The 144,179-nt window shown below is 38.7% G+C and overlaps 1 protein-coding gene across 4 annotated transcripts; it reads left to right on the top strand.

The window, feature by feature from the left end:
• Positions 1-39,188: 39,188 nt before the first annotated feature.
• On the top strand, positions 39,189-111,274 carry SMAD1 (SMAD family member 1). 4 transcript variants are annotated; one of them, XM_073232611.1, is made up of 9 exons: positions 39,246-39,383; positions 40,369-40,470; positions 52,442-52,521; positions 73,151-73,733; positions 95,369-95,626; positions 98,041-98,157; positions 101,107-101,328; positions 106,544-106,800; positions 109,893-111,274. In XM_073232611.1, exons 4-9 carry the CDS (start codon positions 73,334-73,336, stop codon positions 110,034-110,036), a joined length of 1,398 nt encoding a protein of 465 aa, XP_073088712.1. In that variant the 5' UTR covers positions 39,246-39,383; positions 40,369-40,470; positions 52,442-52,521; positions 73,151-73,333; the 3' UTR covers positions 110,037-111,274. The 4 variants fall into 4 exon arrangements, with proteins under 4 accessions (XP_036880516.1, XP_073088712.1, XP_073088713.1 ...); XM_073232612.1 differs by lacking the exon at positions 52,442-52,521; XM_037024622.2 differs by lacking the exon at positions 40,369-40,470 and having other exon boundaries at positions 39,263-39,383.
• The last annotated feature ends 32,905 nt before the right edge of the window (positions 111,275-144,179 follow it).

The following is a 144,179-nucleotide window of genomic DNA, read 5'->3' as shown; positions in this document are numbered from 1 at the left end:
CCTCCTCCTTCTTATGGCAAGTCCAGGAGACGGTGGGCTGGATGCAGCCACAACCGCAGCATCGTCCGGATCCCTGTGGAGGCTTTTTGATGATCATCCCCCGGCACGAGTCCTCCAGAGAGTGCTGATGCCGGAAGCTCCTCCTCATATCGTATCTTAGTTCATTTTCTGGGTATCCAAGCTAGGCCTTGATCTTCTGCGTAGAAACAAACAGACCCTTTGCCCACACTTTGACATGCCCTCTATACCACTGTGCAGAACTCATTGGAGGTCAGCACACAGTAACTGCTTTTTTTTTTTTTTTTTTAATTAAGAGAAAGGAATATTATCAGAAAAGAGTACCTCCATAGCTGATCATCTGACACCCTTTAAGTGATCAACATTAAGGATATTTAAAGCATGCGTTGATCTTTGATTTACCAATAGTTTTATCCTGTTAAGGAGTAATCCCCCTTTTCTTTCTTTCTTTCTTTTTTTTTTTAAATTTTTAATCTACACTTACCTGAAGAATACTATGTTTACTATGCTCTCCCCTATATCAGGTCCCCCCTAACAACCACATTACGGTTACTGTCCATCAGCTTAGCAAAATGTTGTAGAGTTACTACTTGTCCTCTCTGTGTTGTGCAGCCCACCCTCCCCTTTCTCCCTCCCCCCCATGCATGCTAATCTTAATACCCCCCTTCTTCTTCCCCCCCCTTATCCCTCCCTGCCCACCCATCCTCCCCAGTTCCTTTCCCTTTGGTACCTGTTAGTCCATTTTTGGGTTCTGTAATTCTGCTGCTGTTTTGTTCCTTCAGTTTTTCCTTTGTTCCTATACTCCTCAGATGAGTGAAATCATTTGGTATTTCTCTTTCTCCGCTTGGCTTATTTCACTGAGCATAATACTCTCCAGCTCCATCCATGTTGCTGCAAATGGTTGGATTTTTCCACTTCTTATGGCTGAGTAGTATTCCATTGTGTATATGTACCACATCTTCTTTATCCATTCATCTACAGATGGACATTTAGGTTGCTTCCAATTCTTGGCTATTGTAAATAGTGCTGCGATAAACATAGGAGTGCATCTGTCTTTCTCAAACTTGATTGCTGCGTTCTTAGGGTAAATTCCTAGGAGTGGAATTCCTGGGTCAAATGGTAGGTCTTTTTTGAGCATTTTGATGCACCTCCATACTGCTTTCCACAATGGTTGAACTAATTTACATTCCCACCAGCAGTGTAGGAGGGTTCCCCTTTCTCCACAGCCTCGCCAACATTTGTTGTTGTTTGTCTTTTGGATGGCAGCTATCCTTACTGGTGTGAGGTGATACCTCATTGTAGTTTTAATTTGCATTTCTCTGATAATTAGCGATGTGGAGCATCTTTTCATGTGTCTCTTGGCCATCTGTATTTCTTTTTTGGAGAACTGTCTGTTCAGTTCCTCTGCCCATTTTTTAATTGGGTTATTTGTTTTTTGTTTGTTGAGGCGTGTGAGCTCTTTATATATTCTGGACGTCAAGCCTTTATCAGATCTGTCATTTTCAAATATATTCTCCCATACTGTAGGGTTTCTTTTTGTTCTATTGATGGTGTCTTTCGCTGTACAGAAGCTTTTCAGCTTAATGTAGTCCCACTTGCTCATTTTTGCTGTTGTTTTCCTTGCCCGGGGAGATATGTTCAAGAAGAGATCACTCATGTTTATGTCTAAGAGGTTTTTGCCTATGTTTTTTTCCAAGAGTTTAATGGTTTCGTGACTTACATTCAGGTCTTTGATCCATTTTGAGTTTACCTTTGTATATGGGGTTAGACAATGGTCCAGTTTCATTCTCCTACATGTAGCTGTCCAGTTTTGCCAGCACCATCTGTTGAAGAGACTGTCATTTTGCCATTGTATGTCCATGGCTCCTTTATCAAATATTAATTGACCATATATGTTTGGGTTAATTTCTGGGGTCTCTAATCTGTTCCACTGGTCTGTGGCTCTGTTCTTGTGCCAGTACCAAATTGTCTTGATTACTATGGCTTTGTAGTAGAGCTTGAAGTTGGGGAGTGAGATCCCCCCTACTTTATTCTTCTTTTTCAGGATTGCTTTGGCTATTCGGGGTCTTTGGTGTTTCCATATGAATTTTTGAATTATTTGTTCCAATTCATTGAAGAATGTTGCTGGTAATTTGAGAGGGATTGCATCAAATTTGTATATTGCTTTCGGCAGGATGGCCATTTTGACGATATTAATTCTTCCTAGCCATGAGCATGGGATGAGTTTCCATTTATTAGTGTCCCCTTTAATTTCTCTTAAGAGTGACTTGTAGTTTTCAGAGTATAAGTCTTTCACTTCCTTGGTTAGGTTTATTCCTAGGTATTTTATTCTTTTTGATGCAATGGTGAATGGAATTGTTTTCCTGATTTCTCTTTCTATTGATTCGTTGTTAGTGTATAGGAAAGCTACAGATTTCTGTGTGTTGATTTTGTATCCTGCAACTTTGCTGTATTCCGATATCAGTTCTAGTAGTTTTGGAGTGGAGTCTTTAGGGTTTTTTATGTACAGTATCATATCATCTGCAAATAGTGACAGTTTAACTTCTTCTTTACCAATCTGGATTCCTTGTATTTCTTTGTTTTGTCTGATTGCCGTGGCTAGGACCTCCAGTACTATGTTAAATAACAGTGGGGAGAGTGGGCATCCCTGTCTGGTTCCCGATCTCAGTGGAAATGCTTTCAGCTTCTCGCTGTTCAGTATAATGCTGGCTGTGGGTTTATCATATATGGCCTTTATTATGTTGAGGTACTTGCCCTCTATTCCCATTTTGCTGAGAGTTTTCATCATGAATGGATGTTGAATTTTGTCAAATGCTTTTTCAGCATCTATGGAGATGATCATGTGGTTTTTGTCTTTCTTTTTGTTGATGTGGTGGATGATGTTGATGGATTTTCGAATGTTGTACCATCCTTGCATCCCTGGGATGAACCCCACTTGGTCATGGTGTATGATCCTTTTGATATACTGTTGAATTCTGTTTGCTAATATTTTATTGAGTATTTTTGCATCTACGTTCATCAGGGATATTGGTCTGTAATTTTCTTTTTTGGTGGGGTCTTTGCCTGGTTTTGGTATTAGGGTGATGTTGGCTTCATAGAATGAGTTTGGGAGTATTCCCTCTTCTTCTATTTTGTGGAACACTTTAAGGAGAATGGGTATTATGTCTTCTCTGTGTGTCTGATAAAATTCCGAGGTAAATCCGTCCGGCCCCGGGGTTTTGTTCTTGGGTAGTTTTTTGATTACTGTTTCAATTTCTTTGCTTGTAATTGGTTTGTTTAACTTTCGTGTTTCTTCCTTGGTCAGTCTTGGGAGGTTGTATTTTTCTAGGAAGTTGTCCATTTCTTCTAGGTTTTCCAGCTTGTTGGCATATAGGTTTTCATAGTAGTCTTTAATAATTCTTTGTATTTCTGTGGAGTCTGTCGTGATTTTTCCATTCTCATTTCTGATTATGTTGATTTGTGTTGACTCTCTTTTTCTCTTAATAAGTTGGGCTAGAGGCTTATCTATTTTGTTTATTTTCTCAAAGAACCAGCTCTTGGTTTTGTTGATTTTTGCTATTGTTTTATTCTTCTCAATTTTGTTTATTTCTTCTCTGATCTTTATTATGTCCCTCCTTCTGCTGACTTTAGGCCTCATTTGTTCTTCTTTTTCCAGTTTTAATAATTGTGATGTTAGACTATTCATTTGGGATTGTTCTTCCTTCTTCAAGTGTGCCTGGATTGCTATATACTTTCCTCTTAAGACTGCTTTCGCTGCATCCCACAGAAGTTGGGGCTTAGTGTTGTTGTTGTCATTTGTTTCTATATATTCCTTGATCTCTATTTTGATTTGTTCATTGATCCATTGATTATTTAGTAGCATGTTGTTAAGCCTCCATGTGTTTGTGAGCCTTTTTGTTTTCTTTGTAGAATTTATTTCTACTTTCATACCTTTGTGGTCTGAAAAATTGGTTGGTAGAATTTCAATATTGTGGAATTTACTGAGGCTCTTTTTGTGAGCTAGTATGTGGTCTATTCTGGAGAATGTTCCATGTGCACTTGAGAAGAATGTATATCCTGTTGCTTTTGGATGTAAAGTTCTATAGATGTCTATTAGGTCCATCTGTTCTAGTGTGTTGTTCAGTGCCTGTGTGTCTTTACTTATTTTCTGCCCGGTGGATCTATCCTTTGGGGTGAGTGGTGTGTTGAAGTCTCCTACAATGAATGCATTGCAGTCTATTTCCCTCTTTAGTTCTGTTAGTATTTGCTTCACATATGCTGGTGCTCCTGTATTGGGTGCATATATATTTAGAATGGTTATATCCTCTTGTTGGACTAAGCCCTTTATCATTATGTAGTGGCCTTCTTTATCTCTTGTTACTTTCTTTGTTTTGAAGTCTATTTTGTCTGATATTAGTACTGCAACCCCTGCTTTCTTCTCACTGTTGTTTGCCTGAAATATGTTTTTCCATCCCTTGACTTTTAGTCTATGCTTATCTTTGGGTTTAAGGTGAGTTTCTTGTAAGCAGCATATAGATGGGTCTTGCTTTTTTATCCATTCTATTACTCTAAGTCTTTTGATTGGTGCATTAAGTCCATTTACATTTAGGGTGACTATTGAAAGATATGTACTTATTGCCATTGCAGGCTTTAGATTCGTGGTTACCAAAGGTTCAAGGTTAGCTTCTTTAGTATCTTACTGCCTAACTTAGCTCGCTTATTGAGCTGTTATATACACTTTCTGGAGATTCTTTTCTTCTCTCCCTTCTTATTCCTCCTCCTCCATTCTTCATATGTTGTGTGTTTTGTTCTGTGCTCTTTTTAGGGGTGCTCCCATCTAGAGCAGTCCCTGTAGGATGCCCTGTAGAGGTGGTTTGTGGGAAGCAAATTCCCTCAGCTTTTGCTTGTCTGGGAATTGTTTGATCCCACCATCATATTTAAATGATAGTCGTGCTGGATACAGTATCCTTGGTTCAAGGCCCTTCTGTTTCATTGCATTAAGTATATCATGCCATTCTCTTCTGGCCTGTAGGGTTTCTGTTGAGAAGTCTGATGTTAGCCTGATTGGTTTTCCTTTATAGGTGACCTTTTTCTCTCTAGCTGCCTTTAAAACTCTTTCCTTGTCCTTGATCCTTGCCATTTTAATTATTATGTGTCTTGGTGTTGTCCTCCTTGGATCCTTTCTGTTGGGGGTTCTGTATAATTCCATGGTCTGTTCGATTATTTCCTCCCCCAGTTTGGGGAAGTTTTCAGCAATTATTTCTTCAAAGACACTTTCTATCCCTTTTCCTCTTTCTTCCTCTTCTGGTATCCCTATAATACGAATGTTTTTCCTTTTGTATTGGTCACATATTTCTCTTAGTGTTGTTTCATTCCTGGAGATCCTTTTATCTCTCTCTATGTCAGCTTCTATACGTTCCTGTTCTCTGGCTTCTATTCCTTCAATGGCCTCTTGCATCTTATCCATTCTGCTTATAAATCCTTCCAGGGATTGTTTCACTTCTGTGATCTCTTTCCTGACATCTGTGATCTCCTTCCGGACTTCATCCCACTGCTCTTGCATTTTTCTCTGCATCTCATCCCACTGCTCTTGCATTTTTCTCTGCATCTCATCCCATTGCTCTTGCATTTTTTTCTGCATCTCTGTCAGCATGTTCATGATTTTTATTTTGAATTCTTTTTCAGGAGGACTAGTTAGGTCTGTCTCCTTCTCAGGTGTTGTCTCTGTGATCTTTGTCTGCCTGTAGTTTTGCCTTTTCATGGTGATAGAGATAGTCTGCAGAGCTGGTACAAGTGACCGCTGGAAGAGCTTCCCTTCTTGTTGGTTTGTAGCCTTTTCCTGGGAGAATAGCGACCTCTAGTGGCTTGTGCTGGGCAGCTGTGCGCAGACAGGGCTTCTGCTTCCTGCCCAGTTGCTTTGGGGTTTATCTCCACTGTTGCTGTGGGCTTGGCCTGGCTGGGGCTGTTCCTCCAAAATGGTGGAGCCCCGTTGGAGGGGGAGCAGCCAGGAGACTATTTATCTCCGTAAGGGGCCTCTGTGCTCCCTGCTGCCCAGGGGGTTAGAGTGCCCAGAGATCCCCAGATTCCCTGCTTCTGGTCTAAGTGACCTGTCCTGCCCCTTTAAGATTTCCAAAAAGCACTCTCCAAACCAAAACAACAACAGCAACAATGAGAGAGGGAACAGAAAGGAAAAAAAAAAAGAAAAAACACGCGATTTTTTTTTTTTTTTTTTTTTTCCTCAGGTGCCGGTCCCAGGCACCCGCGCACTGGTCCTGCTGCCCTGTCTCCCTAGCACCAGGGTCCCTGTCCTTTCAAGGCTTCCAAAAAGCACCCACCCACCGGTCCCGCAGGGAAGGAACGCTCAATATTCTTGGTCCTCAGGCACTGGTCCCACGCACCCACTCACCAGTCCCGCCGCCCTGCCTCTCTAGCACCGGGGTCCCTGTCCCTTCAAGGCTTCCAAAAAGCACTCGGCAAAAAGAGAGAAAAAAAAGGGGAAAAACGCGCGATTTCTTCCGTCCTCAGGTGCTGGTCTCAGGCACCCACCCACCGGTCCCACAGGGAAAAATGCGGGATATTCTTTGTCCTCAGGTGCCGGTCCCAGGCACCCGCTCACCAGTCCCGCCGCCCTGCCTCCCTAGCACTGGGGTCCCTGTCCCTTTTAGGCTTCCAAAAAGCACTCGCAGAAAAGAGAAAAAAAAAAGGGGAAAAACGCGCGATTTCCTCTGTCCTCAAGTGCCGGTCTCAGGCACCCGCCCACCGGTCCCGCAGGGAAAAACGGGGGATATTCTTTGTCCTCAGGCGCCGGTCCCAGCCACCCGCTCACCAGTCCCGCCACCGTGCCTCCCTAGCACTGGGGTCCCCGTCCCTTCAAGGCTTCCAAAAAGCACTCGCCAAAAAGAGAAAAAAAAAAAAAAAGGGGAAAAACGCGCGACCTCCTCCGTCCTCAGGCACCGGTCTCAGGCACCCGCCCCCAGGTCTCGCAGGGAGAAACGCGGGATATTCTTTGTCCTCCGGCGCCGTTCCCAGGCACCTCCTCACCGGTCCCGCCACCCTGCCTCCCCAGCAATGGGGGCCCGTCCCTCTAAGGCTTCCAAAAAGCGCTCGCCAAAAAAAAAAAAAAAAAAACTGCTCCGGTTTCTCTCCACCCGCCGGGAGCCGGGGGGAGGGGCGCTCGGGTCCCGCCGGGCTGGGGCTTGTATCTTACCCCCTTCACAAGGCGCTGGGTTCTTGCAGGTGTGGATGTGGTCTGGATGTTGTCCTGTGTCCTGTGGTCTCTATTTTAGGAAGATTTTTCTTTGTTATATTTTCATAGCTCTATGTGTTTTTGGGAGGAGATTTCCACTGCTCTACTCACGCCGCCATCTTGGCTCCCCATGAGCAATTTTTTTTAATGTACTTATTGCCCTCTACATTTCCTTTTGGTTAAGTGTACCTGTTTCAAATCTGTTCAAATCTTTTGCCCACTTTTTAATTTAGTTGTTTGTTTTCTTATTATTGAGTCCTGATAGTTCTTTATATAGTCTGGATCCAAGTCCTTTATCAGAAGTGGTATGCTGATTAATAACCTTACAAAATGTCCATGTTTTAATCCCTAGTACTGTTAACATGTTACCTTGAATATGATACCTTGAGTATGTTAGGCAAAAGACAGTTTGCAGATCTGATTGAGATTAAGGACCTCAAGATGGGGAAATTGCTTGAATTACCTGGGGGTCACTGTATGTAATCACAAAAGTCCATTTAAGAGGGAGTCAAAGGTCAGTATCAGGGAAGGCAGAGATGTGATGACAGAAGCAGAGACTGGTGTCATGTGGTCAGGAGACAGATGCTTGTAGCCTCTAAAAGCTAGAAACAGCATGGAACGAATTTTCCCTTGCAGCCTCCAAAGGGAACCATCCCTGTTGAGATTTATTTCATCCACCAAACACTAATTTTGGACTTCTGATCTCCAGAAATATAAAAGAATAAGTTTGTGTTGTTTTAAACCACTAAGTTTGTAGTAATTTGTTACAGCAGCAATAAGAAGCTAATACATCAAATATCTGCTTTGCAAATATTTTTCCCAATCTTTAACTTTTTTTCATTCTCAATAGTGTCTTTCAGAACTAAAAGAGTGCTTATTTTTTCCAATTTTATTGAGAAATCATTGACATACATCACTGTATAAGTTTAAGGTGTAAACATGATGGTTTGATTTGCTTATTTTGTGAAATGATCACCACAATAGGTATAGTTAATCTCCATCATCTCATATAGATACAATTAAAAAAAGAAAAAAATTCTCCTTGTGATGAGAACTCTTAGGATCTACTTTCTTAACAACTTTCCTATGTATCATACCGCAATATTAACTACAGTCATCATATTGCATATCACATCCCTAATATTTATTTATCTTATAAACGGAAGTTTTTTATTTTATTTTTTTATTTTTTTTATTTTGGTATCATTAATCTACAATTACAGAAAGAACATTATGTTTACTAGGTTCCCCCCTTCACCAAGTCCCCCCCCACATACCCCTTCACAGTCACTGTCCATCTGCATAGTAAGATGCTGTAAAATCACTACTTGTCACAGTTGGACAATATCCATCATATCATAGACAAATTTTCACAAATGCCTAGGGTGCCTAACTGGGTTTCTTGGCTTCACTGGAGATGGCTGGTAATTATAGATTTGCTTAGTTTATGTCACCATATTCCTATTATGTTAATATGTGTGCGCAAGTTAGTTAGTAGTTTAAAACCTATACATGCTTAAGGTACTCTCTACAAGAAGATACGTCAAAGAAATAATCAATTCTCCCATGTTTTCTTCCATATGCTACCTCTCTAGCTTTTCTTCTTCCTTCCTAATTACAACCCTTAAATAGAATTCGTGCCTCATATCGAATTTACCGAGCATCATAATTCCTCCAGGTGGTAAAGATACCTTGAGACAAGTGCTGGGCATAGAAGCCACAGGGCATAAATCTGCAAAGAAGTAAAAAAGCTAACCTTTTCAAACAATATGGCTTCTCTCTCACTTACCAACTTTACATCTCCCTGTATGGCCCCGGAAGATGACTGGTTAGCCAGAGATGGGTAAGATTCCTCAAGGGAGGAACAACTAAGACAGGCACAGTCCAAATTAATCATGAACAAAGTAAAGTGAAAAGACATTAAAGGGACATCATATTCAGCTTTTGTCTGATTGACTTGTGGATCCTCTATCTCCCTATGTCTATGCTTTATTTTTAGTCTTCGTTACACAGCCAGGCTTTCTCCATATATTAAGGAAGGTATTTCCAAGCAGCTACATTTTCACATCCTTCCAGCTATGGAACTGTAGAGATAAGACCCCTTCTCCTCCAGCTCCAAATGGAAAAACCTAGGGAAGGGCTCTAATCAGCTCAGATTGGATCATATGCCCACCCATGTGCCCAGGGAGAGCAGGATACTGCTATTTTTTAACAAAGCACTTTTTCCATTAAACTATGTCATTTATAAAAGCTGTGGAATTTTTAGACAAGTAGAAAAGAGAGAACATAAGTATTTTGCCATCCATAGAAAGCCAACATTAACCTTTTGGAACATTTCCTTCCTTTTTATGGATAATTTCTCTTGGAAAATACCAGAGGGGGCAGCGGGGACAGCATACTATTTAGCACATTATTTCAGTTTCTATTTGTGAATTCTTGGTTTCTTTCATTTTTTATGAGGCAGGTTAGATGTAGTTGGAAACCAAGTAGACCCTATAATTTGCCTATAAATGCAGTAAGTCTATGTTTTAGTTAAGCACTAGGAAACAAGGGAAGAGGAGAAAGATTCTACTTTACCTGTATTGAGAAATACTGCCTCTTTAAGAAACCCAGAAATGATTTCATTTCCATTGCCAGGCTTGACTTACCTGTGTTAGAAACACCTGTATACCTTCAGGCTAGTCTCTTTTGAACACTTGTATAAATTAAAATTTGCCTTTAGGTTTCCAAAGTTCTGTGTCAAAAGTTACATTAAAGGGGAGAGTCTCAGTAAATCAGCTCTAGTTGTTCTCAAATGCCATAGGCCTTATGACACATTTTAAAATCAAAGTCCCTATTTTGTTTGTTTGAACCATTCACCAAAATTTATTACATATCTCCTTTAGGCATAACACTGTACATGCTGCCGTGAGGATCATAGGTGAAGTGAATCTATGATTTCCGTCCTTCCAAAGCCAAACAGCCATCTAGTTGGGGAGGCAGATAAAATGGGTTTATCAGTTTTATCATAAGTGTGCTCTTGGAGACAGACACCAGGATTTTTTTTTTTTTTTAGAGAGAGCATCTCTCATATTTATTGATCAAATGGTTAACAACAATAAAATTCTGTATAGGGTACTCAATGCACAATTATTAATCAACCCCAACCCTAATTCTCAACAGTCTCCAATCTTCTGAAGTATAACGAACAAGTTCTTACATGGTGAACAAGTTCTTACATAGTGAATAAGTTTTTACATGGTGAACAGTGCAAGGGCAGTCATATCACAGAAACTCGGTTTTGATCACGCATCATGAACTATAAACAATCAGATCAAATATGATTATTTGTTTGATATTTATCCTTGATTTATATGTGAATCCCACATTTCTCCCTTATTATTATTATTATTTTTTAATAAAATGCTGAAGTGGTAGGTAGATGCAAGATAAAGGTAGAAAACATAGTTTAGTGCTGTAAGAGGGCAAATGTAGATGATCAGGTGTGTGCCTATAGAGTAAGTATTAATCCAAGCTAGACAAGGACAACAAAACATCCACAGATGCAGAAGATTTCTCTCAAAACAGGGGGGTGAGGTTCTGAGCCTCACCTCTGTTGATCCCCAATTTCTCACCTGATGGCCCCCCTGTGACTGTGCCTGTCTTAGGTTGTTCCTCCCTTGAGGAATCTTACCTGTCTCTGGCTAACCAGTCATCTTCCGGAGCCATACAGGGAAATGTAAGGTTGGTAAGTGAGAAAGAAGCAATATTCTTTGAAAAGGTTAGCTTTTTACTTCTTTGCAGATTTATGCCCTGCAGACACCAGGATTTTAAAGCCACAAATCCCAATATGGCGAACATTCAGTTCAACAAACTTGTATTTTATTGCCCATCACCATGTCACCCACTGCAACCTGTCACTGGAGGGTTAAAATATGAATGGCTCTGTGTCCCTCCCTGCAAGGCTGTTGCTGGAACAGAAAGTGCCTTTAGCAGAGGAGATGGAAATCTCATCCAAATCCCTCCGGGTGGGGCTTTACAAAAATGTGTCCCTTTTTGACTAACCAATTAGAAAAAAGATGCGCCTCTGGTCAGACTAATTAGAAAAGTATGTCCCTTGTCCTAGAGCCCTGGGCTGAGCAGGCTGGAATTTGGGTGCTATTTGCACCCCAGTGGTACAATCTGCTTGAGGAACCTGAAGTTTATCCCTATCCTTGGCCCCTTACATTTTCTAATAATAAGCAGTTCTAAACCAGTAAAGAAGGGATTCTCTTATAGATGTGGAATTTGCTGCCTGAAGTTGTTGCTATGTCTTTTTGTTAACCTTTTGGATTTCCTCCAGGCTCCCCAGTCCTGGTGCTGCACTTAGTATTTCAAGAGATGTAGGTATCTCTATTTTTTCCCCATATTGTTAGATATGATGGCAGAAGATCTGAGGCCTTGTCATAAGAAGCCCTGGGCAGTTGGAGCAGTTTTTGCTAATGCATGCATTTCAGTACCATGACTTATGGGCAAAGACGAGGGAGTACAGTACCTTTGAACAAATGCCCAATCCTCCAGTGACCCCTTTGGCAATACATCAGAGGTTCTGCAATATAGCTCCAGGCAACAAACTGAGGTCAGCTAGAATCCGTGGTGGAACCTCCGCTCAGCTTTTAAAAATACCTGCTCTACTGTGCAGGACAAGTGGCGACTTCAAATCGGGCCTGACTGGTACTCAGGTTGGACTGTCCTTAGGAGTGCTTTGGGGAGATCACTATTGTTTGCAAAACTTCCTTTTGAGTCAGGGTTGTCTCAAGGGTGTAACCAGGGTGACTCTAAATAAACGGAAGCTTAATGCTAAGAACCTTCAGCCATCTTACAAGTCTTGTTACACGTTACCTAGGATTTGCTGGAACTACCAATTTCACTAAAATATATATCTTGAAAATAAATATTGTTTTGTAGTATGATCTTCCTTGGTTAGAAAATAATTGGATTTCTAGCTTTCCTTCAGGGCTGGTTTCCAACGGCTATTTAGAAAGCATGAGATTTGACCCGCTTTCATCTGTGCTTATTTACTCTACTCAGCCTTCCCTAAATAAATATAATTTTACCAAATGAGGATAATGTAGGCTCCTGGAAAGAAAATCAGGTTGTTTGTCGTTGCAGTATTTATAGTAGTTGGGGAGCTGCAGGGAACCAGAGGATCCACTGCTGGGCAGTGAATACACACCAAGGAATGCTGGGTAATGGTGAGAAACGATGACTTCAATGGACCCATAGCAACACGGATGGACTTAAAACACATAGCACTTCGTGGAAAAAAGCGAGGAGCAGAGGTAGATATCTCAGTAATGTTGACATAAATTTAAAAATATGTGAACACAAGACAACAATATCCTACAAACTAAGAGATGACACACCACAAATACTAAAATGCCTCTAAGGGCAGGAGGAGAGGAACGGGTATGGGACTTTGCATAGACCAAAGATTAGCTGGACCTTCTGTTCCTAAGGATCAACAACATCCATAAAGTGATGAAATTTTGACTTTTCTCCTCTGGACAGTTTCAGAAGATATGTTGAGGTTCAGGAATCTTTATTTAGCAAGCATTCTGATTCAGTCTTCTGATTAGGGAAGTTTGAGAAACGTTGTTTTCAAGTTTAGAGCAATTATTGGAGCCCTTGGTGGACAGCTCTTAGGAAAAGCAAAAATGCTGTTGGGAATGGGGGCAGAAAAAAAGATCTGATTGTTGCCCTCAATGAGCTGAGACCCACTCACCCAGGAAAAAATATAGAATGAGTAAGGAGAAAGAAGCTCATACTGACTGTAAGGGCAATCTGGAGAAGGGTGACGTTGGAATGTACTAGAACATTTAAGGGAAGCTCATTTGGGTACTGGGAGGTCAAATGTTCTTTGCAGAATGTGCAGTATGAAGAGGTAGAAGGGGGAAATGTTGGCATTCTAGGAAAGAGTGCTGAGCAGTTTCCAAAGTGGGCATTGGCACTGTGGGCAGTGAGGAGTGAGAATTCATCAGGAGGAGTGCATTTTGGATTGACACGAGAAATGCGGTTGAACAGAAAGGCTGAAGAAAGATGCTGAAGGATTCTGAAATCCAGTCAGGTGGTTTAGACCGAGCCCAGAAGGACAACCATAGCTGGAGGTCCAATAGCTGAAAGAAATCCAAGGAAAGAGTTTGAGGAAGTGGACCCAGAGATGCGAGGAAGGCCTAGAGGAGTGAATTCCAAGGAGGTGGGTCAGCTATTTGGAAGGCTGCTGAAGTGTTAAGTAGGAGGAGGGCTGAAAGGTCTACATCGGGTCTAAGGGCACCCAGTTGTGGTGGGGTGGTAACGACAAGCCAGGGTAGAGTAGGTGGAGACTGAAGTGGCTGTGTACTTGGTAGAGCCCTGGGGATGTCTCCCAGTGCAGGGTACCCTCCTGCATGGGACACTTTCTCTGAAGTATCACTGGGCCAGCAAGGAGACAAAATGGACAGAGGGTGGGCCTCTCTGGAGAGAATTTCTCCAATTTCGGCCCTGTGGCAGAGACCACCAGCTATCCTGTTAAAATCCATTCCTTCTTTTTTTCCTGGAGATACAACTAAATGACATTTCTTGGCCTCTTCCCACGAGTTGTGGTCCTGTGGCAAAGCTCTTGTCAGTGTGAATAGGAGTTCCATAGACATTTTGTCTTGTTTACTTAGGAGAAAACCCCTGGCCCTGGCTGTCCACTTTTATGCCATTCACACTGCCTGAAATGGCAATGCTATAAACAGCAAATATGACTACATGAAGCTGTGCATTTTATACATCTCTTTGTAGTCCTCCTGACACATCTGGTGTCTGCAGATCTAGAAGTCACAGATGAAACTTGTCACTACCATAGTAAAATGGCCTGAGGATTCAAGGATTCCAAAGACCAAATGCCCTCCCATATTCATAATAGGTCAATGTATATGCTATAAAAGTAATTTGATTATGCAGTTATGTTACTCACCATTTTATAGTAACAATTCAAAAATGCATTTAACATGCTCTTTTGTCCTTAATTTCTATTTATTTACACTTTTTAGAATTATTGATCCCACCAAAATGCAAAATGATGGAATGTACCCTAGTGAACCCCCCAAAATGGTATTGTTCTCTATAAACATCATAGCAAAACTAAAATCCTTGGTAGTCAAAATCACAAAGAGAAAGAAAACAATCTACAACGGCTTAGAAAATATAGGTAATGAAAATGACAACAAAAGAAATGAAGAAGATCATGAGAATCCATGCTATCCATAAGGTGCTCCTAAAGGGAACAAAAAAACAGAAAGAAGGTAAAAGTACTAGTAAAGAAATACGTAATTTCTTAGTTAACAATGCACACACAAAGGTCAGCAGCAGCTTTCTTTTGATGAGAACCATGATTTTTCATTATGATGATATAGTAATAATAATTTAATTAATTATTAATGAGAGACAGTTTTTTTAAAAAAAGTCAAGATTCTGGTTATATTTATAGACAAGCAAATAGAACAGACAATAGGCAAAAGGGTTGCTTCTCAAACAGGTGTTGAAAAAAAATTCTGAAATGGTAAAACTGTTGTTACGAGATCTTGGCTTGCTCCGAGTCAAAGTGACATACTTTGTTTTGTTTGCAAATGTTTTTCAACTAAATGGAAGTACTTACATAAGGTTTTCTGACTGCATGTTATATAATTGAGAACTTCCTCAAAAGTCATTTGGGTTTCAAAGAGCAAAAGAAAGCAGGCCCACCTGGATTATACATAAATCAAAGAAGCACTGGACAGATAAACAGACCAGGAAGACTACCCAGTTGTATTTTAAAGGAAAATGTTAAATAGAACTGTATGTTAAACCAGAGTATTTCTGTTTTTTTAATTTTAAGCAAAAAGAATTTTATCTTTCCGAGATCACAGTATACCATGGTGTATTTCAAACAATGGAAGTTTCATGTATTACATCAAGCCAATTGCTGAATTTTATCTTTTTTTCCCATGAGACATGGAAATATGTCAAAATGAAAAACTCAGGTGTGACTCATTTATCCAAAAGTTTATGAAGAATTAATTAAAATCACATGAAAATATGTATATAATGAAACAGCATATTCAATAAATTAATCAGACAACAGATATGATTCCATTCTTGTAGATGCCACACCAGATGTAACAAATATTAATCAGATGGCAATTGTATGACACAGTTATAATGGAAAATCTTAAGAGCTATTTTTAACTTTTTTTGCCAGCTTGAAATCATCTTTCTGTTTTTCAGCAAAGTGCTTTCTGGATGATTACAGCCTGCCATTGAACATAGCCATGGTCTGTCTAAGGAAGCACTCCTACTGTGAACATGAGAACAAAGGAATGTAAATAAGACTTTAAAACTTAATAAGTTTGCACATATGCCAGATAAGACTCATTCCTTTCATTTCATCTGTATTTTGTCAAGTTGTATGTCATTGCAGTTTGTCCAGATGGACTGTATGTGTTAAATCTCTAACCACTACTAGTACCTCAGAATGGGGCTGTATTTGGACATAGGGTCTTTAGAAAGGTGATGAGGTGAAAATGAGGCTGTTAGGGTAGGCTTGAATCCAGTTTGACTGGTGTCCTTACAAGAGGTTAGAAGATACAAAGAGACCCAAGGAATGCATACCCAGGTGAAAAGAACACGTGAGGACAGTGAGAAGACGGACGCCTGCAAGCCGAGGAGGGAGGCCTCAAGAGAAACCAAGCCTGCCAACTTTATCTTGGACTTCCGGAACTGTGAGAAAATTTCTGTTGTTTAAGGTACCCAGTCTGGTATCGTGTTACGGCAGCCCTAGCAAACTAATACATATGCTAACTTGGATTTTTTTTTAAAGAAACTGAATGTATCCAGATGATCTGCCCCCTAAGGCTGTTCAGTTATTGCACTTCAAGGAAAAACCTGTATTTTCAAAGATTTGGAAAAGTGAGCCAAATCAAAATCCAGTTTCATTTTTGCAAATATTTGATACAGCCAGTAATGCCATTTTAACTGCAATTTGTATAAATGTTTGGAACAATAAAAATGCCTGGTTTGGACACATGTGAAGGTTATTTTCTTTTTGTCTTCTTTAAATTTATATATTCAACCACAGAAGGAAAACTCAATTAAAATTATAACAATGGGAAAGTGATAAAAATGATTGATTAAATCAACGGGAATTATTCTGACATAAAGCAATTTGTAACAAAAAGTTTTCAAGTTGTACCAAAAATCATAATTTTTTAAAGAAAAATAGATCCCTTTCAAACAGAAATAATAGGTTCTTTGATTATTTAGTAGTACAATTAATGAAGAGAATGATGCATAAAAATACATTGGGAAAAATATAAATTCCTAGCTGATATGACAAAATTCCAATATCATCCAAGATAACAAAAAATTCATAACACTCTAATAAACAAGTTCATCAGTTTTCCGTGACAAATTTATCGAGTGTTATCAATTCAAAGCCTATTTGAAATTAGTCCTGCCCTAGAAACTTGAAATGTCCAGAAATCTTATAGCCTATGCATAAAAGAAACTAGATCAAGGCTTTTCCAAATTAGAAAACAATCCCAAAAATTTATGAGACAGTATCAATAACAAAAAGATAGATAAAAACCACATACACTTATAAATTAAAAATAGACTATGAACTCATGGTTTAGAAAATCAAAATTAAATTTAAAAACACATAGAAATTAATGAAACTTGACCATATCAAAACTTGTAGAATGAAGTGAAATTGGCACTTTGAGGGAGTGTTATAGAAAAGAATAGAGATTGAAAATAAATGTGTTAAATGTCCAATTAATAAGTTAGAGGGAAAAAAAACACTTTAAGCCTTCAGGAAAGAAATAATAAATATAAGAGCAGGAATTAACAAATTAGAAAACAATTTTAAAAAAGAAGATCAACAAAACCAAAGTTAATTCTTTGAAAATTTTTAGTAAAAGGCCAATTTCTTATAAGATTGATCAAGGGAGAGAGAGAGGAAGAGACCAAGTGATCCACACTAGGATTGAAAAGTGAGTCATTACCTCTTGTACCCACAGACATTAAGAGTCTAGGGACAAGCTTATGTCAATATAAATTTGAAAATAAAGGCAAAGTGCACAAATTTGTTTAAAAATATATCCCAAAACTGACTCAAGAGAAATATATTATATAGAAATCTATTATAGATATGTAATAGGCAAATTTACCAAACTTTATGAAATGAATAATTCTAGTCTGATACAAACTTACACAGAAATGTAAAAAGAGGGAAAACTCAGGAATGCATTCTCTGACACATTTTAACTGATACTAAAACTAGAAAAGGATAGTACACAAAAAGAAAATTATAGCTCAATCTAATTTAGGAACATGATGCAAAAATTTTAAATAAAATATTAGCAAGCTGAATCTAGCATGTACAGAAAAACAAAATACACCATGACTAAGCTGTGTGTTTATCCAAAGAATGCAAGAGTAGTTTAATGTTCAAAAATCTATATGTCAATCACCACATAAAATATTAAAGGAGAAAACCATGTGATCATTTCAACAGTTGTAGAATAAAAATTGTTTAAATGTGTGACTCATTTCTTTTAATTGAAGTATAATTGATAAATAGTCTTATATTGGTTTCAATTATACAGCACAGTGATTCTACAGTTACCCACATTAATAAATCCTCACCCCAACTGGTACAGTTACTATCAGTCAACTGGAAGGTGTTGCAGAATCATTGACGATATTCTCCATGCTGTACTGCCATCCGCATGACCAACTTATATTACGATTGAGAATTTTTGTGCCCCTTTATTCTCCTCACCTTCCCCACCCACCCACTGCAACCCATTCCCCATGGTAACCACCAGACACTTCTTGCAGTCTATGAGTCTAATGCTATTTTGTTTTGTTTTTAGATTCCATAAATAAGTGAAACCATACGGTATTTTTCTTTCTCCACCTGGCTTATTTCACTAAGCATAATACTCTCTAGGTCCATCCACACTGTCGCAAATGGTAGGATTTCCTTCTTTTTTATGGCTGAATAGTATTTCATTGTGTATATGCACCACATCTCCTTTATCTATTCATCTTTTGATGGACACTCAGGTTGCTTTCATATCTTAGCCATTGTAAATAATGCATGATAAACATAGGGGTGCATATATCTTTTCAAACCAGGGATTTTGTTTTCTTCAGGTAAATTCCTAGCAGTGAAATTACTGGTTGAATGGTATTTCTATTTTTAGGTTTTTAAGGAAACTCCATACTGCTGTGCATAGTGGCTGCACCGATTTACATTCCCAGCAACAATGTAGGAGGGTTCCCTTTTCTCCACATCCTCACCAACACTTCTTGTTTCTTAATACATCACTCATTTTTTATTTTAAAAAATCCCTATCAAGTTAGACAGAAGAGAACTTTCTCACTTGATAAAGAATAACTGCCAAAACTTAGATGAACTATCATTTTAGATGGGGAACATTGAAAATACTCCCTATAAAATGAGGAACAATGTAAAAAAGATCCACTGCTATTCAACAATGTGTGGGATACCCTAAGCTGTGCACTAAGTCAAGAGAAAGAGATGAGAGGCAAGGGAAAGAAAGGAAGGAACACAACCAGTTATTTTTCACCGGTGATATACATTGACAGAAAACCCAAAAGGCTCTAAGAGACAAATTGTTGGAATTTGTCAAGGTGTTTGGCCAAAAAGTCAATACATAAAAGTCGGTTGCATTTAAATAAACAGCCACCAAGAGCAAATAGACTCTAAATGTCCATTTACAAGGGCAGCAAGTGCAAAAAGTTGCTTAAGAACGAATCTCACACACAAAAAAAGTGCAAAATTCTATGGCTAAATCGTGAAATTCTTTGAAAGACATTAAAAGAGAAATAAGAAAGCTCACCTATTAGTGAACTGAAAGATTCAGTACTCTAAATATGTCAGACTCCCTAAGTTGATCTATGGTTTCCATGCAGCACAATTAAAATTCTTATATTGCTGTTGGTGAACCGTGATGAACCGATTCCAAAATGCCTTTGCGGGGATGAACTTGCCCTGCAGATATTAAAACATTATGAAACCCTAATAGTTACGACAGTATTGTCTTAGTGCAAGAATAGACAGATCGACCAGTGGGACAGAATAGAGAGCTCAGAAACAGGATGTTTCATATACGGCAGAGGCTGCACTGCAGTTCTGGGGGGAAAAGATGAGACGGTCAATAAGCATATTAGGATAGCTGGTTATCTGTTTAAAAAAAAGTTAGATCCCTACTGTATTTGTCTGCTAGCGTTGCCATAACAAAATACCACAGACTGGGTGGCTTAGACCGCAGAAATTAATTTTCCTTACAGTTCTGGAGGCTCGATGTCCGAGATCAAGGTGCTGGCAGAGCTGGTTTCTGATGAGACCTCCCTCCTTGGCTTGCAGATGGTGCCTTCTCCCTGTGTCCTTACATGGCCTCTCCTCTGTGTGTGCACACTCTCCTGGTGTCTCTTCCTCTTCTTGTGAGGATATCAGTCCTATTAGATTAGGGCCCTGCCCTATGACTTCATTTACTCTTATTTACCTCCTTCAAGGCCCTCTCTCCACATGCAGTCATATTGTGGGGATAAGGCTTCAATATATGTGTTTGGAAGGGACCTAAGTCAGTCCAAATACCTATTCTATGCCATTAAAAGGCAAAAAATCTATTTTAGATTGATCAAGGACTTGAATGCAAAAGACACAACTTTAAAACTCACTGAAAGTGAACATAACATAGGAAGCAACCATTTTCAGGCGTTGGACATCAGCAGCACAGGAGAGCAATCCCTAAGAGAATGGAAATGAATAAAGTGAGCCTTGGAATTGCCCCAATTTAGTGCTTAAAGAAAGTTTCCAGGCTGCAGTGCAGGAAGGAGAAACCCAAACAGACTCTGGTGGCTCCCAGAGTAAAGGAAACAGAGCTGAGGATTCAGGGAGCCAGAATTTGCAGGACAGAGTTCACAGAGGACTGATGCAAAGAGATGAAGGACCCACATAAAGACACCTCTAGGAATCTGTGGAGATTTCCCTTTGAATCTTCAGCTGCTTCCTGTAGTTTGTGCATGTGCTGAGAGCCAGCAGGAAAAAAAACAACAGAAAGGAGCAGTTGTAATAATCTCCAGAGATTACACAAAGTTAAAGCAGCCAGCATGGAAAAACCTCATACTACACAGGGCAACCGAGTACTCAGGAAGGTATTGCTTCAGGAATAGGGCCAATTCACCCTAGTCTAAAGGCTGCTCTGGTCCCATCTAAAAAATATTAAAAGCAAGCTTTGAAAGATCAAACTGTTTCCAAGTAGCTTAACTGCACCCCAGAACAAAGTTCAAGAATACTAATAAAGACAGCCAGTGTGCACAGTATGAAATTCACAATATCTGGCATTCAGTCAAAATTTCCAGGCATGCAAAGGAGAAGAAAAATATGCCAAAGAAGAAAGAAAACATGGTCTATAATGAGGACAAAAATCACTCAATCAAAACAGACCCAGTGAAATGAATTATACAATTAGTGGATAAAGATGTTAAAGTGGCTATTGTAAATATACTCCATATGCTCTAGAAGGTAGAGGAAAACATGTGCATGATAAGAAGAGATATAAAAGAAAGAAAAAAAGAACCCAAATAAAATTGCTAGAGATGAAAAAATATAATATCTGAGATGAAATACACATTGGAGGGGATGAACAGAGACTAGACTCTCTGTTTTAAGAAAGGATTAGAAAATTTGAAGACATTTAAAGATACAGCAATTGAAACTATCTAAAATGAAACAGAGAGAGAAAAAAAGGCAAAAACCTCCCCCCAAAAACCCCCAAACCATCAGGGTGTGTGATAATGTGTAACTGAATCCCTATAGGAGAGGAGAGAGGAGAGAAAGGAGAACATAAAAGGGAACTGAAAAAACAATGGCTGAAATTGTTCCAGATTTCACAAAATATATTGGCAATTTATTCCAAACTTAATGAATATTATGTACAATTCAAGAAACACACTAACTGTCCATTGATAGACAAATGGATAAAGAAAAGATGGTACATAAATACAATGGAATATTATTCAACCATAAAAAAGGAAATCTTGCCATTTGCAACAACATGGATGGACTGTGAGGGCATTATACTAAATGAAATAAGTCAGAGAAAGACAAATACCACATGAGCTCACTATTATGTGAAATCTAAACAAAAACAAAAAACTGAGCTCATTAATACAGAGAATAAATTGGTGGTTGCCAGAGGCAGAGGGGGTAGCTGGGGGTCAAAAAGCACAAATCTCCAATCACAAAATAAATACGTCCTGGGGGTGTAATTTACAGGATGGTGGTTATAGTTAACAATACTGTATTGTATATTTTACAGTTGCTAAGAGAGTAAATCTTAAAAGTTCACATCACAAGAAAAAAATTTTGTAACTGCGGTGACAGATGTTAATTAGGCTTGTGGTGGTGATTGCCTCCAATATACACAAAAATCAACTCATTATGTTGTACATCTGAAATTAATGTAATGGTGTGTGTTGGTTATATCTCAATTTTTAAGAAAAAGAAATTCAGCAAAGGTTCTAGGGGACTCTTGAAGCCCTTCAAGATAGTCATTAGAAACTGCAAACACAGAGAACCTGATTTTTTTTAATGCATTCATAAAAAGGCAGCAGTTTATAGTTAACTGAGAGAGGAGAGTGCAAGCTACAAAACCGATTGGAGCTGAGAACCAAGAAGTGAACCAAATTAAATGACTTGTCCAATATGACACCAAATGTTAGCTGCAGAATTATCACTAGCATCTAATTTCCTTGATTCCCAGTCTAGAGTGTTTTCCAGTAAAGCAGGAAAAAAAACCTTATCCTTTTTTTTTTTCATAAATCCCTGTACCTTGGCAAACCATGGCGATTTCCCACTAAACACACTATTTGATCAAAACACCTATTTCAGAGAACAGCCATGAACATGTGGCTGTGTTTAGGGGATAAAGAATGCTCCGGTTTAACTGGAGTAGGAGGTTTGCTTGAGGAGCCGAGGGGAAGAAGAGAGGAGTAATGGTTCTTGTGCAATCCGGGGACCTGGGTCCCTTTCCAAGAGTCTGTGAGGTCAAACCTATTTCCCCATTCATACTCTGATGTTACTGACTTTTCATTCTTCTAAGGCTACCGTGGAATTTTCCAGAGGCTACATGACCTGTGATGTCACAACACATGGACTGCAGGAGCAGATAGGAGATTACAGCTGTCTTCTACTAAGTCAGACATTTGAGAGATTTACAAAAATTTGAAACAATGCCGCTCTCCTCACTAAATTTTTTGTTTGTTCTTGTAAAAAAATACCTATCTTTTCATAAAACATGGTATTTACATTAACATGTGATGGGTTTTTTAATTGTTATTTTTAGATGACAGTGCTTTGGAGTCCTCAATAATTTTTAAGGGTGAAAAGGGATCCTAACACAAAAGGGTTTGAGAATTGCTGTTATTTCTAGAACTATGTCGAAGAATGTGTCTTTGATGCATAGGCAGGGGCTTGTCACTGAAGAGTTTTAGCAGGGCTGCTCAGGGTTAGAGTCAGGTTTTTGGGAAGACTTACCTGGCAACTTGTGAGTAGATACACCATCAAGGGGGGAATGAAGATAAAACAATCGGAAGCCTATAAAAGTGCAGCTGAGAAGCAATGAGGTGGTAGGACTACATGGGAAAAGCAGGCAAAAAGAGCAGTAGACTTCATGGGAGAAGCAACTGGTGCGACTCAGGGGTCCCCAGGGAGGAAAGCGGCCAATATGTTCCCTAGTTGACTAAGAGAGGGGTGGTACCATTTACAGAAATAAGGAAGTCAGGAAGAGGACAATTTTTAGCTGGTATGAGTTTAAATGCTGATGTTAACCTTGAAGTAAAATTATGAATCTGACCAGCAGATAATTGCAAACATGGAAGTGGAGTTAGGGGGAGGTTCGTTCTAGGTGGACATGTGGACTTCAGGGCTGTTCTAAACTGTGGCAGGTGAAGACATTCCCTGGAGAGATACCAGGGAGACAGAGATAAGGGAAAAAAAAGCCCCAAGGGGCAGCAGTAGGGGAGGGGAGGCACAAGCTCAGAAGGCAAGAGGAAGAACTAGGATTTTGTAATGTCTCAAAAATCAGGAAGGTAGTGCTTCTAAAAGGAAAGAGAGTAGATGGTACCTAGAAGCCCATAAGGTGGGGGGTCTAAGAGAATTTCTGTGATTAAGAAATGTCTCAGGACCCTTCCAATATCATTTTGTTGGGATGGTGGATGTGCATCAGACCAGAAGGGACTGAGGAATGTGTGTGGATTGAGAAAGTCTGAAAAAGAAATCTGGAAGCAAGAGAAAAGAATGAAACAAGGTGGTAGTCTGGCCAGGGAATGGATAAACTCTCTGAGGATAAAGATATTCAGAGAAAGAACAGACATTCCAGATAAACTCACTGCCTGGCGTCAGAAAAAGGAAGCCTGAGAAAGAGGAAGTGTTGGTCAGTGTCTAGAAAATGAGGGTGGCTAGATTGTGAGAAAAAGAATGGGTAACAGGGTCAGGGAGAGCTGACTAGGAGCACCTGGATGGGGGAGGTCGGGCCACAGGAATTCTATTCCTGCCAAAGCAAAACCAAAATACAAAGAGCTTATAGGTACAGAAACCTGGAGTTTTTACAGTAGTAAACTTTCAACAGCAGTTTCCTCTGAAAAGTGGGACTCAGGGAGATTTTAGTTTGCATTTATTTTTCTACCTAGTTCAAAGGTTTCCAATTTTTTAATCATGAGCCTGTCTTATCTTTTATAATAAAGTTAACTTAATTACAAGTTAATTAGGACTTTAATTACAACTTCAATCTCTTGAGATTAAAAATATTCATACTTTTCAACAATCTGTGCCAAAGTGACCATTTCAAGCCACCCGTCCCTGAGGAATAGGGAGAATAAGGAGGTGCACTTATTACTGTCTTATTTATGCTTTAGCGTGTCTTCATGCACATAAACCTTTCTATAATTTAAAAAATTGGATACTTACAAAATATCATCACAAAGAGGAAAAGCAAATAATGGGTGTTGTATTCTGTGGTGTTCAAAGCTTAGTACTGGGTCAAGGACACAAAGTCCCTGCCCTTGGAGAGCAGAGAGATAGGACATTATGCAAAATAGCTTGTAAGCCCCAACCCAACGCCATGGGACAAATTATTAGGCTATCAGAACTAGTAAGAAAAAAGTAATTTGAGGCTTCCAAGAACAGTGTCAGTAGGTTACTGGGAACACCAGGTTTTCGAAGTTAAGGAAAGACTGGATGCTGATAAAAACAAAGCATCAAGTGTAGACCAGTCATCTGAAATCACTGCTGGAACAGAAAGCTTTTTATAGTCATGTGGTTAGGAGCATGTGCTCTGGAGCCAAAATGCTTGCGTATGAGTTCTGGCTCCATCACTTGCATGTTGCATTGTCTTGGGCAAATTACTTATCCTTAAATGGGGATAACTATACTATTTGCCACATAGTTTCATCAGAATTAACTACAAGGCTAGCATGTAAAGTATTTAGCAGAGTGCCTCATGTATGGTCAGCACTCAATAAATATTAGTCGTTATCATTATTCAAGGTATGTCTCTATCACATATATAAATGTAGTAACCTTAAGCCTCTAAGGATTCAGTTAATACATACAGCCTCCTTTAATTGTTTATGCTAACAGTAAAATAACATAACATGAATATATAAATTCATTACCAGTAAATAGTTATTGAGAACACAATGCCTGCACATGTACTAGGATAAGAAAATGAATGAGAAATTATCCTTTCCTTACATGCTAATTGGCAAACAAAATATGAAAAGATACAGAGCAACACAGGTCAGCCTGTGCCATGTTCCAAATACATGATTCAGACCAAAGTGGTTCTGGAGTTTGTAAGTTAGGGAAATCGCTGAGGACAGGAACAATTAGGAAAGACATTGCAAAGAAAAGATTTGAATGAGCCTGAAGAATAGGTAAGACTTAAGGCAGAGAGGAAAGGGTATCTTAAGAGGGAAATGTGATGAGCAGAAGCTAGAAACAAAGTGGTGCCTGATCTAAATGCAGCACCAGGTCCTATATTGTATCCTGGAACAAGGGACGTTGGCAGGAAAACTGGTATTTGTTAACAGTAATATGTTGTTTTCTTAATTATGACAAAAGTGCCATGATAACATAAGATATTAACATTAAGGGAAACTGGGAGAGGAGTATAGATCTCCCTTGACTTACAGTGGGGTTGCAGCAATACAAACAACACACGAACATTTTCTCTTTAGTATCTTCCTCAATTATGAAAATGCTCATTCTTGGTAAAACTACCAGATGTTAAGGGGTGAAGCAAAGGTCTAATTAACTGTTGCCCCCGTGAGCATTCAAGCCCTGAATAATGATTATTGGCTTCACTCAACAGCCAGTCTTCAATGCAGACCTTTCCTTATGAGAAGTTAGTGATGCAGGGAGGTGCCACTTCTTTTACTGTATAGTCAAGAACAGTCTCTTTGAGGCATTGCTTCACTTAGAGAATCATTTAAAAGACCCTCCAAGTTATGAAAATTTCAGGCAAATAGGCAACCCTTACCTGTGATAGTTTGTGTGTAGGTGTAAATCTAGGGTGCAAAATGAGCGTGTGTTTGTTCCTTAGCCACATCTTCCTTTCCCCTTGATGGCCAACATCAAGGGTGCCTTGCTGGGACCTGCTGAGATGGTCCCATGGCAGGGAAAGATGCCACAGCAGGCCAGACAAGGCTTCATGGGAAAGACTTATGCCAGAATGACAGGAGGCTGCGCTGGGTTCTCGTCCAGCTGTGGCCCACCTGGCACTGTGCTAAGTATTAGGGGAAATGGCTGAGCATGTGAGTGTGATCTAAGAGATGTGGCCTCAGAGCTCAGCAGGGATACTGCTGGGATGGTGGGAAGAAAAGAGCTGATGCAAAAGAGAGTATCGTAGCAACCATGAACAAATTTCCTGGCATCAGAATGTGCAGGACCCACCTGGAACCTCATATGGCAGAGACCCAAGCCACAGCGTTAGTGGACTGGTCACACTTCCTGGTTTTCTCTTTCTTCCTGAATTTTTGCAGTGAGACGAATCTCTTTTGAACTGAGTAAGTCCCTAGTGTTCCTGCCAAAGGAGGTTGTTTGCAGGAAGCCTTGGGAAACAAGTGAACTTCCTATCACTAAAAGCAGGTGGGTGCTGGAGCAATAGACTGAATAAATAAATGTGAAGTGGTTATGTTTGTACCCCAAGCTAGTAACGTGGATCATTCCAGATGCATTATTGACATGAATTTCAATGAAGTGAGTCATTTCCCTTATGTTCTTTCTTAAAATTTCTCAAATGTATTCCCACAGCACCTGCAGTTAAGTGCAATGTTTCTGGGAATATAAGAAGCAAAGTATGCAGCCTATCTATGAGAAAAATAGACCCAGAGGGTAATGGTGAGAGCTTTGAGAATGCGACTCTGCCTGTGCTGTTCTGGGTCTTGGTACTGCTTCTTACATACTACAGGCTGCCTGCTTGAAACCGTTTCACAGGACATTTGCAGGATCCGTGAGGATGACTGTTCCATGAAATCAGGAATTCTGCATTGCTTGTGGACTCTGTAAATATCTATTGAACAAACAGATTAATCTGGAAGCTAACAGATTAATGCAAGAATCCAGACATTACATTGTAGATTGAAGACTGATGAGGATTAATTTCTATCCGTTGAAAACACTGCTAGAAAGAGAGAATTTTCCTGGGAGAATATTGGAGCAAGGAAGGAACGCATTCATACAGATACCCTGGGGAGAAAGCTTGTGTGATGGAGTGCTGCAATCTAGGGGCCTTTAAGCTAAACTGAGCCAAAGAACATTTGCTTGCTGAGTATCCCTACCTAAAGGAAATAGAGAACTTCAAAGAAGGGGAAGTAAATCTTGGTTTTCTGGGCCTGATGCCAGATATTCTAGCACATCAAAGATGACAGACAAAGGAGACAACCCTTTAAGACCTATTCCAGATTGTATATTTCCCTCCCTCTGTGCGTTAGCTGGCATTGAATAATGTGTGTCCAGGAAGTAATAAAGAATATGGGGAAAGAAGTTTTCTGCTGTTCTCTCTATAATTTTAGGAGCCCACTGTCAGGGAGGTCTGCGGTCTAAGTCGCACTGTGATGTCTAGACTGAGAGAGAAGAAACATAAGGTGGTAAGACATACCTTATCTAAGGATTCTTGCGGCTAAGCATGAACTAATAGTCTGAATCCCCCACAGTGAAACTGAAGAGGTCAGGGTAGCCTCTACTTACTTACTGGGAAAGAAGACTATTTTATCTTTAATTTAAAAAAATTGTTTTGCTGGCAGAAAACTATTGTTGCAGGTTTTCTGAGACTTAGTGCCATGTATTTTTACTTAGGCTAATATTAAGAATGATCTATCAAATCCACTGTATTTTGCTACTTGTAGTGTGGGAAAAGTTTTGAAAAGGTAGAATTTTACAAAGGTACAGGGTCTCTCTGCCCAGAAAAGTTTATAGCTCATTCAGACAAAATGGAGAGGTTTTCCATAAAAGTGAGAGTGTCAAAGCATAGGAGTTGGATATTACAGGCTCCAGAAATCTTGAACAGGGAAAACAAACCCATTTAGGAAAGATACTCATGCAGGGCTACGTTCTTCTGCTGTGAAAGTAGAAGTAAAAGTTAGTGGGCAATAACGTCTTACAGTATATATGCATTTTCTTGTTAAGGAAAGGCCCATTTAAATGTGTGAAAAGCAATTTTGCAAAAGAACAAATTGGCAGTGAGATTGTTCTACACTATTAGTCCACTCATGGAGCCTTCTGTCTGAATTGAAATTAACATCTGAGAAATTGATCTATTTACAAATATGTATTGAGCTCCTATTAGGTGGCAGATCCTATGCTAGGTACTGAAACACATTGCTGACTAACTCCCAGGCCCTTGCCCTCAAGCAGTTATAATCTAGTGAGGAGATGTACACACAAAAATAATTCATAAACATAGGCAACACTGAGCTCTTACCAAATGCCAGCCAGCACTATATATATTCTCATACTTTCATAATGTAGGAGCTATTAATCCATTTTATAGGTTAAGAAGTGAATAGTATGAATTTCTTTCCCAAATTCACATCACTAATGAGGCTCCAGAGTTTATATGTGGCATATACAATGATGGGCATGCAGATGATGGGCACAAAAATGATGGACATATGCACAGTATTATAAAATCACAGTAGGGCTTTTGACTGGGGTGGAGATAACAAGGAGGGAAATCTTAGAGGAAGTCAGACCAGAATTAAGCCCTAAAAGATGTTCAGGCATTAAGTTCATGGCTGAGATGAGCTGAGGGAGGCCAGAAGGCATGTGTACCTCTCCCTGGAGTGGGCTTTTTCCAGTATTCAGGGAGATTTACTGAATCTGGGGTAATGATGAAGGTACATCTTACCACCTCTAAGCTGGGAAATGACCTGGCCAGACCTGCATTTTAGATCGATCTCTCTGATGGTTTTTTAAAGCAGTGCATTTCAAACTTTAGCATGTGCATGAGCATCACTTTGAGGGCTTTTAAAACATATTTCTAGGCCCCATTCAGTGAGGTGCCCATTCAGTAGGCTTGGTGTGAGCCCTAAGGGTTTGCATTCCCAGCAAATTCCAGGTGATGCTTCTTTGGCTGCAGAGACAACATTTTGAGGGCCACTGTTGTGGCAGATGTACTTGAAGGCCTCTAGGCTGGACACTTCTTAGAAGGCTATATCAGTAATTCAGGAAAGAGAAAAGGAACATCTACAACTAAAATGTAAGCTCTATTAAGAGCAGGATTTTTTCCATTTTATTTAATGCCGTGTTTCTAGCACCAAGATTAAAGCCTAGCAGATAGTAGGTGCTAAATAAACATTTGCTGAATGAAAAAATTAATAACAGATTCAAGAAACACTCAGGAGAGAAAATTAACACTACCTGATGATATAGGAAGTGAGATTTTAAAAAAAACATCAAGACTGACTTCCAGGTTTTGAGCTTGAATGACTATGCGTGATGCCACTAATGGGGGCAGATGTCCCAGAATGAAGGGCAAATTCAGCGTGAAGATGAAGATCGGTTTTTTTTTAAGGATGCCTTTAAAGGAAGTCTGAGATTGCAAGGAGATGGAAGATCAGTTTTGGATATATTGCATTTAAAGGATGCCTGAGATTCCCTGGAGATCAAATCACTGGATGGTTGGTTGTGAGATGTGGATGGCTGGGAGTGAGACCTGGGCCAGAGATACCAGTTTGGAAACCAATGGCAGGTAGCAAGGTGGTAGGTAGAGCCGTAAGGTTGCTGGCTGAAATCACGCAAGGGGAGGAGGTACCAGTGAGAAGAGCAATGGGCTGAAAATGAAATGCCAGGTCATATGGAACAGGCAGAGAAGGAGAAGCACATGCCAGAAAAAGGAAATGGTCAGGGAGGTAGGAGAAAAACTGGGTAAGTGCACTGTTATGGGAGCCGAGGGTTTTATTTGTGTGTTTTACCCTTAATTATATGAAATTGAACACATAAATAAAAAGAAGCCATCAATAATTGGCAACCATGGCCAATCTCCTTTTCCTTATGTTTCCATTCATTCCCTCCTGCCAACTGAATTGTATTATTTTTTAAGCAATGTAAACATCATGATGGTCCACCAGCAAATATTTCATTAGCTGTTTCTAAAAGATAAGAACTCTTCTGAAAAAATATATCACAACAATATCATCAGTTCAACACAGAAACTTAACAATTCCATAATATCATCAAATTTTCAGTCAATATCCAAATTTTCCCAGTTGTGTCATGTTTTTTCTAACTTTTGGTTGAAGCAGAAGCCAAATAAGGTCTACATAATTGCATTTCACTAGTATGTCTGTTAGATATCTTAATAGTTTTCCTACCTTCTTTTTTTCTTGGCTGTTACCTTATTGAAGAAACTGGGTCTCATAGAAGGTCCACATTCTGGACTTTGCTGAACTGTCCCTATTGTGTCATTTAATGTATTTTTCTCTCTACTATATTTCCTTTATGTAGGTCATTTAAATCTAGAGGTGAGGCTTGATCGATTCAGTTTCCATTTTTTTGGCCAGAATGCCTTCACAGGATGTATTGTGCACTTCTGGTAATCTCTCCCCTGGTGAGATAGCAGCCACTAATGATCATCATATACACCCATTATTTGATTAGAAATTACAATACAGTCCCTTTCTGATTCTGTCATTCCTTTTCACCTACTCCTTTTTTCATTTGTTAACTGGAATATATTATAAAGAGAAACTTTCCCATATTAACTATTTGGTTGCAGTCATATAAGAAAGGTAGAATAAATGCTCCATCTTTTCTTTTTATTTGCCAGAGTTCAATATATAGTAAGTTGGTACTGTAGCATCTAATGTGACAAAATAAGGGATGTTTCTGAAGGATTATCATAAAGTCACAAATTTAAATATTTTAAATGTGTTCCAATCTATTGAAATTATGATCATTATTATTGATGTAAAAATTGAGTTCCATCTGTCTGACTTCTGGGTTTGGCTCTTAGATGTCTCCACCCTCAAGAAGGACGCAGGTGTTATTTACTATTTTCTGACCGCCTCCAAAGAAGATGGTGCTCAAATGTGGTTTATTCAGTTGTGTATCTAAGCTGTGTAGAGTGACTACTACTCATCATTGTTTTTATTTTCAAATAAGATTCTTTGTCAGAACTGCTACACTTGGAAAACATTAGCTAAAGTAAATCAAATAAAGCAAGATTTTTAAAAGAAAAGTCTTTGGGGCAAAAAAAGAATTTACTATCTTTGTTTATGGCATTAAAGTTGATAAAGCAGCACTAGAAATTCCTGTCATAAAAAATACCATTCAAAGAAATAAAAAGTTAAAGGAAAGTTTAATGCAAAATTTCAAAAGCTTCTTTTGGCTGGTCTTGTCTTTTTATCACAAAAAGGAAAAAAGAAAAACTTAAGGTGCATTTTGCAACCCTAATTTACATGTGACTTTGTTTCTGGTGTTCATTTCTAAATACTCTAAATACTGTTTTGGAGGCAAAACCCCTTAGGCAGGTTCACCAGTCCTTGAGATTTACTTCTCAGTTTGGGGCTTAGCTCCTGAAATCATTCTTCTTATTGCTTCCCTTCAAACCAAAGGCAAGCCAGTAATATTGTAATAACTGTGGTGGCAGATGGTAATTACACTTATCTTGGTGAGTGTTTCATAATGTTGTAAATGTCAAATCACTGTGTTGTATACCTGAAACTAATATAATATTATATGTCAACTACATGTCAATAGACATTTTTTTTAAAACAGTGGGAATGGATTCTTTGTCCCTACCAGTGCTGTCCTTTTAAATGTCTATTTGAGTTCAAAGAAAAGTGAAAAAGACCTTCCTAGTCTTTAGGTAGCAGAAAAGACCTACATAGTCTCCTCCTTAAGAGTGAAAACCCATTGATTGCTTTTTTATAACCAGGAAGAGAAAATGTCCCACTTTACTTTTTTTCCCAGGAATTAATTTTGGAAGAAGAAATTATTTTATATTAAAATGCCTCAGTAAAACTTACTACCAAAGAATGACTTGCACATTCTCTGGGCAAACACTAAAACCCAATCTAAATAGATATACCTAACATCTTTATGGAAAAAAGAGGGAGATTATTAACATACCAAGTACTTCAAAAGATTACCGTCCTAAAGCATTCACAAGTCTAACCATTGTCATCAGAAATGATGGCAAATGTAATGAGGCAAAATGAAAAACCTTCTGTGGCAGAGACCCCTAGTTCCCTATCCAGTATTCAATGGTGTGCTGGTAAATGTTTCACAACTGGCTCTTAAAAAAAAAAAAAAAAGGCCTTAATTTGTGGTGTTTGCCAATTTTTGTGATATAAAGATACCCACTGTGGCCAGTTTCAGCCTACCAATATGTTTAAAAACCAGCTTGTAAAAAAACCTGAAAATTTAACCATTGGCTCTCACAAGCCAGTAAAAGCCATTTGGGACACATCACTGAACTCATCCTCCCCTTTTTCATTACTAGCAGAAATTTCATTTTGTTGCACCAATTCTCCAAGATTAAAATAAAAAAATGATATTTCTCAGCCATCCTTCAAACAGAGGAGGCCACATGACAGTATTTACTAGTGATAAATAAATAGGCAGTTGTCATGGTAGTAGTAGTGATGGCCTACCACAGATGGTGTTGGTGATGGTGTGTTCCTGAATGGGGTTTCAGACTTAGGTTACCTCGTTAGTCCTTGTCCTTTTCTTTTTACTGCCTGTGATGCAGATGTGATGACTAGAGCTGCAGCAACTATTTTATAATCAAAGATGAGGGAAAGGACAAGAAAATCACAGAGATCTTGGCCCTGACATCTTCGAGTTGCCTCACCACCCTGGGAATTACTATTTCTGATCTTCTTTATACAAGAGACAAAATAAATTCCTTATTGCCTAAGCCATTGTCATCTGTGTTTTGTGTTAAAAGCAGCCAAAGCTAATCCTTTAACTTGGACAAACTTGCCAATGGATGCAGACTTCATGAAGAGAAATTGCTACTAGAAGTAAAACTGTTCAAGAATTTTTTCTGGAAATCAAATAGTTGTCAAAACTTTTAAAAATTGACCAATCCACCAAATATTTTGTTGGCATGAGTCTACAAAAAGTACTTGACTTTGGAGGCAGAAATTTTAAGCACAGGACTATGAACATTAAGTGAAAAGAATATTGACTACCTTTATTGAACACATAAAATATATTAGATACCATGTTAAGCACTGCAGATGCATCAGCATAGCTGTGTGACCTTGGGCAAGTCACTTAACATCTTGCTGTTTCATTTTCCTCATTTACTAAATGCAGATAACATAACAATAGCATCATAGGATTATTTTGAAGGATACAGAAGTTAGTAACATATGTAACATACTTAAAAACAATACCTGGCAAATAGTAAGCACTAAATAAGTGTTAGTGATTGTTATCATCATTATTGTTATTTCCTGCAAATAAAATATATCCCACAAATAAAAAAAATTATTATCATCAGTAGGTACTGATATTGTCAGAAGATGAAGATAATGGCATCTATCCCATAGGGAGGTTCTGAGACTTAAAAGATGATGCCTCTCAAGTGTTTAACATTGTAGCATTGCAGTAAATGCTCAGTAAACCAGAGCTATTTTGAGTTTGATATATAGCAACACTTGGAAGAGGTTCTTCTAGAGAGATTTGTGCCAAAATATTATGTTAGTGAGGAGAAAAAACTGGTCTTCTGTGGAAGAGAAGGCTAGTCATTACATGTGCTTCTCTATAATATATTTATGCAGCCTGTGATATATGATTAATGGGTCAAAGGATGAGTGATATGTGACATGCAATACCTACAAACCAACTGTATGAGGCACAGCACAAAGAAGGGAACAGAGGAGACCTAGGGCTGAGGCTTCGGTATGGAAGAGAGAGAACTCTGAATTAGGAGATCCACAATTGGACCTGATTCTGCCATTTACTAGTTTTTTGGCTTTGGGCAAATAACTTAATTTTTCTAGACCTCATTTCCCTCATTTGTTAAAATAAGAATTTTGAACTCAAAAAATCCATCCATCTCAGCTTTAAAAGCAATCTTGTTTATTTTAAAATCTAGGAGATGATGTTGGACCTTAAGGAACAGGTTGAATTTTGAAAACTGGAGATGCTAGGATCATACACTAAATAGGAACAAAGGATATAGACTTCCCACGCTGTGGGGGGAATACCATTGGAAATTTGCCAGGGTTTTCATGGGAGTATGAAGAAGACCAGGCAGGAAATGTGGGTGGAGGTCCTAATTTAAAGAACCTTGGGTACCAGGCCTTGGAGTTAGAAGTTCATTGGGAGGCACTGCTAAAATATTGAACTTTGCTGAGCAGGGGATGACATGACAAAACCATTCCCCTTAGGAGATTATTTCAGCCATGAGAATGATATGAGGGTCACCCAAGACATGGTAACATGAGTCAAAGTAATTGTAGGCATGGGAAAGGAAGGACACGAGAGAGTTTGAAGAAGGGTATGAGTATTTATGGAAGGAACGAACCCATGCAAATGCCTCCCATGGAAACATCTCCCTGTAGGACTTACCTGGAATGGAGTAGACACGACAGTTTAGCAGTTTAGTGCAAGGCCATTCTTGGCGCAAACTGGGGTCTGAACATTTGTTCGGTGAATTTGGAAGCAACAGTTTGAACAATAGGTAGTGAACTCGTAAAATTAGGGATCACCTTTCATTAATAATAGGTGAATTAATGGAAGTTAGATGAGCAAAGAGAATGCTGTCAATATATTACATTTTAGGAGTTCAGTAGCACTAGTATTCAGGTTTTTGGAATAACAACATTAAAATTCCGTGTGACAGGAAAATGGGGGAAGGAATAGTCCTCAGAAGCCTGTGTCTGTATGCTGCAAATACTACATACCCCCCCCAACTGGAAATGTGGTCCCACAGAATAATTCTGTTAAGCAAAGATTACTGGATGTCCCACAGACTTCAGAAACTGTGGAAATTCATGCAAAGTTCTCCAAATAGTTACCAGAAATTTTTCACATAGAACTTGGAGTATACAGACTATTAGGAAATGCTTAGAAAAACAGCTACCAACTTTTTGCAAATTTCTAGAATTTATTATTAAATCTGAAATTTGGACTTGAGAATGAGGGTGATCATGAAGAACTATTATCGTGAAGTGTGCTCTACTTTAAGGGAAACACCAACTGACTGTTCACAGTAGTTTGATGAGAGATTTATTCTTTCAGCAAATAGTTGAGTGTCTATTACGATAGTTCTGTGCCAGTTTGGGGCATGTGGTGGGGAACAAACAAGATGCAGTTCCCACCTCATATTACTTAGAAGGCTGGTCAGGTCTTCCCATAGATATTCAACAATATGCCTAAACATATTTATAACTACAAACAGCTGAAAGTTCTTCGGAGGAGAATGGGTAATGAGACGTAAGGGATGTCAACATCAAAAATTCATAATTTGCTCTGTTTTCCCCACCACAGTTATTGCTGGAATATTCCTTTTTAATGTGAAGAATACCACCCCAGTGATCCTTAGAGGGCTCAATTCCAGGGAAACAGATTCACTTAAATCAGTAAGGAGCTGATAAACAAACCCTACATTATATTTATTTTTCTATTGAGTAGAGCCATCTTTTAAAATAAATTTTTGGGGTTCGTTTTTGTATATATAAAATTTGGAATAAATTTTAAGGGTTCTCATTACTGTAAATGGTAAGTAGTCAGTTTTTAAAAATAGCTTAATTGATTTGCTTTCAGTTCCTCAATACCTCCTTCTCTGTGAGGACCTTGTCTTCCTCCCTACCTCAGCTGCCCACTTTCTCTGGTCACGCTGCCAGATCTTGGCATTACCCCAGCACCAGGATTTTAGCGTTCCCTTCTCAGACTGTTCTCCAGTTTTCAGGGGTGGTTCCCAACCCCAGCAATGCTTAGACCCCACTGGGACCTTCAGTGCATTAATCCTGTCACCTTTCCATTGCCCTCTGCTCCTTTACACCCTCACCTCCCTCTTTATCACAGTCCCCTATGGTCCTCCCCCTGCCTACACCCGCTGCTCTCTAACCTTCTTTACCTCCATCACACCCACCTGAAAAACCCCAGTTCTGTGCCCCTAGGCTGATGAGGTTGGAGAAAAATCCCCAGCCATGCTGACTGGTCTTGCTTTGAATTCATGACCATTAACCTCAAATGGGCACTTAATAGCATTGCCTGGCAATCCTACCACATTTCCGTAGTTCATTTGCTTTCAGACTCTCCCAGAAGATAACCGTCTCACCTCTGCTCCTCTGTCTTCCAACTTCCAACGTCTCTTCCACGCTCACCATTCTCAGGAAGTAGGGTTCATGGCTATTTCACCAACATAAGAGAAGCAGTGAGAAGAGAACATCCCTGTGCTCCCACCTTGCCAGCTGCCAGCCCGTGGGTGCCTGGACCCCTGCACCCTGCCTTCCCTCCTGTGGCCAGCTTCTCCCAGCTTTGCACTAGCCTCGGGGCCCCTCCTTGAATGGGTGAAGCAGATTAGTTTCAGGGTCTTTGCTCTTGTTCTTTCTTCTGCTTTGGAGGTTGGAAACCTTACCTCACCCCCGCCCCCACGCCGATCATGTGACATGCCCCCTCTCTTCCTTCAGGACATCTTGGCAGTGAGGTTTAGTCTGCCCCTGTGGAAATAGCCACCACCCCAGGCACAAACCTCTTATCCCGCTCTTCCAACCCATGTACCACCACCCAGCATATTTGTGTATTTATTTATTATTTGTCTTCCTTGATGAGACAGATATTTACCCATTTCGTTTGCCACCTATCCCCTGTGACTACAACCGGGCTTGTTTCATTCATTCATTCATCCATTCATTCATCAGGTTTTTAATGATCTCCTATCAGTGCCAGACACTGCTCTAGGCATTGAGAGGATAGCGATGACAAGAACAAACCCTAAATCCCACTCTTTTGGCTAAGTAAATTGTTAGGTAGTGATAAGTGAAACATTCACAGCCCAGCAGGGGCCATAGAATGTGTGCGTTTGGGAGGGGTGGGTGAAATTTTATCTGGAGTGGCCAGGGTAGGCTTCCTTGAAAGGGGAACCTTACAGTGAAGACCTGAGGCGGGTGGGGAGCCGGCCACGTAGACCCTTGTGGGAAGGGCTTTCCAGAGAGGAAACAGCTAGGGCAGAGGCCGTGAGGTGGGAGTGTGCCCAGGTTATTTCAGGACTTGTGTGGAGGCCAGGGAGACCCGAGGAAGTTAGCAAGGGAGAGTAGGAGACCAGGTCAGAGTGGTAAAGGAGGACAGGAAGGAAAGCTCATGTAGGGTCTTCTGCACATTTGGGGAACTTTCATTTTGAGTGAAATAGGGAGCAAAGGAAGGATTATTTTTGATATGTGATATGGATATATAACCATACTCAAGTTTTCACAACTGCCCTAATAATGTCCTGTAAAAAAAGTATCCAGTTTTTATTACCATTTGTGCAAGGGGCAAAATCAAATTTCAGAACATGTGTAGTTCAATAATTATCATTTGGGGCTCCTAGAACTTCACAAAGAAAGGTCATCTCTTGGTTAAAAAATACAGTTTTGTAATGTCATTTTATAGCTTACCTCCCCAATCCTGGATTTAATCAAGGATCATACACTGCATTTAGTTGTCATGCCTTTTTAAAAGACAGTTTTGTTGAAATAAAATTCACATACCATATAATTTACCCACTTAAAGTGTACGCTTCAGTGGCTTTCAGTATGTCGAGTTGTGCAACCATCACCACAAACTAAGCTTAGAACTTTTCATCATCCCCCCAAAAAACCCGAAGACATTGAGCTATCAAACTCCTCCTACTCCCTTCCCACCCCACCCCCAAATTTCCCATTCCTCCAAACATAGGCAGGCACCATTCTACTTGCTGTCTGTATAGATTTGCCTCTTCTGGATATTTCATATGAACAGAAGCATACAAATATGTGCCTTTTGAGTCTGGCTGCTTTCACTTAGCATTACGTTTTCAAGGTTCATCCATGCAGCACATGTCCGTACTTCATTCTTTTTATGACTCAGTAATGTTCCATTGTATGGATAGCACATTCTATTTATCAAGGGTTTTGAGGAGGGTTTTGAGGAGACGAGTGACCTGATCGGAGTGGCACTTAACAACGCTCACTCTAGCTGTTGTTCCAAGGAAACAGAGAATGGTGAACTGTATCAAATGCTGCTTTTAGGGAAAATAAGATGAGCCCAGAGAATTGGCCAGTGAATGCTCAAATAGTTCAATGAGGAAACTGGCAGAAATACTCTTATAATTTTTAAACCATATTTTACCTGTTTTATGGGATTTGTTGCATTTCCTTTGAATACTTAAACATGGGATGCAGAAATAAGTTAATAAATTAGAATTTAAAATGGAATGTGGACATGGAGCTGTACGTGAATAAATGGAGAGTACCGTTAATTTACCTCCGTCTTTGATTTTTTATTTACATCAGTGGTAATGATTCTTTTGGTTGTGAAGTGCATTCCTCAGAATAATTATTTGTCTCTAAACATAGCTCAACATTATAACTATTCATGAGTTCATGCCAGCTTTCAAAAAGATATTTTCAATGTCTCTGCAGATCAGGTAGATGCGAGCTAGTTTGTTTTCATTTTGGGGGGGCTGGCATCATCTAATGATTGTAAAAAAATTAGTTTCATTGATGCCACAATGAAATTTCAATATGATTATTTCGAACAACAAGGTAACCTACTGGAATCATTAGATCTCGAACCGGCACAAAACACTTGCACTAGTTCAGGGTTTGGTATAAGCACATACAATCGTTACTAGGCTATCGATTCTGAGTATATGCAACTTCTGGGGCATGCAAATACTAGGATAGGAAGTGAAGGGCAATGAAAACTAGCCATAAAAAGGCGAGCTTCGAGAGACAATTGTCAAAAATGCACTCCACGTTTATAGTACGGTTCGGTGTGTGCGGTGGACGTGTTGCTCAACATTTCGCAAAATGAACACTGCATGCACACTGAACTTCACTCGCAGATAATGCACTGAGTCCGCTGAGCCCTGACTGAAGGAAGAGGAAGGGAGAAAAGTCAGGACCCGCCGCGTTGTTTTTCTCCTTAGAATAAATGGGGCGTGGGGCTGGCGGCGGCGGGTGGGGAGGAGGCTGGGCTCGCTCCCCCGCGCCGACCCGGGGCCCGGCTGCGGCGCGCTCGCGTTGGCCGGGCCGGGAATTTGGAGAGGATCCCTGGTTGCGCGGCGGCGGCGGCGCGCGGGTGCGCGTGCGAGCGAGTGAGCGAGCGGGCGGGCGGGCGAGTGCGCTGGTATTGGCAGCCGAGGAGTGGAGGCTGGGCTGCCCCGACTCCCTGACGCCAGCGCGACCAGATCAATCCTGGCTCCGGGAGCGAGCGGGCGGGCGGAGGAAGCAGAGGCCGAGCGGCTCAGCCGGGCCGAGGCGCGGGCAAGGACCCTGCGAGCGCAGCGCTGCGCAGCGCCCGGCCGGCCGGACCGGGGCCGCGGGACGCCGCTCGCCCGGCCACTCGTGCGCCCGCGCGGAAAGGCGCACCGCCAACCCGGTAAAATGAAACAGACCCGAACCCAACTTTCTCCCCTGCCTCGTCCCCGCCCTCCGCGCGGCGCCCTGGGCTTACAGCGCCCCCGCCGCCTGTGCTGGGGCGGCCGCGGGGCCGCGGCGGGCAGGGGGCTCTTCCCGCGTGGGCGGACCGGCTCCCCCGCACCCCCCATGATGGCGCCTCCCGACCGCCCGGAGGAGCGGACCTGCCGCCGCCTCCTCCCCCTTTCCCAGCCGGCCAGGCAGGGCCGGGCCGGGCTTCCCCTCGCGTCTTTGTTGGGTCTGCGGAGGGGAAGCCGCGCTCCTCGGCCGCGAGCCTCGCCCCGGGCCCTGCCCGCGGCGGGCCGTTCCCTGCCGCCCTCCCCTCCGCCCGCAGCCCGGCCGGGGCCCCTCCGCGCGGCCCGGGCGGCCCCTGCGGGCGTCGGAGGGCATCTCCGGCGCTGCCCTGCGGGCGCTCGGCGCCTCGCGGAGCCCGTCCCGACGCGGGGGACGCCCGGCGCCCCGGGCCTCTCCGCGTCCCGCGCGGGTTCCCTTCTCAGCCCCAGGGAGCGTCTTGGGGGGTCGAGGTCAAGGGAAGTTCGCCCCGAAATTCCCAATTTACTCAAAAGGTTTGGCGGCGGCGCGTAATTTTTTTTTTCCTCTTCCGCCTACACCCCCTGCGTCTCCGAGTGTCGTCTCATTCCTTTCCCTTCACCGGATTCGGTTGCCTCACTGCGTGTGTGTGTGTGTGTGTGAGTGTGTGTGAGTTCGCTGCCCAGCAGCCGTTCGCGTACTCTGCTCCCTGTCTTTGTTGGTGTTCCTCGGGGTTGTTTCTGTAGGAAAGTGGGGGTGGTGGGTATCGGAGAGACCGACGTGGGCTGGCTTTTCTAGTTGCTTAATATATATGCAGACTTAAAGGGAGAGCGTTTCCTTGAAGTGCTTTAGGAAGGGAGGGGAACTGCCTGCCGGATCTTACAGACACTGGAGCTGCGGCTTTTGTTTATTTTGAGGCGCATACAATTTTTGAATACACCGTTCAAGATAACCAGCAAGGCGCTTCCCCTCCGAACCCTGAGGCGCGTTTCAGAACCATCTGAGAAAGCATCGTTTTCGTGAGTGCTTTGACAGCCGGCCTTCCTCTTTCCCCCTCTGTTCTCTCCATTGCATCTGAAGTTTCAAAGTGTGTGGAATGATACAGAAGTTGCATGGTTTCTCTGTGTCTTGCTGTTGCCGAAACTCTTAGCAGCAAAATCTCAGAATACCTTTATTTCAAAAATAAATTTCTCCCTCTGATTGCCTGTAGTGGACAGCCTGCCTGCGCGCAGTAATAATGAAATGAGAAAACTGTTCTCTGCCAGCACTGATTTTTCTACCTTTTTATAATTACCACTTGATGTTTTATTGGAGGTAGGGGAGCTGTTCTGGAACAACTAGTTAAGAAGAATCGAGGCAGAATCAATGTCCACTGCCCCAGCACTTTGAATTAGTATAAATATTTCCCATCGGTGTTATTTTGATGTAGGTGCCAGGCCTAAATATGCTGTACTAATTAAAGTGTAGTCCCCTCTCTCTCCCTCATTCCCATTTGCAGTTATTTGATATTTCTGTGCAGGTGGTGTACATTTGTGTAAATACCGCAATTCTTAGGAAACTGTAACCAGGGTCGTGAAGAGATGATTTCCTAGAGGTGGGTTATGCCAGAGCTTCTAGAGGATCCAGGCAGGATCTGGTTTCTTCTGAGGGTAGGGATTTGTCCTTGATTTAGTTTTGACCCCTCTAACCCTAGGTACGTAACCAAATACATTTTTCCTTTTTGCAGTATCCTTTGGTTTTATACCCTTGAAGAGCTGGTGACCTTTTGTATTTCAGAGAAGGGACAGTTTTTAGGCAATTTAAAATGGTAACCTCTTACACCTCTTGGAATTTAAGTATTGTTTCCTGCTAATTCCATCAAAGCCTTAAAAAGAAGTCTTATTTTCCTAAATACATTTACCAGTTAAAAATAAAATTTCAGTTTGTAATTTTGATTTCTGGTTCTTCTGGGTTAAAATAAAATTAATAACTTGGTTACACTGGAAAAAGAATGAACTTAAATGATTAAATGAAGATATTTAAGCTGCAGTCGCCTCCATAATCAAGGCCGAGTTGTGTGTGTATCAAAGATCTCATTTGTGTAGTCTTACAAGGCTAATGGAGGCATCACTGAAGCTTTATAAATAATGTAAGTTGTGTATAATGTAGAGTCTCCAGAGACGGCAGAGAAAGCATCATTACCAGCCTTTTCAACCTGCTTGAGATCTTAAATTGATTTACAGCACTGAACTGGTGCAAAATGATACATCAGGATGACATGGGGTCAGCCTGTAAAAGTCTATGATGTCAGCCTATTAGTTCAGTCATCATAATTAAACCATATTACAGGGGCAGCTAAGCAGGAGTCTGGCGTTATACTTCAAATATGGATGGTACATGTATTTTGTTTATAGTGGGAACACCAAACTGGCCAGGAATACTAGTATTTCTGAAAGAGGGAAAAGCTTTGTGAACCCTTGATTTTCTGAAAAAAATCGAAGTTAAATGTAGGGATGTTCAGTGTACGTTGTCTAAGAAGATTTCCATTTGGTAGCGGAGAAATAGCCGCTTAGGCGGTACTGATATAAGGACCTTTGCAGCTCTGGTCAGTGTACTGACTAATGCTGAGAGCTTGAATTTAACTTGACCTTAGGGACCTTCTAAAATATCAGAGGACCACATACTCTTATCTCTGATCCTTTCATTAGCACTGGGTTGCACTGTATTGATCTATCAGTTGACATGTTATTTAACTAGTTATAGTTACCAGGTCTCCACTGAAAACGTTTTGAGCATATGAACAATTCAGGGAAAGAAGACCCTTGCTTTTTGTTTAAATTTCTGGCAGTTAATTTATGGGTCATCCAGAGCTCTGCTGTCCACAAGTCAGCCATAGCCACATGTGGGTATTTAAATTTAAATTAATTAAAAATTTAAAAAATGCTTCTTCTCAGTAGCACCAGCCCTACCTGTGGCTAGTGGCTGCCATATTGGACGATGAAAGTAGAACATTCCATGAGCACAGAAGGTCCTGTTGGACAGTACTGCTCTACAGCCTTTACCTACCTCTCCTCTTCCTCCCTTTCTCTTCATCTTTCTGCTTCCTCTTTGCTTGTTACCTCTACTAATGAGTTTGTGGGTTCAAGGAAGAAAGAAATAGATCAATTACGTTTGCTACTTACTAGCTGCTCTTGTTAAAATAAAACACATTTTTGGAAGTCACGGTTGAAGTGCTGGATAAAATGAGGTTGACTTTTCTATGGAGCATGTTTATCACAGATCCTAATTTGAGTTAGAGCTTTGGATAGGAGAAATCATGGTAGCTAATTTTTTCTGAGTTTTTACTATGTGCTTGTAATGAATATTCATATCTCATTGAAGCTTCAAAACTTAACGTGTATTGTCAGTACCATAATTTTCAGATAAAGAAACTGAGTTCACAAGTGATTCAGTGTCTTGCCTCAGGCTACGTAACTAGTGAGTATAGTTTACAGTCTTAGCTGGGGTATAAACAATGCAGTCTGACTCTAGAGCCTCACTGTTTTCTAACTATATTTTTTCTTTCTTTCTTTTCTGTCTACAATACCCAAATCACTGTTCTGCTGGGTTTTACCATTTCAGTTTACGCATGACTTTGCTTTTCTTTTTTAGGCCTTAAGACAAATTCGCCCTTCACTGTGCTTTTCTGAACTATCTTCCATTGTCCTCTTTTATGTGCTTAAGAAACATAACATTAATACCTATCTAAGCAGAACACAACTGGAAGTATAAATCTCACATAAAAGTAAGGCATTTCAAAGCCATATTAGTTTTATCTCTGCTTTTCTGAAGAATCCCTGCCTCTTTCCTCTTGTGTTTTTCTTGTAATGTCACAAGCTGCTACACCTGAAGAGGGAAGTCCTAGTAGTTCAATTTATTTCATCAAAACTAGTCTTTCCTTAGCTGTTAAACACAGCACCTTGAGGTAAAAATAGTTCATTGTTAATTCTGGAAATTTTTTTTCTCACATTTGATGTCTCCTTTTGTGTAGTCTTAACAGTTTAGTTGTTCTTTTTTTAAAAAATTTTTTTCTTAAGGTATTATTGATACACACTCATATGTAGGTTTCACATGAAAAAACAATGTGATTACTACATTTACCCATATTATCAAGTCCCCACCCAAACCCCAATGCAGTCACGGTCCATCAGTGTAGTAAGATGCCACAGATTCACTATTTGCCTTCTCTGTGCTAGAAGTTCAGTTGTTCTTAACATTTTTTCCCCTTTGGTCAGGGATGAAACTGGGTCCTACGTCTTCTCACTCCCACCTTCCAATCCAAAAATGTCTATATTCCTTGGTGTGCTTGTGTGTACACTTAAGAACCCAAATTGCATGGCATTTCAGGACAGCCATGAAACTGCCTTGCTGAGTATGTTCATAAACGTTACGATTTGTAACTTCCTTTATGGAAAATGGAGGTATTTAGTGTTAAAAGCTGCTTTCAAGATTTTCTAGTCCAGTTGGCTCCTATCAAATTGGACAATCTAAGGCCCAGAGAAAATAACCAACTTGCCTAAAGTCACCCCTCTAGTGACTGGAAGAGGGAAAGCCAGAATTTGGATCGGTCTTACTGTTGTTGAGTTTTTGTTTTTTCCAGCCACACTTGCTGTATTCCTGAGGCTTTTGATCTGAGCATATACAGTATAATTTGGGGAGGGAAGGAAGAATTTCTTGGCATCATACTGACTTTTTGTACCTAATATTGTTTGAGCTGAGCAGGAGTCAAGTCTGACAACCTCAGAGCAATGTTTTTTACAGATTAAAATTAATGTTTTTTAAGAAATGGAAAGAAAAGCCCTGTGTCTAATTTAATCATTGGGACCTTACTAGAAAATGGGAGATCAAGAGTGTACAAAGTTCAGTTAAACCAGGCAGTTCTGCTATATGAATCTCGTCTTTTGATTCTTAAAAAACAGCACATTCCTAACCAAAAACTAAAGTTTGGGGTATTTAGGGAAGGAGCTGGGGGTATTAGGGAGTGAATTGGAAAAGTCTGAGGGGAAAAAGGATAAATTAAATACAAAAAGGTAGAGAAATTTTATGTTAAGTCATAAAATGACTTTAAGGCTAATGAAATATTCTTCATAATTTTATTTCCATATGTGGTTTTACTTCCTCCTTCTCTCTCTCTCTCTCACTTCTGGATTACGAATTTATTACAAAGGATTCAACTCAGGAACAGCCAGATAGAACAAACACATGGGGGGCAAAGCATGGGAAAATGGCACGGAGCTTCCATGTCCTCTCCACATGTTCTACTTTCCCAGCACCTATATGTGGGGAGTCTAGTTTTACTTTTTGGTACCAAGACTAGAATGGCATGCTTGATAAAAAATAGGGACGTTTCATCTTTGCCTCAAAGTGAAATCTCTTTATATTCCTTTGCTACTGTTACCTGGTAGTGCGAATATTTAGTCTAATTTAGTGGTCTGTCATCTGTTTTGTAAGAAAAATACCTGAAATATTTTTAACACTTGTTCTGAAGTAACTTTTGGTGTATTATTAAGGTGGTGTCGGTTTTAGAGATGTACAGCAAGCCTAGGTAACATTTACGGCTATTGGTGACTGGCTTGAAGAATCAAGCAGGCTCTGTGGATATTCATTTGCATAAGGAAAGCTGTTTCTCAGATGGAAAAAGCCAAAATTTTATAAATAGTTCAAGTCCAGTGACTACATCAGAGGTTTAGGAAGGTACTGGGAACAGTTTTTATCTATTTTGAACAGTTTAATATCTTTGTGGTTTTTGTTATTAGATAAAATCAGAACTTTAGAGAAGACTCCTTGCAAATAAAGCATCAAACTTTCTAAGGTTTTAGGGAGTCCTTACCTGGTGATTCTCCCAAATCTGCTCTGTCCCTGGTGTTCAGGTAAGGATCCTTATTCCCTTGTAAGAACCCAGGTCTATGGTGTGTTGGATTGGTTTCTTAACTAATTTTCTTGAGACAACAAGCATGCATTTAAAGAAGGAACACATACACAAAGGTTGATTTAAATATATGCTTTTTGAGCTCATGAAGTAAATAATCATGGTGCCATGTTTGCAAAGAGGAAAATAGAAGGGTCTAACTATTGATTCAAAAATATATTTATATACGTAATTTTTAAATGCTTTATTAGTAGATTTATCTTAAGCTTAGCATAGTTGTACTATAGTGTTTTTTTCCTGTAATCTCAGTTAGGGTATAGTTACTCAAGCTGTTTGTTGGTTTTTCTCTTCTTGCCTATCTTTTGTGGTTTCTTTGTGGTGTGCTTATGCTGAGTAAAAGTATTTCAGCCCTTTATAGTCTTTTTCTTTCATTTTCAAACACCACAAGGAGAAAGGGAACTAATTATATTTCTGCTATTATAATTAGGCAGTAAATTAAGGCATTATTTAGTTAGCTAAATGCAAGATCTTTTGTTTGTTTAGATTGGAAAAAAGTATGTCTTTGATGGAGGAGGGATATTAAATATATTCTTATTCGATAATTTTCATGTAGTACTGTAATGAGTACATGTTCATTTATTCCATGGATATTCTGAGTGAATAATTAGAAGACACACACAAATGGAATACTAAATGCGACAACATTGTGAGAGTTGTAGCAAGTTGTAGGGACAACTCATAGGAGGACCACTGTGGCGTGGAAGGACATGTGGGTCTGCACAGGTAGGCGGGGGAGAGAGTCTAGGCAGGGTAGTTGAGTGGAAGGCTAGGGAGGAAAGCATGAGTGTTGAGGGTGTCTACACCAGCACTGTCCAGTAGAACTTTCTGCAGTGATGGAAATGTTCTGTATCTGTGTTGTCCAATACAATAGCCGCTAGCCAAAAGTGGCTGCTGAGCACCTGAAGTGTGGCTCGTGCAACTGAGGAGAACTGCATTTTTTAATTTTAATAAATTTATGTTTAAATAGTCGCCTGTGGCTGTCATAGTGGACAGTACAGATCTACAGCCCAGTGAGCAGCGCTGCCTGACCACAGCAGGTATTTCTGATGCAGCCCTGTAGGAAGTGGTGGCAGAGATGTTCTGTGTTCTGGAAGGTGAAGTTGGGAGTGAGATTTGAGGACCTTAGAGTTCCAGGTTTTAAGGAAGCATTGCGAAGTCACTGAAGGTGTTGGAACAGCAATTTGGATTGGAGTCGGGGTAGAACCCTGATGCTAGGAGATGAACAAGAAAATTGTTTGAGTTATTGATGTACTGTAAGATGGGTTTTGTGACCAAAGAAAACACTTGGTGGTTATTTGGCTATAGGGGGATGGGAGGGAAGTGTCAGAGATTTCTTAAGTTTACAGCTTGAGTGGCTGGAAAATTAATAAATAAAGCCTTCACTTAAGAACTTGTAGAAGGAGTGAGGATTGTGCGAATGATGAATTAGAATTGACATGTTGAGTTTAATGTGGGTTATCCATGTAGAAGTATTCTTCAAGCAAGTTGAAGATAAGTACCTAAAGCTCAGGGGAGTGCTCCAAGCATTCAGTATAGATTCCCAGCAGTCATCCCCTGGCAATGATGGTTGACTTCTAAGAGTGAATGGGTATCCTGAGAGAACCAAGAAGGAGAAAACTGGTGGGGTTGAATTTTCCAATGAAGCCCACAATTAGGACTTAGTAGAAGGGAGAGGCATATTTTAAAAGTAGACAAAAAAAGAAACTGAAAGATAGGTGTCAGGTCACAGGAACCATGAAACCAGGAAGCCAAGGGAAGAGAGATTCCAGAAGTACGTTCAGAGGGGGAGATGTATGGCTCATGGTGATGCAGAGAAGGTCAGGTAACCATGTTAATGCAATGGAAGTGAAGAGACCAAATTATGTTAAGAAATGAGAGATGATATATGCTCTCGTGTGACTTATGTTTCAGAATGACAAGTCCTTTTCATTTTGTAAGATTGAAAAAAGTCAGTGGGCAGAGAACAATTAAAGATGATAGTGACCTGCAGCACATGTGACAAAACGCTAACCATGGTAGGGAAGGAGAGTTGTTTGAGAAAGCAGAATAGGGTCCAAGTTAGAAGAAAGCAGATGACAGAGCTCATGCCAGCTTGTCCTGATGTTCCCAGTAGTGTGGGAGGAACCCTCCTTCATTGGGATGGTGAGATGGGGGAATCCGCAAATGGTATTGGAAGTTTAAGAACAATGGGAAAGTCCTGGAAGAACCACCAAAGGCAGTGTGCCAAGGGAATCTATGGGAAATTCAGAGTCTAAACAGCAGCTGTGAGGCTTGGGGGAAGTTTGATGTGGCTGTAGAGAAGACTAGGTAATTGTTACTTCCTACTTCCTAGTGTAACTTGGTGACCTTATAGTAAGTTTGGAGATAAATGTTGGTAGAGAAGATTGGGCCTAGAGATAGCAAGTCAGTTAAGAGATAAGGCTTAAGAGTAACTGCCTGGGTTTAAGACCAAGCCCCAGCACTTTACTTTTGGGAACACTACCATTCACTTTTGTACCTCCCTTTTCCTCATGCTAAAAATAGAGATAATAGAATCAGTTTTAGGATTGATCAGTTTTAGTAAGATGAAATGAGTTATACTGCCATATTTCATCTAGCCTAAGATGCTGCTAATTCTAAAACATTTCATTCACTACTGAGGAAAAACTGTCAATTAGACATGACTTAACCATTGATGGTAAATTTCCTGTTTGTTAAAATGTGAGAGAGGGGAGGAGTATCTTAATGGTCAGTGAAGGACGGAATATACATAAAGGATTTGACGTAGGACCTGGCGCATCTTCAACATTCAGAAGATGTTAGCGATTCATAAAAATCAATGTGATATTAGAGTCTAGAATGTTAGTGAGAGCAATATCAAATCCAATCTAGATAAGGGGGTCACAGGTTATAAGTAGTCTAATGGCCTAAACAGAGATGAATTAAGCAATGGGAATCCTGGTAGTGAAATTGTGAAATACCAAGTTTGGGAATTTGTAGATGGAGCATTTCCCTGACAATTGTAGATAAATGTTTCTAAGAAAAATACAGTAATTGGACTAAGAGAAGAGTGCACTTTAATAATTTAAAGAATTACATAAACTGCCCAGAGCTTTTAAAAGTAAGTTTCTGAATTTATCTGTGGCTTTTATTACAGTATTCGTTAGTGTTTAAAAATGTTTTTTATTGTACTTCATATACAATCTATTGGTTTCAGGTGTACAACATAATTGACATTATGAAATGCTCACCATGGTAAGTGTAGTTACCATCTGTCACCATACAGAGATATTACAAAGTTATTGGCTGTATTCCCTGTGCTATACTTTTCATCTCTGACTAAAATTTTTTTCCATTGGAGTAATACTTGTTCAGTGAAGAAGGATTCTGGCTTTGATTCTTATTAAAGCATCAGAAGGAAAAGAGATTGATCTGTACCATTTCATCAAGAAATGAGAGATGTAATAGCCAGCAAAGGAGCCCTTCTAAACATGACTTCAAAGACAGAAATCATATAAAGGAATATTCTTTAGATTGACAGCATTTATGTGACCAAACCCACACTTAAAATGACCAAACATGTACCCAAGACACAATCTTCTGGGTAACAAAGTTGCAGCAAGTTACTGTTCTTTGTAAGAAACCTTGTAAATCAATAGGAATACACCACCCCAATAGAAAAATTGGTAAAGGACAAGCAATTCACAAACAAATGAAATGGAAACTACTGATTAACATAAAATGTTTTGCGGTATCCTGTATCAGATTCCTTATTAGAATGGAGATGATGTCACCTCTTTTACCTCATTGTGTCACTCTTTGTGGACCCGAAAGTATCAGTCTGGGAAAACTGGGCTAGTCTCATTGAAGCCAAAATTTCCCAGCTGCCTAAGAGAAGCTGGAGTTAAAAGAAGTACCATGTGTGTGTGAGCTGGGGTTTTAAGACACAGGCCTCCATCCCATTTATTTGATGTTACCCTACTCTTCCCCATGACGTGATTTTGGGCTGGGAGTCTCCTCATTACAGTGTTAGTCTTCCCAGCCATTTAGGGGCTATCAGTTACACAGTTTCCCAATCAACTGGCATGATTGATGAGCCTTAACGACACCAGTGCTTCATAGAGAACATCAAGATGTGTCTTTTTCTATCATCCCTGAGTTGCAGTAGATTTTATTTAGAGTGGCATTTCCTTATTCATGAGAGACAGTGATCTTGGAATATGGTTTTGATTATTGAGATGGATTAGTTCATAAGGTATTAAAGTGAGAAAAGTTTTCCCACATATTAAATGCTCTTATAAACGGAGAAACATTTAAAGAGGCATCAGCATTTAATTTCCGAGATTTTTCTCTTAAGGCTAATAGGGATCATGGGTGTAAAAAAGGCTATTCACATGCTGCCCTTAAGGGAAACATCTGCTGGTTATCGGGATCCTTACCTAATGGAAGTACACACAAGGTCTTACCTCAGCATTGAGTTCTTAATGTAGCCGCTAGACAGAATTTGTCAGCATCTTGTGCTTCACCATCGCCTTTCTTTTAAATCATCTGTAAATATTTCAAAGATGGGGGTGAAAGGCTTTTAGATCTCATTCACAGGCTCACCACGTGGCCTTTTACCATCTCAGCCCCATCCTTCAGTCCTTTCTGAGTGACCTTGACTGGGAATAGAGACTGTAGTTGCATTGGTCTGACTTGTCTCTCAAACTTTTTAAGCTAAGTTGGAGAGGGAGGATGGGCATCTGAAAAATGGGTCTTAATTTTATCAAAGACGGTAACTTCATGAAAGGGAATAATAATGATGTGGTGAATATTGCTTTAAAAACTGCATATAGGAGCTCAGAACTGCTGATTGTATGTAGCTTGCCATCTCATCTATCACGACTTCTTGTTTTGCTTTTTGCCCATGGCTGGTTATGCAGTCTCACGTAATTAAAAAGAACCTCTTTATTTTCTCTGTATTCATGTTTGTGTGCTCAGGATTTGTATTTAGTTTGTTCAAGCTTGAGGGAATGTTTGTTTCAACCAATGGATTGTTTTTCTGTTAATTATGAAGAAAATTAGCTTAACATTTAAATGATTGGCACAAAAATCTGTATTTATATACTTATTTGAATATAAACACTGAAGAGTTTTGTCTTGTCAGATTGTATAGGCTGAGATGTTGATCTGTATTCCAGGAAGCGTTTTTTTAAAAGGGTTCTGCCTTTCATTAAGCCAGTATTAATTCAACAAGCATAATATCATGCATTCCTAGTGTGCATACAACACTGAGCTGTATTTGGGGAAGGATAGAGAAATGTGTAAGTCAGTTTCTGCTTTGAAAAAAATCTTATTGGTAAGAGTATACAGTATCTTATTTAGGTAATAAATTACCTAATATAGGAAAATTTAGGTAATACGCCATCATTGTTAATGTTAAATAGCCTTCGTTTGAAAGTATTTCTGTCATAGTTGGGATAGTCTTTCAAAATCAAGAGATTGGGAAGGTAAACTGATACAGTTGGTAGAGCTCTTGCTTCCTGCCCACTTCTATCTCAGTTGATCTTTTGAGTATCTGTATTTGTAATTCTGTTCATAGTGATCTCTTATACAGTTTGATAACGTTGGGACTTGAGCTAAAGACCTTGTAACTTTGAGGAACAATACAAACCTGCTTGTCTAGTCTAGCTTTTGTTTTATGGCTTTTATTACAGTTATCCTATTAACTCTTTAGACTGAGTTCCTTGAGGGTATATGGGCAGTGTCTTTGGGTCAGCATTATGATTCCCACTTGTCTGCATATCAGAGACACCAGAACAACCACCACTACAAAAAAAAAAAAAAATGCATGAGCCCGCCCCTAGCGGAACCTATTCAAGGGCTGTGGCAGGGAGCTTTATAAGAAGTGCCACAGGTAAGCCTAACATACACCATCATTACGAGCTAGTGCCCTGACACACAGTAGGTACATGAGTGAATTTTTTCATTTTGATGTTTTTAAAAACGAGTCAGGAAATACGACTTGTATGGTGTAAGTTCATTGCAGGTATAAACTATGTCTTTTATACCCAGCAGCATTTGGCACTGTGACACCTGGTGCAGGTGCTCAAGACATATCAGCAATTCTGAGGGTTGGTTGAGTGTTTCACTCCCCCCTTTCTTCTTATGAAGAAAGGGTATGTGTGTTTGACATTTTTGCCTTTTGCCTTGAAGAAATCAGCAATTCCTTGAGTCCTAGAGTCTATATGTGGAGCTAAATAAAGGTTTTGAAGCCTGGGTGCTTAGATTCCAAGAAGAAAAGGAGAGGAAAAATGTGGTGAAATAAGAGCAATGGTTCATTTGATGTCTGGAGGAATGTGAGGTTGTCGCACTGTTGGGAGGGCAGCGGTATTTCTACCAGCAGTTAGCAGGTGGAGGGTAGGTATGCTGTAGTACCTATGATGCTAAGGTTGAGAAACCCTGGTATAAGAGGATGAAAAAGGAGGGGGGTGGATCAGGAGACGAAAGGTAACGGAAGTGGTAGTGTCACCAACTGTAGCTTCTGCCCCACCAGTGTGCAGTTTGCTTTATCTTTTCCCTACTACTCATCCCCTCCCCCAGATCCTCCAAAGTTCAGAGTACTATTTTTTGTCATTCTCTGTAGGTAGCATTGTGACTGCCAGCTATGTATTAGCAATTAAAATGCATGTTGAATATTTAACCTATAATGAAATAATGATATGTGAAAGAGTCCTTTAGTTACATTTTCTCCATTTTATTGCCTTAAGAAAAAAAAATAAGCCAGTAATTTCTGTTCCATTTTATGTTTTCAGTAAAGGACCCTATGAATAATCAGTGGGAATGTAAAGAAAATGAATTTCTTAAAAGGAATTTAATTTTAATGTTTCACATGGCTCACTGTAAAAGACTATTAAGAGTTGAACATATATGTGGGCTTTGGTGTGAAGTAATGGTGTCAATTTCCTTATGTCTTACAGAGTTACTGTTTATAACTTCTTATCGCTATTATTGGCTCTTTAAAAATGAGTTTAATTTTGTCACTGCTGCCCTAATAAAAACTCTTCGTTTTTCACACGTTCTAGGAAAGTGGGAAGATACCAAGAAGGAAAGCTACAATGAAAACAAGTTGGGAAGGGAAGGAATTGGAGGGATTAAAATAAAAGTAAGCAAATCCTTGCTTACTATTCCTTCTACTTTATGCGTGAGACAGAGGAGGTGGTTATAGGAGAAGCCGGGTGGTAGATCGCTTGCCCTGGCAAGCTCCTTAACCTCCCTGCATCTCGGTTTCATCATCATCAAATAGTCCTTCCTAATAGGATCCTCATAAGGATTAAGAGAGTTAATAGATATAATGTGGTCTTGGCGCTTTGTGGTGATGGTGATCTGAGTATGATTTCTGTTTTTTTCAAATACTTGAACTTGCTTGAAAATTGATGAAGCTCTGGATGCATATTTGCCTGCTGTCACCCATCAAACCACCTGCAAGACAGCTCCCTCCCTCTGATGTCAGTAGTGATGGTGATAAAAGTTTGTTGAATCCTCAAACTGGTATTTTCAGATGTTCTGTAAAAGCTGTTTCTTGCCTATAGTCAGAATTTTGAGAGGAAGACAGAGTGATTTATATAAAATGTGTTTGTAAGTTTTTATAATATAGTAAAACCGTTCTGATTTACTGTCATCCACTTAGATTTTCCATAGGAATACTTCAGCCTTGAAGAGGCATTTCTATAGAATTCACTGTGTTCTCAGGATATATAGTATATTATTAGTATAAACAAAATGTGATAAGGAATTAAAATCTCTTTCATAAAGCACAATACATTCCAAAAACAATGTTTAAATTTTTTTTAAAATTTTTGATATGTAATTGACATACCATATTATTGGTTTCAGGGGCACAGGAATGTGATTTGACATTTGAATACATTGCAAAATGTATTCACTGTAAGTCTAATTACAATCTCTCACCTTAGAAAGTTAATACAGTTTTATTGCCTATATTCTGTACATTATATCTCCATGACTTATAACTGGAAGTTTGTACCTCTTGAGTCTCTTTACCCGTTTTTGTCCCCTCTCAGCCCTCCCCTCTGGCAACCTCCAATCTGTTCTTTGTGTCTGTGAGTCTAGGTTTTGTTTTGTTTGTTTATTTATTTAATTCCACATAATCAGTGAAATCATGCTTTGTTTGTCTGTCTTTGACTTCACTCAGCATAATGCCCTCAAGGCCCACCCACGTCACAGATGGTAAGATTTCCTTCTTTTTTATTTTTTGGAGCTGGATAATATTCCATTGTTTGTGTATGTGTATTATATAAATATATTCCATTGATGGACATTTAGGTTGTTTCCATGTCTTGGCTACTGTAAATAATGCTGCAGTGAACATACATCTTTTTGAGTTAGTGTTTTCATTTTCTTTGGATAAATAAATACCCAATAGTGGAACTGCTGGATCATATAGTAACTATTTTTAATTTTATGGGGAACCTTCATTCCGTTTTCCATAGCTCCTGTTGCACCAATTTACATTCCCACTAACAGTGAACGAGGGCTCTCTTTTCTCCACATTCTCTCCAGCATGTGTTATTTCTTGTCTTTTGGGTAATAGCCATTCTGACAGGTGTTAGGTGATCTCTCAGTGTGGTTTAGATTTGCATTTCCCTGATGATTAGAGATGTTGAGTGTGTTTTCATGTACCTGTCGGCCATCGGCATATCTTCTTTGGAAAAATGTCTACAATTGTTCATTTGTATTAAGGCCGCTTTGGATTATCCATTCCATTGTTCATATCCACTGGTGACTCATTGTCAGGCAGTTGAACCATTTGGGGTTTCCATTGCACAGGAGGTAACAAAGCCTCGATGCACAGGAGATGGAGTTAGGACAAACACGATGGTATAGATTGATGGCCACTTGGCCTGTATGTGTGTCCTTAGATAAACAGCTGAACATGTATAATGTTTATCATAGTCAGTCTTAGGAAATGGTTCCCCCACCCCCTGTTTACCACTTTATAACTATAAGCTTGGTAGTGGTGGAACTGTCTCATACTCATTTTCTTTCTACTGCACGTTTATGTTGGTGGAAGTGCTTAAAGAATTTGTGCTTAAAGAAAATAGTGAAGACTAAAGCTCTCCTAGCAGTTGAACATATACAGGAGGAGAACTTGGATTCTGAAGCCTGCTAAGAGCACCCTTAGGATTTTTTACTCTGGTAAATAAGTCAGTGTGAGGAAGTTAATAGGTAGGACTGGACTGAACAGGTGATGGGAGGTAGAAAAGGTCTAGATTTACGGTACAGGCCTGTCTCCTTCTGTAGCTGCTGCTTGCTCAGATACAAACATTGCACCTCTGATCCAGTGGACAGCATTGCCTTTGCTTCTGGAAGAGGGCTGCTCTTGGTCCAGTTTCTCCTCAGAGGTGGCCAAGAGAATGTTAAATCCAGTCAGTTTTTGGCAGATTGAAAACAAGCTGTCAATAATCATCATGTGGAGAAGAGTGAAATCTGGCTCATCCTAATATTTGTTTCAGTGGTTATGTAGACTTTGATTTCTTAAACATATTTTATTCTTCCAAATAACAGATTGATATACTGGAAATGGGACAAGACAAATTGCACTTGGAGATATATATAAGGAATACAAAGTTTTTTTTTGGTAAGAAATTTATGCCTTGAAAACTTAGAAGGATATTTCAGTTGTTACTGGGAAGGGGACTACAGGACTAGGGTGAGAAGGAAACTTACTTTTTGTTATAGTATGCCATTTTGTAAAACTGAATTTTTGATCATACGGCTGAATTGTTTAATAAAAAAATATATTCCCACCCATGTCGTATTCACCCAGAATTAGGTCATATATTCCAGCCTTGTGTTCAGGAATAAATTTCTCTGAAAATCCCAGGTCAGTGGTATTCTGTTCTGTGCAGAAACACTTGTAATTATTTTTTCCTATATAAAATGATAAGTTTTGCCACCTCTTGGTCATAATACTGTCGTGGAGTCATGTAGAATAAATCTCTTACCTACTTAAGTTTGTCTTCCTATACTTTTATTATTGAGAGTTTAAAATTGAAAAGTTAATGGTTATAAGTTAAAAAGATCTGCTGTCCTGCACTCCCTTGCTCCCAGCTCTCTCCTAAAGGTAACCACTTATTCAGTTTTGTTTATTTCCTTCCAGGCCTTTAAAAATGCCCAAATACATGTACAGTTTTTGTTTGTACTTGTGTTTTTAAAGTGGAATCATACTATATATATGTACAGGATATATATTGTTGCTGGAAAGGGGTCTATAGAGTCAGTCCTGCAGCCTTTTTTAACTGAGCAATTATGGTAATGGTTTTATTTCCATGGTAGATATGAAAGGCTTTTTTTTTTTAGCAGTTACATCATTGTGAGATGCACCATGATTTAATCATTCCATTATGCTTAGACATCTGGGTTATTTGCAACATGAAAATCCTTGAACATAGATCTTTGTGTGTGCTCGTTTGAGGGTGCTGCTTCCCAGTAGTGTCTCAGGGCTTGGCTCTTCTCTATCATAAACCTCACACCACGGAGCCTAGAGGTGCAGCGTCCTGCTCATTGCCTCCTCCAGACCATTCTTCCAGCATCCTCCATGGACCTGCTCAGCACTGAATGTCCTGTCAGATTGTACCACTTACTTCTCTTCCTTGGTCGTTTAACTGCTGCCCCACTCCCCATCAGTCACCCTAAGTGCTCCAAGGTTTTAGCTTCTAGCTGTTACTGCCTGCTCACTGGTCTTGTGATAGTTATTGGACTACTTCCTCAGTGACCTGACCCCATCTCAGATCATCTCATGGTTCCATAATAAAGGATTTTGCTCTTCAAAAAGTTGAACAGATTTTTCCCAACTTTATGGTTATTTTCTTTATTTACTTAAACAATAAAGTGTATTTGTTCATGGCCATACCTTCAGAACATACCAGAATCTGAACACTTGGCCACACTGATGCAAACCTTTATCCTCTCACACTGTAACAATTGCCACAGCCTCCTAAGTGGTGTCCCTACTACTTCCTACTATTAGTAGCACTATTACTGCTGCTATTACTTCCATCTGTTCAGTCTGTTCTCAGCCTAGCCACAGTGATGCTGTTAAACCCTAAGTCAGATTGTGGCTTTCGTCTCTGCCGCACCTCCCAGTGGTCCCCATCTCAGTTTTGAGTGAAAGCTTTGAAGTCCCTGCAGGTTCCCTGTGTGTCTGCTGCCTTCACCTCTGTGACCCCACCTCCCACTGCTCTGCCCTCACTCGCTCCATTCCATGGACTCCTTGCCGTCCTTGAACTTTTCAGGCATGTTCTTGCCTCACGCCCTTTGCTTTTGCTCTTCACTCTGTTTGCACTGTGCTTTCCCAGATGCCACCTGGCTCAGCGCCTCACCATTTCAGGCTTCTATTTGAATATTACTGTCCCTGACCACCAGAAATGTAGGTCTCATTAAGGTATGGAGTTTTTAAAAAAAACACTAGTTCTGTCTCTTTTGTTCAGTGTTGTGTCCCCAGTGCTTAGAACAGTGTCTGGCGCATCATAGGTGCTGAATGGCTGTAGTGATTATTGGCTTTTCTTTTCCTTGTTTCCTTTACTTTTCTCTTTTTTTTTTTTGGAATAAAGTTAGAACTTCACTGAACAAAATAAGCACTGGGACAGAAACTTCATTTTTTTGGTATATGTTAAGTATTAAAATTAGCTTTCTTATTTGTGAAATACTGCTTTGTTAATAAAATACATTTTTCAGCATGTTATAATTTTCAAATCAATTTTACATATTCCTATTTAAGCCTCCTAACAACCCAGCAGGGTAGGTGGCGGAATCAATATTTTGTGGAGAAGCAAGTTTGAGGCTCAGGCGTTTTGTTCCAAGGAAACTGGAAAAGTGCCATTCCACCTACTTCTTTTCATTCCAAGTGAAGGGCTCTTGTTTTCTCATTCAGAAACATCTTAAAATGACAGAAAAATCGTAGGGGTTTACTTGAAAGCCTGGAGAATGTAATGTGTCTTGATTTTTTTATTCTGGGTTGGTCTGCTTTTTGTTTCCATTTTGAAAGTACATAAAATAAATGGTTAACTTTAAAAGTCCTGACAATGACAGATCAACAAGTTTTATTTCTCTCACCTGTGGAGGAAGTGGCCTCCACCCAGTTTTACTGAATTAGGAGGGAAGTGATTTTTTCAAGTGATAAAAAGAAATAAAATTCCATGCTCTTCCCAGAGGAGGAGTTCAACAATTGGGAGAATGGCGTGAGACCATATGTTGGTTTGTAAAAGGATATAACTTGTAAAGATGTTTCCTTTGATGCCTGTGATGAATATAGATGTGTTTCCCTTCTAGAGGGTCCTGATTAAATTATTCAATTAAGAGCAGAACTGAAGGATCTAAACACAGGGAGAAGGTTCAGGCCATCCTGCCTTGTGTATGTCAGCTCACCCCTGCAGATGTGCATGTTTGTGTCATAAACAGCACCTGTGAGATCAGTGGAGAAAGAGAAATATGTTTCAAATAATGAAATACCACAAGATTTTTTGTTTTAATAAAAGGATTAGTTTTTTCTTTCTCTAGTCTGTTCCATTTTCATCTGTGATTTTGGCATTTGAGTTAACTTACTTGTTTCAGCCTGGTTAATGACTTTAGTATCTCCTCTGGTGTAAAATGTACATATACCACTTACTGGAATATGGTCCTGAGAAAGTTACTTATCCTCTGATCTTCATGTTTATTAGTAAAATTGAGATGATACATACCTTGAATTGCTGTAAGGAGTCAATAAGATGATGTTTATAAGAACAACCAATATGATGCTTGCATAAGATAATAGGTCAGTTACAATAAGTTTATTCATTTGTTCATGATGAATCATTCGTAACTGGCCACTTATGGAAATTTACCACATTTAGCATTCTTTGCGTTCTGTAGAATTGCTTTTCTATGACAACAAGTGACTCAGAATAGTTTTTTTTAAAGAGACAACTACTGTAGACTTTTTCCTCATGTCAATAAAATTTAATTTTAAAATGTCTCTGGTCTTCAGTCCTCTGTGTTGGAGGAGTCCAAATGACTTCAGTTTTTTAGTTGAGTTGGTAACAGATGAAATTGGTCAGGGTGAGGTATTAGGACTGGACAACTGGAAAGGCCACCATGTTCTGCAGGACAATTTTCCATTACAAGCATGAATTTGAGATTGGGGATTCAGTTGGATTAAGGAATGTTGTACAACTTTTAGGGGAAGTGGTGAGGAAATGTAAAACTAAGCCAAGTTTATTTGTTGAGTTGAGAACAGTGAGAACATTTTTTAAGTGCTTTCAGTCTTATTAAAAAAGTAGTCATCTAATGAAACAAAACAGAACTGACACTGTTCTATAGGGAATCTCTGTATCTAAGAAAAACGGACCAGTTGCCGTATAATAAGCAGCCTAGGTTTGTCAGGATGGAAGGCTTCTGTGTGCAGAGCAGAACCAGAGAATTGGCTAACACAGTGAAGATACATTGACACTTAAATACATAAACTACACTTCTGTCCTTAGAGATTCATGTAATTGTGACATCCATAAATTCCTTCATTTTCGTCAAGGAACACTACTTCTGAAATCTTTTGGCTGAAATGCCGCAGCTTGCAATGAACTTAAAAGTGGTAAGTGGAAAGCTTGAATTTAAAGTCTCTGTGTTACTCCTCTTCTTTTTGATTCCTAAGATTCCACATTGCAGCTCTTGCTAGTCTGTCACTTAAGTCGCACCTGAGAGACTGGCAGACTGGCGTTAGTGCCCGTGTAGTAAGTAAGGCAGCAGTACCTACACAATTGTATTTCTAAAACTAGGCCTTCAAAAGCTTATCCTCTTTCCACCTTAACCCCCCTGCCGTTTCTCCAGGTTTGGAAAATTAATCTCAGAAAAAACTTTTTAAGTGAAAAAATGTCATGCTAGCTGTTCTGTGCCATCACACATTTAGAAAGTTGGGAAATGTTTGGAAGTAACCAAAACAAGGCTTTAACAACTAAGGCTCAATAAGGTGAAATTTGACCTCTGGGTGTTTGTGGTAGCAGGACTTTGCTGCCGCTTTGATCTGAGACCCATCAGAATTCTTCTCTGATCTCCGGTGGATCTTCTTTGTTCATATCACTTTCTTGGATAACAATTTTGCTTAAATACATTTTATTTTTCTCAGGACTCAATTGAAGTAGAGTTCCTTTTAGCCTGACTTTGTAGCAATGAAGTGGGTAGTTTAAAAAGTGCTTTCAAATCTGTAAAAGAAATGTAGAGATGGGGTATGTGTGGGGGACTTGATAATGGGGGGAATCTAGTAACCACAATGTTGCTCATGTGATTGTATATTGACAGCAAAAAAAAAAAAATGTGGAGAGAGTTTATCCATCCTCACTTTCTTGTTTTAGGATGTTTTTCCCCTGTGCGGGTTAATGGTGAGTTTTATTCAGCTACATTTGACCGATTTGAAATTGAAATGTTGAAAGTCAAGGGCTAATGGCTATTTTAAAACAGGAAAAAGAAATGCAGAGGCACTTCACCTGTTTTCTCCTGCAATACAAATATCTCAAAACTAAGTTCCTAATTGGAGTAACTAGGGAGTAGAAATATTTGAACAGATTATTTTTTGAAACCAAATCACAGAGCATTTGAGAGACTGAAATAGCTAGAGAAAACCAAGAGGCAGCAAAGTTTACCACAAAACACCTCTGTTTTTATATTCATTGTAATGGCATTATACTTACATAGCAAATTTTAACTTGTGTTTTTTTTTTCCTTTCTGCCTTAAGAGTAGATGAAGATGTGTTATTTTCCTTAAGGAGCTGTATAATAAATACTGCTTTTATTGGGAACAATTTAAAGTCGCTACCACGTGTAGTTAGTTGTGTTCTACTTGTCCCAAACTACTGTCTCCACCTGTCGTCATTACTGAGTTCGCAGGTACTGTTCATAGGATTGTTTCTCCATCTGGATATGTGGGTGTATGTGCTGTTTCTGCTTCCACGCTCTTGCTAAGGCAGTATGTGGCTGCCTGCCATTCCACTTTAAGTCATAGGTATTTTAGTATTATCGAAGTTTGGAAGTTCCCAGGTCTTCAGGCCCTTGGATTAATTCTGTAGCTTCATTTTATTTATGCCTAATGAATATGATTATGATCATTCCCCTCTTCCCCATTTTGTGAGTTCTCCCTCTCTTACTGACAAAGTTCTTTGCAGTGCTTGGCTTAATGATGGATTGCTTTTTATGTTTTAAAGTATTTACTGACATTGAATCTTTGAAATATTTTTCTTTATAGCTTTCATCTTTTTAAGCACTCTTTAGTCCTAATCTGTGGCATCTAGTCTTCTGTGATTTCTATGAGTGTCCCGAAATTTTAGGGTATCTTTGTTTTATCCTCATTGGGATTTCTAGTCTGCTTTGAGATTTCTGCTTTTGGTAGGAGCACATAGTTACAGCTGACTTGGGGTACCTAAATGAAATCAAGTAAGTTAAAAAAAAGAGTCCATTTTGGAGCAGTGAAGTTATATTTCAGGTATGCTCACCATTTGACTGATGTTTCAATTTAGCTAAGTATCTCAGGGGGGCAAGAGTTCTCATCAGGCTTTGAATTCTAAAATTGGAGGTAAGGATAGATGACACATGCCTTTCCATAGGTATTGGTTAATACTGGTCCTAAACACTTCCTACAACACATCTCAGGTATTTTGCATCTCCATAGCATTCTAGTTAGGGGTGTGTGTGTGTGTGTGTGTATAGTGAAATATTTTAGACATAAAAACTGAACTACAAAAATCATAGTCTGCTTATGATTTCTCTGAAGTCCCACTGTTGTATAGCTCTTCTTTGGGAGTTCGAGTCTTACTTTATCTTTTCATTCACAAGATCCTCTGTTTAAGAAGAAACCTAGTGAGTGGTATAAGTCAGGAAATAGGCACACAATTTATTTAGTTACTTGGAAATACTTGTTTCCCCAAAATATCATTTTTATAGAAAGATAATTTTTGTGAAGTTGTCTTTTTTCATTAAATAACTTATCCAACTGTTAAACAGTTTCAAAGGGAAGTTAGTCAGTACCCTGCGCTTTAGTTCCTTGATGCTTTTGATCTTTATGCCATGATGTTTTACCAGTAGAGTTAAGACAGAGTAATGAACCAAAGAACAAGAAGTGAAAGAAAAAAATAGTTGCTTGCTTCATTGATGATAGACCATTTATCTTCTGTTAATTACTTTTTTAAAGGTACTGTGAGTCTCTGAATTTTTCCCCTATATCTTATGTTTATTTTATTGAATAATTTGATTAGTCCCTCAATATCTAATGGGATCATTTATTTTGTCTAGTTCACTAAATTCCATCCCAGTTCAGGAACAGTAAAACGGCACTAGTCTAAAGCTGCAGAGGACACTTTGTCGTTATCTGTCTCCTCTTCCCCTCATACTTGGTTTATAACATTTGATGAGGCTACCTGACGCACCCCCTTTTTTTTTATTGTATCTTTAGATACAAAATAGAGTAATTTTCTCTTAAAACTTTCTTTGGGAATCTGGGATCTGAAAAGTATTGAATGACAATATATTTGTTGATAGTCACACAGTTGGATAATAATCTTTCTTTACTAGCTGAGGCCAAGATGAAGAAAATTCCCATTGTTGCGCATCTGTCTAATTAGGTTTCCCTAAATATAAAGTGAGTTACACAGCAGTTGAAGGTTTTTTTTTTTAATTTTTTTACTTTTTTTCTTTTAACAGTAAGGAATACCACATCAGCTGCAAAATTAAATAGCCCAGTCAAAAGCAGTATTATAAGAGTATTTTTCTCATTTGGCTTCTGGCAGTGCTGATAGAATTCCTTACCATGGGCTAGACTCCATAGCGTAGTGAATTTAGAACCCTGTTTTAAACTGCATTTTTATTATTTCTGAAATCAGATCATACTATAAGTCCAGCCTGACTTAATAAGTAGAGTTTATGTGTGGCTTGAGCTCATGAACTTGATTGTTTTCTTGTAATTAGTAAATATTTCATATAGCAGCCTTTAAAAAAACTTTGAAAGGTATACTTTTTCATTAAAGTGGTTGAAGTTTAGCAAACTAGGAGAGAAAAAGAGGTATTACTAACTCCAAACTCAGCCACTATTAATATTTTGGTATATTTACATAGTTACTCGTGCTCTATATTACTGTTTTATGTTCTACTTAAGGTTTTCTCCAACTTTACATGGTTTTTATGAACATAAATTTTTAAACATTCCATAATTGTATGAATAGATATGGCTTACTTAACGATTTCCTAATTATTAGGGTTTTTTTTCCTATAATAAATACTGCTCAATGAAAATCTTTGTGCAAAACCTCTTTACCTTTCTAGTTCAGAATATACTTAGAGTAAGTTTCTGAAAGTGGAGGTGCTGGAACAAATAACTCAATATTTTTAAGATTTCTTGGAGATTCTTTACAAGATGAATATATATTTTTTGGTCAGTGCAAAATGTTTGTATTTGGAGAAGAGGGAAGGAAATCTCTGTTTGCTGACTCATGTTTTTATTTTGCACTTTAGACTGATAAGGCCACTTAGCTTTTGACATAAACTAAAGCAGGAAGTACAAAAAGGCGCAGGAAAAAAATGAGTTGTCTTGCCAAGGCCATAGTATAATGGACTCATTTTAGTTCCTGATGGGAGGTGGGTGACTAGTTGGACTTGCATATAAAAAAAAGGCTTAACTCAAGGCAAACATAAGTTATCAGCTTGTATTTTGTTTCATCTATGCACATTTATATGCAAAGCTTTGTGATCTTGTCATTTTAGTTATTCTGAGTGGCATCAAGTCATTTCACCCTCCACCTGGCTTCTGCAGGTTGGAGGCAGTAGTTTTTTCTGTTTTTGTTTATTGTTTGCTGTATGGAGACATCTTTCTGTATTAAGGATATCACCTTAGCTGTCTAAAATATACATCTAATCACGCTGGTGCTCTGATTTAAAACCTTCCATTTGTTGGCAGGATAGGATGTATTACAGGCTTTCACAGTCTTGCTCCTATCCTTAGCAGCCTGTATCTTCTGGCCACCTTGAACCCTGGCATTTCTGTGATATACCTGTTTGAACTAGCAATTTAGAAAAGTGGTTAAACAATTGAGGCTCTAAAACCAGACAACATGGATTCAAACCCTGGCCCTGCCGTACAGTTGTGTATGTAAATTTTGGACACATCCTTTAACTTTTCTCTATTTCGCTTTATTTACATTTAAAATGAGGAAAATATAATAATTTTTTTTTTTCAGAGGGATTGTTGCAGAGATAAAAGTAGTTAATAGATGTAAAGTGCTTGGAATAATGTCATGTAATGATCATTCACAGTGTTAGCTCTGTTGTTCCACAAAATTCTGCTCATCCTTTAAGGCCTGTCTGATATTTTCTTTTTGGGAAAACTTCCTGAAACCTTTGGAGTTAATTGTTCTCTTTTTCTGCTCATATATCTTATTGTTTAGACCTATTTAAGAGTAGTTATCACACAGTGTATAGCTAGTTCATGGTGGGCGTATGCACACTACATAGGCCGACTCTTCAGGGGACCTTAATACAGTCATACATCCTTGTGGCGGAGGCCCTGGAGATGGCCTGATGAGCCTTCTCAGCACAGTCCTTTAGCGTTAGCGTGCAGGAACCAATTTGCCCCAGTAAGAGTGAGCTGTTTATACACTGGCTCTTCCATTGGACTGTGTGCCTTTTCAGGATATAGACATTTTTGCCTCTGTCTCCTGTGTGAATAGCACAGTACCAGACACTTAGCAGGCACTCTGCTTTGCTGAATGAATGTCAATTTAAATAGTTAAAGGTTTGAAATGGTGGTTCTTTATTTCACCTCTCACCCTCAACACACTTGCCTTCTATAGCTAACTCATAAGTGATAGATTTTGAAAAGTCCCACTTGATTCTGATAAAAACTCACCCCTCGTTCCTGGACTTGCCATTGGAATGAAGAAGGAGATAACTAAGCTGGCCTGTGCATACAGTAAAACAACAAATTTGACTGGATCTATATTGACGAAACTCAACCAAGAATTAGGAGAAGTGCAAGTTGCAGTGTTCCAAAACCGTGCGACTATAGACTATCTACTGTTAAAAGAACATATGGGATGTGAACAGTTCCCAGGAATGTGTCATTTTAATTTGTCTGATATTTCTCAAACTATTCAAATTCAGTTAGACAATATCCATCATATTATTGGTAAGTTTTCACAAATGCCTAGGGTACCTAACTGGTTTTTGTGGTTTCACTGGATATGGCTGGTAATTGTAGGTCTGCTTTTGTTATGTAGCTGTATTCCTATTCTGTTAATATGTGTAAGCAATTTAATCAGTAGTTTGTTAAAACCTATACATGCTTATGTTACTCTACAAGAAGTTATGTCAAAGAAATAATCAATCTTCCCATGTTTTCTTGCTACTTATATAACTTTTCTTCTTCCTTCCTAATTACAACCCTTTAGTAGAATTCGTGCCTCATATCGAAAATTACCGAGTATCATAATTCCTCCAAGTGGTAAAGATACCTCAAGACAAATGCTGGGCATAAAAGCCACAGGGCATAAATCTGCAAAGAAGTAAAAAGCTAACCTTTTCAAAGAATATTGCTTGACTCTCACTTACCAACTTTACATTTCCCTGTATGGCCCCGGAAGATGACTGGTTAGCCAGAGACGGGTAAGATTCCTCAAGGGAGGAACAACCTAAGACAGGCACAGTCGCAGGGGGGCCATCAGGTGAGAAATTGGGGATCAGCAGAGGTGAGGCTTAGAACCTCACAACCCCTGTTTTGAGAGAAATCTTCTGCATCCGTGGATGTTTTGTTGCCCTTGTCTAGCTTGGATTAATACTTAGTCTTATAGGCACACACCTGATCATCTACATTTGCCCTCTTATAGCACTAAATTATGTTTTCTACCTTTATCTTGCATCTACCTACCACTTCAGCATTTTATTAAAAAATAAAATAAAATAAGGGAGAAATGTGGGATTCACATATAAGTCAAGTATAAAAATCAAATGAATAATCATATCTGACTTGATTGTTTATAGTTCATGATGTGTGATCAAAACCGAAAGTTTCTGTGATATGACTGCCCTTGCACTGTTCACCATGTAAGAACTTGTTCATTATGCTTCAGAAGATTGGAGACTGTTGAGAATTAGGCTTGGGGTTGATTAATGATTGTGCATTGAGTCCCCTATACAGAATTTTATTGTTATTAACAACCATTTGATCAATAAATATGAGAGATGCCCTCTCAAAAAAAAAACAAACTCACCCCTCTATTTAAAAATCATTGGCTAATATATTGAAAAAGAGTTATGAAGTTAAAAAAAAAAGGAGAGAAAGAATAAGAAGAAATGTAGTCCTTTTGTAAATTGTTACCAGAGGACTAGAAAGAAGTTGTCTGTCTTGTTCTTTTGCCAAACTAACTTTTAGTAAAAGTAATTGGTCGTTTCTATAGGTACAGTCTGATCAAGTGTGACCCTGATAAAAGCATTTTTCTTTCTTCCTTTTCTGTTAAGTGAAAATAATACAAAATTCAAAACAACTGGTAAATTTGAGTTAAATATTTATTCATTCATTCATTCATTTATTTATGCATACATACATACATACCATCTTTTCACATCCCTTCTTTCATTGGCTCCACATCTGGGAGTCATCGTATCCTTCTTAAGTATTTTAATTCTTCTCCTTCCCTCTTGTCACACCCTTCCCCCAATCATGCAGGCTTCTAACACTCTTAAGTTTTGTCTGTTTTTTCATTAACAGTTTTATTGAGATGTAACTCGCATACCATACAATTCACCTGTTGAAAGTGTACAATTCAGTACCTTTTTGTGTAGTCAGAGAGTTCAGCAACCATCATTGCAATCCAATTTTAGAACAAAAGAAGTCTCCCCCCAAAAGAAGCCTCATACCCATGAGTAATCATTCCCCATTCTCCAACTCTTTTCAGCCCCGTGCAGCTACTCAATCAACTTTCCATTTCTATAGATACACCTCTTCTGGCAGTTGCACATAAATGAAGTCATACAGTATATGGTCTGTGGTGACTGGCTTCTTTTCACTTAGCATGATGTTTTCAAGGTACATCCATGATTTAGCATGTTGTTTTACTGCCAAATAATATTCCATTGTAGGGACACATAATACTTCATCCTTTCATCAGTCGATGAACATTTGTGTTGTTTCCACTTTGGGGCTCTTACAAGTAATGCTACTATGAACACTTGTGAACAAGTTTTTGTGTGGACACGTTTTTATTTCTTTTGGGTATATACCTAAGAGTGAAATTGCTAAGTCATTTGGTAACTATGTTTAACTTAGTGAGGAACTGCCAAACTGTTTTTCCACAGTGGATGTTCCATTTTACATTCCCACTAGCAGGACCAGTTTCTCTGACTACTCACAAACACTTGTTATTGCCTGTCTTCTGTCTTTTATAACAGACTATCCTAGTGGGTATGAAGTGCAGTCTGCACTGTGGTTCCATAATGGCTAGTGATGTTGAGAATCTTTTCATATGCTTATTGGCCATGTGTATAGCTTATTTGGTGAAATGTCTATTCTAAACTCTTTTAAAAAGGAAACAACTGATTCACTACATCCTATTGAATAATATTTATATTTAACAATATTCATATTTTATTGAATGAAGTTGGAGCTGCACACTTGGCCTTCTAATCTCTTCAGAGAGCTAAATCATTCATTAAACATTTATTGAGAATCTACTGTGTGCCAGAGAGTGCTGGGCTCCAAAGATAGGAAGTCAGTAAGACTGAATTCCTCAATCGATTTCCTGTAGTGAGGAAGGCAGATGCATAGACTACCGCAAAGTAGCTGTAGACGTGTACACTTTGCTTTGAACAGCTGTTCATAATCATTATCTTGTTAATTTCTGAGGATCAGTAATAATTTTCCCCATTTATTCCTGTTATTAGTAATTTTTGCCTTCTCTTTTATTGATCAGTTTTGCTAGAGCATTATCCAGTTTATTAGTTTTTCAATGAACCAACTTTGATTTTACAGGTTTTCTGTTAGGCTTTTTTTTTTTTTTTTTTTTTTTTTTAAGTTTCTGCCTTCATTTTCTTCTTTGGGTTTAATTTACTGTTCCTGTGTGTGTTTGCGTGTGTGTGTGTGTACACATAGAAAATTATTTTCCAGCTTTTTTTCTTTTCTAATATATGCATTTAAGAGTATACATTTCCCCTCTAAGCATGGTTTGTGCCACATCCTACAAGTTTTGATGAATCATATTATTAAAATCATTCAGTTAAAAGTGTTTTCTCTCAACAAAATGGGTATACAGGGCAAGTACCTCAACATAATAAAGGCCATATACGATAAACCCACAGCCAACATCATACTGAACAGCAAGAAGCTGAAAGCTTTTCCTCTGAGATCGGGAACAAGGCAGGAATGCCCACTCTCCTCACTGTTATTCAACATAGTACTGGAGGTCCTAGCCACGGCAATTAGACAAAACAAAGAAATACAAGCAATCCAAATTGGTAAAGAAGAAATTAAACTGTTACTATTTGCAGATGACATGATATTGTACATAAAAAACCCAAAAGACTCCACTCCAAAACTGCTAGAACTGATATCAGAATACAGTAAAGTTGCAGGATACAAAATTAACACACAGAAATCTGTGGCTTTCCTATACACTAACAATGAACTAATAGAAAGAGAAACCAGGAAAACAATTCCATTCACACTTGCATCAAAAAGAATAAAATACCTAGGAATAAACCTAACCAAGGAAGTGAAAGACCTATTCCCTGAAAACTATGAGACATTCTTAAGAGAAACTAAAGAGGTCACTAACAAATGGAAACTCATCCCATGCTCTTGGCTCAGAAGAATTAATATCATCAAAATGGCCATCCTGCCCAAAGCAATATACAGATTTGATGCAATCCCTATCAACTCATCAACATTCTTCAACGAACTGGAACAAATAGTTCAAAAATTCACATGGAAACACCAAAGACCCTGAATAGCCAAAGCAATCCTGAGAAGGAAGAATAAAGTGGGGGGAATCTCACTCCCCAACTTCAAGCTCTACTACAAAGCCATAGTAATCAAAACAGTTTGGTACTGGCACAAGAGCTACAGACCAATGAAACAGAACAGAGACTCCAGACATTAACCCAAACATATATGGTCAATTAATATATGATAAAGGAGCCATGGACATACAATGGGGAAATGACAGTCTCTTCAACAGATGGTGCTGGCAAAACTGGACAGCTACATGTAAGAGAATGAAACTGGATCACTGTCTAACCCATACACAAAAGTAAATTCGAAATGGATCAAAGACCTGAATGTAAGTCATGAAACCATCAAACTCTTAGAAAAAAATATGGGCAAAAATCTCTTGGACATAAACATGAGTGACTTCATGAACATATCTCCCCAGGCAAGGGAAACAAAAGCAAAAATGAACAAGTGGGACTATATCAAGCTGAAAAGCTTCTGTACAGCAAAGGACACCATCAATAGAACAAAAAGGTACCCTACAGTAAGGGAGAATATATTCATAAATGACAGATCCGATAAAGGGTTGACATCCAAAATCTATAAAGAGATCATGCACCTCAACAAACAAAAAGCAAATAATCCAATTAAAAAATGGGCAGAGGAGCTGAACAGACACTTCTCCAAAGAAGAAATTCAGATGGCCAACAGGCACATGAAAAGATGCTCCACATCACTTGTCATCAGAGAAATGCAAATTAAAACCACAATGAGATATCACCTCACACCAGTAAGGATCGCCATCATCTAAAAGACAAACAACAACAAATGTTGGCAAGGTTGTGGAGAAAGGGGAACCCTCCTCCACTGCTGGTGGGAATGTAAACGAGTTCAACCATTGTGGAAAGCAATATGGAGGTTTCTCAAAAAGCTCAAAATAGAAATGCCATTAGACCCAGGAATTCCACTTCTAGGAATTTACCCTAAGAATGCAGCAGCCCAGTTTGGAAAAGACAGATGCACCCCTATGTTTATTGCAGCACTATTTACAGTAGCCAAGGAAAGGAAGCAACCTAAGTGTCCATCAGTAGATGAATGGATAAAGAAGATGTGGTACATATACACAATGGAATGTTATTCAGCCATAAGAAGAAAATAAATCCTACCATTTGCAACTACATGGATGGAGCTAGAGGGTATTATGGTCAGTGAAATCAGCCAGGTGGAGAAAGACAAGTACCACATGATTTCACTCATATGTGGAGTATAAAAACAAAGAAAAAACTTAAGGAACAAAACAGCAGCAGACTCACAGAGCCCAAGAATGGACTAACAGTTACCAAAGGGAAAGGGACTGGGGAGGATGGGTGGGAAGGGAGGGATAAGGGCCGGGAAAAAAGAAAGGGGACATTACGATTAGCATGTATAATGGAGGGGGGGCATGGGGAGGGCTGTGCAACACAGAGAACACAAGTAGTGATTCCACAGCATCTTACTACACTGATAGACAGTGACTGTAATGGATTATGTGAGGGGGACTTGGTGAAGGGGGAAGCCTAGTAAACATAATGTTCTTCATGTAATTGTAGATTAATGATAACAAAATAAATTTAAAAAAAGAAAAAGTGTTTTCTAATTTCTGTAGTTTCTTCTTTGACTTACGGGATTTTTAAAAGTAATTATTTACAATAACTGCTTTTGTTGATTTAGTTATATTATGATCTAAAGATATATTCTGTATGGTTTTGGTACATAGCGATTTTCTTTTATGGCTCATTGGTCATTTTGGGTAAGTATTCTGTGTATTCGAAAGTACATATTATATGGCTGTTGGATGCAATGATCTATGTACATAAATTGATGAAATTTGTAAACATTATTTATCTATATTGATTTTTGTTTGCTTGTTTTATCAGTGACTATATTAATCTCCACTAAGACTGTGGGTTTGTCATTTTGTCATTTAAATTCTGTCAGTTTCTGCTTTATGTATTTTGAGACTGTTACTACTTGCCTAAAAATTTGGGGTTGTGATATATTCCTAGCAGAAATTGTGATGTTATTCATGGTAGATCAACTCTCTTTTGAGAGTTGATTGTGAAATGCCCCTTAATCTCTGGTGATACTTCTTATTTTAAAGTCTGTTTTGTCTGATTGGATAGTTATGCTAATGTTTTTATTAGCATAGTTTATCTTTTTCCTTCCTTTTTCTTTCAGTCTTTCTCTGCCCTTTTATTTAATGTGTGTCTTTAAAGTATGGTATAGGTAAGTGGTGCTCCCCATCCCCATCCCTGTTATACTTGCACCTTTAATCTGTTTATATTAAGTAATTGCTGATGCTTTCAGGACTTGGTCTAAATCTTAACATTTTCTATTTGTCCCATCTATTACTTGCTCCTCTTATCTCCTTTCTTATATTCTTTGGATTGATCATATTTTAAAAAATAATTCCATGTTTTTAACCCCTCTGTCACATTTTTATAGTTTCTAAATGATTCTTTTAGTATTTGCTTTATTATGACATAACTTCAGAACTTATCTCAATAATAACTTAATTCTTTACCACAGCCTGGGTAATACAGCAACCTTAGAACACTAATTTCATTTGGCCCTTTCTGCTTTTTTGTCATGCATTTTAACCCTATATTTTAAACACCGTAAGTTATTCCTATTATTATTTTGTAAAACCAGTATTCATTTAGACTTACCCGTCTTTACCTTTCTGGAGCTCGTCCTGCAGTTCCTGGCTTCTTTCTGGGATCTTTTTCCTTCTGCCTGACAAATTCCTTCTGAAAGCCAGCCTTCTCAAATGTTTTTGGTATGAAAGCATCTTTATTTCACAAATATTTTTGCATCATTTCTCTACTAAGTATAGAATTCTAAGTTACCAGTTATTTGCATTTAGCATGCTGAAGATGTCATTGTCTTCTTGTTCACATTGTTTCTGTTGAAATGTCAACTCTCAGATATCTTACTGAACTTATTTGAGAGTAATGCATCTTCAAAGATTTTTATCATAAGTTTTCAGCAATTTTACCATGATAGGACACATCAAAACTCATGGGTTTCTTTGTATTTATTCTTTTCAGGATTTGTAGGGCTTCTTGAGTCTCTGTCTAGATAGTCTGTTGTTGGTGTGAGAAAATCCTTGGACAATATCTACAAATACTGCCTCTGTCATAATTTTTCTCCTTTTCTCCCATCTCCTTGATCCAATCTAGTATTAAGATGATTCTAGACTATTTCAGTATAAAAACTGGTCTATTTAATTATTGTCCATACAACTAGGCATACCCTTCCAGGGGTCTTAACTGAAATAATGTATTTACTGAGGCTTCCTTCTCAGCAAGCCCTCAACTCCTGTTTTGTTTTTGTTTTTTTTGTCTCCTAAATATTATGACCCTAAATCTCTGCTTACTAGTTCTTCAACCTCTTTCAGCTTGGCTACTCTTGCTACTTAGAGCCATAGGTGTTGGCAAATGCCTCAAGAGGAAAAGCAGTAAAGAATGTCCAGCTACTTCATTGCTTTTCCCTTCTCTCCTGCCTCTTGACCCTCTAGTCCTGAGTACCTTCGTTTTCCTTTGATGACTTTAAAAAGTTGGGCTTTTTGCTTGTTTATATTTTATTAGCTTTTGTAATTATTTTTTGGAAGGAGGTTGGTGTGATACATGCTACTGCCTCTGAGACAGAGTTTGTGCAAAATTGTCCTCTTTAATCTTAACTTTTGTGTTTCCGTCTGCTAAGGGTAACTACAAGGTTTAAGTTAGACAGCTTGACTGAAGAATCTGGTATGATACATGTTCATGTGCTTCATTCCTTTCATGTTGTTAATAAAAAGCATATTTGAAAAAGTAGTAAGTAAATTTTCTACCTTGCTTGTCCTGTAGTCCATAGGCACAGGCTTGCTTTACTGAATAAATACCCAAAAATGTTGCAGCATTTATATAGTAGTAATATAACTACCTTTTCTTTTAGCATAATAGATTATTGAACAAACCAAAAACAGATGTTGACTATTGTATTTTAATTTTTTTCCTGTTGTTTTTAGTTTTTATTGATTGCAGTATGTTTTGAAGTAGATTTTTAGAGCCTCTTAAGTGAATCTAAGTATAAAATGTTACAATGTCTGTTGAGAACTTGGATTTTTTTGCACTAAGGTGTGCCTATTGCTTCTATCTCAGAACCCCTATAAATAGTAACATTCTATTATTTAAACTGCACCTTTATTTATCTATAAAATGCCCATGATTGTATTACCTAGCTGCAAGAACCATTTGAGAAGTTGAATACTGTGCTTGGGCTGCCATAACAAAATACCATAGATTGGTTAACCTGAATGACAAATTTATTTCTCACAGTTCTGGAGCCTGGAAAGTCCAAAATCAAGGTTCCAAACAATCTGGCTTCTGGTGAGGAATCTCCCGGTCTTATAGACAGCTGCCTTCTCTGTGTCTTCCCATGGCTTTCCTCAGCACATACACATGCGGAGAGAGAGGAATCTCTCCTTTCCTCTTATAAAGCCACAATCCTATCAGATTAATAGCCCTGCCCTCATGATCTCGTCTACCTTCCTTACTTCCTTAAATGCTCCGTCTCAGATACAGTCACAGTGGGAGTCAGGGCTTCAACATGCGTTTCAGGGAGTACAGAATTCAGTCCATAGCACACTGTGATACATAAAAACACTGGAAGTAGTACCTGGCCCATAGTAATTATTTAATAAATTGTGATTTTATAGTGGAGATGATTAAAATTTTTCCCCTTTTGTCTTTTCTAGGTGGTGACTTTGGGTTTTATTTTGAAATACCAGGAATGGTCATTTCTACTTTTCAGGACCTCAAAACCAAGAAGCTAAAGAGAATCCTGTGTACATAAAGTAAAATCTCATCTGTTCCTCTTTTGTATTTGGAGACTCCCTTATTTCACCACATACAAGGAGTATATAACTAGTGCAGTCATTATGAACGTGACAAGTTTATTTTCCTTCACAAGTCCAGCTGTGAAGAGACTTCTTGGGTGGAAACAGGGCGATGAAGAAGAAAAATGGGCAGAGAAAGCTGTTGATGCTTTGGTGAAAAAATTGAAGAAAAAGAAAGGTGCCATGGAGGAACTGGAAAAGGCACTGAGTTGCCCGGGGCAGCCAAGTAACTGTGTGACCATTCCCCGCTCTCTGGACGGCAGGCTGCAGGTCTCCCACCGGAAGGGACTGCCTCATGTCATCTATTGCCGTGTCTGGCGCTGGCCTGACCTTCAGAGCCACCACGAACTAAAACCACTGGAATGCTGCGAGTTTCCTTTTGGTTCCAAGCAGAAGGAGGTGTGCATCAACCCTTACCACTATAAACGAGTAGAAAGCCCCGGTAAGTGAGTCCTTCTGTATTGATGTGCTTAGCAGATTCATGTTTAAGGTATCAAAGTAATCCCTTTCCATGTTCTTAGTTGCAATTTTTAAATATTAGAAGGAAATACGTTTGTCAGCCCTTGACTGTTTCATGTATTCTAACAACTGAGTCCTCTCTAGTTAACTTTACTTCTTAGGAGCAAGGCTGTGGAAATTGTCATGGTGGTACTAATACTTCCAACTTTTGACAAATTTTTTTCTTTCTAAATTTATTTTTTGTTTCCCATTGGTTTTGTGCATTTTTCTAGACAAATGTAGCTGTGATTTTATTACAAGAGCAGAAAATTAGGAAAGAAGCATAGGTTGCCATCTATACACGTGAGGGAAATATGTCTTGCCAACAAGTTGTCCTACTTCATTCTTAAGTATGGCTCCCTCAACAAAACTGCCAGTGGAGTTCTGCTGTGGCATATTCCCTGTCGAGGATAGGAAGGAATTATTTTCTGTCTTGGAATCATTTACTACTATTTTATTAAATATTCCTGGTTTTTATATGTGTGACCTTTTTGACAGGTGTAGGGAAGGATATACTTTAAAATTTGTATGGTTTTGCCCTCCAGTTGGAATCCACATTCTAGAGAGTTGGCATCCATTGGAAAGTGACTAGGCAACCTCAAGCACTCAAGTATCTCATTATTAGATTGGAACCGGTTTTGCTGATGGATTAGTTATTAATAGCCTGGGTCCCAAATGAGACTATGTATTAGAATCACATGGCTCCCCTCCCAGAAATTCTGATTCTGGCATAGCCTGGTAATCCATGTTTTTAACAACTACTAAAGGTGGTGCTGATGTGGCTATTGGATTGGAATTTGAGAACTAAGCTAGATCGTGTAATAATATGGATCTTAAATAAAAGGCATTCTGCTTTGTGCTTTTTTTTTTTTGTAATGAAATATTTAAGACATCCAAAGGAGTTTAAAGACTAGGGAATAATATAACAAATGTCTTTGTGTCCACCACCTAGTTTAAGAACTACAAGATAACAGATATAACTGAAACTCTAGTTTATGCCTCTCTGATCTCATTCCTTCCTTTCTGTAACTACTATTATGAATTTGATAGTTAAAATTTGATGTTTATCATTCCCATGCATGCTTTTATACTATTACTACTTATGTGTGAGCTCATGACAGTATGTAATATTTTGTATATCTAAAAGTATTATATAATGATATTGGAGCATCTTTCTACACCTTTCTATACCCATTCAACGTGTTTTTGTGATTTCTCTATTAAACACTGGATTACCTGGTCAAGTTCTGTGAAAAGTTCTCTGTAGATTTTACTGGAATTTATTTTATTTTGGAAAGATTGACATAGTTATGCTCTTGAGCATAATTTTCTCTGAATTTATTTAGGTCTTTTTCTTTAAGTTTTCACCATGAAGTTCTTGTACTTTTTTTCTTAGATTTATTTCTAGATAACTGGTTTTTATTGTATCCTTTAAAAAGTTACATTTTGTTACAATTGCCTTGGCTAGGACTCCACTATGCTTTTTTTGAAGAACTTTGCTGAATATTCCTTATTCTAATATAGATATTCTTTAATGCTTGTTATACTTGTTGTGATATAAATTTAAAAAACAGAAAACTCAACACAGAGATACATGGTCTTCTTTTAGCCAGAAATCGGGATGGAGCTAAGAGTTTCAGAGAATAGAAAGTAGCATGTAAGTAATAAGTACATACATGGTTATTTAGGAATGTGATTTTTTGAGCCCCATAGTAACTTTAAGAGGTATTTAGGGAAGATTTAATTAATCATCCTTCACAATCAGTGGAATTTAGGTCTCTATTAATTAAGTAGCCTGTTTGTCCAACAACTGAGAGTCACTATTTAGAAAATACTGTGAAAGTATTTTCTCCATCCGCCCTCCTCCCGCTCTTCTCCACCCTTGGAACACTTGGTTTTGTGCTGGGCAGTGCCTCCTGGTCGGTCACCTCCTTCAGGCCGTCATTTACACTACAGAGAGTGTCCTTCTAAGGTGCGTATGTACTCCTGCTTCCCATTGCTCTTCCCAAGGGCTCTGCACCTTCTGGCCCTTCTTAGCCTTCCAGCTTCTCTTCCCACCCTTCCCTGCTTTGTGCGGGTGAGTCCTGTGGAAACACCCAGTGTGCTTTTCCTCCTCACTCAATCTCCTCCCCCATTGCCGAGCTCGCTTTATTTAGTCTTAGATCTAGACTTAATGGAGGCTGGCTCTGCTGGGAGGCCTTTCTTGGTACCACCTTTCCCTCCAGGCAGCCTAGCCTATGTTCCCATAGCAGTCTGTTCTTCATAGCAGTCAGAGCATTGTGAAGAATCACTTACATTTATCATTCTGTTAGTCTTCCTTGCAAAACAATTAAAGTAAAGCTCCATGAGGGCCGTAACCATGTGTATTATTAACATCTCTGCTTTTAGCAGCTAACACAATTCAATAAATTTTTGCTGTTAGAGAAAAATACTGGCTTTAATTTCTCTGTGTGGTCATTTGTCCATTTAGAGATAAGTTTTCAGTTTGTCTGCATCCTGTCATCATCATCTTCCCTTCTTTGTTCATTTCATTTCTATTACTAACACCCCTGACACAAAATGAAATTTTTTGTTAAAAGTTAATATTATGACTGAGATGGTTTTGTTACTGAGTAACTTATATGTAAAAGGTTTGATAGGGAGGAGGCGGAAAACCAGCTAAAATAAAGCATTTTGAGACTCCATAAGTGTCATTTCATCCTCTCTTTTAGCCAAGAATCTGGTGAGCCATGCATAGAACAGTTCTAGAAGATTTTGAGGCTTGAGGCAGAAGGTTTTTTGAATTTGAAAATACCAGGATTTCACTTACATTATTCATATTCTGAAGTGGCTGATGTGGGAATAACAAATGGACTTTTCCTGAGACCACTGTGAATCAGCTCCTGCACCTCATGTGAAAAAGCCCCACTAAATCAAAGTGCAAGGAGGCCTCAGCCCCTCACTCTGACGCCCAGAGTTAAATAGGCATTTTTTCCTTTATAGCACAGCACGGGGCACATCTCGTTATTGTTTCTGTGAAATAATAAGGGAAAAGGGGTCTGGAATTCTAAGCTGCAGTGCACAGACAGCTTAACACTGAATTACTTTGAACTGTGTAACTATTTTACCTCAGATTGCTTCAAAGAGCAATTTAGCAGTTCAGGCATAAGATAGTTAGGTCTCCCAAATTTGGTGTTGTCTGCCAAGGTCCCTGTTGAAACCTCTAGGGAGAATTCAATAAAAATCAGTCTCTAGAAGGTTTAGAGTCATGATTTTCAAGCTGTGTGGTGCCCAGGCTAGCAGCATTAACATCATCTGGGAACATGTTAAAAATGTGAAGTTTTAGACCCTACCACAGACCAACTGAATCAAGCTCTGGGGATGGAGCCAGCAATCAGTGTCTTGACAGGCTCTCCTGGCTAAAGTTTAAGAACCACTGGTTTAAGATATCCAGGCAAGTCATCAAGTCCAATTGACTAGATGAAGTTGTGTCTTACTGAAAGGAGATGCTGATGCGTTAGTCTTTTAAATCATTCATCATTTTGAACTTTTGCATGATCTGTTACAAATATAAAATTGGCTTGCTCTTTCCAGTATTTCCCTTTCTTGCCAATATTCATTAAGATTAAAACTCTGATAAAGTGTAATAAGGTGTCTAAGGGAGTGGGGAGAGAGGGGAAGGAATGCTTCATTATTTGGCCCAATGCAAGTTTCTTAATTGTTCTTTGGGGCATCTTTTACCCTCTCTGTTTCTTTGGCCAAAAATCATTTTGCATATTTAAGTAATTATAGTTTTTCTTTAACCTATGCCATTTATTTTGGTACAAATAAGAGAGTCTAAAAATGGTTGGTGGAGAAAAAAAGTTACAGAAATACTTTGCAGCAACTTGTATTCATCATAGGTAACAATGGTAAAGGGTGTGAGAGGGGAAGAAACTTCCTTTTGGTGAAAGGTACTACCTGGACCATTAGTGAAAAATGCAACTTTGGGAAAGTAGAAATGGGGGCAAGGGGAGAGTTGGTGCAGCTATAAAAGGGCAACGTGATGGACCCTTGGGTTGATGGGAATTTTCGGTGTCTTGACTTTACTAGTGTCAACATTCTGATTGTGATGTTCTGTGATTTTTCAAGATGTTACCATTGGAGGTAATTGGCTTAAAGGTAGGCAGGATTTCTCTGTATTATTTCTAACAGCTGAGTGTGAACCTACAAGTCTTTCAATTTAAAAAATCCTCATTTTTCAGCAGCTAGTTCAGCTCCTGATTCAGTCAAACTAGTGATTTTCTTCAAGACAACCCTTGCAGCAAAGGTGCTCTATGCATACTTCTTATTTTGTCATACAGAATAGTAAGACTTATGTTCAGGGATCAGGATATAATAAAATTAGTATTTAAAAAAGAATCATACTTCTTTTTTAATGTGTTTCTTCGTATTGTGGATGTATTTTTACTTGAGCCAACGATGACAAAAACTTTCAAGTTGTTTCTTCTTTAAGACTTATGTTAGTAAGTCCGTTAGGAGGATGGGGGTGAGGAAGGAGTATTGCCTTTTCCTTTAAGTTTATCTGAGTGTGATATCTAGGAATCTGGTAGTTGAAGTTGTAAGCCAGATATCAAGATATGACCATTACAATTTTTTGATGATTTGGGATTACTAAGCAAAAATATTAACTGTAAAAATTAAAATAAAGCATTATGATCTGTGTATTAGGGTTGTCCAGAAAAACAGAACCAGTAGGCTTTGTGTGTATGTATGTGTATAAAAATAATTGGAATTTTGGCTCACATTATTATGGACGCCAGGAAGTTTCATGATCCTCTGTCTGCAAGCTGGAGAACGAGGAAATCTGTTTGTATAAGACCCCGTCCCTGTTTGAGGGCAGGAGAAGATGGATATTCCAACTCAAGCAAAAAAAGCGAGTTTGCTCTTCTTTTTCCTTTTTTTGTTTTATTTAGGCACTCAAACAACTGGCTGATGCCCACCTTGCATCAGTGAGGGCAGTCTTCTTACTCCACCAATAAACATCTTACCTGGAGACACCCTCACAGACACAGCCAGAAATGATGTTTTGCCAGCTCTCTGGACATCCCTTAGCCCAGTCAAGTTGACACACAAACAATTACACTAAATATTTCTTCATCCAGACTTTTATGATGCATGTACAACTCCTCAGAACTGTCTGCCTAAAAAAAGACTGGCGTGTGATTACAGCACATTGTCTAAATTAAATATTGGAAGTGTGGACAGGAAATGCAGCTAACTCTTACAAGCCTGAGAATGGACACAAAAACTCACTCCGCTCTTAACACATCTGGACATTGTGTTCCCCTTATGTGGTGGTGCAAATATGTATATGTATATGTATATTTCATTGTACAAAGAATTTAAATTAGTTTGTAAGAACATACTCAGTAATGTAGAAAGTATTGCTAATAAACTAGAGCAGGAAAAACAGACGAAGGTCAAGACTAAGAGGAAAATTAGTACAAATGTGTTTCACTTGAGTTACAATGGTACAGATATAGTCCTGTGTATACTTGGTCTGGATAGTTCTCTAATACTTTTGATATGGGGGAGAGATATGTATAACATTGAGATGAAGGAAGACTTGCTCTAAAAGTGGTAAGAGGTACATTTCATAGCATTTGTGCCCGAAGGGTGGGTGGTGGGGAGGAGCCATCAAGGCGGTTTGCAGAGGATCCCTGCAGGAGAGCTACCCTGGGGCAGGGAGAATGTCCCCAGACTCTGCAGTTGCTCTTCTACCGTCCACTCAGGGCTCTGTTCTTCTGTGTGGAAGTTCTTTTTTGAAAAAAGCATTTGGTCACTACCTTCTGCTTCTCTCAAGCTCAACACACAGCCAAGTGGATATGGAGTTCAGATGGTGAACTTTTCTCCAAGTTATTATCATTCATATTTGGCTTAGGTTTGATAATTTCATCATTGTCATCTATAGCATTACTAGAAACAGGTGAGATAATATAATCATGAGTAGGATTTTATACCCAGATTTTTTAGTGGATTCCATGTTCTTAAATCCAAGGCAAAATGTGAAGTTTATTCTGAATTTTTTTTCTTGAGCAGCTGTTCCTAGTGTGTTATTTGGGCCATTGTTTTCACATTATTTATTAATTGATGAATATATGGAAAATTTTATTAGTTACTAGATGTTACTTTCACATGTAAAAGTACATAAATTACATACATTGAAGCAGACAACTAGATAATTACTATATGATTTGTTTCCAGGTGGAATTTTTCTGTTGCCAAATTTACTCCAATTTCCAATTTGAAATTTTAAGACTGTCCTCTACAGATTACACAAAGTATCTTTCTCATACTTTTGCTTTCATGGCCTTTATTTTCCACTTCATTCTTTTTCTGTCTCTGAAACATTAGGTGGATAAGAGAAGGTATGTTCAGATCTTTCTTCTTTAAAATTTGGCACTCTTCAATCTACTACTGCTAGTTTATAGGGCCAAAGGAATGCTGACCAGCTCAGCAGCTCTTTGAGAACAACACAGACAAAAAAAATAAGCTGATGAAAAAGAGCAATTTTGAAAACCATAAAAAAGTTTGTTATAATAAATAAAAGGGGCAGTGTATACTGTAATTGCAATTAATGTAAAAATATTTTAAATTAAAAGGAAAAATATGACTTAACACAAGACTGGCTTTGGGTGAAATAATGAGATCTGTGACTTGTGCTTTTTGGCTTACTACCCTACGTGTGGATCATCCTCTAACTGATTTCTTGTAGGTTTGGGGATATTTGGGTGGTTGGGGTTGGGGAGTCACAGGTGATTTGCCCCATGTTGGGAGTGACCTATGCTCTTGATGGGCACTTGCAAAAGTGAGAGAAACAGAAAGGAAATTTGGCTTATGTGATGATCTCAGGCTGATGATTTCACTTTTACTCTCAGCCTCCTTGGTACTGGATATCCAGGGACTCAGAGAAAAGACGGACTTTTGTTTCCTCTGTGTTCCATCGGCTCTGGGCTTTCCACTGTGTCATCAGTGGTTCTTGCCCAAGTGTGGTGACTGGGGGATGAATACCTGACTTGCTGCTTACTCATTCCACTTTCCTAATTATCAGTGCCCTCAGCAGGATTTCTCCACTCAGGGGCCTTTAGCACTGAAGCCTGCCCGGAATACTCTGAGGCAGGTATTTGGTGTAACTGAAGTGGTTCAGCTCGTGGGAGCATGTCACAAGGACATGGGTCAGCTTAAAGGGGCTTTTCCGTGGCTTAATCAGAGACCATGTGGTTAACAAAATAATTAAGAACAGAAATGAATAATAAATCACTGGGGGATAAAAACAGGAATCTGTGTTGATAATAAATGGGCAAGAAGGGAGACACACTTGCATTGACAACCAATTTTTTGGATGCCATTCGAGCAGGTTAATGTGGAGTAGAGTTCTTTAGGAAATTCAGGACAAAAATTCAGACCATTTAAAGGCAGTAACTTATTTTCCTATAGTTGTAAGGTTAAATATGTTTGGGTAAATCTCAGGTGAGAAGGCCTGGGTTAAAATTTTGATACTTGGTATCTTTGACCCTGGGCCAGTTACTTGTTCTTCTTTAGGCTTGTTTCCTAACCTGTGAAATGGGGTGTGATCTTATCTACTTTACAGGGTTGTCCCACAGATAAGTTAAATAATGCGTGTGAAAAGGCTCTGTATGTTCTAGAAATATAATGTGCCTGAAACAGTGAAATTAGGAACATCTGTGTATACCTTCAGAATAAAAGTGAAATTTGTAATGTAAGTGAATTTTTACTAAATGATCTTTGGAAAACTAGTAATAATAGTTATGGTAATAATAGTAACAATAAAAATTAAAGTAGTTAACTTTTTATGCTTACTCCGTGCCAGGCACTGTGATTATTATCACGTCCATGTATTCTCTTTTAATCCTGATCACAAGTCTAAGTGGTAGCGGTACTGACAGGGCCCCCGAGGTACGGTTTAAGTTGTCACAAAACTTGTACCAGGGGAGCTGGATTTCAAATTGAGTCTTAACGCCAAATCCATGCTGCTAATCACTGCTTCCCAAAAGTAATTTTTCCCTTTTAATCAATTTTCTTTCTTTAATAAAGGGGAAGAGTACCCAGAGTTTTTAGTAGTAGAGCATGTGGTCTGATGTGCACAACAGCTGCATGAATCAAGTTGATCATGGTAATTGAGAGTTTACACCTCTGGCTTCAATTGTTTATGGAAGTTTTATTTGTGTTTGTTTCCAAATGGTTAATAAGCATCATTATCATTAGATATCTAACGTGTCTGTTTCATCACATATATTTAACAGAATCGAGTTCTCAGAACAAGAACTAATTACATTCAGCGACAGTTACAGATTAAGCCACACTGCCTGGTCTGACGCCTGGGGATGGTTGTTTTCATATCAGTAGCGTCTGATAGATGTTAGGCTCACTAGGCCCACTGCTGCTTGTGTAGTAGAAACTCTCCCTCTGAGTGCTTACCAGAGCCCGAGAACTTGATAAAACTAACCTGTGCAGCCCCAAGAAAGCCACCATAGCATGGTGACTCATAGCCTCGTTTCTGGAGCCAGATGTGTGGGTTTGAATCCCGTGTCCACTGCTTATTGGTTATATATTCACAGGCAAGTTACTCAATCTTTCTGTATCTCAATATCAATCTTTATAAAGTAGAGGTAATGACAGTGCCTAGGTCAGAGTTATGAGAAATTAATGAGTTAATATTTGGTATAGCTCCTGGCATAGATAAGCACTATATAAACATTAAGTAAAAAGAAAATCTGAAGGAAGTGCCATTATTCCCATTTCACTTATATAAAGCAAGGTTAGGAGAGCAAATTACCCCTGCTAACTGGCTGGTAAGTAATGAGCAGGGCTACCAGTCTCAGAAGTCTGAAACTAAAACTGGCCTCTAGTTGTTATTATACTTCATTTGTGCCTTATGAAGGATTTTTTTTTCCTCCTGGTGTTGTTAGCTTACACCCTGAAGAATCAGCCTTTTTAAACAAGTACCTTGCTAATTCAGATGCAGGGACTCTGAGGACTGTACTTTGATAAAGACTGGTCTATACGGCTTATAACAAGCAGACCATGAACAGTACATAATTCACTAACAGATCCTAATTGCAGAAACACTAATTAGGGACCTATTTTGTGCCAGACACTGGATGATGACAGAAGAAAGAAAATGCTTCCCTCAAGGGGCTTATGGTCTGGTGAGACAAAGTCAAATTAACAATAAAATATTACAGATGCCATCATGGAAGTCTGTTTAGGCCAGAGTGTGGCGCAAAGAAAAGAGGAATTTGTTTTACGGGGAGTGAGTAGAAAAACCAAGAAAGGCACCATCCAAGGAGATGGCATTAGAACAGAGACTTGGAAATAAGGTCAAGTGAGCAAAGGTGCAGAAGTGAAACTATGAAACTAGCAGGCTCAAACTACTAGAGATTCAGGATGGCTAGGTGAAGAGAGGGTAAGGGGACAGTCACCCCCAGTAGGTAGGTAGTGTGGTAACCTGGACCAAGTCATGGAGTCATGGGTGATGTGCTGTGGGTGTCTCAGATAAAATGTATTTCAAGGAAATCATCTGATACACAAAAAGAATCACTGTCCTGGAATTACCTAGGAAGTTGGGTTCTTAGAAGTTAAGTTAGACTTAGGCTCTTTTTAAGTAAATTTAATTTCTTTTAAGCTTGAGGTTACTGATACTGAATAATTCATTTCTCTGCTTTGAGTGAGGAATTTGTGTTCACGTATTTGTCTTCTGTTGGTCTACTTAAGCGTAATAGCTATATTCCTAGAAAATAAGTAGGACAAACTTGTTACATTTAGGCAAAACTCTCTTAACTTTTAAAAAGATGTTCCCCCAAAAAACTGAACAGAAGTATGGAAAGAGAATTTTAAAAACAACTTCACAATCTCCTTCCAGTTTTATAGCACCGAGTAATATAGTCTGGTGGTTGTGAGCAGACCTTGATTCAAACCCTGGCCCTCCATTTAGCAGCTGTTTGACCTTGGATGTGTTACTGCACTGGGCTGAGCCTGCTTCCTCATCTGTTGGGAGGCTTCAGGGACCTCCTGTCAGCTCCAGGCGGGCAGGGGTGATGGCCATCCTGGTGACCTCTGCATCTGCAGTGCCTGCACAGTCAGTATTTGGTGGGTGTGTATGTATTGTCAAGTGAGCAGTCACACCATTTCAAACCCTCCTTAACATTGCGCCACTACCAATAAGCAAACAAAATAGATAAAGTGCCACTCAGGGATTTTTGGCTATATTTTCATTAATAGTAAATCTGGATTTAAAGTTCTGAGAATCTTTTCTTCAGTGTAAAGTTTCCCTAGCATGACCTGCGATAAGGAATTTGATTTCATAAGTGCATGTACTCTTAACTTTTACACGCTCTTACCCTCTCTACCACTCTCTCCCCTCTATTCAAGTCACTGAGCACATGCTGTATCTAGGGACATCTGTCCAGTATTGATATACACTGGGTACAGTTGCTGTGGCAGCCTGGCCATCCCTTTCCCCCTACTTGTTTTCAGATGAGAATTGTGGCCTCTGGACTGGCCCTCAGGTCATTCTTCAATGAGCCCTGGGCCACCTTCTGCTCCTCAGCGACCTCACTGAAGTGTCCTGAGACCAGCTGAGATGTGGTCCAGCACTAAGCCTTGTGCACTGCGATGCTCCAGATGTACACATAGAAGCATTATCAGCAGAAGACTTTCAGAATTTAGGACAGGAAGGCCCCTTGGAATTCAAGCCTCTTGCTCTTCTGAGTGAGGAAATTGAGACCCTAAGAACTAAAACAATTTGCTCAATTACAAAAGTCATTATTATCTTAGCCAGGCTAGAACTCAGGCGTCTTGACTGCCACCTAAATGCCTTTTCCAAGTCTCAGATGCTTTTGTGCGTTTTTGTACCACTAGGTAGCAGCTAGATTATTTGTCATTATGTCTTATGTGGACAAATATAGGTGAGGGCCTGGCAGCTTTGTTACCAGAAGTCATGTGTGTTTAAAAAACTTAGCCTGAATATTTGGTAGGCCACAGCCCAGGTGGGGATTTGTCTGCCTTAGTCCCATTATTAGACTGCTTTACCATTGATGGCTTGGAGATAGAGTTTCAAACAGTACTTAAATCTTGAAGAAGCTCACCAATCTGGTGGATATACAGGACTTTTCCAGAGCTCAGCCCATCTTTCCAATTTTAGCTGTTTCTTTTTCATTCCTTTTCCTTGTGCCTGGCAACAAAGAAAAGCTGAGTCCAGTAGCAGAATCGCAAATGCATGAAACTTGTTTTACTTTCTTAGTTTGGTTGCCCTTTTGACTAGAAAAGGAATTTAATTTTTTTAACTGAAAGAAATGCATAAGTACTTGAAAAGCAGAGATACATTACTGAGAAAAGGCAGAAATCTGGCTTTTTTTCTCTCTGAGAGATCAGGAAAATTAGGGAAGATAGCTGTCTCCTTTTAAAGACACACAGCAGTTAGAGATTTATTTAGTTGTTGTAGGGAAGTGTGAAATTCCTAGCAGCCTTTTATTTATTTATTTTTCCAGAATACACCTGAAGAAGTGGTGTAAAAACAGCTCAAGGTTTTTATTGGGGTTAGAACTCCTAGAATATAGCAGTGACGCAACACAATCTGATTTTAAGTAATTCAGATAAAAAAATTCCTACATGTGAAGTATTTTAACATTGGGCTTCTCTTTCAAAGGACATTCTTGTAATTCAGATTAATCCGTAGGAGCAGCCCTTAAAAGGAAACCACAGACTTTAGTCATTGTTTGATGTTGCCAAGTAGGAGTAACCTTATCAGTGCACTGAAGCCTCATAAAAGTTGGTGATCCCATATCTGTTTTTCCTAAAATAGAAATAGCCTGAAACATGGAAAGAATAATTAAGACATTCCTCTCTCCCTTCCTGTTCCTGACCTGAGTCAGGCCTAGAGTTTGCAAATCCTTATCTTTCAGCTGGCTAATCAACCTATTGCCCAAGAAATAAGAATTGTACATAGAAGGTATGTTTAAACATGGGTAGTCTGGATGTTTATTCTTTCCTTTTCCTCCAAAGAAAATACATATTGAATTATTTCTTACCTGAAATATTGTTGAAACGAACAAGAACTGGGGGATGGAGTGGGGTGGAGAGACATCTGGGTGAGAGAAGCAATTTTGTCCTTTAGGATTCCACCCCAGTAAGAGGTGCCTGGGCCTTGTTATACTAGAGCAACTTAGGTATGTGTATGCTTAACCCTACCCAACTGGCGTCCCTGTGTCTCTTCTCTTCCACCTTAATACATCTTACCAGGGCTAGCAGCTATTCCAGACTGCAGACCCATCTTTTTCCTCTCCTGAGTTTAATTAGTAATTGTTTATTTCGATGCCTATATAATTTATTGTCCAAACCAGGATAGTTGAGAATAACAAGGGTTACCTGTTGATTATTCCATCAGACGGCAGGTACAAACTGGGACTGCCCTGGGCAAGCCAGAATGCATGGACACCCTACTTGTAAGTCTCCAAATTACACAAATCAGATTTAATAATGATTCATTTATTAGGCATCATTAAGAAGTTAGAAGTATCTTATAACTGAATTTATTAGACTGGAGTTTTTTCCTTTAAATGACCTTAACTTCATTTTCCCAGAAACACTTCTGGAATTTTCTGTACTAATTCATCTTTTCAGCTGTATAGAATATAACATTCTTGGCGACTTAAGAGTCATTGAGGCAGTAGAACATCGTGGTTGAGAGTGCTCAGTGCTTTCCCAACTCTTGACACTTTCTATGTGACCTTGCATAAGGTAGCCCTCTAAGCACTCTTATTTGAAAAGTGACATAATGTGCTCAGCATGGTTCCTGGTGGTGCTAATGTGAATTTTGTGGACTATGGTGATCACCTAAAATCATTTTGATGTGTCTCCTACATAAATGCTCTTAGTCCTAGAATCTGTTTTATATCTTGTCTGTCTCCCTTCTTGAGGGAGTCACTTTTTACTGTAATTTTCTGAGAAATTAATAACTTGTTAGAATTATGGCACTGGGTAAACAGGAAATCCACACATTCAAACCAAGGTACTACTGCCCAACCAGCACAGTGTGCCATCACCAGGTGCTCACAGCCATAGCGGACAACACATCATGTCTTCCTGAAGTATCAGTTTTACTTGATTGTCAGTTATTTAAAATACCACCCTTATGTTTGATAGTAATAAGGAGTGGAGCATAAAATGTATATGACTTAGGTAAGATAAAGCAAAATTTCAGTGTCATTTCACAATTCCAGTGGAGGGAGCTGCTGGGACCCCAGGTGAATTCATACTTCTCTATCACTGATGTTTTCTTTGGTGGAAATTTTACTCTCTGTCAAATTTATCTATAGTTTAATTTAACCCTGCAACAAATGGCTATAATTTGTTTTTTACCTTGCAGTTCTGCTTATTAACTGTTATAAGCCCATACAAGACATTGTATGTCTTAAGCATGAAATTTCCTTACAGCTCTTTACTTAGAATGTCTTCACTTGGTTTTCACTGTAACAGCTGGTATGTCTGTGGTAGCTAATTGGAATTCCTTTCCTGGATGGGGGTTCTGCAGTGGGAGATACACAGTTAATAGCTCCAGAAGTAGAGATTATAGGATAAAACTATTTTAAGTTGGAAATGTACTATTGAGAGCTCAGAGTAATAGTTCCCAAACCTTGAAGGTGGGATTTGAAAAGGAATAGATAATAGAAAATTTCAGCCATTTAAAAAAAATTCATAGATATTTTTGAATGACCTCTTTACATTTATGTCTTGATCAGCTTTAAAATTAAAAGTAATGGGCATAGAATAAACTTTACATGTTTAAAATGTATGGTGTGATTAGTTTTGATGTATATCTGTGAAAGTATCACCACAATCAAGATAATTAAGAGTATAGTCATCATCTCCAATCTTATAGCAATCTCTCCCTCCAGCTGCTACCCTCGTTCCCAGTCAACTACTTACCTGCTTTCTGTCTCTATACATATTTACATATTCTAGGTTACATATTCATGGAATCATATAATACATACTCTTTGTCTGCCTTCTCTCAGCATATTATTTTGAGTTTCATCCATATTGTGTAAAACAAGATTTCATTTTTTATTGCTGAGTAGTATTTCATTGTATGGATATACCACAGTATTTATTCATTCATTAGCTGATGGACATTTCGTTTCCAGTTTTTGGCTATCACAAACAAAATACACACATCTCTGTGGGTATTTGTTTTCATTTTGTTTGGGTAAATATTTACAATTAAAATGGCTAGATAATATGGTAGCTACATATTAAACTTTATAAGAAATTGCTAGTATGTTATCCAAAGTGTGTAACTATTGTATATCCTAGCCAGCAATGCATGAGAATCCCTGTTAACAACACTTGGTATGGTCAGTCCTTTTAATAAAGTTATTATAGTAAAATATGCATAACAATACCATTTTAACCATTTGTAAGTGTACAATTCCATGTCATTAAATACATTCACATTTTTATATAATCATTGCTGCTATCCATACCCAAAACTTTCTCATCATCCTTAACAAAAATCCTATACCCATTAAACAGTAACTCTTCCTTTTTCCTTCCTCCCAGCCCTAATAATGTGTTCTATGAATTCATCTATTCTAAGTCCCTTATACAAGTAGAGTACAAATATTTATCCTTCTGTGTTTGGCTTATTTTACTAAGCATAATGATTTTAAGGTCCATCTTCCTTTGGTGCAGAATCTGTTAAAATCTTTTGCCTAATTTTTAATTAGACTGTTTGGCTCCTTATTAATGAGTTTTAAGATTCTTTATATATTCAGGACACAAATCCTTTTTGACATATGTGGTTTGCAAATATTTCCTTTGAGTCTATGGCTTGAATGAGTTAAGTGTAAGGCAACACTTCAAAGTAAATACCCCCAAACAAGCATTTGGGGTGAAAATAAAACATGCAGAAATTAAATACAAAAATGGACAAAAATTGGAAGAAAATTAATGAGGGTTCATGGAACTCAGAGAACAAATTTAATAGACAAAAACAAAGAATAATTACAATATGGTAAAGAGAGAATAGAATTCTTACATTTTAATAAGGTTCATTAAAGAAAGGAAAACAATTAAAAGAATGAATAGGAAATTTAAAAAGAAGTAAAAAGAGCCTGAGAGAAGGCAATTGTAATGGAGAACAGAAGATCCAACGTATGTATAATTGAGCGCCCAAGCTCCCATAGATAACAGAACAGGACTAATACTTAAAACAATAATTTAAAAAAACTTTCCAGAAATTAGAGAAAATCTAAATCTACATATCGAAAGGATCCACCATTTTATTTGGGAAAATTCACCTAGAGTGATCAACTTCGAGACATATCCTGTAAAACTATATTAAACTTTAAACACAAAGAAAAGTTCTCAAGGCTTCCAGGTCAAAAGGGCAGATAACTTGGTAAGGCAAGAAAGTAAGGTTGAAGCCAGATTTCTTAAAAGCATCATACAGAAACAGTCAACAGTAAAAAAACACTTCAAGAAGCTTGAGGAAATCTCCTTCAAATATCAAGGCTATAGGCAGCAGAAACAAATGGGAACACACTAATAATAGGAACTTTAACACACCAGTCTAAATACAAGAATGGGCATATGGGAAAAACATAAGTAATGATACCAGACAGATTCCCAGACTATGCCTACAGGTCAAATCCAATCTGGTTACCCATGTTTGTAAGTAAAGGTTTTTAACACAGCCACATCCATTTGTTTATATATTGTCTATGGTTTTCTTACTACAGCAGGGGAGTTGAATCACTGTTACAAAGACCATATAGTCCACAAAAGCTAAAATATTTACTTTCTGATCCTTTACAGAAAAAGTTTGCTGACCCCTGGTATAGGAGACCTAAGCAACATTATTAATAAGGTAGCTCTTATGATGTCTATTGAACACTGTACCTGATCAAGTGTGCAAGGAACACCAAGAAAAATACATCATATTGCAGGTCAGAAAGAAAATTTTCATAAGTTAGAAATACTATAATCAATATCCATATCACAATGCCATAAATGTAGAAAATTAAAGCAAATAAGCTTTTCTACCTGGGAATTTTAAAACTATTCTATTAAATGACCCATAAGTGAATGGGAAAATATAAACAAAAATTGTATTATTTATGGAAAATGATCATAAGAACTCCTACCTTTCAGAATCTATGGGGTAAATTTAAATCAGAGGAAAATTCATCGACTTGAACACCTCTATCCATAAAAGTGAAAGTATAAAGTAAAAATTTTAAATTCCTAATCCAAAAGCTAGGAAAAGAACAACAAATTAAACCAAAGAAAGTATGAGTAAAGAGATAATAAAGATAAAGGTAAAAAAAAGGTGGTGTAGAGATTTAAAAAAAGAGAAAAAAGAGATCAATAATTCCAATCCTGGTTTGGAGGAAAAAGGGAAAAACAGACCAAGGATCAAGTAATTTAATCAAGAAAAAAAGGTGGCATGGGAACAAAGCACAAATACTAAAAAATAAGAGGAGAGAAGCAGCTATTGATGATACACAGCATACAAAATTTAATTGTGAGATTATTTTGCATTCCTTTATGCAAGTAAATTTGAAAACATAGATGAAGTGGATAATTTTGTAGAAAAAATATAATTTACCAGACAGCCTAAGAAGACATAGAAAGCTTAAATGTATTTCTATAGAACAAATAAAGTTAACAAGGTACTACTCCATAGGAAAGTACCAATCCCAGACATTTAACAGGGGGAGTCTACCAAATATCTAGAGAGAATCCAAAAACCAACTGTTCCTGACACAAACATTTATGAAGCACATAAAACATTGACATCAAAACCTGATAAAAGCACACACACACACACACACACACCACAAACCTACAGATCAGTATCACTTATGAATATTGATATAAAAATCATAAATTTAATGTTGGTTATTAGACTCTTAACACCCCACATTAAGGAACTAATTCATCATGACCAATTATGTTTTATGCCATGAATGCAAGGATAATTCACGACATTAATAGGTCTAGGGAGGGAATCATGTCTCTATAAATGCTGAAAATTCTTCTGACAAAAATTCAGCACCTCTTCCTAATAAAAATACTAATAAATATATATATATATTTTTATGTCCAAAAAATATATATATTTTATGTCCAAATATATATATATATGTCCTATGGAGGATATATATATATCATTCCTAAAGATAGCATTTTAATGGGGAAACATGGCATTTCCATGAATATCAAGAATATGTAAAAGAAGTTCACTATCTCCACTACTTTTTAACATTATATTGGCACTATTAGCCAATGCAATTAGACAAGGGAAAACGATTGGAACGGAAAAAGCAAAATTATTTGTTGGTGACATGGTCATTTACCTGGAGAACTTACAAAGAATTAATGTCATAAGTACCTCAGATGTGACTATTTAAAAAATTTAAATGAGACCATTGGGTGAGCCCTGATCCAATCTGGCTTGTACCCTTATAAGAGGAGGTTAGGTCATACAGAAAGATACCAGGGAAATAAACTATATGGGAGCACAGCAAGAAGGTGGCCATCTACGAGCCAAGAAGAGAGTCTCCAGAGGAAATGAACCTGTGAACACCTGTTCTCAGGCTTCCAGCTAGTAGGACCTTCTGTTCGCTAACTAAACTTCTGTCATTTAAGCCACCCTGTTTGTGGTAGTTTCTTACAACAGTCCTGGCAAACCAATATATATAGATTAACTATGGAACACTCCTGAAAGATGTAAAAATAACTAAAGCAGACTTGAACTTCCTACGTTTCAAATGGGACATTTCAACGTCAGAACACTCTAAATTAATTTTATAAGTACAATGTGATCCCAATGAAAGTACCAGTGATATTTTTTTTCAAGGAGGTGGCCAAGGTGATAATTGAAGTTCATACGGGAAGAGTAAGCCTGCAAGCAAAACACTGAAAAATTGAGAACTGTGGAGGACCAGCTCCGTCAGCTAGTGGAACACGCTATAAAGCCTCTCTAATTAAAACAGAGTGGTTCTGGGCCACAGATTAGAATAGAATGGAATGGAATATCTAAAAGTAGACCCTATGGAATTTTATGAGAAAGGTGGTATCTCCCATCACAGGGACAAAGATGGACTTTTTAAAAAATGGTGTTGGGGCAACTGGCTGGCTATTTGGAAAATGATAAAATTAGATCTATTCCTTATACCATAAATAAAATAACTCCAAATGCATCAGAGATCTAAAAATATGAAACTTTATATGCATTAGAAGAACGCATAGATGAATTCCTCTTTACAATCTGGGCGAAGGAGAAGGCTCTCTGACTTAAAATCCATATGCAATAAAAGAAAATATTGATAAATTTGACTAACAAAAAAACTTTTGCACATAAGTAAACTCAAAAGACAAATAAGACAAATCACAAATTGTGGCAACTATTTGTAACATATGAAATATCATGGGTTAATATCTCTGACATTTTTAATGAAAAATCAAACAACGAAAAGTGGGTAAAAGGCAGACCGGTCAACAAAAAAGTTATAAAAATGTGCTTTGATATACATGAAAAGATGACCAACTTTTACTAAGAGAAATATAAGTTAAAATAGCACCAAAATGCCAATCTATTCTTGTCTCATCCATCATATTGTTGAAAAAATCAAAAGCATTACAAAATAGTCTATTCTAGAGACTGTGGGGAAAAAGTCACTCGTATTTTACCAGTGACAATGCAAAATGATACAACCTCTGTGGAGGGGCACTTGACAGTAAGAAAATTACATCTTCATTTACCCTTTGAATCTGATATTTCCACTTCTAGGAATTTACCCTGAAGATATGCTTTTAGCAATACTGTGTGCAAGGTCGTTTATTCAGGTATTGCATGTAATGGTAAAATATTGTAAACTACCTAAATGCCCAGACATGGGAGATTGGTTGAATAAACCATGGTGCTATTAGCAGTAAAGGGTGGGAAAAAAATGAGGAAGATCTCTATAAACTAATATGAAGTTAATGCTGAGATACAGATGAAAAAATCAAAATGCAAAAAGTATATACAGTAGGCTGCCTTTCTTTTTAGTCATAAAGATGAAATAAGAAAGCACACATTTACCTGCTTATTTTTTTCTAAGACTGAAACACAGGATAAACCAGAACAAAATGAAATTGATTATCCTTTGAGGAGGTTAGATGGGGGGACTAAGTGAATCAGTTGTAATATACGTATATAATAAGGTGCTACATACAACACTGGATAAATTTTACAGACATAATGTACCAAAGAAGCAGACACAGGAGTAAATATTATTCCATTTATTTGAAGATTTGTGCATTTTACTATACATATTGCAGTACATTTTTTAAGTTTATTAAAAGGTATCTGTACCTATATCAGCAGTGGCAAAATCATATCTTGATAGAGGGTACAGAAATAAAGGGTTTTTTGGGTTTGTTTGTTTTTTTTGGTCAAGTTCATCTATATGGTACTGCTTGGCTGTAGTTGGTGGCTCACTTCCCAGGTGATCTACAAAGGCTGATTTAATCACCTGTGATGTACACTAAGGACAGCACTGTGCCTTAGAACCTGAGCTGTACACCACACAACAGAATTACTGCAGGAACATAAATGCCAGTTGTCCTCTCCAGCTGGAGAGGTACATTGCCTTCTGCTGCTATCATCTGCAGGCAGTGGGAGGAAGTAAAGTCTAAGTTCTAGAACTATTAGGCAACAGGAGTTGCTGAAATGGGGGCCCACTAAGTGGTGTGGGTAGGGGTGCGGGGGAGGGGGGTGTCCTATGGAGGACTGATTCAGGTTGCTGTTTGGTGCTGCATATGGAGGAAATAGTTTAGAGCCCAATATTTATCCCCTTTTCAGGTGCAAATCATAATTGAGGCTTTACCTAGATGATCATAAAGGCAAATTGGAAAATGGTAACTCAAGCTACAGCCACTAAAAGAAGATATTGTTCTGTTGCATAGGTAACTTTATTACATAGGTACTGTTATTATTTCAGGGCATGTATTTATTTTGGAATATAGAGTACTGTTGGCTTTGGGGGAGCCTTTATGACTGGAGAATTTTCTTCTTCAATGTAACAAAGTAGTTTACATTTCAGATGACTGTTGAAAGGAGGAGGAATTATGCTTTCAATGAGTTAGGCAGATTTCATCACTGTGTGAAAGAGCAAATACATTTATTATAGTAAAAAGATTTCTTTCTGAGGGATGTCAAATCTATTACTATAGGATTACATAGAAACTTAAGATACAGCATATGAGATATTGTAATACCTTCAAAAATCTATTTTTACTTAAAAACAGGTAGCAGTTTATGGCTAAGTGGTAATCCAGGTGTTAAGAAGACATTTTCCTGTAGAAATGGTATGAGTTATGGATAGATTCCCTGGAAAGCCCTCAAAAATACTTAATTCCTAATGTGACTAAATACTGTTTCTTTAGGGGAATATATTCTGAGTCCTCACTCCCAGCAACCCTAACAGATTCTAAATCTCTTCTTCCTCTCTCCTCCCAAGCAGTTTACCAAATGAGTTGTTTTTCTCTTTCTGACCAAGGCCACAAGAGCAGTACGGTTTCCCAGGGCTTTTATTATATTGGGGAGGAGCCATCTGGTGACCTTGATGGGAAGTCTAGGATCTAACACGGGTTTAGGCTCCCTTAGCTCTCCCCTTTCATTGCCATTGTATTTTTAGTAGCTTTGCCTCTGGAACTTTCTGACGGTTGAGGACCATGCTAATTATTAACTCCTTAGGTTCCTAGCATATAGAGCGTTTAGGAATGACCTCAGTTGTTTTCTGTCCTTCTCTACTGGTGTGTAAGTTTTGACCTTTACATCTTGAGTGTTCAATTAGCAAGATGTGGATTGCGTGAGCTGGTTTTTCCTTTGTCTATCAGGTAGTGATAAGGATTACTGAGAAGTGGGTGAATACATGAAGATCGACTACTAGGACACAACATAAAGTCTGTCCCACAAAACATTATCTTTTGTCCAGTTATCTTCATTGGCATTTGTCTTTTGTGCTGCTCACTGTATTTGTCCTCTCAATGTAATTTACTGTGTTTCTGTTTTAAAGTGACTTAATGTGTCCATTTAAAACATTTGTGATGAATAATTCATATCATTCAGTAAGTATTATTAACTCTTAAATGCAAAATATCAGCCAGGGCTGTGAAAGTAGAATTGTCGATGGCGATACATGTTCTTAATCATGCTTTCGTTTTCAGTGAATGAAAAAATCAAGAATAGGGGAAACTTATACCTGTAACATAAAAGAATGTGTTTTGAAAACTTTTCCTTGGGCAGTTTGTCAATGCTGGAAGCCCGGGGCTGAGTCATCAGTGATGCTAAAGAGACTGTGTCTGTTATGCGTTTGTTCCTGAGTGAAACATGGCTTTGCATTATTTGAATGGTGTTTCTAAGCTGGCTGCCAGGCCGGGTTCAGAGACTTTGTTACTAACAGGTGATGTTTTCCACTTTATTGTGACATTATTACAGATTTCCACTGATCTCATTTTTCTCTCTTTTTTCTTTCCTTTTTCCAGTTCTTCCTCCAGTGCTGGTTCCAAGACACAGTGAATATAATCCTCAACACAGCCTCTTAGCCCAGTTCCGTAACCTAGGACAAAATGAGCCTCACATGCCACTCAATGCCACTTTCCCAGATTCTTTCCAGCAGCCCAGCAGCCACGCGTTCCCCCATTCTCCCGGCAGCAGCTACCCTAACTCTCCTGGAGGCAGCAGTAGTGCCTACCCTCATTCACCCACCAGCTCGGACCCGGGGAGCCCTTTCCAGATGCCAGGTAGGTCAAGTGATGTTCCGAGGTCATATCAGATGGCGATGTCACAGGAGCAGCAGCCACCTGCGCTGGAGAGAGCTGCTCCGCTCAGGGACACGGCGCTGCGCTCTGGTGAAGGGAGATCTAGACAAGGGAGTAAGTGTCTTGGTCTGTTTGTCAAGGGCAGATGCTTGAATAAGTTTTATTTTTGATGTGAGAGCTGCATCTTCGGCGTAACTTTTACAGTCTTTGCTCTTAATAAAAGAAAGAAAAAAATAGTGTGTTGCACACATTTGCTGTTAGGAGACACACAGCCTTGATCAACATTTCAAACGTGGAAAAAGCCCTGTTGTAAGTGCAACCGCAGAAAAGATATTTCCTGAGGGCTCACACCCCCTTACTTAATTAAATTCATTTAAGCGGTGATGTAATCCCAAGGAACATATACTTTAACAACAAAGGAATTGCAACAGAAGTCCTGGAAACCATCTGCTTGTTGAACTTAGCAAAGACAAAAACCAATTATCCTCCTTTTTTAGACTTAACTGAGGGTGTACTGTTTATCGAAATAAGTGATTAATTAGGACATTATATTTTTCAAGTTGTAGGGTAAAAAACAAGCATCTCCAGTGCCAAAGTTCTTTCCAGTAGATCTCAAGGAGGATACTCTAAAACAGAGATAGCTTTACATCTGTTAACATTTCTAGGAGGGAAAATGAGGTTGCTGGCGTGTTTATTGGGCCACTTGAAATGTTTTTAAGTAAATTTGAATTTGACAGCAGTGCTAGTGTGTCCTCAAAAGTTGAAAAGTGGGCCATACTTGATACTGCTATCTCTGATTTACATATTTATTGCTTCCTTTTATTCTGTTTTGCATTGTTTTGTTTGATTTTCAATTCAAAACTGTTTAGGATGATGGTGGGAAATAGACTAATTTAAAAAATCAAACCAGTATCATCTGGTGATTTCCTATCCACCACACTCCTTCCCAGACTCAAGGGGTTGATAAACAAGTTAATGGGGAGGAAATAGTTTCAAAAAGCTCTTAAGCCACAGCAAACTCAGGGTGGGCCCAAGAGTGGAAAAAAATCAAAGATTATTTGCTTGAATTTACACTTTGCCTCCGGCTGTCAGGGGCTACGGCACAGGCCAAGTAAAGGGAGTTTGCAGAAGGAAGTTGAGGGGGTGGGGACAGGAGGGCAGGTGAGGACCTGGTGGTCCCCCGCAGTGGTGCTCACGCCACAGGTTGCTGATGAAATGTTCACCAGCTTATTTGTAGGAAATACTGGATCTGGTTTCAGAGGAGGCTCTTTGTCTTCATTCCTGGCTGGAAGTAAAGCAGTCAGTGTTACAGCTGCAGAGAAGTTAAATTAAAAGAAGCTGGGGAAAGGGTGGAAAGGCATCCAGATGAAGTCCCCATAGCCCTGTCTTTGTGCTCCGAGTCCTTGCTTGTTAGCAGCTGGACAGTGGAACTTGCAGGGTTGGGACGCAGCTGGAGAGTCAGCTTGGAAATGGCTGAGGAACTCTGAAGGGGCAGGACTAGCTCTTTGCATTCCTGGGCCCTGAGGGTCTGGAGGACTTACCCAAGGGGGAAACCTGTGCCCTACTTCATGGGATGTTCTGGACGGGCTCACAAGAACCAGTGAGAAATGTGTTTTTCGATCACAAAGAATTTTTCATAGGAAACACAGACCCTTTATTTTATTTAAGAAAACACAAGACTTGTGTTAGTGTTCTTTGTTTCAAAAATCTTATTCTTTGAGCCTCTTATTGCCAGCTGACTATGAGCTTTCCAGAAGAAACATATATGTAAATTCTGAAATAGAAGATAGCTGTGATCAGCTGATATATTTCCTATTATTCTGCTACTGGGGATTTTAAAACCAGTGGTTATTTAAGTGGCGGGGGAGAAAGTCCTAACAGACTGCTTGAAGTCATAGGAAATTAACAGTTAGGTCAGTAAGTTGGCTGTAAAGAAACTCAGTTGGTAAATTCCTGAGCCCATAGGCTTAATGCAAGAGACCCTGAAGCTTTTTTTTTTTGTAAGGAGTCTTATGTAGCTTTCAAGGGGTTTTCCATCCACCATTAAAACTACGAAGTGCAGAAGTCCTCTCAAGTGGATTATATGGAAGCATGTTTAAACACTGCTTCTGACTACTTTATAATGGCATGATCCTGGATCGGCTGACAAACTTCCAGAACAGGCATATAGTGCCTTTTCTCCCACTGAATTTTCACTAAAATCTTGTGAGATTATGAGATGGCAGTATGTTCAAAAGGTACATCAAGTCCTGGGTCAGCAGCATCTAGTCTTCTGCTGGGGATGTTGAAATGGCAACTTAATCTCTTAAGAACTTCAGCACAGAAGAGGATATATGTTTTAGGTGTGTGTGTGTGTTTATTAAAGATAAAGAACTTTTATTTTTTTAACTGTGTAGCTGACACGCCCCCACCTGCCTACCTGCCCCCTGAAGACCCCATGACCCAGGATGGCTCTCAGCCAATGGACACAAATATGCTGGCTCCTTCACTGCCCTCAGAACTCAACAGAGGAGGTAAAAGGAATTGCTTCTTACTCCTTTTTTAGAGTCTAAAGTTTAGCTGTCCAAATGTTACATTCACAGATTTTTATCAGTCTTTAAGAAGACAGCTATTTGAGGAAGATGGAGCACAGTAAGAGAAGCTTGATAGAAAAAATTCTTTGGATTATAAATAAGTCTTATATGAAGAACAAATACACTGATTTAACTAATGAAGGCCTGCATGAGATTGTGCAGTCATCTGTTTAGAGCTTAAATACTCACTGTGTTGGCAATAAAAGAATATTTTTAAGTGAAGGACAAAGGTGTATTGAGAAACAATGAGCACAGCAATACTGAAGTAAGCTTTCACTGGAGATTTCCAAAATTAGAACTTTAGATGACAAGGCTTTCCAGAAGGTTCTTCTGTAGTTAGGATATTCATAAACCCCATCTACTTTCTAGCCCTCACCTAAATATAGCTGCAAGTAGAACAAACTAATGGCGTTTGTTTATTCCTTGCTGTATTTATTTGTGTCTAACCATGTTACAAAAAGGAATTGAGACACATGTTCCTATTTTCACCAGAAGAACTTAAAAGCAGGACCCAACATTTCTTGCCCTCTCTGGTAGTGGGCGGTCTGTTTCCAGCTCTGCACTATGCCAGGCAGTGACTGAGGGGAGGATGCCTTCATTCCCTCAGGTCTGCAGTGGCAAGTTGAGTAGGCTTGAGCAAGCAGAGACCTTAGGTAAGTAAGTGTTGGGAGAATCCGTGCACATCTGTAAGAAGTCATGACCACATTGTTAAGTAAAACTGTCCCCAGATAACCTCTTGTAGAGCAAAGTGCTTCACTGATGCACTAAACACAAGGCATGGATCATTTAATTTGTGTAAATTTTATGCAGACTGGAATGAATGCAATTTGATTGCTAGGTATGTCTTATTTCATTCTTAGTACCTTTTTATTAAAATTGGAGATCACTCAGACTTTGTCAGAATTGCTTGTATTTCTAAGTTCTTATAATTTGATAATGAACTCAAAGAATCTTTCTTAGATGTGCAATGTAAGAAATTGGAATATGCACCTTCTTAATCTAAAAAATTTTGTCTTTTTTATTGGCTCTATATTTTATGGTTCCTGCTAATCTCTCGAACATCCTCCCAAGCATATAATTATAAGCCAATAAGTAAAGATTCTGCTTGGGGAAAGTAACTCCTGTCTCACTCATCCTTAGGATTTACATGTGAAGAACAGGACAGCAGGAGAGACAATGCACACCACAGCTGTACAGTTAGGAGCATGCAGGCCCTGTGGCTGTGGGAGTTGAGTCTGAGATGCCTGATTTCAGGAACTAGACCTTTAAATTGCTTTACAGTTTTTTCCTTTAAAGAGCTTAAAAATTTTTCATCAGTAGGATAAGTTATAGTTAATGTTTTCATGAGAAGGGAATGTGAGCCTTGTTTTAACTTTGGTGCCTTTTCTGGAGAAGAAATCAGCAAACTATAGCCCACAGGACAGTTCAGCCTCCTTCCTGCTTTGATAAATAAAGCTTTATTAGAACACAGCTATGTTCATTCATTACGTATTATCTGTGGCTTCTCTGGCACTACTAGGATACAGCTGATCAGTTGCAATAGAAACTATATGGCTCTCAAGACCTTTCTGAAAAAGAAATGTCAACCTCTGACCTAGATGGATAGTATTTTGCACAATCCTGATAGCTGATAAAAGCCTTCTGTTAATGATGTTGCAGGCTTCTTTAACATGTGGCACTTGTAACCCACTATAATCTTGGTTCCTGAAATACAGCAAATTGACATGATAGTTGCTTAGCGAACAGGAGAGAGAGTGTAATTTTGGTTCACTTCCTTAAGCTAGTGTATGTGTGGATTTTTTTAATGATCATTTTCCTTGATTTCTTTACTGAATTCTAAAGTAAAGCTCATGTTAATATTTGTGGAAGTTAATGTGAAGACCACAGAAGTACTTCTCCCCTAACAGTTACAGTTCATGCTTCTATTGTGAGCTTGCTTGCTTTTTTTTTACAATTGTACACTCAAGACTTCATAAACCTCAGATCATTATATATTGGTATACTGGGTATATATGGTTTGTATTCCTGGAATCTCTAAAGCAGTGGTACAAGAGGTTTTACTACTGAAGGAACTTATCTTCAGAAACTTTTAGTTACAAATGTTGAGAAGCATGTTCTGTTTAGAGATTTGTTCCTCTTAAGAGATTTGACTTAACAAGCTGCATCCTGTCAGTAAAGTTGGGTAATTTCCATTGTTGGCCCATTCTGGGAATGGAGAGACAAAACACACCTGCTCTGCATGACTTAAAGCAAATATAAGGAAGTTAGCATGAAATCTGGATGAGAGAGATATGATTCATTCTGTAAAAATGGCCAGCTGGCAAGATTTCTTCCTGAGTTTGAGGACTGGAGCAAAGCTGTGGCTGTGATAGTTATTGGCAACTTAATGTGAAGCAAAGTAACTTCTTATCAATAATTAGAAACTGATTTTCATTGCTTTGAAGTTTCAAAGCCTAGGCATACTCACGCTTTGTGGAAAGGCATTCTTTTCTGTGCCAGCACCTTTGGCATATTTCCAATTCTCTATTGTTCTCTTCCCATTTGTGTTTTCACTTGCCACTTGTTGCATTTCTTTGGATGGTGAGCCAGGGTCTGTGGTGGGGATAATTTCCATTTTGGCATATTGCAGAGCAAGTAGCATATTGTGAGTATTGAGCAAGTTGGTATGCTTGCTGAGCCAGTGTTTTGGTTATCTGATAGTAATTGGAGAAAATTATTTTCCAATTAAAGGAGAATGTTACACTCAGTAAGGAGTACCTGCTTTAGATACCACTATTGCTTTTCTATCGCTTCATTCCATGATCCTGAGCCAATTTTACGACACAGTTTCAGATTTTGAGAGCCCGAGGCACTCACCATTGTTAACTTACAAGCTTTTCTTTCTTACAGATGTTCAAGCGGTTGCTTATGAGGAGCCAAAACACTGGTGCTCTATTGTCTACTACGAGCTCAATAATCGAGTGGGTGAAGCATTCCATGCGTCCTCCACAAGTGTGTTGGTGGATGGTTTCACTGACCCTTCCAATAATAAGAACCGTTTCTGCCTTGGGCTGCTATCCAATGTTAACCGGAATTCCACTATTGAAAACACGAGGCGGCATATCGGAAAAGGTGAGTTTTCAGTTTGACCTCTTTCAAATGTTTATCTGTTGTGCCCCTGTTCCCCCAGGACCTAGTTGTTCCTGTTGCACACACCAGAAAACACACACTTGCTACAGCTTGTAAATATTTTTCCAATTTATGTCAGCAGGAAGTTCTTCACTTTCCTCGCAGTGATTTTCGTGGTCTACTAAATCATAATAATTGATGTTAGTTAGCCGAAATAGTGATTTGCTATTTGAGGGCACTATTCTTCTATCTTATGTTACCATGCAACAAAGTAGCTGTTAAAAAATTACAACCTCAAACTAAAGCAAATTAAAGCAAGTAAACCTAATATATTTCAAAGGGATACCATAATTCACTGTGGGGTGTGACTGGGGGAGGAAAAACTAATCCAAAATAATTTAGGAATATAGGACTTAACTATATATATCCTCAGTCTGGGCTACGGAGGGCAGAGCAAACAAATCCTGGACTCTTTTTAGTAGACTTGATTATTTAGTATGAATGAAACAGTCATGAAACTTTTAGATGTATTGTAACATTAAGCAAATGACCAGATTTGTGGATGTTCTTAAAAGCCTGTGTTTTCACCATGGAATAAGAGACATACAGGTATAGAGAAGGGCAAAAATAAACCCTGTGGAGGTATCTTGTGAAATCATTTTAACAATATGTGCATCTTTGGGTATGTGCATGTTTATGTTCTCATGTATGTATGGCATGTACATGTGTATATGTGCATATGTAGATGCTCCCATACATGCATATAGTTTCTGATCTGTCTGCTGGAAAGGCCAAGAGGCAAAGACACCCAATAGCCATAAGCACATCTGGTGTTCAGATCATCATCTTTAACACCATTTCCCATCAAGAGGAACCAGGGCTCCTTGGAGAAAGCATTGACTCCAAGCCTGGGCCAGCTAAGAACAAGATGATCCTGGAATATTTTGTTACATCGGGAAGTAAAGAAATGCTTATGAAAACAATGGAGGCAGGTCACAGGAGCCATCTTGGAAGGGCTTCCACTGGTCAACACTGGGGCCAGTTTTAGCACCCAAATAATTTAAGTACAATAATGCATTTAAGCCTCTGAAAGACAATAGTAACTCATAAGTCAAGGCCAAAAATCAATGAATGAAGAAGGCTGATTGGCAAGTGTAGAGCGAGTATTAGAATTGAAAAGTCATCATTTTGCAGCTGTCAGGTAAGAATTCTTTAGTGTATACTGAATAAGGAGAGTTATTTATGAGAATCAGGATATTGGCATGGTCTTACAGTGTCTCTTCACAGACTGCCTATTATTACAAGGGAGAATTAAAAATCAGTAATTACACAGTGGAGAAGTTGGACAACATCTTGAATGGGAGGTCAAAATTATCATCACCAGTGAGAGACAGGTGGCTGTCATATACTTCCAGATGGGATACCCTGAGAAGGAAATAACATCAACTATGCAGAATTCCAGTTGAGAATGCAGATCTGAATCTAATCATTAGGAAACGTCAGGCAAACTCAAAATGAGGAACATTCTGTTAAAAAGGTGAGGAGTAACTGTATTCTTCCAAAATATAGTGTCAAAAGACAAAGGTGTGAGAATGTTCCAAATTAAAAGAGGTTAAAGAGATATGACAGCTCTCTTGAATAACCTGATGCTGGGCATGATCCTGTACCAGACAAGGGAAAAAGGTATTATGAAGGACATTATTGTCAGCAGGCAAAATTAGAATATGAATGGTAGATTGGATAAAAGTATCAGTGTGAATTGTACTGTCATTGCTGACTGTGCAGTGACTATGTAAGGGAATCTCCTTAATTTTCGGACATGTACACTTAAGTATTTAGGGGTAAAGGTCCCTGATGAAATGGTTAAGAAAGAAATTATGTATGTATAATATTTAGATACCTAGATATCTACCCATCTAAAACAATCCCATGTCAGAATACACACACACCCACACACACACACACACATGTATACGAGAGTGTGTGTGTAAGAATTGACAGGTTGCAGGTACAAATGATAAAGCATGTAGAATAATTGTTACAACAGATGAATCTGGATAATGGTTATATGGCTGTTCCTCTGCTTTCTTTGCTATTGGTTCTATTTCTGTAAGTTTAAAATTACTTCCAGAGTAGAAGTTTAAAAAATAACCTACAGTGAAATTTAGAACTGTGCACTATTTAACAGATGATTAAAAGACATTTGAGATAAAGTTTAACACTTAATATGATTAAGAAAAATAAAAAAACCTGAACTAGAAATGCTAGAACTTAGGTTCATAACATACAGGTATCTTGCTATAGTCTATAAACCCCTGAAATTGTATACAAACATAATTGTAAAACTATTGGATGAAGGGACATATTTTTCATTAAGTTCTAAAGTTGATAATTACCCAAAATAGTAAGAAGCCATTGTACTCTACATCATTCCTATTAAAAATTAGGAAGAAAATAATTCTGGGAATGCTTTTATTTTAAATTGTTACAGATGGCTCAACTAGTATATGCAAATGTAGACTTACACATAATAGAAATAGGCCAAAATTATCATTATTTGGAGATGTGATTAACTAATTGATATTCTTGGGATAGATTCTTGAAATGATAGGTCAAAAGCTCTTGATGTATTTTGCCAAATTACTTTCCAGAAAGCTTTTATTAATTTCCACTTGTACCAGAAGCTGGAGTACTTTTCGTCCTTTGCCCAAGTTTGTCAGTGTGGGTTATGGCTCTTGTGTCTTTTCAAATGATAATGATTGTTTATCTAGAAACATCTGAAGAGTCTATTTTTAGAAATTATGTCAGTTTCCTTTTATCTGTCAATAACTAGTTAATAAATATAATGGTGGGGAAAATCACATGCCCAATATCAACAGTAAAACAAGTATCTTGATAATAATCTGAACCAGCAAATACAGAAAACCAAATTTTACTGAAAAAGAGAGCAAATTTGAATAAATAGGCAGTCTGTTTTCCTTACAGAGGAGGCTTAATATTGGAAGAACATTTTAAGGGTATTAGTTTTTCCTCATTTAATTTGTAGTTTTAAACAGTCCATGTCAGAATCATAATGTGATGTTTTTTGAAAGTAGGAAAATATATTCTGAATATTACCTGGCAGGATAAACAAGTGAAAATAGCTGTTTTTTTAATGGAAGTGTAAAGAAAAAGTTTTTGATGTTAGGGTTAGGAAAACATTCTGAAACAACAGTTAGATCAGTGTGTAGGCAAAACAATAGGATGAATTAGACCCAGACTATACCGTATTTAAATTTAAAGTTAAGTGAAGCATAACCTATCAGTACAGATTCTAATGGTCCTTCAGTAACAAAGTTAGCTTTTGGGTAAGGCTGTGGGGAGGAACCCTGACCTCATTCCATATATGCAAATGGATTAATAAGTTAAAATTTTTTAAAAGCAAGCTACTAAAAAGCTAGTAGACAACGTATTTGGTCAGAGGTAGAAATTTTCTAAGCATAAAAAACAACAGAAAAGATCACAAGAGCTTTGACTAAAAGATATCAAACTTCTGCATGTTTAAAAAAAACTACAAAAAACTACAAGACAAAGGATTAATGGCAAAACAAATAGAAAACAAGTTATTTATATCTTTCTTATATTCACAGCTCATAAAAAAATAATAAAAATATTGGAACCCCAGTGGGATAAATAAATAAGACATATGAATAGTAAATTCGTAAAAACACAGATGGCTAATAAACACATGAGAACATATCCAGCCTCACGTGCAAATAAAACTATTGTCTTCAGCTATAAATTAGGGAAATTTTTGTTTGTTTTAAATTCCAACTCAATGTTGGCATGGGCAAAATGAGAAAGACTCTCATACTCTGCTGGTGAGAATGTGAATTGATATAAGCATTCTGGAAAGTCATGTGACAAAATGAATAAAGAGGCTTTGATCCAGGGATTTAATTTCTAGGAATCTCTGCTAAAGATACTACCTAAAGTTACCCAGAGACATTTATCATGGCATTGTTATAATAACAGAAAATTAGTATCAACACAATGACTCAGTAGTGGAAGAACAGTTAAATAAATTGCTGTATCACACAATCATGTGGATATTGTGTTTGTAAAGAATGTTTAATGATACTCAAAAGTGAATACAGTGTCAAACTATTAACAGTTATTTCCTCTAGGTCACTAAGGGAGTGGTATTTTCTTTATGTTTTGTCTTAACTTTCTAAGTTTTCTAAAATAAAAACTCGTTTTTATAATCAAAAAAAGAAGTAAAAACACACACAAACTCTCAAATGTTGTTTTCTTTATATCAAACAGAAAAATGGGCTGCTTCTCCAGCAGGTATTTGTTAACAGAAGTCTTAGCCCTCTACAGAAGTCTTAGTCCATATACACACAACACGCAATATTTTGGATGAGACAGTAGTTTTAGCATTGGCTCAGCCATGGCAGAGTTACCTGCAAGTGGATGGTTAAAGCCCCAGGGGATGTGACTCTTTGATGGGTGACCTGTAATAAAGTAATCTCCCCTAATAGTGTAGGGCTTTGTTGGAATGGTTTTCCCCCTTTTTCTTTTTTCAAAGGCTGGGTAAGATCAATTTCCTATATTCCTGTCACTCTAGATCTCACAGGAGAAGTTTGGAGCAGATGGTAGTTCAGGGAGCTCAGATTCCATACAGTATGAATTATTTTCATATATATATTTTTCCCCTGGACCTTACACCTTACAGCTCTCAGCAATACTTCCTTTGCCTGTGGTTTCCTAGCTTTTTTACTTCTCTCAATCCTCCCTTCTACTCTAAAATTTTTCAAAGAGCTTAGCTGCAAAGTAAATGCAAGAGAGCTTATATAATGAGTACATGTAAGATCCCAAAATAAGTCCAGCTTTATTGTGCTGTATTTTTGAAGTAAAAATATGCTTTCATTCAATGGCCAAATAGGGCATTAAACTTATAAAAATGAAATTATTTTATCATGTTACTGATTTTAAGAGATTTGGTTCTATTATTTCCTCGAAATCTCCTATAAATGCATGTTGACATACAGATATTGGATTAACTGATAGATTTAACTAAGATTTTTATCAGTTATGCAAGACTTGGAGACTATTTATAATTAGTCAAAGTTTAAAATCCATGTAAATTTACATTTTGAAGCTACACAGATGCTTTCCAGCTGTAAAAACAAAAAAAAATAGTAATGACTAAATTCTGAGCCTTGTCTTCCTGCAGGAGTTCATCTTTATTATGTTGGAGGGGAGGTATATGCTGAGTGCCTCAGTGACAGCAGCATCTTTGTGCAAAGTCGGAACTGCAACTACCATCACGGATTCCATCCCACTACTGTTTGCAAGATCCCTAGTGGGTGCAGTTTGAAAATTTTTAATAACCAAGAATTTGCTCAGTTATTGGCCCAGTCTGTGAACCATGGCTTTGAGACAGTGTATGAGCTTACAAAAATGTGTACTATACGCATGAGCTTTGTGAAGGTAAGTGAGCTCTGATCCCTCTGGGTAGGGTTTAATGTATGTTTGCTATATGCTTTTCCCCAATATATAAATCTGTGTCCTCTTGATGTGTGTCCATAGAAACCAACTTATTATCTAGGCATTTTTAAACTTTAACAAGGAGGTCAATTATTAGGAGAATATCACTGGAATATAGGAGTGTTTGGGTTAAATGTCAGTAGTAGCAGGCTTCAGTAGCTTGTTTCTTATTTGAATAGCACTGTCTTAGCTATTGTAATACCCTTAGAATATGTTACATGATATATTTTACATATGTATTTCAAATGCAAGATTGTCCTATGAAATGAATTCAATAAGCACACCCCCCTTTTCATATTGTGTTTTTATACTTTTATGATGGTAATACTTGTTACTTTTGTTTCAACAATAAGGTGATCTTTTTGTAAAAGAAAGTTCATCATACTGGGGTTGATTTTTGAGTTGTCAGTTTTTGGGGGGTTTTTTTTTAGTGATTCCAGTAAACCTCTTGATTTTCTTACAATTCAAGTTAATAAGGCCCATGCCCAAAGGTAAATAGATTTCGTAGCTCTAAGATTGTAAGTTTTGAGGAGGGAGAAGGTTAGAAACATTGCTCACAATAATCTCTTTGCTGTCTCCTCTTCTGCCTCTGAGAAATAAAATTTTTCAGATGCCATTGAAATGTAAAAAAAATTAAATATCTAATGAAATTTCATGAGTCAGATACTCTAGTGACTGACTTGCCTGTGAATTCACAAAGATAAATTTTCATCCTCTGTTACCTTGAGAAACAAAACTAATTATATATGAGGGTGAGGCAATCGCCTTTTATGTCCTCTGTTCAGAAGCTCACCTAACTTGTTGTTAAACCTGTTTTGTGATGTATATATTACAGAGGGTAATTTTGGAATCTTATGTTGTTAATCATCATTTAGATCAAAGATACCTTTCCCTGAGTATCATATTTTTTCTCTTCTTTGAGACATACTTGCAAATTTTGAATGTGTTCTCTTAGTGTTGGTTTCCTTGAAGCACAACTCAGCAATTCTTTGTAGATGAGTCTGGTTCCTTCTTAGTATTAAAGGGTTTTTGTTTTCTTTTTTACCTTTTAAGGAGGTTTACCTATATATCGTGTAACTGTGACTCAACAAAGATCTTTCTCATCCATTATTATACATTCACTGCTTAATTTTTGACTTTAGCATGTTGGTTAAAATGAATTTTACAATGAGGACAGGGACTTACCCACAGACCTCTTGAGAGTCAAGAGACCCAAGGTCTATCTCTGTCAGCCATTGTGACTGTGAGTAGGCACGGATTCTTTTCTGATCCTCACGTTCATCATCATCACAATGGGTGGATAGAGGTGGGAATTGTGTTAATCAATACTAAATTCCTGTGATGAGACTATTATTATTGAAGGTCCACTCTAGGAGAATCTATGACTCTAATGCTCCAACTGGCTTTTCCCTCAAACTCATTTCATATTGATAGCCTAATCAATTTTAATGATTCTACTTTTACACATTTTAAATTATTTACCTTTACTCAAGTAGAAACAACCTTTACACTAATAAAAAGTATTTACAGCACATTTCTAATGTGTTAAATTTCATTCGTTCAGCAAATATTTTTAGCACCAATCCAGAAAATTAACCCAGAGATGAAAAAGCATCTAAAGTCTCAAGCTTCAAGATTCTTATGACCTATATATGTTTAATTATAATATAATGTGATAAGTACTGGAATGGAGAGTTATACAAGATATAATGGACATAGCTGGGAAGCTGGATTTGGAGAGTTATGGATAAATTTAATTTAAAATTCCTGTTAACATGATAAAGAACCACTGTTATCATACATTAACTACAGAAAATTTGCCCACTATCTGTACTGCATTGTTCTTTATATATCATAAGGACTGTATACTCTGCCTTCTCATGCTTAGAATCTTAGAGAGATGATCTAGAACATTTTTCTAATATAAATGACCCCCATGTACTGTTTTTAAGATCACTTTTGGACTTTAATATAAAACATTTTATAAATTACTTGCATAGTAAACTCCCCATATCTGAAAAATCTAAGTTCAGCTGAATAGGTATTTCTAAAGCTTCTGCTGTGTGCCAGTCATTCTGTGTGCTGGATGTTTGCTTTCAAAGATGAGTAATATCCTGGCCTTCAGAGAACTTACTTACTATCTAATGGAGGAAACATGCATATCAACAAGCCTTTAAATTAAACAGGAATATGTTGATATATGTGCAAATACATGGATGTATATACATACGTAGTTCATATACATGACAACTTTCTCCTGAAACTCCTAGAGTAGGCAGGTAGCAGAGAAAAATAGAACCCATCCATCCTCATAAAACAAAGGTCTGTCAGAACTTTGTATTGCATTGTCTACTGCACCTATGTGGTTTTGATCTTTGCAATACCAAAATCACTTTTCTCTTTTGCATAGTGACTTTCTTCTATGCAATTTTAGTGTCCTAATTCAGTAACTCTGAAGATATCTGGCAAGCTACCTTCTTGCACAAACAAATAATGGAACGTACTGATTCCAGGCAATGGGTAGGTGTCAGTAATGGCTGTTTGGATACTTATGTGCTACCACCAGTTTTGCTTAGAGGTTGAAAGATCAAAAGCACTATATTGATAGGACCACAGTGGCTGAATAGGAAAGAAACAGAATGTCTGACATGCTTCTTTGTTTTCTTGATGAAAAAATGAGAATTTAATGATATCTATTACAAAACTTTCAGTAACCTAATGGGCAATGAAAATGAAAGTTAAAAAACATCTTTATTAATGTATTTATTGCCTTAGAATATAGTTTAAAACTTTCATCCACCAAGATCAGTACTTGTTAATCTGTAACCCATGGATGGACTTCGGGGAGCTGTGGACACACCCATCCCCTGAAATTACCTGCCAAATTGTGTGTGCGTCTGTGTGCACAAGCATTTGTCTTACGGAAAGTATCCATGCCTTTAATCAGGGTGTCTGATCATGGGAACGCTTTTTACTTAGTAAGTTTAACCACTGAGTTTAGCAAGTTAAATGACCTCCAATTATGTTGTTTCTAGGGTTGGGGAGCAGAATACCACCGCCAGGATGTTACCAGCACCCCTTGCTGGATTGAGATCCATCTTCATGGCCCCCTCCAGTGGCTGGATAAAGTCCTTACTCAGATGGGTTCACCTCATAATCCTATTTCATCCGTGTCTTAAACGGCCGCAGGCTTCTGCCTCTTGAAAACTGTTGAGCCTTGCATGTACTTGAAGGATGAATGAGTCAGCCACAGTCGAGAACTGTTAAAGGAGCCTTGACAATACTTGACCTCTATGACCAACTGTTGGATTCAGAAATAAAACTTTGGGTAACATACTGTCGATATCAAGACCTGTTTAGTTTACATTGTAACGTTCTATTGTAAAATCAACTAAAATGCCTACTTTTAGCAGGACTTTGTGTACAGTTAAAGGAGAGATGGCCAAGCCAGGGACAAATGATCTATTGGAAAAATAGTCCTAACAGATTATTTTGTGTTTGGCACTTTATGGTCATCGTTTGGCAGAAATTTAGCATTAATAGTCTTTCTGAAGTGTGTTTTTATCTGGTTGAAAGCCCATACTGAGACTTCTTTTCATGGGTTTTCATAATATTTTTAAAGTATTTGTTTAGTGATGGTTTTGTTCATTTTTTAAGTAAAGGTTAATCTTGATGGTATACATAGTAATCCCTCTAAAATTGTCTGCTGACCATCCTGCTGTCAGAGTAATGTTAGGCATATGCTCTTTGCTAAATATATATATGTACAGAGTATTTGGAAGTTAAGAATTGATTAGCCTAGTGGATTTAGGAGTATATGAGGGGGTGGGGGGAGAGGGAAATGACAACTGCAAATGTAGAATATACTGTAAAAATTGAGTTTGTTGCTTTACAGAAACAAACAGATGTCTGAACTTTGCTGTGTTTCAATTTTTTAGAGATTTTATTCTACCTTATTTTTTTGGCATCTTCTATCCCATCCTCTCCCAAAAAAAACCAGTTATGCAGCTGGTTAATTGATAAAACTGTGAGAGCAAATGAATAGTTCCTGCTGTCCTGAAATTGACTGCCTATATGTTTATGTTCAATACCAATTGTACGGAGTGCTTGAATTTAATAAGCAGTTTTTATGGAGTTTACAGTATTGAAATAGGCTTTACTTTTCAAATGAATTGTTTGCCAAACCTAGTAACTCTGTTAAATATTTGGAAGATTTAATTTAAAGAACATCCCTTTAAATCCATTTCAAATTTACAAAAAAATTTCTTTGTACTATGCTTGGTTTTGTTTTTCTTCTGCTAATCTTTTATATTCACTTACACTCTCATACATTGAATACTTTTATTCCAAAACTAGTGGGTTTTCTCTACTGGAAATTTTAAATAAACCTGTCATTATTGCTTACTTTGATTAAAAATTTGTTGTTTCCTTTCTTCGCACACTGGGTTTTAGGATCAATAGGATTCGCTACTCTTTTGAAAGATTTTTCTCAAATATTCTTTGTCAGATGTAACAAACTAAATCACCAGCGCAGAGACATGAAGAGTAAATCATGACAAGAGCAGAGTCACTTTAAACCAGAAAAAAACGGAACTGTGGAACTTTAAAAATTAAGAAAGAACTAGCAAAATCTGAAACTCCAGATCTAAATCTATAGCCTTTTTTAATGTGAGGAAGTATAGCAACGGCAATTTTTGGTGGACACCATTCAGTCAACCAAAAGGGCCGATTTCTAAACTTCGGATGAGGCTGCAGGGGTGACCCTGGGTGTGCAGCACTGGGGGCAGAATGAGAGGTACACCTGCAGCAAGACGGTAACCTGAGCGGTGGTGCTGTGACCCTGAGGACGGGTCTGATCCCATCCTCCTGCTCCCATCCCCGCCCCTGAAACAGAGGTTGCCTGTGAAGGACACGGATTTGAGGAGACTTAGATTCTTTCCTGGCCATGCAGCTGCCACACTTTCTCCTGTACATTTTTATGCATCTTCCCCAGCATTACCTACCAGCCCCATTTGTTCCCCAAACCATGACCACGCAGAAATTTCTACTGCATCTTGCTCTCATCAGAAACACCATGGTGCAAGTGGAGAAAGCCCTGGAGAGAAGACCCGCATTATAACAGAAATCCATGCATGTCATGTCTGAGCTGTGCCACTTAACTTCTGTGAACCTCCGTTTCCTCATCTGTAAAGTGGAAATAATGTTGCATCCTTCTCTCACAGTTGAGGTTGAGGATCTATTGGAAGAAAAATGGGTGAAAATACCCTGGAAACCTAACTGCCATGCAAATATAGGAATCACTGTTTTCTTGAACTCTGTTTACCCATTTACCTGCTGTCATTCCTGGCACACATGACCTGCACCCATGATGGTGATTGGTGAGGTATAATAAAAGATTTACAAATCAAAACTTTTGGGCTTCAACGATGAAGTATCACTGGATATTGTCTAAAAATAAAGAGCTCAGGTCAGGATTTCTCACCCTTTTCCTAGTGGACAGTTATTGTTTGCTTTCTGTGGGTTTCCATGGCTACCTCCAGGGACAATTATGCAAGTGTAGCAATGCTGGCAGCCAGTTTGGAGATCTACCAGGTAAAACTCCAAGAGCTTACCAGTAGATTGAAAGCCACTGCCTGGGGACCCTAGGAGTTTGCAGCATGGTACATAAGTGAGCCCTTTCACGCTCAAGTGCAATTATTTTTATTTTTGGTCATATCTTAGTGAAGACCATTGTCATAAGCCATAGGAAGCTGTTAAGTCTCCTGTAAGTTTTTAATTAAAGGAATGAAAAAAATCAAACCAGCTGTTTGCTTGGGTTACTTTAAGCTAGCTCAAAAACAAGCAATATGAACTGTTTTATAGTAGACATATTTTCTGCCACCAAGAAGCCTCTAGCTGGGATGATTAGAAGTACAGGGTCCTGGTGCTGCTGCCTCACCCCATCACTTACTAGTACCTGACGTCCAGCAGGTTTCTTCACGTTTCAGCACCTGTTCCCTCATCTGTAAGAGAGGCAATAAAGCCTATCTCATGGGGTTATCATGGAGATTAAGTCAATACAGGTAATTGACTTAGAAGTTTCTGTAAATACTAATACTACTAATTAAATCTGGCTGAGAAGACAATCAGAAAGGAGTTAAACATTTGATGAAGACCTGTATGCCTTTGAATTACTTAAGCACAGTGGAAAATTCTGACCTCTGAGGAGTTTATAGTCTAGTGAGAGAAACCTGAAGGAAGAAAACGCAATTCCTGAGTGCCTGCCGTGTTGGGAGTTTTCACATGTCTTTTCCCCCCTCTCACAAGAACATATGAAATACCTGTCCTCAACTCTTTTTGTCATTTTTTTTTAATAAATGAGGAAACTAGCTCAGAAGCTTAATGACTTGGCCAAAGTAACCTTGATAGTGTGAGGATCAGAATTTCAATTCAGGTCTGACTTAAAAATCTAGAGTTAATTCCCCTATATCATCTTTCTCTCCTTAGTTTATAGATGTATAAACTTAACATAAAATAAGGCAGAATGAAAAAAGAAGAACTAGTTCAAACTTGGTTGAATCGAGATCAGTAAGCATTTTACAAAGGAAGTGATATTTAAGTTTGAGCCATGAAGGATAGGAAGCATTTTGATAATTGGAGAAACTTCTGGACAACAGCCTGAGTGAAAGTATGTGTAACAGATACCTGGTACACCCAGCAACTGCTCACCAACTAAAGACACACCTCCCACCCACAGGGCTCTGGGATTTACCCTGTGCAGCATACCATGTCCTGTGGCCACTGCTGGGTAGTCTAGGTGGGGACCCATTCTTTGAGAATTCTGGGACTGGAAGTAAGGAGGAGATGTTTTCTGTGCCTGGCTGAAGCTGCCGTAAACCTTGGGAATTGTCCCCTGCCATCTCATCTGCAGTATGGGCTGGAGATAAAGTGAGAGACAGGGTTCTCAGGGCAGCCAGGTTCCTGGGTCCAGGATTTGCCAAGCACTGCCTCATTCCTGTCCTTGGCCATCCTGGGACACACCAGACTCTTTATGAATAATCCCCTCTCTTGCTCCATGTAGTTTGGCTTATTACCTGCAAGCAAATGTGGTTTCAGCAATACAGTATGAACACTTGACATACTTACTGTCAAAGATCATTCTTATGGGTAACTTTCTTTTAACCAAAACAATACTTGTTTACTTGTTTACTCTAAACAATATTTGTTCAAAGATTTTTAAAGTCCAAGAAGAACAAAAAGAAGAAACAAAGACGTGTGCTAACCCTTGGTCATTAGTTTATCCCTGTACTAGGTGGTTATGATAACCTGTCCCAGAGCTATTCAGCATGCCTAAGGGTAGTCCTTACCATAGAGATGACGAGTGGCTCCATTTGTTAAGCAGTTACTTGCACCCAGTACTGTGCCAGCCACTGCACTGAGTGAACAAAACCTCAGCCCCGGCCTCACGGAGCCTGCACGCCAATGAGAGAGGCAGAGAAGTGAATAGACAATGACACTGCTGTGATAGCAAGGGGTACAGAAAGGAATGTAAACTGACCAGAAGAGAAAGGGAGGACTTCGCAGAGGAGATGGCACCTCACAGCCAAGTCTCAGCATGCTAACTAGGAACTACTCTGGTGAGGAATGGGTAGGACCAGGCAGAAGGGCAGAATGTGGACAACCTGGCATGTGTGGGAACAGTCATGCAAGGTAGCTGGAGGGTAGGCCAACTGGCGTTGGTACATGAAAGAACGGACAGGTTTGAAGGGGCCGAGTCATCAGAGACCTTGCGTGTGATATTTTTTCCCCTAGGATTTTTAACTCCTAGAGCTCTCAACACAAAAATACTTGAGATCACCCAGAGATCAAACAGTCCAGAGCCCGAGATGGAACTACCAAGAAGCACACGCGGAAGGAGCAGGGAAGAAATCGTGGAAACCAAGGGGACAGTTGCATCGAGAAGGGCTTGATGCACAGTGTGGATGGCAGGGGTTGAGAAGAATGAGAGCTTAGAAGGTTTACATCTGATATTTAGGAGGTCTTTGGTGACCTTAAAAGGTTTTGGTGGGGGGGGGGGTTATGCATACAGCCAAATGATAAGGGTTAGAGAGTCTGGACTGAAAAAAGAGGAGGCAAAGGGTGTGTTGGCTTCAGAGTTTATTGGTGAGAAGGAGACAGAGGGAAAATTGGGCAGGGGCTGGAGACAGGAGCAGAGGTGAAGAGAGTCTGCTGAGAGGGTTCCTGCCTCCTTGGTAAGGCTGTCCACCAACGGACTCGGGCTGGGCTGGAGGAGAACAGACAGGGTGAAGCGGCTGCTGCGAAGGGAGGGGTCAACTAGCAGGAGGCTCAAGCGCTGTGGGGAGTGGCAGTGACGCAGCTGAGGTTGGGTGGCGTGTCCTCGAAGCAGGTCCAACCTGCATGGTCATGTTTGGGGAACATCAACTGGGGAAAAGGAATGTGGTAAAATTCCTAGAGATGAGGATTGACAAAGCAGTCCTGGGGAAACTAAGGGAACTAATGACCGTCCTCGGAATGATGATGGCCTAAATGGTTCAGTCTAAGATGAGAACTAGGGATGAGAAGACAAACAGGCAGGGAAGCTGAGATGTGAGCCCAGAGCACATTCAGTGCGAATGACCACAGCCTTCTCTCGTTACTTCACTCAGACATTTGAGAATGCAGCATCTCAAAATTCTCAGACGGTGAATCCTGAACCAAGGCCCTTCATGAGGGGAAGAGTTGTGAAAGTCACTGGAGGAGAGAGAATCAAGGAGCCCAGAAGTAAGCTGAGAGGAGTTAAGTGTTTCTGCTTGTCATCGCACCAGCAGATTGTGCTTACCCCATAGTATGCACTCCGTAAAGAGTGATGAATGAATGAATGAATGAACTAATGAATGAATGAACGATATGGTCCAGCAACGTGGACATTGAAGTCATTTAGGGTGATACCGGAGACACTGCAAAAGTTATAGTGGAATTTGGGCAAGGGAGGGGCCGAACTACAGTAGTGAGAAAGCAAAAGGTAAACCCCCAAGAATCTAGAAGAGCCTAAGTCTGAAAAGGAAGACAATGGGAAAGAAAGCCAGAGACATCAGAAACATCCATCAGTTCATCCTGGGACTGGAAAGGGAGTGATTTGAAAGGTGAAGAACTTCCTTCTCCCTGGTGCTTGGCAGAGACTGGTATCATCCCGAAATTCAGCATCTTTCATACATGTTAATTTTATGTCATCTGTGTCTTTTATAGGTTCCCTATGCCTGAGGTTTTGGAAGGACTTCTGAAGAATTTTTAGCTCAGTTCATTGGGTTTGTGATACAGTTCAATAAAGCAGGAACTCAAGAAAGAGGAAACAGGTGGGGAAGAGAATGAGGTTATTAAAGCCACTTGGTAGAATCCTAAACTCCTGAGAGTCTTCTTGCTAATGTCTCAGGTTTCGGACTAGTTGCCTCACCAGGTATTGCCTTGTCAACAATGCTGAGAGGGCGTTGTAGGGAGTCCTCAGGCCTGCAGTTTCCAAGTGCTGGATTGAAAAACCTCTTCAATAGATCTGGAAGCTCAGTGCTAGCAACTGAAAGGCTATAATCCATTCTGGTTAGAATGTAGTGTATTTAAACAGCAGGACCATACTATATTTAACAGCTTGGGAGTGACTTCTCTAAGGATGACTGTGAAAAGCTCACGATTTGTAAATTCCCCCTTGATCCAAAAAAAAAAGAACAAAAAAGTAACACAGCTCTCTTCATCCCGAAGCATACAGTAAGTTTATAAAAAGAAAAAAGGAACTAAAAAATAGAAATTCAGCTGCTGTTTCTCTAGGACTAGACGCACTGTGACAATGTGAAGAGAAAATTCTCTTCTTTCCCTTGGTCTCAAATCCGATGGAGACTAGAGAATAGTCACCATATTTCCATCTCATGGATTTATAATGATGCTGCAGAGGTGATAGTTAAGAGTTTGGGCACATGAGTTACACTGACTTACGTTTTTGATGCTGACTCCATCACTTTCTAGCTGTGTCATCTCAGGCAAGTGAATTAATGTCTGAGCTTCAGTCTCATTATCTGCAAAATGGAAAAATAATAGTCACCCTCTTACAGTGTGATGCGTACTGAATACTTGGCACAGAGCCAGGCACTCAGTCAGCGCTGAATAGTGGCTTGGCTGCTGTGGTGGTGATGACCTAGAGGACTTCATAAATACAGACTTAGTGAGCGCTCAGTAAAGGGAGGTGGTAGTATTCTCAGTATCCTTGGAATATGATAGATGATTTGAAACCCAGTAAGAATTTTTAAATCCCTACAACAATGAGCATTATAGCAAAGAAAATGCACTTGAATTCTGGCAAAAAAAAAAAAAAAGGCAGTGTCCTGTTGTGTAGTATAGCTAATGTTAATAAAACACAATTTTGTCTGTTCTGCCCTGATGCTTCCAACCAGAGGGCCATTTGTGGATACTTGACCGAAAAATTTTGATGTGACTATTATAAGTTTTAGCCAATTTATTAATTAATTGTGCTTTGAGTTCTTATGAATACTGGTTTTCATTTACATTGCTTCCTATGCCACCCTTGTTTATAGCCTAACTGCTTGCTAGGACATCTCTGACCCTTGTAATTTCCAATATTAAAATACTTTCTTCATTCCTGTTTCCATCTTGGGTTATTCTCCTTCGGATGCTTGCCACACGTGATGCCAAGCCCCAGCGCGCACTCACCGGTCTGAGAGCACAGCTCGGCCCATACTCTGCAACCTTACCAGATTCTACTTCATCTGCTGAAAGGCCACCCTCCTGGGAGGTCACAGCCAGGGCAGGCCTCCACCACAACTTCAGCCATCCTCTTTCTGGGCAGGCCCACATCCCAAATTCTTGTTTATCCCTTTGTCGGCAAGGGTTTATTTAGTAATTCTGTCTCCTCTGCTTAGGACATAGACGTCTCCTATTCTACTTCTGGAAGCACGAGTTTCCTAACTGGGGGATCTGGCAGCCACTCTGCCCTGGGTGTCTGCCTAAATACACAGCAGATTCTACCCTTACCAGTCATCGTATATTAATAGCTCATTTGTGTCTAGTAAAATCCATTAACTCACATCTCTACCAGTTTTCCTACTCCACCCCTGCACTTGCCTAAATATATTTAGAAATTTCAATTAGCATAGGTTCTTTAGAGGGGAAGGAGACGAGATAAGCCAATTGAAACTTTATAGGATATGTAATTCTACTTAGCCATGAGGCATTAAATATAAACCACTAAGAAATGTCTGTGAAACTAATCCCCATGACAGTAAAACCTTTTAAAATTTGAATCATCGCGACGCCAATCCCAATGGGTTGTGATTTTGATTTCTCTTTAAGATGCGTAGAGGGTTTCTATATATATTCCAGACTCTTGCTTCCGTCTTACAGGAGACCCGGAGCAAGATGAAGTAGAGGAGAGAAAAGGGCTTTGAGTCTGAGACCTGTGTCTAAATCCCGGCCCCTGCACCCTGGCCTCCTTGATGATCTGTGTGAAGTTCTCCACATCCTTGGAGGTGGGCTTTTCTCTCCATAAAATGGGAGACATACCCTTCAAAGACGTTGTGAAGATGAGGAAGGATTATGTAAAGTGCTGCTTGTCATACCTGTCACTTGAGTTGATACCCAATAAACAATAGTTGCCATTATGTTTGGGTAAGCTGGCAGGATGATTTATTTTTTAATTGATATAGGTTTATTTGAAAATTCACCAGAACTACCTTCAAATTCAAAAATACTAAAGTTTTATGGTGTGGAAGTTCTATCTCAGTAAAGCTGTGATGAAGATCTTTTGAATTTAGAAAATGAATCTATCAAATTTCCTTAAAAACATGAAAGTGATTTGGAAACTGAAAAATCCCAGTGCCTATTCTGTAGGTGACCAACAGATACTGATTAATGGATTTCATCTGTAGTTTCATGAGAACAGAAGCCCAAGTCACCCTTCAAATTGCCTGCCCTTACTCCAAACATTCATTAGTACTTTATAGCCTAAGATTGTGAGAATCATATGTGTGAATTGGGAAATAATTTGAAATTCATGAAATATATCTTCATGCTTTGATAAATGAACATAATTAGTTCCAAATTTTTTGTTCATAGGCCAAGGCTGGGGTCATCAATCATTTCCCATTAAAATTAATGTAAAAACTTGAGTGTTTCTCTTAATGGAATGATTAATGGAGTACAGTGCCCCCTTCATGGTGCTGGAAGGCCCCAAGGCTCTGTCCTTGCTTCCCTTCTCTCCTCTGTCCACCCACTCTCCCAAGGTGACCTTTTCCGCTCTCCAGTCCCATGCCTTTGTTTGCCTTCGATGTACCATGGACTCACAGGTGTGTCTCCAGTCAGGGCATCCCTTAGGAACACATACATCTAACTGCCTGCCTGGCATCTCCATGTGGGTGTCATCTCAAAGTTAGCGTGGCCAAAACTGAACTCGTTATTCCCCTGCTACTCCCCTGCCGCCCGTGTGTTTGTTCTTCCCCTTCCTGGTAAACACCACCTTCATTCCTCCAGTTTGCTAAAGCCAGAACTCTTTTCTCATCCCACATTAATTCCATTAGTAGATCCTGTTGCCTCTACCCTCAAAACGATTCTTAATCTATCCATTTCTTTCTACTTCTGCCTTCCATCCTAGCTCAAGGCACTGTCTTCTTTTGCCTGGACTACTGCCCTCACTTCCTGGCTGCTCTGCCCACCACCATCCTTGTCACTGCTGCAGCTGATTGCATGACAGCCAGTGAAATCCTTTAACATGCAGTTCAGTTGATGTCACTTCCTAGCACAAAACTTTTCAGTGATTTCCCATAACACAGAATCAAATCCAAACTCCTTCCTGTGGCCCACGAGGCTCCACCTCAGTGGTTCTCATTCCTAGACAGTGACTGGAGTTTTATAGGAGCGTTTTGAGTGTCATAATGATGGGGAAGGGTTACTGTTACTGGCATTGAGTGGGTGGGTAAGGAATGCTAGATGGCAGTAGTGGGATAGTCCTTCATTCTGCCTGTAGGTCATTATCTGAGCCTGGATCCTGACTTGATATTATATATTAAATGCAAAGGAGAAAAGATGTACTTTGTTCTGTTCCAAATTTTATCTAGAAATGTTCACTGTCACCCACATCGTTTGTCTACCACACCCCTCTGTGACTGCAGAGGGGCCCCGGAACCTATCCAGGTTGCCATGCAGGAGGGTGGAGTCAGCACCTGTATCCACCAGCACCAACACCTGCTGTACATTCTGTGGGGAGCAGGGAGTGATGAACTCAACAAATGGCCTCCGGTCCTCTGGTGTCCCAATATGCTGGGTACCTTGGCCACACCCCTAGTCAGATGCAAATCAGTCAGCGCATAAGGTGTGAGGTCCTGGTCGGCCGCCATAGTATTCACCCGCACCTGCTTCGGGGGCAGTGGGCGGTAGTGTTGGTTGGGATGCAGCTGTCTCTATAGCCCCATCAAGACCTCTAGAGGCTGTCCATCAAGCTTTTCATGAGCCAGACCAGCAGCCAAAAGGTCAGCCCCTACCTATCTGCATCTTACCACAGCCGTCCCACCACAGCCAGCTCTGGCACCGTGTTTGCCACTGTTGTTTTCCCTTTTCCCTTGTGCTGCTTCACCGCCATAGTTCTCACCTCGGTCACTTGAGGCTGCCTTACTTCTACATCTCCCAAGTGAGCTAACGCTGACACTGCTTCGTATATTGGGTGGTCAGTATATGGCTCTAGCAACACAGCGACAGTTCCAAAGGTACCTGCAGGACCATTGGCTAGAACAAGATCTTTCATCCCAGACATTAACAGTTCTTCATCTGGACTGCAGTAATGGGGAGCAAGCATCATCTGCCTCATACCTATTTCCCGGAGCACACGCACCAACTCCAGATACCTACTCCACTTTGCTACGTGTTCCAGCATGTCCCCTGGGGCATCCCACACTGCCTTTGCTGGAGCCATTAACCAGTTTATCAGGGTCATACTGCCAGCATCTGGGTCTGTGCACCTAGCGCCCTGCGAGTAGGTGCACCACATAGAGGGGTGCGCCACATAGAGGGGTGCGGCCGTTACGCTGGCGAGTTAGACAGCTCACAGGGTGAGAGCTCAGTATTCTCATCGCCCTCATCCCACAGCTACAACAGCCAGGCAGGCATAGATTCCTCCAAATGTTGCTTACACTGCTTGGCCAAATCCCACAATCCCATGGCCATGTACGTTGTGTACATCATTTGCCAGGTAGCTATCTGAGGTGGGGGCCACCTGGCTGCCCCCTGTGGCTAAGGGTTCTTATATCTCCATGCTTTGCTGCACGGCAGGACGAGCATGCAAAACCGACGGGGCTGTGCCGCACTTGAGGCTCCTGGTCCGTGACTGCGGGCCAGTACTCACCGATCCCCGTAGCGTATGTACCGCGGCCACCAGCCATTGATCCAAGTCTTCTTCCTTCCATTGTAGACTCTGCACTTGCTGCTGCAACTCCACACTTTCGCGAGTGGCATGGCGGACGACTGTCAGAAACATACACGCCACTCGCCCAGCCGATTCCTGGTGGGCCAGAGGAGCTAGGGTGTCTCCAACGCCTCTGGGGTCGGCTATACAGACTCCCGATCCTCTGGCGCCTGCCAAGCGGTCAAGTACGTTGCCACCGAATACCAAATAGAGGCTGGGGGCCACATCGCCTCCACCTGCCCCGCCCCGTCCAGGGAAGCCGAAGGACCTTTGCTCTCGTGACCACTTACTTGACCCTGCTCACTGCGCCAAGTGTCGGGGTCCAGGGGTTGCCGTTGAGGTCTTGGGGCGACATGAAGAGCAACGAAGAAGGTGGGAGTCGTCATGGAGGGTGCTCAAAAGGAACCACCTTATTCTGCATAAAGCTGTACCTTTATACTGCTATAGTGCTGATTCACGGTTGCGTAAGTATTGAAAATGCACATACGTGTGGCCTTCATGGCCAGGTGTCTGGCCTTCAAGGCTCTTATCTAGCTCCTTACTCATGGGTGCAACACACTGTGTTTTCAAGGTTTCATGGACAAGGCCAGGCATATCCGGCTCCATACAAGGTCAGACATATCCGGGGTGAAGCAGTGGACAGCTGTCCTCATACAACAGTAGGGAAAGTGGTGGTGGGGTGGGGCCGGGAGGGCTTCCCTACACTGTCTCAGAAAAATCTCCTTCCTCCTGAAGAAGCCACTGGGTGTATCTGAGTCATTATTGCAACATACCTGCACGTGATGTTGATTCTGCCTGAACAGGCAATTGTCTGCTTACTTATGACTTCTAGTACAGTCGTGTCTAAGCATTTACATTTTGAAATAAATACGAAGTACTTTGTTATAAAATGCTTTTATCAAGTTACTCCTTTTAAAAAGAATTAATATTTAATTGATGATACCAGTTCAGGCTTATGAGCAAAACTTTTGGACAAATTATATTCACCTGCTGAGAGATGAGATGAGGGAACATCTATATGAACCACAAATTATTTCCCAATTCATAGAGTAGGGTTGTCATAACAATCTCATAACAAAATAGTTAATAACAGTAACTAACACAAGCCATGTAGGAGAGGTCTTACTCTTCTCACAAACAAAACAAAACAAAACAAAAACTGCAAATGAGGCCCATCAAGTTATTGTCCATGTACAACCTAGAGGCTGGAATTTCTGTTTTATTACTACTCTTATGTTTCCTAGGGGAATTAGATAGCTTTTGTCTTTGTAACATGCTTTTATAATTTAAAAAAGGTGTAACTCTGGAGGGAAAAACCCAGGGCAAAATACCTTTGAAACCAAAAATCAGTCAAAGGGAGAAATAAAGTGGAAGGAACCCCTTTATTTCTTACAAGCAGTCATCCACTTCTGCTCTCCCCTGTCTCTTGCAACTGTGCTGCAGAAGAGGCCCCACCCAACCTCTCTGGTCCAGATAACCCTTGCTGGCCCTCATAATTACCTACTGATATGGAGATGGCCTACGACCCTCCACCCCTTGGGAACACCTGTTGGTATGGAGATGCACTAAGGCCAGGAGAGAGATTCTGGAAATAATTGCAGTTTTACCCACAAACAGTTTTGGTGAAATTAGCATATACAGGAATTTTATTTTAGAGCAGTAGAAAGGGCACTACAATTTTTTTGTGGAGGAGGCATTAGGTTTCAGATTTGAGATTCATTGTCCTGTGTGCTCTGCTCTGACTCTCTCCCACCTGGCTTCATCCCACCCCAGCCCAAATTCTCAAACACACCTGGTTCATTTCCACCTAAGGTCTCTGCACCAGCCACTTGCCCTCCCTCCCTCCCACCCCGGGGCTCCTTCCTTGTGGTGCTTGGTGGCTCCCCTTTGAGTATTACCTCCCAGGGTCCTTGTGGACCTCTCAGGGCAGTGTAGGGCCATCATGGGTCACCTGCTTGAATTCTCACTAGAGCTTGTCACCCCCTGATCAGGGGCCTTTTCTGTTTTATACAAAAATATATCCTCTATGCCTTGAATAGTGCCTGGAATCTAGAAGAAGCCCAGTAGATGTTTGTGAATTAAAGAATGAATGAGTAAGGCAAAGTAAAACATCTTGGTGGTAATTTAGAAATACAATCCATAATTCTGTCATGTGTAAAACTGTAATGCTTTCCATTATGAAATAAAATGTTAAGACATTTGAACCAGTACGATGGCATCAATGGCACCTCTATTCACCATTTCAAAGACTGCAAATTAGTGCTAACTGAAAGTTACCCTCAAAATAGATTCGCAAGCTCTTTTTTTTTTTCAGTTAGGTGTGGTATTTCTTAGCTGGAATATATTTGTGAGCATGTATCCGGAGTGTAAAAGCTCTTATAGGTGATCTCTTGTTCATACTGGTGTGAAAAACAAAATCATAATGGGTGAAATGAGGTCAGATGACTCCAAGCAGAACTTGATTATCAATAAACCAAAAAAAATGTTTACCAGCATCAAAAATTGGCATTTAAGCGTAAGGGCTCAGACAACTAAAACTTTTCTTATCAAGAGAGTATACAAAGAGATGTACTTAAAGAGTGTTGATGAGCCTGCCTCCAGCACCCACACCCATCTCCAATCCGTCCTCTGCACCCTCTTTCTAAATAGTAGTGTTACCACTCTGGTCTGATGGAAATCCTTCAGTGAGCCCTTACCACCATACAAGGCATGTATAATAATGACATCAGCAAAGCACCACCTACTTGCAGAGCCTGCGGACCTCTTTCATGTCTGGCTCCTTGGTCTCCTAGCACGTCCCCCCACAGGCCCTTTGCTCCAGGAACACTGGGAAGCTTGTCATCCTCACCCACGACCACCACTCACCTTTATACAGCTCTGTCTGAGTGGTCCTTCTGCTGCAAAAATCTTCTAACTCACTATGGATAAATATCTGAGGCATCACCCTCTCTGGGTAGCTTCCTCGTGTCTGTCTCGGGCAGTGCTGGGTCCCCTTGCGTCGGGCTCCCACAGCACACCGACAGACACCCATTTGAAGCAGTAAACATTCCTAGCGTCTTTTTTTCCCTCACATTCCTCCACTAACTGCTGTTGGAATACAGGATTGTATCTCCTTCCTCTTAGGATCTCCAGTGCTACCCCCAGGCTCAGAATATGATAGGCACTTGGTAAATGCTTGTCTGAATGAAAGAATAAATTCACCTGGAGCTTTATAACTTTTTGCTGGAATAAAGTGATATCCCAGAAACGGCTATTTTAAACATGATTTTTATCCTTTTAGAGTTAAACGGAATTCACTTTTTCCCCAGGGAAATCTAACTCTGAATCTGAGAGTATAAGATGTGGACTTCTTTCCTTGGGATTCTGATGTTTCATCCCTACAGAATATCGTTCACCAGAAACAGGAGATGTGTGAAGACAGGTGAATATTTATGTATGTTAAAGTCAGCAAGATTTTATTGAGTGTATTTGTGATCATAACTCTAATGGGGTTTCCAAGAGCAGAGGATGTGGCTCAGCCTGGTTCACATCTAAGCTGAGGCGGCCCAACAGGGTCTTGGAAGGAGAGGGTTGGAAGGACCAGGGAGATCACGCAGCCCACAGGCCCTCTGATGGTTCATGTTTGGGCTGCAGGGGTGGGGTGGGGGTGAGCCCCTGAAACCGAGTGTAAATGTTTCACATATGTACTTGAGTGTGTACTTTCCCTGCAATTGGATGGGCCCATAGTTTTCAAGAAATTCTCAAAACCATGTGTGACTAATGAAAGTTTAAGATCTGGCCTACTATCACCCCCTCTCCCTTTATAAAGAAAATAGGCCAGAGGTGTTGGGAGATTTGTCCAATGCCTCCCAGCACCTCAGTGCCACTGTGTCTAGAACCCAGTCTCTAGGGACCTGTCCTCTGCTTGGCCGTGTTGCTGTCCCATCAGAGAAGCCTGATGCTTCTGTCAGCCTCCTTAGAAAGGCTTATTAAATGGATGGAACTACTGCATTTGCCCTAAATTAAATGTAATATCAAAGGGTGCCACTTTAAAAAGGGGGGTTGGTAATATGCTTATTGCATTTGATCTCTGCTTTACACCAGACTATGTAACAGTACTATGATTAAGTGCTATTTGACACTTTAATTTTTTTCCCCACACATGCTTTGGAGGCACTTTTAAATTTCATTTAAATTTGTACGACAGGTCAGAATGCAAATTTTACAATAAAATTACTGAGCTGTGTTGGAGCTCTTAAAATTGCAGTTTCATAGGCTCTTAGTTTCTGTAATTGTGATGACAGGCTGTATTTATACATGAGCTAAGTGACTTAACTCTTCTAAAAGGTAAGCATTTTGTTACTTTATTTTCTCTGTAGGAAGTGACAATCAGAATTTCCCTGGAAAGTTCTTGTTTTAACTCCACTTTCATGCTTTTTAGAAAGAGAAGCACCGCTGCTCTCAGGTTTGGAATGGTAAAAGAAAGAGGTTCTGTGTTTCTGTTTCTTGCCTTTTGAAGGCAATTCCATCAAGGCAGTAATTCTAAAGAGGGCATATTCTATTCCACAAGAAACAGAAACACAGGACCTCTTTTTATTTTCTCTTCTTTCTCAAGGAATTCCTAAAAGAAGACTCAAAAGTATGGGGGAAGAAAGGCCAGAAGGAAAATGGTAGGCACATGATGTAAACATGGAGAAATAAAAGCATTAACATTGTGTCCCTAGGAGAGACAACCACCTGTATGTCACAGACACAGAGCAGAAAGAGTGGATGGAGCCGGAGGGTGTCCCTGAAAGGGGCATGCAAGCCCAGGCCAGGGGCAAAGCATACAAGGCACAGAGAAACAGAAGAGCTGGGAGCTGACAGCTAAACGAAGAGGAGCAGAAGACTGAGAGAAGCCAGCTCTTTCGTGCCTGTTCGCCCACGGGACCCATCACCTCCAGTGCCGGCCCTGCACCCTCACCTGCAAAGATACTCGGCGTGCCCACTTGCTGCCCTGCTCCAAGCTCCTCTCGGAAGCAGATTCCTCCAGGTTCTAATCCCTCATTTATGTACGCAAGCATTTATTCAGCAAATGTTTATTGAGAATGGCTTCTGGCAAGAGTCAAGATTTCTCTCACCTTGGCGCAGCGCTGCTAGGAAATTGTGATAAGGAAGGCAAACCTGGGACAGTGCCAACAAAGCCTTAATCACCTGCGGTGTGCGGTGACACTCTAATAGAATTCTCAGTTCTATTAGGGAGGGTGGGTGAAGAGGGAGGGAGAAGGGGATTGAGGGGCATTATGATTAGCACACATAATGTAGGGGGGTCACGGGAAGGCAGTATAGCATGGAGAAGACAAATAGTGACTCTAGCATCTTACTATGCTGTTGGGCCCTGACTGCAGTGGGGTGTGGGGGGGACTTGATAATATGTGTCAATGTTGTAAAAACCTTCATAAGACTGTACATCGATGATACCTTATTAAAAAATTAAAAGAAGAATTGGGGTCACTGGCAAAATGGTTCCCAATCCTCGGGTTTCTTCTCATGGTAGTAAAGTCACTCTTTGGTCTGAGCCAGCTGTACATGTGAGCAGCCAACAGGCAGATGGCCTGAGAAGCTGGGCAATTGGAGAAATGCCCTCTGAAGTTGATTAGGGATCAGGTGTCATGTTATTACATTACACTTGGGATGTTCTCTATATTCTCCTCTGATCTCCAGGCCAGCTGCGTGCACAGTCATGTTGAACGCTGGCGCCCAAACATGAATCTGTGGGGGGCTTTCTGACATGGGCAGTAGGAGACCCGGCGGCAATCCTGGATTCCTGTTGTAAATACCAAATAATATGATAACTACAGCGCTGTCTTTGACTAACTTTCCTCTTTTACATATCTCACGTGGCCCTTTGTTTGTCTTTGAGATTTTGTTTACAAATCCAATTGTTTAATTTTTTATAGCAGTTAAAGGCACATGGTGAATTAACAAATAGTACAGAAGGACTTGGGATTGCAAAGCAACAATCCTGGATGCGGCTCTCCCCTTTCTTGATTCTGCTGCCCTGGGGCAACCACTGTTGACCTGTTGTTGGTTTTCTTTGGGTTGCCATCTCCACAGCTCTAAATAATAAGCTTCTAGATGTATCTCTTGATTGACTGATTTCCTCCTGTGATTATCTGGCTCCCACATCCCGTTTCGAATGTCTCCTCCCAAGGTAGCAATTTCATGAGTCTTACTTCCTCCACTTTACCCTCAGTTCTTCTTCCAACTTCGTAACCTGAACCTCTATTTGTACAATAGCAAGGTTGACGGCATTTATGCGTTCCTTAGACAGAGAGAATCACGGGTCTCCTGTGATTTGCCCGCTGGTTGATTCTAAATGTTCTAAGCCAATAAACGGCATTTACATGATCACAACTATGTAAATAGCATCCATCTAGAGCCAAGGGCTGAGCTCTGATTACCCGTCCCCCTCTGCCGTTCCAATATCACAGGGTGCCCCTTGGTGGAAAATGTTTCTGGAGTCAAGTTCAAATGGATTCCCTTTTTGTGTTTTGTACCATGTCATCAAAATTTTAGTTTGCTTTTTATTTGGATGTTAACTTTCTGATGAGTTTGTTTGTTTTTATAGTTTCTGATTGCTTTTCTTTTGCCTGCATGTGAAGAGTTTTTTGTTTCAAGTTGGCTAAACTAGAGTCCTGTTATTCAAACCCTAATCTGGGTGTTGCTGTGGAGAGATTTTTGAAGATGTAAATAAAGTCCCCAGTCAGTTGATTCTAATAAGGGAGATTAAAGGGAGTGGGCTAAAATTCCACTCAGAGAAAAAGAAGAAACAGCCTTGTGGATGACAGCTTTAGCCTGTGCCCATAGTTTCAACCTTGCCATGATCTTCCCTTCCTGATAACCTGGCCTATGAATTTCGGACTTGCACAGCTTGTTTTTTTTTTTAAATAAGATCCTATTCTTATGGATATACTATCTGAAGTCAGATAGTATATCTCAGAGTGAATCTGAAATATCCTTTATTTTCAAAATATCTTTTATTTATTTAATTTTTTCTTCCTAGGCTATAAATTTTTCTTTGTTCCTTCTTTATTTATCAATTTATGTCTAACTTTGGATTTTCTCAAATGTCTGCTGAACTCTTATTGGCTATTCATCCTGAACGTAATGAGGCAATAGAAAGGCTGATTAGAAACTGAATGTGGGTGAAGGCCTTGTGGACAGCAAGTTCCCTTCACGGCCATTATGCTAGGGGACCCCTAAATGCCAAAATGATCATGGCTTTGCTCTGGGGTCCCCAAACCCACAGTGGCTGTCTTCATTCTTCCCAGAGTTTGTTGCAGAAAGAATCCTTCAATTTCTTTGTCTTGCTGGGCAAGCAGGAGTTGGGGAGGGGGGAAGATAGAACTCCTCTAAAGGTCAGTCCTTCTGTTCTCAGCCTCACTGCTCATTCCTGTGCCGTGAGATCTGTCATTCCCAGTCCCCTTCCATGGCCGCTGTCCTCAATTTTTATGGTGAGGTGTGCGTCCTCCTTGTCTGCTTCATGGCCCAGTCATCACCCTCTTTACAAGTTTCAGAAATGTGTTGATCTCTCTCTTACCTGCTGTTGGTTCCCTTGCTACTTCTCTTTTCTTTCTTTTTTTTGAGAGATTTTGTACATTTTAAGTGACTGTACTGTAACACTAATGGGACCTGAAGGAGCATGGGGCTGACCCTGTGTGTTTTGGTCTCCCATCTTGGGCAAAGTTTCCTGTGGAATTCTGACACACCAAAAACTGGGTTAGAATGTGGGCATAGGAAAATCCAGAAAAAACGACTTGAGGCAAATGGGCCTAACGGTGCCTTGAAAGACAGGAAATACGGCCATAGACAAAACAGAATAGGGTTCCTATGGACATTTTTGTCATTTTATGGGTCAACTGGACTGGGCTAAGGCATGCCCAGAGAGCTGGTAAAGTGTTATTTCTGCTTATGTCTGAGGATGTTTTTAGAAGAGATTAGCATTTGAATCTATAGACCGAGTAAAGAATATCTCCTCACCAGTGTGGGTGGGCATCATCCAATCTGCTGAGGCCTGAATACAACAAAAAGGCAAAGGAAAAGTGAATTTGCTTTTTTTTTTTGCTTGAGCTGTGGGATATCATCTTCTCTTCCCTTTGGACATTGGTTCATCCAGTTCTCAGACCTTTGGATTCAGACCAAATCATGCCCCTGGCTTTCCTGGTTTTCCATCTTAGAGACAACAGATCACGGGACCTTTCAACCTCCATATGCATGAGCCAGTTCCTATAATAAATTCATATATAGAGAGATAGATATAAAATAGATATATAAGGGTGTGTGTGTGTATAGATATATATATATTAATTCAGCATTAATTTTTTTTTCAATCAACAGCACCAGAGAGTACCACTCATTCAATAAACAGTTAATTCAACATCAGTTTTGTGCCTGATACAGAGCTGGATGCCTGGGATGTAATGGTGAGTAAAAGTAGATATATTTCTTGCCTTCATAGAGGTTAGAGTTCTGCAATCACACAAGTAAACGTATGAAGCACATCTGTGGTTGGTGCTTTGAAGGACTGCTACCTGAGTCTGTGAGAGTGAAGGCTGAGCCGCCGTCAAGTCTGAGGGGGTAGGTGAGGGTTCTGTGGGGAACTGACTTATGCATAGCATAATTTATAGTAAATGCCATTGTCTATTTTATAAACATGAATGTATATTATTATTGCATATATAGATTTCATCAAACACACCACATGAGAAATGATAGAGCAGGACTGAAAAGCGGTCAGCCGAGGTTTGGGAGACCTGCAGTTCCAGCTTTGCTAATATGGCTGTACGGCCTTGGGCAGTTCAATTTAGCTTCCCTGGGGAAGGAGTTTTCAGCTTTAAATGAAGGGTTGGATCAAATGATGTTAGGTCATTTCCAAATCTAAAAGTCTTCCAAAATACATATGTTTTCATTAAAACTCATGTCTCCTATTAGTCTCTTGACTGAAGAGATAATGCTGCTTCAGTCATATATATATATACTTTCTAATTCTAAGACTGTATCATATGTTCTAGAAATACTTTCTGGTATTTAGTGTCTGTGTGTGTGTGTGTAGAGAAAGGGGGGAGAAGAGAACAACTATGCACAAGTGAGTAAGATTGGTCTTTTTAAGTGAAAAACAGAAATATACTTCTATCTCAACAAAAGTATATTTTTTTGTTCTAGGAGATATGTTGACAGAAGAGCAGGGTTCCAATCAACCATAATTTTTTGAGTATCAAGTATTCTTTGGGGACTTTTGCCCTTGGCTTCATTTTAAATTGTGAAAATTTCTAAAATGTTAAACATGCAATAGTGTTAACTTCTGCTCTTGAAATATTACTCATGAAACCATATGGAAGCTTCTGTGTGTGTGCACGTGCACACGTAAGTGTAGTTTATTGACAACAAAAGTCCTCTTTGGGGGAAACACAAGATCTATTTTCTAAGTCCATAGATGTATCCGTAGACATGGCCTGGGTGATTTGGCAAATTGAAAGTGGAAACTTGTATGTGATCAATAAACCAAAATAGATTTTAGAATTAGGCTCATTTGTTTCAGGAAGTGTGTGACCTTTAATCCTCTGTTTATCAATTTGTGCTTATTCTTATACTTGATTATAAATGTCTTTATGGTTTAGGAACAGTACAATCTCTAAGTGAATCAATGGCCCATATACTTAAATAACAAAGACATATGGTTCCATCTTTTAAATTGATTTAATTGCAATTGCATAGTATCCTTGATTTTGTTCCTGTTTTAATTCCTAATTTGGAGGAAACTGGCTCGCCTTCAGGAACTTCAAGTCAGTGACCTACTTGGCCCTCAAATTTAAGGGAGTTTGTTATTTCATTGGAGGAACAGTCCTTCCCATGGTGGACAGAGTGGGAACTCAAGTACGGTTTAGCTGAACTCCTAGGAAACGTTGCTCTACTGTTTCTTTGGGTGATACTGAGGCAGTAAGAAAAGAGAAGCTGTGACTGATAAAGGGGAGAAGACTTACTGAGGTTAGAAAAAGGCTCTTGCTTTTCACCAGCACATTCTTTCCCTCTTGAAAAACAGTGGTTCTGCCAGCAGAATGCAGTGCTCAATCCTTTTTGATCTCCGAGGGCCTTTGAAATATGAACATAATCATAAATAGGGTTTTGGGTGGCACATGGAAATACTTAGCATCATCTTTGGAAAAGTCATGGTGTTCTCTACAGATTTCAATTTAAAACCCAAATTCCTTTCCTGGAAAAAGTTTTGTGTATTCCCATTTTCCATACTGAACTTTGCATTTCAGTTGCTCACCACCATTTACAGTCTAGAGTATACAATGAGACAACAATGAGTGCATAAATAAATACACATAAAGTGCTAACAGATGTCTCTAGAAATTATAGTCATTTTTCAGTATTCATCTAAGACCTGTATTACAGGCAAATAAGTCAGCAGCACTCATAACCTTGATCAGCTGTGACTATATCTAAATAGTCAAAATGTAGCTGTTGGGAAGCATAGCTTCAGTCTCAGAAGACTAATACTCAATTGTTTATGATAAATATTCTTAGTCCCCTTTATGCCAAGTCCAAATGTGCTTATTTTTTTTCTTTTCAATTTCATAAGAAACAGACACAAGGATTAAGAAAGGCTGACCAAGTCTTTTCTTAAAAATTACAATAAAGTATGACACAGAAGCGGTAAAATGAATGAAGACATTTACATATTTCCTGAACCTGCAAAGTCTATGCCAATAGTTCAGACCTGCATTGAAATATTATAAATATATTTACAAGTATGGAATTTTTTTAGCCATTAAAAATTATACTGTGGATTAATATTTATTGGCATGGGAAGAAGTTTGTGGTAGACTGTTAATTCAGAACTCAGGACAGAATTCTCTTAGGTGGGAAAGAAACCAAATGTTAAATTTCTCTTGGTGCTCTTATCTCCACAGATCAGAGGAGAGTGGCTTCCCCACAGCAAAGCACAAGGAGCTCCAATCTTCACATCCATATCTGAATTCTTCAAGTCCTCCTTTTGGTCTTTTCCATTTGGTTCTCACTTCATTTATAGAAATGATGCTTCAGTGTTCCTAATGGGAACTTTCAGGGCTGGCTTCCAGCTTGCACAGACCACTTCTGTGTTTCACACACACAACACTAATGATTTACAGTATATGACCACCTGCATGTTTCACACACACAACACTAATGATTTACAGTATATTTAAATATGCTTTTATTACAATTTTTAAGCAGTAATAAAACATAATTTTTACTGTGGCAAAATACACATACCATAACATCTACCATTTTGAGTATGCAATTCAGTGTCATTAAATACATTCACATTATTATGTGGCCATCACCACCATCCATTTCTAGAACTTTTTTTTATCACTCCAAACAGAATTCTATCCATTAAATAAGTACTCCCCATTGCCTCTCCCCCCACTACCTCCACATCTCTGGTAACTTCTATTTTACTTTCTGTGTCTATGAATTTGATTATTTTAGGTACTTCACATAAGTGGAATCACACCATATTTGTATGCTGCGTTTGGCTTATTTCACTTAACATGTTTTCTAGGTACATGCAAAACAAAATGGTTTTCAATTAATAGCAGTTATGATGGTGATGATTCATATTAATAGCATACAGTTAGGATATTAATCATACCAGTGGAATCATGGTCCTATTTATAATCTTTCACCAAGGTTTCTATAACTCTCTCTCTAAAAGATGGGGAGCTTGTCCCATCTTTTGGCACAGATGAGAGCCCATGTCCAGTTGGTTTCTTTTCTTACTGTATTTCTACTGAAATAGAAAGTCCTAATTATTATTACTGGCCATCAGGATTAGCAAAATTATTCAAGACCTCTGCCTGATAATTCTAAATATATGGCTCAAACATATACCCAGAAACTATGCTCTGTTTCTTTCAGCAGTAAAGTCAGGCTCGTAAAAAAACATATCACACTTGATACTTGCAATGTTCTGTGTTTTAACCTCAGAGATGATGGAAATGGAGTCATATTCCACTTTGATTTCATTTGGCTCCAAGGTTGGGGACAGCATTTGGTTTGATTTATTTTATACATCTTACTTTTTTGAGATAGGATATGTAAGAATGTCCCATAATATCTTGGACTTCTCCAATGACTGAAAAAAATCAAGTGTAAAAGTCAAATTTGTTGATTCAGGTATTTATACCACAGTTTGGTCTAATTAAGAAGTCCTGACAGCCACAGTATTTAAAATGATAAACTTTATACGGTGACATGATAGACTGAGGCTATTAAAAAATAAAATATATTTGAATATATATTGAATTATGCTATGTTAAAAAATGACTTTTTAATAAACCTGGCATTACTCGTTGTAGCTTTGGACCAGATACAGTTCCCAGCTCCAGCAACTTCACTCTGGAATTTGTGACCAAATAACAACAGAAAGTTGGGGGGATAAAAGGGTTTTATACCCAGCTTTATTCTCTTGATGGCAATTCAAGTGCTACAATCACATCTGCAGCTGCCAGTCTGCAAGTACATCTCCATCTCTGCCTCTGCTGCAGCCTCTGCCCCAAGCCCTGGGCAGAGCTCTTTATATAGCAGCACAGGCAACAATGGCTCATTGCCAACACGTGTGCAAGCCTGTGCCTGTGCAGTGGCCTAAGTATTAAATCACTGCATGTGCACAGTGGGCAACTAGATTTGGATCAGTTGAGGATCCTGGCCATGGAACTTCCATTTTCCCTGCCCCAGAGTCATGAAGAAATGCTTTTATCTATCCCTGATTTCAAAAACTTATTTAAACATTTTCACCTTAATAAACAACAGTTTACATCTAGGTTGAAAAGAAGGCTTGTACTTACTGCCAAGTTCTTCATATAGCATTGCTTAAAATTTGATAAACCCTTGGTGACCACAGTTTGAATGTATTAACTACATTCACCAACTATGTTCTGGCAACAAAACAGTGGGTAAAGGGACAACCATTTTATCCCATTAATTGGACCCTTCCATGTTGAGTACATTACCAGTGTTGTTGGTATCATTCCAGACAACATCATGGCTCACAAAATAACTGCCAACTATAAGAACATGTCCTCTAGCATGGGGGTGGAGCAATAAACTAACCAATAAGCCACTAAGCCCTCCACTTTCACATGTTTCTGCACATTTCTGCCATGCATTGATTGATGCTCTATATATCTGTGATTCTTTCCAAATGTAAGCCAAGTATCTGCTAGCATCCCATCATCATAGACATTGCCCTTCTGTGCTGTATGCCATTAATATTCTGTGGTATTAGTGCAACAGTCCACTTTGATTATGAAATTCCCAGTAGCTAACATGGTAATTGTCATTAGCCTTATAGCTAGATTTATAATCTTTTTAGCAATGTAACTTCTGTATTTGTTTTGTTATCTTTTGGTGTGGAACTTTGAATAATGTTTCTCTAGTTTTTGTCTCTTCTCCACCTTTAAATGGCAAAATTTATCAGTTTCATATTAGAAAGCGTTATTTTGTGTTTGTTCAGGAAAAACTCAATTGGTTTATCAGAAAGGTCATAGTACTTTGAAAGCCATGCAAAGGCTTCCGTGGCTTCTTGCCATTCTCTAACAAAGTTTTGTAACAGACAATGCAATAGAAACTAGAGGCAAATTGATTGCTGGGCTAATAAAATCCAATTTTCACATATTCATCAAGATTCACTTGTTCTAGCCCATTCAGCTTTATATTCAATATTTGCATTGGAGTCCTATTCACTGTTTAACATTTAGTGTTGTTCTGATACATTTATATTACCATTTTCATCCCTACTTCTACACTTAGCTACCTTCAGGCACTTAATTTGTTTCTGTGAATTAGCTATCATAGCACACAATAAAAAATGTAAAATTAACAGATGCAAATAGCATTTAAATATATAAAATTCAATAGTCAAGGCAAAGTGCACCATTAACTGAATGTTAGCTGAGATGAACAATTTTTAGTAACATAGTGATTGTTCTATAGAGTTCTATAGAACTCAACTAGAGTTCTATAAAATATAAAAAAATAATCTTAACTTTCAAATTTACTAAATAAACATGAACTAAATTGTTTTCTTTCATTTTCCTTCTATAGATAGCCTAGGGAACACCAATGATCTGGTCTACCTGAGAGTAGCACTTCTCTATGGGATATGATTTTGGGGTGAGGGGATGGCTGCCTGCCCTCCCAAATAGTTCACCATACAGTAGCCTGATATCTGAAATCCCCAAGCCATTAGATATTCCTACTGTGTCTGTAAGATACATCTGGCTTATAAAATTCAAGGTGATTTTCATTAAATATCATGAAACCCACAGTATAATGAGAGGCTATAAATAAAAGATATATATAAAACAGACATAACCCTTGCCTTCCGGAGTTTATGATGCAGACCTCAAATAAATAAACAAATAAATTGCAGACTACCAATTGTGGTAAGTATTGAAGGAAAAGAAAGATGAGAGAAATAACTAAGTGGTGGGTGGGGGTGGGAAATTCTGATTTCATTTCGTGGGTCAAAGGCAGGTGCTATGTTTCCTCTGAGATCCTCAAAGAGGGGAATAATCCATGGCACTTAGTATATTTTCTTTTCTCTAATAACATTTGTGTAGTATAGTAATAACTAGAGACAACATGTGTTTAATTAATTATTTAATTAATTAATCAACATGTGTTTCATTAATTATTTCAATAAAAAAATAATTGTTCTTCTTATTATTAGAGCTTCCTATGTTGCAGGCACCGTTCTAGGTTCTGGAGGTATGACTGAATGAAGTAGACGATTTCCTGTTATCATGCAGCATGCAGCTTTTGTTCAGTGTTGAGATGCTCTTCAGAATATGAAAAGAGAAAAATAAAAGTAAACTCTGGAATAAGCCATTAAAAAGCTCTATGAAGCATCGTTTCATCAATAACACAGGATTACTATGGGGGATAAAGAAGTACACCCTTGACCAACAACACTGGACTTGAACGTCCAATCATATGTAAAGAAAAAGGCATGTATCAATCAAGGCTGCTGATCAGCAATGTGGAAAATTAAACCCTGAAATGGAGCTGGTGTATCAGGTAATATAGATCAATGACATTAGCCATTTATATTATCTACTCTTCTAATTGAAATTTGGCTTCAAATGAAAATTTTCCCATAGAGAGAATTATGTACAAGTATATGTATATTTTGATAACCAAACAATACGTTGGCATCCTGGTCACACATATCAGTGTCCATGAGTGTGCCTAACACAAATCTTTACCTAAGAGATTTTACATCAAGTGTGAGCCTGCTAGGCTGAAGGCTGCCTCTGGGTGGAGCATGGAGCAGTCAGGCCCAGGTGGTGCACTTGTTGAGATGACTACTAGGCTTTCCCCATAAGACTACCTGCTTAGGGTAAATTATCTTTCCAATCATCAATTTGCATTAATCAGTAACGACGAGATATTTGGGAGGCACCTCACCAACTATCCCTAGGGAGGAAATGATTTAGCATACAAAGTAGGAAAGGCTTATTTCAACGCTTATAACAAACCATTTTCAAAAATCTGGTTGATGCCCCCAGGAACTGCCAAGATAGACTAGAAAATATAGAAGCAATTGAACCCATAACTTTCGACCTTTCTTTATAGTCTAGTTGCCTTCGCTGTCAGTAGGAAGACAGGCTAACACAGCCAATGGAGTTCTTTTAATTAAATAAACAGACATTTCTTATTTATTCTAACATGCTGAAATAGTGCATGAAGTAAAAAAATTCAGCAATTCAGTCTTGTTAAATTTAAAAGAAACAAACGAAAGCACATTTGAATTTGGTGAAAAGGGGACCAAGAATATTTATCATGGACAGTTGAATTTTGAGACCAAATATTATATAGCTCTAAGACCAAAGCTACTCTTTCCAAGTTCAGCAAAAATACACATAGAATTGGATAAATATTGAATTATGCTTTCAAGGCAATGCTCATACCCTTAGTATCTGGGTTTTTTAAAAAATTTTATTTCCTTCTACTTTGAAATAAGATTCCATCACCAAATACAATTTTAAAATACTTTCAATTGCTTTTCATCTCAGTTTAGGGAAGAGCCTTTTATACCATCACCTTAGCAATTTTTCTTCTGAATGAGAAGAAAGTCAGCTTGAACAATTCCACAGAAATGTGGTAAAAATCAAGCTATCTGTGAAATGATGTGGTCATGTCAGATATATTACACATATCATTATCAAGTTAAGACAATGTGGTTAAAGACATTATATTAGGTTATTGTAATTATTTTGGAAATTTGATTTTTCATTTTATGGTATTTTATGTAAACTGGAGAATGTTTAAACACCTGAAAACATTGATCAGTTTTTCTAAACTTTGTACATTAGGGTCATCTTGTTGGGAGAAGGATGGAGGATAGGGAGGTTGCAGGAGGGTCAATTTAAAAAATCCTGATGCCCAATTCTCACCCCAGAGATTTGCCCAATTCTTGTTCCCTGGTTGATTACAATCTGTCATTGAAGCCAAGTACCACCGTCCTAAGATAATAATTGTGGTAATGTAACCATCAAAGTTAATAGAAATTCAAAATGTATTTGGATTTAGGTTAGGTTGCCAGATAAAACAGAGGATGCTTAGTTAAATCTGAATTTCAGAAGAACAATAAAATGCATTTTTAGTATTTAGAATATAAGTATGTTCCAAATAGTGCGTAGATACCATGTGATATTTTTTTCTAATTCTGGCAACCCTAATTTAGGTTTTACTTTATTTTTCGCTTAAAAATTCTTTGAAACAAACTGGTTTATCTACTACTGGAGCTCCTTAGGAATAGACTTTTCTGATAAAAACAAAACAAAACGACAGGAAAAAAAAAACTGGGTAAAGTCTTTAGATGTCCTCCTGCCCTGTGGTCCTAAGTCACTGCATCTCCTCTTCATGCTTTCAACTTTCCTTCAGTTCTCTCCTGGATTATGTCCCGAGTTTATAGCAGTCCTGAACAGGGAAGGGCAGGTGGAAACAGACTACATCACCTTGTTCACACCAGAAGCAAAGCATGTCTCTGCTATCACATTTTTTATTGATGGATAATTGATATACAATATTGTGTTAGTTTCAGGTGTACAACATAGTAATTTGACAACTATATACAAGATGCACACTACAGTATGTGTAGGAACAGCCTCTCACCATACAAAGTTATATTATTGACTATATTCTGTATGCTGTACTTTTCATCAGTGACTTATTTATTTTATAGTTGGAATCTGTCATTTTTAAATGTTTTTTAGTGAGAAAAGTAAAAAAGTGCTCTTTGTATGTTAAATTAAAATTCTATGCAACTGAGAGACAGCCACTGCTGACATTGTTGTGTATTGCCTTCCAACTTCTAAATGAATAAAGATAGATGTCAATCTAGGAATCACACATTACTAGGAGATTTGATAACTGAGGCAGAAAACTCTCAAATCTTCTGTCTTCCCTTTTTCTACCAGGGCACCTCAGAGAGGAATAGCAGGGACAATCCCACCCTTGGCTGTGTCTTCTCTGCCTAGCTAGCCAAATTTTCCTAGACCATTTATTAAAAATATTTCCTTTGCCCATTTATTTTTGATGATGCTTTGTATCATATACAAATTTTTTTGGTATTGTGAATTTGGCATTTTTTTATTGTGACTTATAACTGGTTTTGCTGTCATAAAGGAAAGCTATTCATGTCAATCCATCTGTTTTCTTCTGGCCTCCGTAGTGAGCTTTCTATTTAATCACAGTGCTGAACCTACTGACTGCTACCCCCTTCTTTGGCTGGGCCTTATTTAGGCTCTAAAATCTAGTTACAATGAGTGGAAGTTTTCTAACACCAGGAGATGGAGGCCAATTCAGGGATTTTGGTCACCTTTTATGTTTCATCACACACAACTCACTGTTCAAATGTTCTGTTCCTTGCTTCCAGCTCTCTTGTGAAGAAGTTTCTTCACATGTCTGTATGGTGCCACTATATTACTAGTGGCAAAAGCAATTGTCCCAGCCCTTGTTATACCCGCTATGGGTCAGAAACCACGTACTCAAGGTACTAGTCAGTCTCAATACTCTTACCTTACAGACATGTTCGTTGGTGATTTCCAGAAACAATTTTTGACTTCATTAGGGCTAACTTGTGTTTGGCCACTGTTGAACAACAGAAAGTGTAATTTCTAGAAAAATAAATGCTGTAAACAAGAACTTTTCAAACATGAAATGGTCTTCTTGTGTTACATTATGTATTATTTATTTTCTGGGAAGAAACACAAATCTTAGCATGACTTATTTAAGAATAGTGTCAGTTTATAGTGACCACACCCCATGTGTTCCTGTGAGAAAAAATAAAGAATAAGATGGTGAAGACAGACCGTCCCTCAAGAGTTTCTGATAACATTCTCTCCTTAGTTCCAATGGTTTTTTAATTAAATTAAAAAATTTTTTAAATGTAAAAATTGAAAAAAATTTTTGGTAGACAACAGTACAAGAAATCAAAATAGCTCAGTCGTTCCTTTTCAACATTTATACCTTAAAAATATAATATGTTAAATCAAATAGATTATTGGAGAAAAACCACATGACCATCTGATTAGATAAAAATAATGATATCTGATAATATTTACCACTCCTTGATTAAAGTAAAAACTAGTAAACAAAGTTTAAGATGCTTCCCTAACATGAGCAAGCTGATATATTTTTTTCTGACAATTTCAACTTTATTAGTTCAAATGTAATTTTCTCAATTTCAAAACCTTACAAAGCTTATCTAGAAAAAAAGTGATGCAGGACAGTTACAGAATAATTACAGGTTTATTCTTAAAGGATATAGACTGATGTATCTTAAACTAGTAGTCAACATTAAAATCTTTGTATTTCCAGAATAAGCCACAAGTTTTATATTGGTTTTAGTATTTCTCCTATGCTTTATTAATGTGGTGAATTACAATAGTTGTTTTTTTCTAATTAAAGCCAGATCTACATTGTGAGAGAATCTCTACTTAGTCTTGAATTACTGTATTTTATACATTGCTGTATTTGATGTTAGTATTTCAGTTAGGATTTATGCATCTAAATTCATGCTTCAGGCTGAGCTATCAATTCCTTTCTTGAAAAGTCCTTGGTAGATAGGCATTTCCAAGTTATGTTAGCCTAATAAAATTATTAGGGGAGTCTTCCAACTTTTTCATCCTGTGAAAATGGTTGTGTATAGTTGGAATTTTTTTTCTGATTGTTTGGTGAAACTCACTGGTGAAAACACCTGACCCTATGGGAATATTTATGACTGGTTTAATTTCTTAAATGGTTATAGGACTATTCAAGTTTTCTATTTCTTCCTGTGTCAGTTGTGGTTAGTAACATATATTTCTGAAGCATCTGTCTATTTCATTCAAATTTTCAAATCACTGTCAGAAAAATGTTCACAATACCCTCTAATTATTATTTGTAATATCTTTAGCTTCTCTTATATTCTATTTTCTATTCTTTGTATTGATAATTTGTACCATATCTGCACCCCATCAGTTTTTATTATATAGTATTTTCATTATGATTCAGTTCAAAATACATTCTAATTTTTACTATTCTTTTATCTAGTGATCATTTTCAAATATGTGAATTTAATACTACTTTGTCATTGACCTCTCGGCTTCTATGTTGGAGAAGCATTATCTGTAAATTTTTAAAAAATTGTTATAGTGAAATTTGATACATATACAGAAAAGGGCATGAAGATATGTGTGCTGATTAATAAATTACAAAAAGTGATATAACTAGTCATGTAACCACTACATAAGTCAAGAAATAGAACACTCTTGGTTTCCCAGAAGCCTTCCTCATTCCTCTTCCCAAACACCATCCCCAACTCCTAAAGATAAACATAATACTGACTTCTAAAAAATCACTTTTCTATGTTTTCCCTTAAATAGTTTTCCCATCCAAGTATGTACCCATTATTTTTGAACTTTGAATAAGTGGAATCATGTAGCATAAAGTACTTTACATCTGAATTCTTTCACCAAATATATTTTTATGATTCATCAAAAGTAGAATAAATTTAAGAATTGTGATATTCTCAAATAAGGAACACTATAGAGCAATGAAAATAGATCAACTACTTAATTACATTTACTTCTTGTTCCCAAATAGCACTTAACTATTTCCATACATTGTAAGTTTATGTTATTTGTCATTCCACTAGACATTATTATTTCTGTCTGAAACACTCAATGTTTGTTCACATTCATCCATATATTTAGCACTTCCTTTGCCCTTTATTTCCTCTAGCATATCAGGCTCCTCCTTTCAAATCACTTTTCTTTTTGGAATTCTGCACGGGTGGTAAATGCTCTCCATTTTTTTTTAGTCTGCAAATATCTCTATTTTACTCTAGTTCCTGAAAGATAATTTTACTGTATATAGGATTTTAGATTAGCAGTTATTTTCCTTCAACATGCTAAAGATATTTCACTACCTTCTGGCTTTCACGTTTGCTGGCAATCCAACTGAGGATCCTTTGGAGATAATGTCTTCTTTTTCCCCTTCAGCTTCTTTTAAAATTGTGAGTTCTTGTCTTCTGCAGTTGTGCTGTGTTTCTAAGTATAGATTTATTTTGGTTATCTTTCATTACTTCTGGAAAATTCTCAGCCATTATCTCTTCCCCATATCTCTTAAGCCTCATGTTATGTGGACTCTTGTTCATACTTACCACCTCTTTGTATCTCTGCATTCAGAATAATTTCTTCTTACCTGTCTTCAAATGCACTAATTCTTTTCAATTATTTCTTAATGTGTTGTTAAATCTATGGATCGAGTTTTATATTTTAATGATGTTTTTCATTTCTAGAAGTTCTAAGTTCTCTTACAATATGCTAGTTTATATTTTATAGTTTCTTATTCTCTGAGGCTCTTTTAAGCTTTTCACTTTTTAAAATAGAGCAAACATAGTAATTTTATTATCTGCCACTGAAAAATTCCAAAATCTAAATTCAATGTATCTGTTTCTGCAGTTTGTTATTTCTTCTGATTCCTGTTCCCAGTGACTTATTTCCCTATGACACATGGTGACTTTTGCCTGTACTTCTTGTTTTCCCTTAGAAAATTATTTTTGAGGACCTCTAGAAGTCTAAACTGAAGATGTCTTTGCCTTTACTTGGAACATAGCAACATTATCAGTTCAGAAATACCTTAAAGTCATGCCTTAAGGGTTTTTGAACTACCTTGGTGATATAAATATGGTGCAAGCTTCTGAAGCATTCATCTGGTTAAAACTTCTCAAGGATGGTTTTCATTTCACATCCTTGTTCTGCTTAGAGCCAAGGCAACTTTTTTGCAGAAATGGGTCAGATTCACTTCATTCTTAGGCTGAGAGAACATCCCTCTGCTATCTTGACTTTAATGCGGGAGGGTTTCCTTTTAGATCTCCACCTTGGGTAAACCCTGGGCTTTGATTTCTACTGTCCACTCTCTACAAGGCCACAAAAGTGAAAATTTGCTGGTTTAGCAAATATTCTTAGGGCAAAAGCAGTTTAAGTGCTTTGCTAATGTATCTCAGATCCCTTCTCTATTTAAATTGTAGCCTAGAAATTCCTTACCATCTTATCAGATCTTTGTTGCTTTTAAGAACTTTTTATTTGTTTTCCATCATTTTAAGTTGTTCTTCCCACAAGCTGGAAGGGTTGGTCTGAGAAAGGTAGACTGCCATATTATTGGAAGTAGAGGTCTTCTTATATAATTTAAAAAATTATATTCAGCCTATGTTTCTATCCCCTTTCTCATTCCTAATGTGTGTGTGTGTGTGTGTGTATGTTTCTTGATTAGAAATTCCCAGGATGTTTTTGTATTATTTTTCCTACAAAGACACAACTCTTGGTCCACTTATAACTGCAGTAAATTTCATTTCATAATTAGGTTATCTCTTTTTCCTTTCTCATAATTTTTAAAATTCTCTTTCTAACTTATAGAGTTGAACGCTTACTTCATTAACTTTGAAGCTTCCTTTTTTAAATAATGAAAATATTTAAATAATAAACTTGTTCTTGAATTCCTTTTTGGATGCATCCAATTAGTTTTATTATTCCATATCCTCCTTTTCTAAAGGATCTACAATATAAGTTTTGATTTCTTTGTTGTTCTAAGACCTATTAGGAATAATTTTCTGGCTCAATTTTCAAATTAACTGCTTCTTTTTCCTCATTTGATCACTGATTGTTAATTTTGATTGTATTTTGTTATTTATAGAGAATGCAACCTGTTCAGTATCATAGTTTTTAAAAAATTTACTGAGATTTTTGTGGCCAAATATGTTTATCTATTTTAACATACATTTTACAGACACTTGTTAAAAAGAAATAATCATAGTGTTGAACATTCAAGATACACATGAATATAGATAAGATAGATAAATAGGTAGATATTAGTCTTTCAAATTACAGTCATGAGGGGCTCTTTTTTCCTACTTTGGTCATAAAATAACAATTTTTAAGGTTAGAAATTAACATGTCTAAGCCCATTTTCTAAATTTGAAGACATTTTCATTTACATTACTTTAGGATGTTTAATATTTTTACTAATGATAATTGAAAGAGCAAAGCATGTGGTGAGTGCCTGTCATGAGATTATTTTCTCTCAGAGTGAAATTTTTATTCCCTGTGTGGATAGAATGAAGGTTCCTGTGGCCAGGATTCTCACGTGGTCCTGGTTGGCTAGCTCACCACACATGTGTGGGCAATGCATTGTTATTGACTCTATATAAAGAGCTCTGCCCAGTGCTCTGGTGGCATGGCTGCAAGGCTGCAGGAGAGCAGAGCAGAGGCTGGAGTGGTGGCAGCATTGAGGACAGAGGCCCAGAGAACAGCTGTGTGAATAGAGGGGCCCA

The sequence above is a fragment of the Manis javanica genome, chromosome 3 (genome assembly GCF_040802235.1).
Source record: "Manis javanica isolate MJ-LG chromosome 3, MJ_LKY, whole genome shotgun sequence".
NCBI classification, from domain to species: Eukaryota; Metazoa; Chordata; class Mammalia; order Pholidota; family Manidae; genus Manis; species Manis javanica.
This window is presented reverse-complemented; position numbering and strand designations above follow the sequence as displayed.

Coding starts and splice junctions, on each gene's coding strand:
- SMAD1 (XM_037024621.2), top strand. CDS start 73,334: ATGAACGTGACAAGTTTATTTTCCTTCACAAGTCCAGCTGTGAAGAGA. Junction 95,627..98,040: donor GAGCCCTTTCCAGATGCCAG/GTAGGTCAAGTG, acceptor TTAACTGTGTAG/CTGACACGCCCCCACCTGCC. Junction 98,158..101,106: donor CTCAGAACTCAACAGAGGAG/GTAAAAGGAATT, acceptor TCTTTCTTACAG/ATGTTCAAGCGGTTGCTTAT.